General features: G+C 30.7%; 8 protein-coding genes, 1 long non-coding RNA gene and 1 pseudogene across 9 annotated transcripts; 3 read left to right on the forward strand and 7 right to left on the reverse strand.

Annotated features, from left to right (window-relative positions):
• Positions 1 to 18,656: 18,656 nt before the first annotated feature.
• On the reverse strand, positions 18,657 to 19,358 carry LOC132938805 (uncharacterized). The gene has a single exon (XM_061005815.1). It carries the CDS (start codon positions 19,356 to 19,358, stop codon positions 18,657 to 18,659), a length of 702 nt encoding a protein of 233 aa, XP_060861798.1.
• Positions 19,359 to 51,772: 32,414 nt separating this feature from the next.
• LOC132939207 (uncharacterized) lies at positions 51,773 to 53,677 on the forward strand. Its single transcript, XR_009663960.1, has 3 exons — positions 51,773 to 51,812; positions 52,851 to 52,877; positions 53,432 to 53,677. It is a non-coding gene; the product is annotated as an uncharacterized LOC132939207 (long non-coding RNA).
• A 2,233-nt stretch (positions 53,678 to 55,910) lies between these two features.
• On the reverse strand, positions 55,911 to 57,833 carry LOC132938806 (piggyBac transposable element-derived protein 3-like). Its single transcript, XM_061005816.1, has 2 exons — positions 56,771 to 57,833; positions 55,911 to 56,677 (listed from the first exon to the last, which is right to left on the reverse strand). The coding sequence occupies exons 1-2, from the start codon at positions 57,831 to 57,833 to the stop codon at positions 55,911 to 55,913; spliced, it is 1,830 nt and encodes a 609-aa protein (XP_060861799.1).
• Positions 57,834 to 69,809: 11,976 nt separating this feature from the next.
• LOC132938807 (ATP-dependent DNA helicase PIF1-like) lies at positions 69,810 to 71,432 on the reverse strand. The gene has a single exon (XM_061005817.1). It carries the CDS (start codon positions 71,430 to 71,432, stop codon positions 69,810 to 69,812), a length of 1,623 nt encoding a protein of 540 aa, XP_060861800.1.
• A 1,979-nt stretch (positions 71,433 to 73,411) lies between these two features.
• Positions 73,412 to 74,419, reverse strand: LOC132938808 (uncharacterized). Its single transcript, XM_061005818.1, has one exon. It carries the CDS (start codon positions 74,417 to 74,419, stop codon positions 73,412 to 73,414), a length of 1,008 nt encoding a protein of 335 aa, XP_060861801.1.
• Positions 74,420 to 76,127: 1,708 nt separating this feature from the next.
• On the forward strand, positions 76,128 to 77,091 carry LOC132938279 (uncharacterized; annotated as a pseudogene).
• A 3,463-nt stretch (positions 77,092 to 80,554) lies between these two features.
• LOC132939155 (uncharacterized) lies at positions 80,555 to 83,341 on the reverse strand. Its single transcript, XM_061006182.1, has 2 exons — positions 83,143 to 83,341; positions 80,555 to 82,547 (listed from the first exon to the last, which is right to left on the reverse strand). The coding sequence occupies exon 2, from the start codon at positions 82,482 to 82,484 to the stop codon at positions 80,685 to 80,687; it is 1,800 nt and encodes a 599-aa protein (XP_060862165.1). The 5' UTR covers positions 82,485 to 82,547; positions 83,143 to 83,341; the 3' UTR covers positions 80,555 to 80,684.
• A 5,140-nt stretch (positions 83,342 to 88,481) lies between these two features.
• Positions 88,482 to 88,991, forward strand: LOC132938546 (uncharacterized). Its single transcript, XM_061005452.1, has 2 exons — positions 88,482 to 88,836; positions 88,894 to 88,991. The coding sequence occupies exons 1-2, from the start codon at positions 88,482 to 88,484 to the stop codon at positions 88,989 to 88,991; spliced, it is 453 nt and encodes a 150-aa protein (XP_060861435.1).
• A 4,608-nt stretch (positions 88,992 to 93,599) lies between these two features.
• Positions 93,600 to 94,865, reverse strand: LOC132938809 (putative actin-fragmin kinase DDB_G0287957). The gene has a single exon (XM_061005819.1). It carries the CDS (start codon positions 94,863 to 94,865, stop codon positions 93,600 to 93,602), a length of 1,266 nt encoding a protein of 421 aa, XP_060861802.1.
• Positions 94,866 to 101,686: 6,821 nt separating this feature from the next.
• On the reverse strand, positions 101,687 to 102,252 carry LOC132938811 (uncharacterized). Its single transcript, XM_061005820.1, has 2 exons — positions 101,976 to 102,252; positions 101,687 to 101,925 (listed from the first exon to the last, which is right to left on the reverse strand). The coding sequence occupies exons 1-2, from the start codon at positions 102,250 to 102,252 to the stop codon at positions 101,687 to 101,689; spliced, it is 516 nt and encodes a 171-aa protein (XP_060861803.1).
• Between the last annotated feature and the right edge of the window lie 19,984 nt (positions 102,253 to 122,236).

Raw genomic sequence — 122,236 nt, forward strand, 5'->3', positions numbered from 1 at the left:
TATCTGTTGAGTAAAAAAGTTTGAAAATTTAATAGAAGGCTCCTAGGTTATTGTTTCAAAGGCAGATGAAAAAAATTAAAAATCCTTAGTCACAGTTTTTATTTATAAGCATTTAAAGATCAAATTTTGACAAAATACGGAAAAATCACGAAAAATAGCAAATTATTTTGAGTTGAGAATTCATAAAAAATTTTCTTTTTAAATCTAAGATTTGAAAATGTAATATAAGATTACTCATAAGTTTGTCTACCTTTATCAAAAAAAAAAATGTCTAGAAGAAACTTAAATTAAATTAAATAAATGCTTGTACTAGCATTTTCTATACACGATAAAATTTTGAAAATATTTTGACTCTTTTTGAGCTGTTTACGGACATTGTCAGTTTTTAATTTTTTTACTTTTTTTTCTATAAATATCAATAAATTTTTATTTATTGGGTAAAAAAGCGTGAAAATTTAATATAAGGCTCCTGATATATCGTTCTAATAGCAGTTGAAAAATATTAAAAATACATAGGTACAATTTTTTTTTATAAGCATTTAAAGTTCAAATTTTGACAACATTTATCAAATTTATAATTTATTAATTATTTTGTAGTTAAAAATTTATAAATTTATAAATTTTTAACTTTTATGGCTAAGGATTGAGAATTTAAAACAAGGCTCCACGTAAATAGGTTATATATAAATTACTTTATTCACAATAATATCATCAAATATACTTGGTAAAATCATAAGCTGACTGACCGTTTTCGCTCAGAATCGTTTTTCTTATACAATGATATTATATCATTGAATTCAAATTTAACACCATCCATTACAGTGACCCACTTGTAACCTACTGTACAGCAGAGCGACATTCACTTATCCACCTTTTTTTAAGTATATTAGATAAAATATAATTTATAAGCATTGACTTTTAATATGATCTTAAAAGTAAATTTAAAATATTTTAACTTTACATATTTAGATATCTGATCATAACACGGATACATATTAATTTATTAATGTTTTCATTATTAGAAATATATTTTTTTTTCTAGTGGCTTTTTGACACCAAAAAATTGCATGAATAGTAAAATGTTATATGCTGTATTGCGCTACTAGGACGCTCTTGTACGAACAATAAGTTAATGACCTCGTTAATTTTTTACAAATTAACATGTTAACTTTAAGTTAAATCAGTTTAATCAAAAGTATCTAAATTAAGTTAATTTTCGTCCGAAGAATAATGCAAATTTTTTAATGAGGTTTTTACTTTGATGTATAATTTTAAATTTTCCCATTAATCGTCTTGAGCGTAAAGAAAAACTATCTAATGAACCATATTATGTGTTTAATTTTAGCAAATTACAACATTTTAACTTTAAACTAAGTTAAGTTACCTTTTTTTCAATGTTAACTTTTAACTAAATGAGGTAACGAAAAAAATATGAGGAACTTTTAACTTAACTTAACCTTATTATTTTAAAATTTCTTAACTTAACAAGTTACAAAATAATCGTTAACCGGCTCAGCCTTGCATCTCAGTTTGTTTTAATTTTTAATATGATATGCTTATATGTGCGCTTTTCTTCTGGCAAACTAATCTCACTCACCTCACATTTACCTTATAACTGTAATTCGTATAATTTGTATTTATTTAATTATTTTTGTATTATTAAATTTGTTACAAAACGGTGCAATATCTTCGGCTAACAAATATTTTGAGTTGTGGTTATTACTTTTTATAGCTATGAGTATATTACCTAATTATATACATTATACATACATATAATGTATCACTTACAATTTTGCATTTATTGTGTCTAGCTCAAAAACCATCATCTTATCTAAATTTTTATTTAAATAGAAAACTGTCAAAAATAAATGCTTTGTACGATGAACAGTTATATCAGCTGTTGAGCTGTATAAATGTATAATACGTCTTATATATAACAATTTTATGAATCCTCGCACTCACACAACACTCTCACTGCCATACGAAATTTCTGACGCGCTACAGTATCATCGTATCAACTTAAAAACACAATAAAATATAATAGTTTGTTTATGTCCATTCATCAAACAGCCACAGTATTTAATTTCAAGTTATTTTATATGAGTACAATAAATGTACTAGGTTTCTAAGTTAACGCTCTAAAACTGCATTAGGGGACAGTTATGTTGCAAACGTGACATTGCATAATTATGTGTTATATTAGTTTACAATAATTCTAGTATTATTAAATTTCAGATTTTTTAAATAAAGATATGAGTAAGGAAATAAAAGACATGGATTATACAAGTATGTATATTTAAAAACGTTGTTTCCCCCTTCAACAGATACCTACGAAAATATTATAATATTGTTGAACATTTGATGCAAACATTTAAGTTACTAAATATAATGTATCTGCCTATATATTATTGTAATTAATCAATTCTCTTTAATTTTAGCTAAAATAAGTACGTATTATCACTGTTTTGTTTTGTTTTGTTCATGACGTTTAATTGTTTAATTTTTAATATAGAATAAGCAATAGTTCTATATAATTAACAGATAACTGTATTTTGAATTATCTATAAAAGACAGTATATTACACATATTATAATAAGTAATAGATAATAAGCTATACTAAATTTATTAAAAATTAAATTCTAAAAAATGTTCAGTTGACTGCTGTTAATCTGTACTTTGTGATCGAAACTACTGATTACTTACTGTACTTTTATGTAATAAATATTATATATTATTTATTCTTCTAATTAATGTTCAATTAATATTTAGGGTGGTAATTACGTCAATCGACTGTTATATTCAAACACAGTTTTTGGTTGGAAACATTTTTATTGGTATCAAAAATATAAGAATACACTTCAATGAGAAATTCGGATTTTTGATAAAAATTTAAATTTAAATTATTCTTTAGTAATTTCAAAAATATTAATAATTTGGACTTGAAACTTTTTGCCACAATGTAAAATAATGGTATATTATAGTTTACTTTACACAATCATCTTTCAAAATATTTAGAATACCAGTATTGATTATACGGGAAGTTCGTAATCAACGTTCGTTTTGACTTTGTTTTTTCGTTTGATTCCACAATAATTTTTACCAAATTAAATTACGAGTTATGCAACTTATCGCATTTAAAACAGATTTTTTTTTATTTTACATTTTAAATGTATATTTATCTGTTTTACTGACTCAAAAGCTTCTAAAATTTAACATATTATTATCAAGCTTATTATCATTGATAACTTATCAACAGCTTTTTTGACGCTATACTAGTTTTGGATGCTTCCATTCCCCATTCAGTTAATTTACTTGAACTCACCTTCGTGGTGATTACGTGTATCTTAAACGTTCCACCCGCCTTTGGAGTGTGATCCAATGTTTCTAATGCATTCAAGGGAGGAATCACCGAATCGGCTGATTTACTTAATTCGATTGAAGACTCACTGGAAATAGTTTCGAAGTCAAATATAGACTTTGTTTGAGATTGTGTAAAACTTTTTTATTGATGCTTCTTCTTGTCAGTGTTGCCCGCGTAGTACCATAATATAGTCACAGTCATCTCCAATGATTGTATAATGTTAGAAGCTGTTCCGGCAATATGATATGATCTTAAATAGAAAACCTTTTGAACGGGTGACGACAAGTCATTCAAATAAAGGAGTGCCATAAACATTTGATTATTTGATTGCTGCAAGCTTTTATCACCATAACTCAACGATCTTGTCATATCGATTTTTCCGCTATCGTTAGACGTCAATAAGTACCCTAATATTATTCGATTTATTATTATTTTTCACACTCCACTACAGCTTGAAAATATAAATCTTCAAACTCGTTTCTGTATGCGTAGTGTTTTTCATTTCAATATTAGCCGTTTTTTCTTTGATCGCTAATTGTAATTTGTTATACTCGCGATATGGGTAGGTGCTTCTTCACATTTATCTATTCATTTATCAATGTATCTCTTGATGCCAAATGGTGTTTAATGAACACAGTTTTCAAGTTTGTTATTTAATAGTTATTTAAGTAAAACTCTTTTGTTATCGTCAATTTATAGTTTTACAACTTACAATCCATAGGTTCTATATCTACGTGATAAAATAAATACCTACTATACTAATAGATACTTGAAAATTATTGAAAGCCATAAATCATAACACAGTTAGAAGTTTTAAAATTCTGTCCTAGTTATATTATATTTATAATTAGTATCTTTTTGTTCCAAGCCTACGAAATTTGTATATACCCGGGTGACTTATACGTCTATGTGTATATTATATTATAATATATTTTAGTACCTACGTATATAAGGAGATATTATTATTTTTTTATCACGTTATTATCATGCTATGATGATTATTGAATATTGATAATTCAGTTTAAAATAAGTCAAATAGTCAATAATAACAATAATGACAGTACTTGTTTCTTCCTAAGACTCTGATTTAATATTTTTAGATACCTACCCAAATAATAAAGTTAATAATTAATAATTTATATTTTATAATTTATTTACAGTGACCAGTAAGAAACATTTTTGAGTATTTTTTTTCAATGACTTTTATAATTTATTTTTGTTTGGAAGTTTCTTGATAAATTTACTCTTGTAATATTTTAATTTTTTTAAAAATAATTTTTCAATCAATTGGAAATCATAGAATATTATGAAAGAGCGTTACTTTTTCCAAATATATAGTACTTAGGTCAGCTACACTGTGCGTAGCTATGATTATATTTTTAAAATTTGGTTTTTAATTGCGATTCCGATAAAGTTTGGTCTGGTTAAAGTTTAGTTTGATAGATGCAAATACATTTTGATAACCTAACCTAAGAACCTATCAAAATACTTTTTTTAAACTTGTATATAACTGAAACATATTTTAATTCTTCATATTTTTTGGCATGAATTTGAGCATAATATTTGTGGGGCCTAAAAATATTATATTTTATGTTGATGAGCTATGTAGTTATTATGATAGTTCTATGTTACAAAGAAGTAAAAGATATACAATAAACATTTTAAGTATAAATAAACTATGAAATTAAAATACATATTAAGAAAAAATTTAGATTTGTTTTTTATTTATACAAGAAATAATTTAATTTCAAAGTTGGTACTTAACTGAAAATTTTGAAAATTATCGAGAACTTTTCATATAAATCACTAGATTTTCCACTTAACTATACCATATTATAACTTATTTATAATTATACTTATAAATTACCACCGTGTATTTTGTTTCTAGTTATCGAAAGTATGTTGTTTTTGATTTGTGTTATACAATATTGTATTAGATATCTATCATAATATTATGTACAATTATATTATGTACTTGAAGTTGTATTTAAGTCACAACTTTACAGCCGTACAGTGGGCAAGCGTATTAAGCTGATTCCCATGTTTTTTATAATTTATAATTAGTCATCCAATTTTAATGGTTTTTATGAGTATTTGCCACTGCCAATGCAGCTACAAAAATTACGAAACTTGTAGTTTCCTACCATTACCAGCTATTACCCTCTTTGAATATAGTAATAATAAAATAGCTATACATCTAAATTTAAAATTAAAATACTGTGTCCATGTACTTTTTTCAAAAATATATGAAATACGTATTTGAGTAGGTACCTAAAAAAGTATTTGAATAATTTTACTCCAGTAATTAACAAAAATATTTATAAGATATAATGGCCATCATTGATTATCTTTTAATTGCTTATAACGTTGGCTAATAGGCCAATTAGTGTAATCTTTAATAATGAAAATTGTTTTTGAGAGACTAACATAAAGTTTTTTCTTTATGTACTGTTAAATAAAAAGTTAAATGTTTGTTTTTAAGATGCTAAAATAGTATTTTTATAAAGCAATGGCATACTTACTAAACTAAATGCAATTTTATATTATTTTTTTATGTTACTCAAAAGTGAAGTATCTAGTTGGTTACACTACTTGGCCTATAGTAGTATGAATTATTGTGGCTTGATAATTATTTTAGACAGTGATGGGTCCTGTAGTTGACTTAAAATAATTAAAAACTTTCAATTACTGTAACCCTCAATAGAATATTTGAATATCAGAATAATTTACAATGGAAATATAATATTTATACGCTGTAACCATTAGCTTTCTAATATTTCTTTATTTATTATTTTTGTTATTTGCTGCAGTAATATACATCATAATACAATTATATCAATACATAAATTGTTATATACGCTTGACTCACATTAATAAATCATAGTTAAATTCTTGGTAATGATATATTTTGTAGAAGGATAATAAGTCATACCTATAATTCTTAGATGGTGAATCATAAATTATAATATTATTTTAATTAAATAGTATGTTTATTATTTTATTTCTAGAAGGAAATACTAGTATGTGTGTATTATATTATTATTTATTATATCCTGTTTAAATTTTTCCATTTTTTTATTCAATTTGTTTGATTGATGTTTCACAACTCATAAAATGTTGATTATCATCAATTTTTTACTTACTCACTGAGTAGTTACCATTATTATTTTTATTTTATATTTAATTTGTCATAATTCGACGATTTTTTACATAATACAGTATTTGTATTGATAGAAAATTATAAAATTAATTGAGTAGATGCATAATTAAGTATATTATACAAGAATTAAATAGAAAAAAAAGCACTTAAACTAAAAAAATGAGGTTCCGTGTTATCGTACGACATTAACCTTCTCCACGATTCGACTCGCATCAATTGTTTACTCCTAAAACCACAGACTTGCGATAAAATAAAGGACAAAACCACAATCGTTTGATAGGTTAAAACCGCACATTGTTACTAGGATAAGGCTGCAGCACAATTATTAAAATTGTTGTACCCAAAGACAACACACTTATGATTTTGACCCCAAACAGGTATTTACTATAATACTTATTATATTGCACCTATTTTTTGTATATGTATAGCTTATGAAAAAAAATTAGATATTCAAATAAAAAAAAATTATATTTTAAACAAGTGCTCCTATAAACAAAATACAATTTGATTAAAAATCAAAAATATTACCATCATTCTTCTTCTTCTGGTTAAAAAGGCCTTTCAAGACCATCGCATCTCACACTCACTCCTCCATTCTTCTCTAACCATTGCTCTTTCTTTCCAATTAGTTCCTCCACCTAGCGATTGCACATATTTTTTAAATAACTCTTCCCATCTGGTTTTGGGTCTACCAAGCGGTCTTTTCCCGCACAGATTTTGTTCCATCACTGCTATAATAAATTCATTTTAACTCCTCCAGGCCTGACCTGCCCATTGAAGTCTTCGCATTTTTATCACCTCTGTTATGATTGTGTTTTGGAATAACAATTCGAGCACTGTATCTTTTGTCTTTTTTATATTTGATATTTAAAAAAGTGGGTAAGTGGATGTCGCTTTGCTGTACAGTAGGCTACTTGGGGTCAATGTATAATGGATTATATTAGACTTGAGTTCAATGATATTTTATCATTGTATAAAAAAACGATTCTGAGTGGAGACAGTTCGTCAGTCTAGATTTTTTATATTGTTATTATTTATTTATTATAGCCTGTTAGATGAATTAATATTATGATATTATAATTTTTTATTCGTTCCTATGGTGAGAAACAAAGCATTAGAAATTAAAATCTCACTATTGTCTTCATTATTATTATCATTAATCCCGTAATTTGTCGGTAATTTTTCCCGTGTCATTAAATAATTATAGAGAAATTTGAAAAATGACCTCTCTAAAGTACCATGTTGGATCCAATCTAAGATAAGGTACTGATGTTGAAATCAAAGCACTCCTACTGGTAGAAATTTTGTATACAGAATAAAAAAAAACACCATTGTATAACTTTGCTCAGAATCTAAAATTTAATAATTTATATCTTTTATTATATTTATAATAATAGGTATCTATAAGCATAGATAAACAATATTTAAAATTGTTATTGAACCATAGACATAATAATTTTATTTGAACTATCGAAGGCCGTGTAATCTGGTGGTGAAATCGTTAACCCTATTTCGTGCGGACGAAAACTGGTCTGACTTTTATTTTTAATATAATATTATTTTCCACATTTGTCGTGTTACAAACTAAACTTTTAGTTATAAAATGATCGATAGTGTTAAAATTTTTGCCTATCGACCTTTTTGGAGTCGAAATCAAAAGTATGTGTTTTTCGGATGCAACTGAATAATTCAGTAGACGTATCTCCATCTTACAAGTCCGTAACATATCAATTTTTACGCTCGTATATCTCCGTAAGTTTAACTTTAAACTAAGTTAGGTTACCTTTATTTCAAAGTTAACTTTTAACTAAATGAGGTAATGAAAAAAAATATGAGGAACTTTTAACTTAACTTAAACCTTATTATTTTAAAATTAAAATAAAATAAAATGTAAAGTTAAAATTAGTATCTAGGAAATGCCTCTTTTCTAGCTATTTCTAGCCAAGAAATTATTTTTAGTAGAAACTAAACCAAATCCAACCTAAGTTAGTGATAACAACATAAATTATATCGGGACTCTCATTAGTAAATAGTTGTGATATTCTTGATCATATTATATTTTGTAGGACATTAATTTATTTTAGTATTGCTATAGGTAATTCTTAGATTGTGAATATATACGGTATAATATTATTTATTAAATAGTATGTTTATTATTTTATTTCTAGATTTCAGCCGTATGTACAATTTATATTTATATTTTTATTATTTTAATTTGTTTAGTTAAATTAATTCAATTTATGTGATTTGTGTTAGATAACTCATATAACTTATATGATCATCATCGTCCTCAAATGTTTACTTACTTACTGAGTAATATTATGGCTATGTACTCGTTTAGTTTACAAGTCATCACCCGTAATTGGGTATAACCATTGGCAATTACTAGCATTGTCCAAATAGACCTATAACTAAAAATATAGTAGATAATAAGAATATATTCAGAATTCAAAAAGTCATCGAATACTAAGTGTCAGATAGTTGAAAGTCACTCCGCTGAGAATTTAAAATAATTACGAGAGTACAACTGGTATTATCGTTTTAATTTAAAAAGTATCATGTCTTTGTATAATTTAGATGACAATTATTGTGAAAATACATTATTTGATATACCTAATATAGTATGAGTACCATATTATAATATAATGTTATACTTTATTACGCATGTTCGTTTATTAATTAATGACCGTATATACATGACATTTTGACTGAATTTATATATTAGCATGATAAAATGTTCAAAATATTTTGACTTGTTTTAAGTGGTTAAAAGAAGAAAGTTTCATTTCAAATGTCAATTTAAATTTATTTGTAGGGCCAAAAAGCTTGAAAATTGAATACAAGGCTACTAATATATTGTTACAATGATAATAGAAAAATATTAAAAATACATCGTCACAATTTTTTTTATAAGCATTTAATGTTCAAATTTTGACAACATTTATCAAATTGAAAAAAAATGATTTTGTAGTTAAACATTTATAAAACGTTTCACTTGTAAAGCTAAGGATTGACAATTTAAAACAAGTTTCCACGTATGATTGGGCCGGGTACGTACAAAAATAGTCCGTGGTGCCCGGTCACCAGATGCTTCGTACGCACTCTGTACACACCGACCGACCTGTGTTATGATGTGTATTTATGTATAGCACTCAACAGAAAGTGGACAGGGTCGCCGAGCAAATCCTGTGAGTGCTAGAGTGTGGTAGGTGTGTAAATGTGTGTATATAGGTGTGTGTGCTACAATTAAAATAATAATAAGAAATAACACGGTTTTGAGAAATAAGTCCTGTTGTATTATTGGTAGCAAAATTATAATATGGACAGCAACACAATCATATGTATATAGAATATAAACAACACGGCACTCTCGTACCGACAATATAAAAAACAATGAATAATAATAATATATAATATGTAAAAACTCACAGATTGTCGGTGCTTGCTGGCCAGCCGCTACCACCTGTGCCTGTATAATAATTTTATGATAGGTGCACAACAATAATAGGTTAACAATAATAAAATAACTGGCTATTTGAGCAAGACAATAATATTTAAATGGCAATAGCTAGATACAGCGCTTGTGGCTAAATAATAATAATATAACAGTACAAAATATGAATTAAATAAATCGCACTCGTGACATTATAATATAATAGTATTATGTGAAATAACGACGCGGTGTATCTAGACAAATAGTAATAATAATATGCAAACGGCTATTAGAGCCGGCGCTAACAATTTAATTTAATATTATCTAAACCAATAATAAAATAACCGGCTGTTCGAGCCAGATCACGATATATGAACAATATAATTTGATATTACAACTTACAAGGCGATTCGCGCCTGCAACGCATAATATAATAAAAATAACGATTTGCGCTGCTTTCGCGTTAACGGTAATTAACGGACTGCCGGCTTAGGCGGCTGTGGTAATTATACATGGACCGGCTCGTCGTCGGCGGCCGTGCCGTTTTACGTAATAGATAACAATAATATAGTACAGCAGGTAAATATAATAATATAATAATTCAATTGGACAATAAAATTAATATGTCGTGTGTATGCCGGTCGGTGGCGGAGTGGTGGTACGAGGTGATATAATAATTAAGAATATTTTATTCGTTGGCTTGGACAACGTAAATTGGTAAATAATTTAATTTAATCAGAACAATATCATCAAATTCTTTTTAATATATCATAGGCAGTCTTAGTTCAGAATCGTTTTTCGTATACAATGATGTACCATTGAATTTAAATTTGACACCATCCATTATAGTGACCCACTTGTAACCTACTGTAAAGCAGAGCGACATCCACTTGCCCACCTTTTTTACTATTTAATTTCTAATTGTAAAAATAAAAACGTGGCCCCTTATTTTGTATTTATTCGAAATACGCTTTGTATCAAACCACATGATATAAAAAACCTATAGCGATTAACAATGCAGATTATGAATGATGACTTATGAATTAGGATAAGGACTTTAAATTTTGTTTTACTGGCAGCCTATTTGAATAAACCTATAAACTATTCATTTTTAAAATAAATATCCCTCTATTTAAATGTTTAATTAAGTTTCATTTAATGATTATTATTAACTCATTAATTATTATTATAATTTTTTGTAGAGCAAGTGGGTACGTATATTTTTATTTTTTTTTTTAGTCTGTTAGAGATTTCAAGATAATAATATTAGGTATAATATTAATTATTTCGTCCATTGGCTTGAATGTAAATTTGTTGATAAATTAAACATGGATGATCAGAAACATTAGAATACGTGTCATTTGCTAAGTCTTAATTTATGAGAAACTGTTTTAAAAAAATGTTCAAAATTAATATTTCCATAATACAATAAAACCTTAGGTGGGTTCTGTTGGTTCTGTAAATTATAAATTAAATACCTTTCAAATGTGAAGCACACGAAATAATAAGTATATATTTGTTTAAATATCTATTATTAATTAATATGCATAATGCACATACCTAGTCCCTAATATATAATATCCCAACAAAAACACTTCGTCGAACTACGTGTAAAAAATTGCTAAGTAAAAAAAAACTAGTCATCTATAAGACTTCAGCATTATAAATATGTGATATCATAAATAAATGCTAAGTTAACTTAAATTTAAAAAAAACTAGTAATTTATAATACATAAACATTATAAAGATGTGATATCAAGAATAAATGCTAAGTAAATTAAATTTGAAATTAATTGATTCTATCTCAATTATTTATTTACTTTGCGAGAATTTATTTTCTTTATAAATTAATAATTAAGACTTTTTTATAAAACAAATTTAGTAACATTTGTCATGGAAATTTGTTAAATAGTCCAGTTATGAATAGACATGTTTATTTGTCAAAATATATAAACACACTAGTGGTTTTATTTTTTAAATAATTTCTCCTTTTTCGTAACTTCTGTTTGTATGTCTTAGAAACCATTTTAGAAATAAAGAATCACAAATTATAATATAAATAAATAATAAAATACGACCTACTACAACACTGTAACAAACGAGACAACAAATAAAACGTGGTTTGCGCGGCGGCGGCGGCGAATAAACACATCTACACCGAACGTCACTAGAAAAGTAGAAACATGAATGTCGAAAACATTCGATATTATAAGCGAAGACGCGGGCAACGGCGGGAACCGCAAGTCGCAACCGCTGCCCAGTGTACGACCGCGACGAAAACGTATACGGAATAGAGGGGGTTATACGGTCTCCGGTGGCTGGCAGTAATGTTGTCCGAATAATGATAAAGACCGATAAGAGTGGTTGTACGGTGGTTAACCTGTGGTTACCCTGTGACCAATTTGAGGTGGTGTTGCACAGCAAGTCGGGGGATATTTTCGATTTGCGGAACGGAGCGTAGCGACGAGTGTCGCTAGCATGGCATCACTGTACGATGTTTTTTCAAATTGGTGTCACTGTAATATGCTGGTATATGCTGGTATGGTATTGTGGTATAAACTTATCATTTTTCGGACAACTGCCCCCAACCCTACGGTCTCGTGCGCTGCTGCGTGAAACGTAATAACTAAAAACGGTCGAGCACAATATCTTTTTGCTAATATATTCGTTATTATTCAACCAATTTTTTCGAAAATAACAAAGGTATAATCTACAAATCATGCCCGATCTATTGATACCACAAACAGACCAATCCGTTCATTCATTAGGTCTGTAGCCCTGGCTAAAGAAAACGGGCAAATTTACACACATTCAATGGGCAAACTCTGGCTCGTGTAATATACTACGGTAGTGACCGCTTCGCTTTTTTTTTTACTTAGCTTCGCGCCACTACCATCGCGCTGGATGATACGGGCTGTCAATATATTTATATATATATTATATATATATATATATCGATATATTGATACATCATACTTCATACTATTTCATTTTCGGAAGAGAAAATATGAATATAATTTTGTATCTAATTGTATAATAATATATATATTTTTTGTAGCAAACTTTGGTAAATATATTTTATGTTTATTGTCATATTTTTACTTACGCTTTTCGTGGGATGGACAAATTAAATATTGTTGGTAACTTATATCCTGTATTGAAGAGATTCAAACATTTTTATTAAATAGTTGAATGTGTTGTATATAACACTCCTAACGAATGACGTATGACGTTTTCAGCTTCACATGTTTGCTCTATACCTAATATATTACAAACGTATAACTTATGTGAATGTTTTTCTAAAGAAAACCCATTTTCATAATTCCATTTAACTAGTTGTTATGGATTTCTTCAGAATAATGTTATCTTTCTATCTTGTATTTATAATGGTGTCTAACTATTCGTTCTTGTCCACAAGCACCTTAAATTGCAGTTTACAAGTTCACATATCGGTTTGACATTTTCAGTTTTTATTTATACGTTTAATTTACTGTACCATTATTACTATAATTAATTAATTATTAACGTTTTAAATAACATTTTATAAAAATGTGATAGACTTTATTACCCAAAAAATCTAGATATTATCTTTAATCATGATAATAGTTATATACATAATATGCCTATAAAAGTATAATTTATTTTACTCTATTCTTATAAATTAAACATTATCAATTGCAGTACAAAATACAGGAGGTAAGTATTATTTAATAATTTTTAATATTTAATAGATACGTAATAATATTATTGGGGGACGGAGTGGCCGAGCGGACTAAGGCGTCGGTGACGCACACCGGTGCTGTTTCGATAACTCGGTCGCGGGTGGCATTTTTCTTCGGGCAAGTCACGGTGTCCGGAAAACAAGTGCCGCCATCCCCAAACTGGGCATGGCAGATACCTACACAAGCGTCTAGAGACAGAAAACGCCGAATGGCTGCAAGATGGCGGCCTTATGCTCTTATCAATCGTACCTCTTATCTTCACAAATATTTATCAGTATTATCACAGAATAGTATGTGATATTATCTCAAGAGATTATGAAATATTACAAACATTCATAGTTCATAAAAATAATTATAATTTATAATATCTATTAATTCCTAACTATATTTCAAATGTTCAATTAGAATATCAAATCAGGTAAATAGTTATAAATTATAATTAAATGTCAATATTCAAATTGTTAAGTATAATAATATAGTTAGGTTCACATTAACTGTAATAATAATAATAAATAAAAATATGAGTGTGTGAGCCCACCATTACACTCTGGGGAAGTAAAATTTTTTTCATAAATATTGAGACGCTTGAAATTATAAGTGAATTAGGGAGAAAGTGAGAAAATTCAATACAATAAAAATAAACGTTCATGCTGCCGCCACCATGCATGACTTGCAAAATAAATAAATAAACAAACGTGTCGTTTCATTTTTCATTACAATTTTTTTTCCAAGCATACCTCAAGAATGAAGTTTTACTTCAATAATAATTACAAAATAATAGGTATACACAATATACGTCATAATACACAACAAACAATGTCTTGTATAGTTACAGGCGTTACAGTTAAATAGTTATAAGAAAATATCAACATTCAATATTCAAATATTCAATGTCCATCAATAATAAGGATGCACTTATATTATTCTTTTCGATTTGGTTCGGTACTGAAAGTTTAAATACTTATTACTTAATATTTCATAATAATAAAATAATATAATAATAATATAATTTACCACATAATAAAAGTATACTGTGATAATACTGATAAATATTTGTGAAGATAAGAGGTACGATTGATAAAAGCATAAGGCCGCCATCTTGCAGCCATTCGGCGTTTTCTGTCTCTAGACGCTTGTTAAATCGAGCTGTAAATGTAACTTATATCGGGTATACATATACACAGATGAAAATGGATGAAAACCGAATCGATTGGACCAAAATGTTTTGCATATACCTGATGATTTTTATGAGAGTTTTTATAAAGAATGTGTACACATGGTTTTTCATTAACTGACAGAAATACAGCTAAAAATGTGTGTTTTATTGAACGTATTGACTAATAGTATGATAATGATAATCCTATACTTTAAAATGATAAGTAGAGAACCCGTGGAACCCCCTAGGTATAAGCCACCCATGGAACGGAAAACGCCGGCTACAGAGAACCCGTGGCGTAAAAAATTAAATACCGCTCCGTCTCTACCGTCCGCCAGACCCGTTACCGTCGATTCTTTAGCGCGTCCAATCGCGTACCTTCGCCTCCGTGGTGGTCGGTTGGTTTTCAAATTTTTCGAAAATAAAACGTTTTTCGATAAATGTTACGCTTTTACTCCGTTTTTCGCATTTTTGACATTTTCTCATCCCCATTTTCACACACTTCGTTTGTTTTAAAAACCTTCAATGTGGGATTTGTACGCAATATCGGTCCATAGCCATCGCAATCGACGCCAGCGTCGGTCGTTATTATTGCTTTTTTCATCTTTTCAATCGCTGTTTGTGCTCTATTTGATTAGTTTTAGATTCTGAGCGAAGCGATGAATGTATTGATTTTACAATGATGTTTTTTTTTTTTATTTTTTTTATTTTTTTTTTATTTTTGTGTCTGTCATCACCTTTTAGGACAGTAAAAGTGCTTGGATTTTCTTCAATAGTAACTTTTCTGATAGGAAAGTGAATCTAGTTGGTACTTTGGGGGGTCAAAAGTAAAAATTTCCCAGTAGTTTTCACAAGCGACGTGAAAAACAAAAGAAAAATTAAGGAAAACCGGAATTTTTACGCAAAATCTGTTTTTGAGAAAATCGATTTTGGTTTTTGGTGTAACTCTAAAACAAATGACCGTAGGGGACATGAAATTTTGACTGAATGTTTATATTAGCATTTTCTATACACCATAAAATTTACAAAATATTCTGACTCTTTTTGAGCTGTTTACGGCCATTGTCAGTTTTTAATTTTTTTAGTTTTTTTCTCTATAATTATCAATAAAATTTTATCTGTTGAGTAAAAAAGTTTGAAAATTTAATAGAAGGCTCCTAGGTTATTGTTTCAAAGGCAGATGAAAAAAATTAAAAATCCTTAGTCACAGTTTTTATTTATAAGCATTTAAAGATCAAATTTTGACAAAATACGGAAAAATCACGAAAAATAGCAAATTATTTTGAGTTGAGAATTCATAAAAATTTTTCTTTTTAAATCTAAGATTGGAAAATGTAATATAAGATTACTCATAAGTTTGTCTACCTTTATCAAAAAAAAATTAAATCAAATTTTTATGAGCGTCTGAAATTTATATTTTTATAACATTTGATATTTACTCGATTTCTCATGTAACAATTTTCTTATTTTATTGTAATTAAAAAACGAATGACTGTAGATACTTGAAAATTTCACTGAATGTTTATATTAGCATTTTCTATACACCATAAAATGTTGAAAATATTTTGACACTTTTTGAGCTGTTTACGGACATTGTCAGTTTTCAATTTTTTTAGTTTTTTTTTCTAAAAAAGCGTGAAAATTTAATATAAGGCTCCTGATATATCGTTCTAATAGCAGTTGAAAAATATTAAAAATACATTGGCACAATTTTTTTTTATAAGCATTTAAAGTTCAAATTTTGACAACATTTATCAAATTTATAATTTATAAATTATTTTGTAGTTAAAAATTTATAAATTTACAAATTTTTAACTTTTATGGCTAAGGATTGAAAATTTAAAACAAGGCTCCACGTAAATAGGTTATATATAAATTACTTTTTTCACAATAATATCATCAAATATACTTGGTAAAATCATAGACTGACTGACCGTTTTCGCTCAGAATCGTTTTTCTTATACAATGATTTTATATCATTGAATTCAAATTTAACACAATCCATTACAGTGACCCACTTGTAACCTACTGTACAGCAGAGCGACATCCACTTATCCACGTTTTTTTTTTTGAAACCCATGGATATGTGGTTTATACACTTTAAAATTCACGTTCACGAAATGTCAGTCGGTCTTCGTTTCAACGCACAACTGATAGATACTGTTGTTTTTGTTTTGTTTTTGATTCAATAAATATTGCATTATATTATTGTAGACATATTGTTTGGTCCTTAATTACGTAGGTATATTGCTTAACGTAAACACAATTTTGTGGTTTGATTTCAATAGATGTATTATTCAATCATACATTATAATAATGTAATAATAATAATAATAACTGTCAGATCATTGAATAAATTACAATTAAAGTTAAACAGCGTGTAGATACATCGTATCGAAGAGTCTCGCTAGAGACTCCTTTCTGTGCATAAGTAACACCGATAAGAAACAGCACACCGACAACCGATAGCGAGACTATTATACATTAAGTTTCGTTTCGGCGCTCGGACCTCTCACTCGCACGCGTTGGTTGAATGCAGAGTGCGAGAGAGACAGAGCTAAAAACTGCAGTTTTGTGAGTCTTTTTCTTTCGTCCGTCATACAGCGAGATGCGGCCGCCCAAACTTCCCCTTCCAACGCCGCGCCGTAGCAACCGCCACGCGCCGGCCGCTACCGTACCGCGAACCTCACCCACAACAACAGCTAGCTAGTCTTCTATTCTATTCTATGGCTATTCTATTCACTCTGCGAACGCCGTGGAACATACTACGATTTGTAAATTTTGCTGTTACAATAAGTATAATTTTTTTGTCACAAATTCGTATGAAATTTATTATATGATACTTTACATAACCTTTGCATTGTATGTTCTTGTAAAAATGTCCAAGAATTTCAATCAAATATTATGCGAGTACCCATAAAAAATGATTCGAAAATAAGGTATGAGTTAAAAACACTTATGGATTTCGAACGTTCAATTAAAAAAACCTGGACTACATGTTTAAATTGTAACAAGGATACACCTCATAATGTTCAGGTTGATCCAAAAATTACCAACAAAGTTTTGATTATTCAATTACAGTTGGAAAACTCCTATAATAGCAATCCTGGAGATTATATATTCTGTAATTTTTACAAAATAAAGGCTTTGCCAACGTCTGTACTGAAAATTCACAATCGCTCCTATAAGCTACACAGCTGCATTTTCTACGAGAATAATCTTAAATCTGGCAGATACAGCATAATGATCAGGGAGAACAAAACCAACTGGGTACAAATAAAAAACCAAATCACGAAAATACAAAAGTGGCCCCAGAATTCCAAAAACGCCCACATTTTAGTATTCGAAGCAAAATAATTACATTGTCCTGAGATATCACAGTAAAACGTGCTTCGGAAAAATAATTGAAATCCTCAAAAAAACTACTTTGGAGTTGTTGACTTGTTTACAACAATATAATTGATATAAATTTAAATTATGGCTGTAATCAGAGCCGTGCCGTTACGATTTGGCGCCCGGGGCAAAATTAAAAATATTCGCCCCCTATTTTATTTATCATTAATCATAATGCGTTTCATTCCTATTTAATTTAATTTAATTTTTTTTTTTACAACGTATTTTGAACATTAATTTGACAAAAAACTAAAGTTAATTGTAATAGTAATTATTAAACAAAATAGTTAGGTATAATTTATTAATTTATACCGTATTAAATAATTAAAAATGATAAAAATCACAAATTATATTATATATATACATGTTATATTTACAAACGTATCATAAGAGCGTATCATAAGAGCGTATCATATATAAGTATCATATAGTTAAAACTTAATTTTTCTGGACTTTATTGAAGCAAAATCTTCAATGACGTCTTCAAAATCAATGCTTTTTGTTATTTCATGCTCAATTGATAATATTGCAGAATTGGTTAATCTGTTTTGCGACATGGTTGACCGTAAATACGTCTTAGTTAGTTTCAATTTACTAAAAGAGCGTTCCCCAGAAGCGACGGTAACAGGCATGGTAAGAAACAATCTATATGCAGTCATTAAGTTTGGACAAGTTGAATCAAGTTCATATTTTTTAATTGCGTTTAAAATATTTAAAGCAGTTGCGTTTAAGTCTGGTAAAATTGCTTTTACTTGATATTTAAAAAATTCGATTTCGTTAATTATTTCCTGGTCAATATCTTCGTTGTATTTGATAGCTAAATCAGCTGCATATTTTTTAAATTTTTCAACTGGTGTAACAGATAGTGAATGAGCAGAAAGGAATTGAAAATCATCAGCAATATTTGATAATTTTTCAAACCTCCATTTCATTTGAGCCATCATATTATCAAGAACTTTGTAGTATTCCAATGTTAAAAATTGATCTGCAGAAATATCTTCACCCGATGAATTTTCTCCACTCATAACTTTCCTTTTTATTGTCCTTTTGATTTTTAATTCAGATTTTATTCCAACTTTATCACAAATACTAATAGCTTCAGTTTTAATTTGTTCATTTCCACTATCACGCATTTCTTGGAGAGAAACATTTAAACAATTTATCCTTTTTGAAGCCTGATCTATTGAAATATTTGAGCTTTGTAATAATTTATTTACACGATATATTTGATTCAATATTTTATCCCACATGACTAAAAAATAAATATCTGGTTAATAATAATCTGGTTTTTATTTACTAACGCTTATCGCACTTCGCGTGCTCGACGTGCAGTCGATTTTGAGATAAAGAATACGATAATTTATTATAAAGCCAATAATATAACAAGAATAAAACGTTTGGTTGACTAATTGTTACTCCTCAAACATAGTCAGAAATTTGTTCAGAAAAAATTTGTAATGGACCAAAATAATTGTAAAACAATAATCTTTCTCATATATTTTATTTATGTAAAGTTTAAAATATTATAAAAATGTTTGGCGCCCCTTTAAACCATTGGCCCGGGGCATATGCCCCCTAGGCCCCCCCCCCCCACGGCACGGCTCTGGCTGTAATATATTATATTATGATTAATTTACACGATATTTATACGATAAACAATAGTATTATTATAATGCATATTTACAATAATTACAATAAAGTATATAAGTACATGTTTGCTTGTCTTTAATATTTGAATTTATAATATGTAAGAAACATATTTCCAAATAAAATTAAATATAATAATATATATAATCCTCAGTATATCACAGTACAACGTGCTTCGGAAAAATAATTGAAATCCTCAAAAAAACTACTTCGGAGAAGTAAAAAAGGCTTTCTGTGCGTAAGTTGAAGAGATTAGATAGAACTTTGGTGTTAATAAAGATGTGAAATCAATCTCAAAGTTCTGTGCCAAAAAGGGCCACGGTTGAAAAAATAGAATTTGGAGCTTAATAAAGAAGTGAAATCAATACCCAAATTATGTGCCTCAACTTGAAAAAATATCTTATTCAAAAAAATTTCAAGATGTTCAACTGTACAAACATTAAAAGTAAATATTAGCACAGAACGGCGTACAATAATGATGAATTAGCCTTAAATCGGAGTTGTTGACTTGTTTATCTGTCTGACTAGAATTTTTGTTGATAATCTGTAATTAGGGCCGCTTTGTGCTAATTTTCTCATTAGTATGAATTTTTGTTGACAAACTGTAATTCACGCCGTTCTGTGCTAATATTTTATCTTAATGTTTGTACAGTTGAACATCTTGAAATTTTTTTGAATAAGATATTTTTTCAAGTTGAGGCACATAATTTGGGTATTGATTTCACTTCTTTATTAAGCTCCAAATTCTATTTTTTCAACCGTGGCCCTTTTTGGCACAGAACTTTGAGATTGATTTCACATCTTTATTAACACCAAAGTTCTATCTTTTCTCCCAATCTCTTCAACTTACGCACAGAAAGCCTTTTTTACTTCTCCGAAGTAGTTTTTTTGAGGATTATATTATACGATTACATCGATGTGTATCGAATATATCGGTTAACGTCGCTCCGTAGTCACAGCTTAAGTGTTGAAATTTTGACGATTGATGTCAACACAAACTGTGGCTCGGTAGGATAGGCGTAGGCTCCCCAAACGTAGGTTGTTAGGTAGGTTCGAGTTCAAATCCGTCGTACGCTCTCCGGGCGGCGATTTTCTGTGCCATATGGAATAATACAGTCGCCTGCCTGACAACTAAACTTTTTGCATTTTTTTTCGATTTTTTTCACGCTTTTTTCATAAAAATATATAATATACACTACAGGTACATGTTTATATGTATTGTGTTGGTTTTTATATAATGTATCTATATGTTATTTATTTTATAATTACACATTTCTCAAAATGTTCATTGTTATATATAATATAATGGTGTTATTGTTTTTTCATCGGATAATAGTAAACACTTGGTTTCTCTGTGAAAACAAAAGTTATTTATTACTTATTATTTATATTATTTACAAAATTACAAATTTACCTGTGAAAACAAAAGAAACAACAATTTATGTTACTATTGTCACTCTTAATTATTTTTTTTTTTTTTTTTTTTTTATTGGGTAACCCACGGCAACATAGGCCATTGGGTGTGGGGAGGGCACTGTAGGTTTTATATTGGGTAGGTTTGGTAGGTTTTATATTGGGTAGGTTGGTACACGTGTGTGTTGTGTTTGGCAGAATTTCTAATGGGGCACCCGTAGGTTTCTGCCGTGCCCCGGGGTGGGGGGATGGCGGCACTTGTTCTCCGGACACCGTGACTTGCACGGAAAAAAATGCCGCCCAGTGGTCGAGGATCGAACTCGGACCGGCTGTGCCGAATCCGTCGCGTTAGACCACTCGGCCACCTCGTCCCCCTCTTAATTATTATTAACAATTTAAAACACAATATTAAAATCAATTTGCTTGGTTAACAATCTTAAAGACATCATTATATTATATTATTATTATCAATTTTACAATTTTATCATTTTATCATCTTATAAATGTTTTGTTATAATAATAATAATAGTTATATCTAAAGAAAGTATTTTCTTTACATATATAAATACATATTATATTTGTTTGTATGTATATTGTATATAGTTCGTATTTTTCGTATGTGGTGTGATAGGGTTTTCACTTGTAGCCGCTCAACTGTGGATCTGCTTACCTGATATGCTGTAGCACATTGTCCGCGATCCGAAGAGATCGGATTGCCTACCTAGGTGGCTAATTGGAAGTTAATCGATTTTGACTTATGATGACTGACTTGCTAGACACTCCACACGGGTTTCGACTTACCTAACACTTTTTACATAAGAAAAAGCTCCGGACATGCGACGACACATACCACTCTATCCGCCGCAGGTGGATTGCTTATTTTTGTTTCGTCTTATAGTAATAAAAATGGATTCCTGTTTCTCTTGGTCATCGCATCACGCGTGAGCAGCTACACCGATTTCGCTAATTCTTTTTTTGTTGTGTTCGTAATTGTCAGAAGGTTTTTATGTAATACAATTTTAGAAAAATTCACCGGAAAAGTAGAAAATCGGGATGTCAAAAAATACAACAGTGGCGCCGTCTGTTCAGAAAAAATTAAACTAAATAATAATAAATTAAGTAGCACATTACGATAATAAGTGTGTTGTATATTGCTTGCTATTGGTTACAGGCATGTTTGTTGATTTTTTTTATTATTTTTCGTCTGTATATGTATATATATTTTTTAACTATATAAATGTGAAATGAAAAACTTTGTACAGGTTAAACTCTGGAACAACTTATCAGATCTCCTTGATTTTTTCTTTAAACAAAAGAGTATATCATGGAGATGGTTTTTATGAAAGAAAATTGTAGGAAAATCATCTGGAAAAGTAGGGAATCTGGATGTCAAAAATACAACATGTTAGGTTAGTATTTTGTATTAATTGGTTATATTAATCCTCCATATAAAAAATACGACAAACTTGGTATAACTTTGGTACTCTAGAGTTAAATCCTACACTTACGTACAAACAGCACAGGGTCCACGATCTACCACAGGTAGATTGCCTACCTGATAATTTACAGCTGCGAATCAGAATTTTTATTCCGGGCAACGGAAAAGTTAACAACATCATACACCGAATATAAATAACGAATTGAACAAAGTTTGAGTCATATAGAGTTGATACATTTAACGGACAACGAAGTGGGATCAGCTAGTATAATATATTTTAGTAAATATTATTATTATTTATCACTTAATTATCATAGTATGATGATTTTTATTATGAGCAAATCGATGAATGTATTGGTTTTAGAATGATGTGTGTTTTTTAATTTATTGATTTTTGTGTCTGTTTACACGATTAGTACCTAGTCGAAATAATGCTTTAATTTTCAACTTCAGTATCTTGTTCAATGGGAAAGTGAATATAGTTGGTATTTTTGGAAAGTCAAAATTTAAAATTCACAATAGTTTTCAAAAGCGCCCGGAAAGATAAAATAAAAATTAAGGAAAACAGGAATTTTTATACAAAATCGATTTTGGCTTTTAGTATTTCTGTAAAGCAAATGATCTTAAATACGTGAAATATTCAATGAATGTTTAAATTAGCCATTTCCATAAATGAAAAAGTTTTAAAACAATTTTTACTTATTTTGAGCTGTTTTTGGATATACTCAGCTTCCAACTTTTTTAGGTTTTTTTTCTATGAATGTCTATGAATCTAAAACTTTATTTATGGTGAAAAAAGCTTGCAAATTTAATATAATGCTCCTACTACATTGTTACAGTGAGATTTATAAAATATTAAAAATCCTCAGTCACAGTTCCTTTTTATAAGTATTTAAAGTTCAAATCTTGACAAAATACGGAAAAATCACGAAAATTAACAAATTATTTTGAGTTAAGAATTCATAATTTATTTTTTTTAAATCTAAGATTTGAAAATGTAATACAAGATTATACATGCATTTGTCTAACTTGTCAAAAAATGTATACAACAAATCAAATTAAATTTTTTTGAACGTTTGAAGTTCATATTGTTACAATATTGGATATTCACTCCATTTATCATGCAATGATTTTGTTATTTTGTAGTAATTTAAAAACGAATAACTATAGATAGGTACATGAAAATTTTACTGAATGTTTATATTTTAATTTTCTATACACTATTCAATTTTGAAAATATTTTGACTCTTTTTGAGCTGTTAACGGACATTATCAGTATTCAATTTTTTAATTTTTTTTTACTTTAAGTATCAATTAAATTGTATTTGTTTTGTAAAAAAGCGTGAAAATTTAATACAAGGTTCCTGATATATTGCTTAAACGGCATAATTTTTTTTGAAGTGAAAACTTCTTTAGCAGCGCTGTGCACTTGATCAGTTTTTTTCGTGGTGGGTAAAAAATGTTAAACACGCATCAGACAAATGCGTGCAATTAGACCATTATGCGAAAGAAAAATAAACATACTTCTAGAAGTCCGATTTTAATTTTGAAAACTAATTTGAATTCAATAACTTCTTTTCTATGTTTTATAGGAAAAACTTTTTAATTTTTTTAACTCGTTGAACCTTTAAAGTTCAAATTTATTTTGAGAAATTACGTAAAATAATTTGAAACTGGACTACAAAAACTTAACGAAATATCGGAAATCTATTTCCTACAAAACCTAGAAAAGAAATTATTGAATTCAAATTAGTTTTGAAAATTGAAATCAAACTTCTAGAAGTAAGTTAATTTTTCTTTCGCTTTTGGCATTATTCGCTCTCATGTAAGTAGAAATAAATAAATAAAAAAACGACGGGTTTTATTTTATTTTCATATGTTGTACTTGTTGATATTTATTAACATAGTAGATATTAATTTATCTAGTAATGTCTTGTTATTGTTAGTGTTCGTTTTGTTCAAATACTTTCAATTTTACTATCTAAAATGAATGATTGGCGTTGGAGTGGAGATTTCAACATAAGCATTCCAGACGATATAAAAATCAACTATTAATTAAATTTTTAAATAATGAATTTGGTTTAACGATGTCAAATGATCGCAATCTTAGCACAACGAAATACAAAAGTACTATTGATGTGGTCTTTATTAGACTTTTAAATAGGTTTGAATCAATACATGTTCCACGTAAATAGGTTATATATAAATTACTTTATTAAATTTACAATCATATGAACAAATATACTTAGTAATATCATAGGCTAACTTACCATTATCGCTCAGAATCGTTTTTCTTATACAATGATATTATATTATTGAATTCAAATTTAACACCATCCATTACAGTGACCCATTTTTAACCTACTGTCCATCAGAGCCACATCCACTTACCCACTTTTTACTATTTATTATTAAATTGTAAATAAGTCATTAATAACAATGATTTCAATAATTTGATAATACTTGGCGTTCCTACGACTTTGATTTAATTATATTTAGATACATAAATAATAAGGTTATTAATTTATATTTCATATTTTTTTTTTACAGTTTACGGTAAGATTTATTTAATTAATTTTTATTTTATTGATCTTTAAAATGTATTTTTGTTTGAAAGTTTTTTAGTAAATTAGTAAATATTTTTTATTGTGTAAATTGATTTTTAATTTTTAAATCGGAAACACTCTAGAAATTAGACGTTATAAAAGCTATACATTATGGAAGAGTGTGCATTTTTTCTGAATGTATAAATATTAGGTCAGCTATATTGTGTGTAGCTATGATAACATTTTCCAAATTTGGTTTTTCTATTGTTATTCCTATAAATATTTTATTGCGGTTTGATAGTGTGAACCAATTTTCCTAACATAACATATTTTAAATGCTTCTTTTAATCTCGTATGTTTCTGAAAAAAGTTTTAATTTTTAGTATTTGTTGACACGCAATTGAGCATAGTGTATATTATATCTTATTTTTATAAGCCGTGGAGACGTGGAGTTATTATGATATTTATACGTTACGAAATAGTAAAGACGTTACTATAAAGTACTATAAGTACGTTACTATAAATAATTTATTAAGAAACTGAAATTAATATGGTAAAAATGACCAATTTGAGTACCGTTTTAATTAATATACATTTTAGATTTTTTTTTTTATTTATAAAAAAACTATTTGATTTTAAAATCCTCAACTAAAACGTTGTAAATGTATTGAGAACTTTTCAAAAAATCTCTTTATTTGCCACATTAATCATAATATATCAAAACTATTATATAATTATTCTTATAAATTACCGTCGGTTTTTTTTTTTATAGGAAGCATAGGTAAGTTGTTTTTGATTTATTTTATTATATATTAGGTATATTAGATTAATCTTACATGAGTAAATAATTTAAAACTATAATGCTCATATTATTTTATTAAATAAAGTAGTTTCATTAACTAAGAATCTTAAAAAGAAAAAAAAAATTAAGCTATTTAGTTACAAAATTTAAATATGTTGTTTTCATTTTTTAGTTGATTGCATTTGCTTATAGTAAAACAATATATAAATACTCTATAATTAATAACTACAGTTTTTATTTTATTTCAGCTGAAGCAGGTACGTAATACATTTTTTTTTATTGGTCTTAAAATTTTATATTGCATTACATAAGTAAAATAGAAAAAAATAGATAACCAATTATTAAGGTGGCTTATGTTGAGTTTTTTGATGCTATCTTTGTTGTTTGTACTGTCTTTATTTATAGTAATCATTTTTATTTTGTATGATATAGTTGTTTTATGGTTATCAATCTTATAAACCGCAATCGCAATAATCCAGTCTAACAGTCAAACAGCACATCGCATCCCAATATACAAATCAATTTGTACAGCTGAATCTATCTATATTGAAAGCCACAGAATAAGCTTCTCATACAAAGAATAAATGCTTAACCATATATTATACTGACTCACTCAGTTCTCTCAAAAACTTAGAAAATCCTTAAAAAACAAACCTATATGCACTAAAATATTGAAAAAATATTTAAAACCAAAAAAGACATTAATATTGTTAATATTTGGCAGTACTTGTTTATATTAGATATAATATTTTTAGATACATACATAATAATACTACTAATTAATATTTTATAACTTATTTTCCAGCATACCGTGAGTAACAATTTTGAATATTTTTTTTCAATGAATTTTATAATTTATTTTTATTTGAAAGTTTCTTGATAAATTTACAAAAGCAATATAAAGTTCTTTTTTACATTGTTTTTTAATCAATTGGAAATCATACAAAATACAAATTTCAAATTTGTAACTCTCTTTAGAAATCAGACGTTATAAATGCTATAAATTATGGAAGAGTGTATATTTTCCCGAATGATATTTTGTTCCGTTCGATAATTTGTTCCCTTTTGAGACATTTTGTTCTGTTTTTGGATTTTTTGTTCTTCATCTGTGGAGACATTTTGATTCTTTTTAATGTTTCAACAAAAATGAAGTAGGATTTTTTGTTCCTTAATTTAAAATTCAAAAGTAAAACAAAAAATTAAAAACGTAACAAAATATCCCCACGGAACAAAATGTCACACCAGGGCATTTTGTTCCGTTTTAGGATTTTTTGTTCCGTTTTTAATTTTTTTGAAAAGATTAAATTATTCACAAAAAAGAACAAAAAGTCCACCGAGAGGAACAAAATATCCCCGTGGAACAAAATATCCCTAAAGGACATTTTGTTCCGTTTTAAGATTTTGGTTCTAAGATTGATTATTTTTAAAAAGGAACTAAATGTCCCCAAAAAGGAACAAAATTTCCACGAAACAAAATATCACCTTACCTTCGAATGTACTTATAGTTCTTAGGTCAGCTACTTACTTGCAATCCCGAGAACTTTTTCAGTGTGGTTTGATAGGCACGAATACTTATTTAACTTATTTAAAATGGTCCTTTTAAACACGTATGTTTCTAAAATATGTTTTAATTCTTAACAATTGTTAGCATTCATTTGAACATAGTATATGGAGATCAAAATATTGTATTTTATTTATATGTGCTGTTATTATGATAGTCGTATGTAACAAAATATTGAAGAATATACTAGGGATTGGCAAATAATTTATTAGAAAACTGAAATTAATATACAAATTAAAATCAAATTTCGATTTGTTTTCTATTTATACAAAAAATATTTTCTTTCAAAGTTGGACCCCATTTTGTAAAACTATCGAGAGCTTATCAAATAAATTACTAGATTTACCACTTTTATTATGCTCAATTATAATTATAAATTACCACTATCTGTTTTATTTCTAGAAAACCATATTCGTAAGTTGTTTTTGATTTATTTATACAATCTTATATTCGATTAATTTTAAATGTGTAAATAGTTGAAGACTCCAATATTCATATTATATTAAATATATTTCAAGTACCTACTAGCTATAATATTGACGACCTACTCGAAGTTGCTTATTATGATAAGCTTGTACCAGCTCCTGGACACTCGGCCGCCATATTTTTGGAGGACAAATTGTTATCACCGCTGTAATCAAATCACTTTCATTGTTTTATTCTGTGATAACAACATGTTTTCAACATGATGACATTCGAAAGTGATCGTTTTTCAATAAAATGTTTTAAAACCTACTCTATTTTTTTCATGTGCAAAATACACTATTTAATGACAGAATTAAGTAATAAAATTAAACAAAATTAGCATTTTCAATAAAATTTTTATGTAATGATGCAACATAGTTTTTTTTCTCATTGGAGGTCACACTAATTTGTCCTCCAAAAACATGGTGGCATTGATTTAGTAATTATCCTATGTTCCCCGTATATTTTATAATCAGTGTCCATTCTGATTGTCTTATTCTGTGCTTGTACCCTCCCTATAGTAATATTATAAACTATACATCTTATAAAATGTTGTGCTACCCTGCCAAATAAATAAAACTGCGTGTCAATATACATACAATATACATCACCCACCTCTACGGTACCGTCGTTACTACATTGGCCTTTTTAATCTGATTAGATAGCTCGACAGTAACATGCCAACCTTCTCACATTCAAAGAAATATTTTAAAAATAAAAATATCATTACCCATATCACTATTACCGTCAAAAGTTGATATTAAAAAACCAAAATTTCTGCTGTGTTATTAGTGTGCCAAGGTATTTGCTGTAATCTTCTGAACTTGTAGTTTTTGACTTCTAGGCACTCATTTCGGTGATCTACTTGGACGTGTATTTGAACTACCATATAATTTTCAGTTGTCATGGAGTTAATCTCTAGGCCTATACGTTTTGCAGCATTTATGAGTTTTCCCAATTGTTCTTTGAGATTATCTTTGGTTTCTGCAATCAAGACTATGTCATCCACATATGCTAAGATTCCAATGTTATTTTCCTAACTAGAGTTGCTTCCCATACTACTTTTTCCAAGGCTATGATGAATAGAATAGGAGACATAATACAACCCTGCCTAAGTTGCCACGTATCAGTTGTACTGTATCCGATTGGGTGTGTCCCACTTTTACTTTGATGTCAGAATGACCGATACTGCATTTCATGAGGTTTATTAGCTTTTGCGGCATTCCGAACTCTTCTAAAGTCTTATTTAGAGACAATCTATGTATTGAATCATATGCTTTTTTGTAATCGATGAATAATATATGCACGCTTTTATTATATTCCCAAGTTTTTTGTAACACTTGGCGTAGGATGAAGATTTGATCTATTGTATAGCGGTTTTGCGTAAATCCAGCCTGATAGTTTCATACAAACTATTCTGCCCAAGGTTTGATTCTATCTAGTATACAATAAGATAAAATCGTAATCTATCCCTCTATAGTTGTTGGATATTTGTTCGTCCTCTTTCTTGATGATGGGGTAAACTCTTTATGCAATATTAACCTTAATAGTCGGTGTATATATTTAGATATCAGCTGTTCCTGTTTTGAGTAGCTCTCCGATAATCCAATCTTCGCCAGGCGACTTGTGGTTTTTTAGGATTCTTATTTGGTTAGAAATTTACTCTACCGTTGGTTCGGTATATTCTTCTCTATTATGTTCTTTATTCTCAAATTGTAATGGATCTATGGATTCCCTGCAGTTCAGCAGCTGATCGAAGTAGTATGCCCATTCATTGATTATGTCATCTCTTTTCGTTACCGAGGTATCGTTTCTTAAGAAGTTTTCTTTCTCTTTAAATGCTTTGCTTAGAGAGTTGATTTTCTTATATGGGTATCTTGTCCTATGATTTTTATTGTATTATTCCGATTTCCTTTCTATGTATTTAATACATTTTCTTTTCTCGCATCTTATAATTCTGCTTCCTTTTTTTAGTCTTGTTTTATACCTGGATAATTTTACTTCAATTTGAATATCCTTTAATTAGACTTCCCTTGCTTGCCTCTTGCGTTGTAGGTTATGTTCGCTTATCTGGTTAAACCACAGATTCCTCATATCTCGTTGCACCCCACTGTTTTTACCGGTTTGCAAATCACGTTTCTTATAGCTGATCATAAACTTTCGATATCATGATTTTCGTAATCTATATGTTTTTCTTTAATCTCATTTATTATATTCTTACGAAAATCTTAAAAAATGTTAAGGTCATCTAGTTTTTGTATGTCAAAGAGTTCTGTTTCTTTTTTTCTTTTCTATTTTATTCAATTTTACTTTAAGCCTACCACTAGGAAGTGGTAAGACCCACATTCCACACCAGCAGAAGGTCCTTACATCTAGTACACTATTGCTGAATCTTGAATTCACTAATATATAATCAATTTGGTTAATGTATCTGACATTCAGGTACTTTTATCTATTTCCTTATGTAGAAATTACGTACCTTTTTCAAACCGTTTCATGTAGCTAATTGGATTGGTCTGCACCCATTATAGCTGATAAAAGCTATGCGAACCGGTAGTGTTTTGAAGCACTCTTCTTTACCAATCTCAGCATTATATTGAAACGGTGCGTCCGGATGGACGATCCGTGTCGTAAATAAATAATATGCTTGTTGGTTTTAGTTATCAAGTATATCTATTGCTATGTGATCTGTATTTTATATTTACAATATTGGGGGCTTGAGTTAAGCGTCGATTTGTGCCGATCAGACTTAAATAAGTGAGTCGGCACAATCGAAGGCGCTTGGGTATCGGTCGGGCAATCGCCGGACCCTATCTGTACAATGGAATAGGTTTGATATATATATACCTTATACAAAGTGAATATTGGGCAGGGGAGCTGGCCGTCGTCGGTACAATGGGATAGGTTTGATATATATATACCTTATACAAAGTGAATATTGGGCAGGGGAGCTGGCCGTCGTCGGTACAGACTTAAATAAGCGGTACCCCGACGACGAACCAGGCTCGGATCTGACAGCTTAATTAAGCGCTGAAGTCGGTGATATGTTGGCCCTAAAAAGGGCCGTTTAGAGATGTAATACCGGAGGTTGTGGAATATCCGGCGATCCCGTAGGCCTGGATTGATAGACAGCGGTCGATGATTGGTTGGCTGTGGTATCCGTAGATCGGCGTCATCGCCGCAATACTATAAGTCGACACGGGTCTTACAGCCGTTGAGCGGCAGCCACGCGGAATATTTGTACTGTCGGCGTTATTGTTGTCGGTCTGCGGGTATGCACCGGTCTCGCGCCGTGGAGTGGCAGATTAGTCGATGTTCACCGGTCGAACGATGCTTGCCGCCATGGAGAGGCGTATCGTCGTTGGTCAGCGGTCGGACGATGCTGGCAACCGTGGAGCCGCGTTGTCGTCGGTAGTCGGCTCGATCGTTGGTAGTTGGCGGTCCAGGTTTTCTTCTGTCGGAACTTTGGTTTTCGTTGTGGACAGATTGAAGGCTTGAAGTGGACTGACTAGATTGCTATTTGCTTTGATGGGACGGCCTTTGGCCTATTAAGAGCACCTGGCTGGGCCATTTCTCTCTGAATGAGGTTATTTAATTGATTTGTTTTGGTCTGTTCATGGGACAAGGCATGATAAGTGGGGATATTTGCTCCGTGAAAGTGCATGAGCAAGGTTCTTTGAGAGATAAAGTGCTTCGTCTTGAAGGGTATCTATAGACATTGAGTTTCGTAGGTTGTGATTTGAGACCAGGTAGTGGGCGCCGGTCATGGTACGTAGTGCTACGGATTGGAAGACCTCGATTTGTTTCCAAGATGATTGGCGAATTGTATTTCTCCAAACAGGAGCTGCATATAAAATTATGGGCCTGAGGTATATTTTATATATTGTCAGTTTGTTGGCCAATGGAAAAGTGCTGTTTCGGTTTAGGATCGGATATAGTGCGGCACGGGCACCGCGGGCCTTGCGAATGGTATTTTGGATATGTTTGTCGAACCTTAGATCGTGGGTGAAAGTGATTCCAAGATATTTTTCGTGGTAGCTCCATTCGAGATGTTGATTTTGTAGTTTTAACTTCGTGTTGTGTTTTTTGGATCGAGGCCCAAATATCACTGCTACCGTTTTGGATACGTTTAATTGGATTCTCTATTTGGTGAGCCAGTTGTTCGTGACGTCCAGTTGCCTTTGTAGTTTGTAGACTGCATATTTGTATACATCTGCGATGTTGTTTGCGAGTTTTATGTTAACCGAGGTCGATTCGAGCTCAGTTTGGGTATTCACGTGTTGGTGAACAATACCACGACGGATGAGCACTGTGGTTCCCCCGTTCGGTGGGGTTCTTGGCCGTGGTTGGCGATCTGTGCGGTAAGTGTGAAAATTTGGGATTTTGAGCGGTGTTTTGGGGTCGAGGCGGGTTTCTCCAAGTAGGATAATGTTTACGTTGTGCATTTTTATGAATTTTGTGAGTTCTGATATTCGGTTTTCGATACCGTTGCAGTTCCATGATAAGATTTTGAAATCATTCATCATTGAGTGTAGGAATGGCGTTTATGATTTTCAGGACTGTCGTGATGACCGCATTTTTTGGTGCGACATCTTTGCATTCTTGAGCTGTTGTTAGGAGATCTTTGATTATTTGTAGGAGCTTTGGTGCGTTTATTGTGGGTTCAAGTTTTTCTGTTTGGTGCTTTGTTACTCTTGCGTATGATTTGGTTTCTGTTTCTTTGGTGACTTCGTTTGTTACGGGTAGTGTTATAGGTGTTGGAATTGTTGTCAACACGGATTTTTGTACAAATTTGTTTCTTGTCTCTCTGGTGTGATCTATTTTTTCTTTGCATAGATCTATGTAGTATGGGCAGCCCCTATAGTTTGCGGTGTGTTTTCCATTGCAGTTGCAGCAGGTTGGAGTGTCGTCTTTTGGCTTCTTGCATTCCTTATTTGGATGATTTGCTCCGCACTTTACACATCTAGGTGGGTGACCAAACTGAAGCGATGAATGGCCAAATCTCTGGCATGAAAAGCATTGAGCGGGACCCATTGATTTATATGGTTCTATTTTTACTTTGACGTATAAAAGTTCAGTGGTTTTGAATATTTCTTTCGCATTTACTGTGCGTTTTAGGGAGACCATGTGGATGGGAAGTCTTTTATCGTTTTTGACAAAGGCACGGACAAAGTTTGACTAGATTGCTTTGCTTTGCTTTGAAGGGGCGGCTATTCCGTTAACTATACCAGGCTTTTGCCTCTACTAGTGGATGAAAGTTTGTGAGGGTGGTTATTTAAAATTGTTGGCCTACCCATGATAGGGTTTGATCCTATTTTTAGTGGTTGGAGGGGGGTGAGTTTTACCTAAGAGTCGGATGTGGGCATGAGCAGAGAAGGAGTTTTTGTAGAACATCAATTTAGATTGGGTACGGATAGAGTTTTGGATAGACTTGAAATTGGCTTGAAATAGTTGATGAATTAATTAAGAAACCGTTTATTTTAGCTTTTAAAAAATGGCAATGTATTGAATTCAGAAATCTTACTGGAAAAAATATAAGATGCGATTTATCACCTAATTATCGAAATAATGAACATCCATTGTTTGGTGTTGTTTTTTTTCAAAAAAATAGATTAGACAATCAAGATAGTAATGCTGCTTTTTTTGATGATTGTAATGTTGTAAATTATTCTTTTAAAGTTAATGGAAAAAAATATCCTAATGAATTGCAAAATCTTGATTTTAATGATATGAAATTTTGTCAAGCATATGAAGATCATATGAGTTATAAAAAAACCTATTATAAATCACATGAAGAAAATCCATTAATGTATTTAGATAAAAAAATGTTTAGAAAGAGACCATTTTTTGTTGTTAACATGAGTAGACACCAAAGTCAAATTGCGATCTCCAACTGTACAGTAATTTTAAACGTAGATTTCAGTCAAAATTTACCTGATAAAACAATTTGTTATATTTGTTTAATTTCTAGGTCAGTGTATACGTTTGATATTGAAAGAGGAATAGTTGATGAAAGTTTTTAAAAAAAATCGTTCTATACTTTAATTTTTCAAGATATTTTATCTTGAAAAAAAGTTTTTCATATTTATTTTTTGATTAGATCAAGAACACCAATAAATTCTTCATCAAAATTAACAATTTTACCTTTCAAATCTAAAATATAAATTTCTATTTTTTGAAACCGATTTTTACTCACTGGTCTATATATCATTTTATGAGGTTTAATCAAAGCACTATTAGAATTATATTGAAATAAAAATAAAACTTCATCATAATGAGATAGCTCATCAATGTCATGTGTAATAGATTCTTCAATTATATTACAATGTACTTCTAATATTTTGTTGTTATTATTTAATGATGAATTTTCTCCATAATGTGTATATATTGTATCAATCCCTCCTAAACTTAAATTTAAATCTTTATCAAATGAAAAATAATCTTTTGTTGTTATTTTAATATAGTTATCATTATTTTCCAACTTCATAATCGAATTGAATAAGATATTTAAATGCTCAATTGAATAATTTCCTTTTAATTCAGTTTTACTATTTTTAGTAGAAATAATACCTTTAATATTTTTTATAAAACCTTGTGTATAAATCATTACTTTCTTTGTACCTATTATTTTATAAAAAATATCTGGTGCTACTTCGAATGAAGCAGGCCATCTTTTATTTATAGGGATTGCATTTGTTATAAAATCTCCAATATAATCAATACCTAAACATTTTGATAAATATTCATCAAAACATAGACCGATTGAGGCTGAAATATTTATAAAACCATCAATTAATTCAAGAGTTATTTTAGGAAAATCGTAACAATTCATTAAATTTTCAATTTCATTTATTGTGTATATTCCTTTAAAAATTGTGTCCATTGGTATTTCACCATTTCTACCTAATCTAAATCTACAATCTTGTTCTATATTTATATAATTTTCATTAGAATTAGGATGATAAATTATTGGTTTACTACTAACCATTGAAAAATCAAATTCACTGTTTTCGAAACCTAAATATTTTTTTAATTTTTCATCTAAATTATAATAACAAGGAGATTGAAATGTAATTCTATTAGTTTCATCAGAGAATGATATAATAAGTGGTTCTATTTCTTTGTTCAATTGTTCAATACTATATCTACCTGTTTTTATATCTATTTTATTCTGTTTAATTGTTATACAACACTCTGATTCAATATTAATAAAATTGTTGCCTTTCAAAACTAATGAATAGAGACCTAAAAAATGATCACTATCATTATTGTGAATAGGTTTGTTTAAATGAATACAACCCTTTTTAACTTTTATAAATACCATTTATAAAAGTAAATTTATTTTTTTATTTAAAATCAAAATCATGTCTTGTTTTCCCATTCTTTAAAATTTTTTCACAATTATAAATAAGATTCAATTTTGTTTCCGAACATGTATTATACCATGTTATTTTGTTTTTTGTAAATTCATTTGTATATCTTTCTGGTAAATTTAACATATATTCATCGTTTAATACAACACTTATTCTTTTTCCAAACTTTGTATCAATCATTATGAACTTATTTACTTTGTATGGTTTTCCTTGTTCCAAATCATTAAATTTTATAAGTGTATATCCATTGTTCATTTTATTTAAAGCATCTTTAAAGTTTTCCATTTCCATTTCTTATTTATATTAGAAAATATAAATTTTTTTTATTTTCAATAATTTTTTTAAAAATTTTCTATTTAAAAAATTTTTTCAATATAAATATAAAAAATGAACGAAACTTTATATTGTCTTAAATGTAAAATTCAAACAAAAAATATTAATGCAAATAAAATTCAAACAGTTAATGGTAGATGGAGAATTTCATCAATATGTTTTAAATGTAACACAAATAAAAGTAAATTTATAAAAAATCCTACAATTGGACATAATATTTCCAATAAAAAATTAAATGACACAGATAAAATGATATTAGCTAAAGAACTTCATAAACCCGTTAGAAAAAAATTTCCTAAACGAAGAATTTTTACTAAAGGTATTGATGATTTATGGGCTGCTGATTTAGTTATAATGAGAAATTATTCTGATGAAAATGAGGGTTATTCTTATATAATAACTGTTATAGATACGTTTTCAAAATTTTCTTGGGCTTTAGAACTCAAAAAGAAAGATGGAATTAGTGTTTCAGAAGCATTTCAAAAAATAATAAATCAAGCTATATCACAAAATCATCAAGCACCAAATTTACTTCACACAGATAAAGGTTTGGAATTTGAAAATAAACATTTTAAAAAAGTTTTGCAAGAATATGGAATTAAAATGTATCACACCCAAAATGAAGAAAAATCGTCAATTATTGAAAGATTTAATAGGACTTTAAACAAAAAAATGAGATTACAATTTGAAGTTACAAATTCTAAAAAATGGATTACAATTTTACAAAGATTAATAGATGAATATAATTTCAAAGACATACATCGATCTATTGGTATGAGCCCTTGTGAAGTAAATAAATCTAACGAAGATGTTGTTTTTCACAAATTATATTCATCAAAAAACGAACCAAAACCAAAAATTAAATTTAGTGTAGGTGATAGAGTAAGAATACCAGCTTATAAAAAAACATTTGATAATAAATATAGTATTTATTGGACAGAAGAAATATTTATAGTTAATGAAATTTTATACACAATTCCTATTACTTATAAAATTATAGATTTAAACAATGAAGAGATTGAAGGGAGTTTTTATAACGAAGAGTTACAAAAAACAAAATTTTAAATGATATTTTTTAATAGAAATTATTTTTATTAAAAAATGAATGTAAAAAAAATAATAATATTTTCTATAATAAAGAATGGAAGGATTAAATAAAATTGAATCTTTAGTTAAAGAAATTGATATCAATAATAAAATGGATGTATTAAATAAAAAAATATATCCTGCTAAAACTTGTGATAAATGTAATTTAACAATTGGTTCCAAAAGTTGGTCTGCTCATTTGAAATCTATTCGTCATCAAAAAAATGATATAGATCAAACAATTTTACCTTGTAGAATTAATACAAAATATAATGGTGTACCAATTAATCAATATAGACTAAAACATTTTAATTTTTTGAAAGTAATGCAAAATGAAATAAAAAAAAGTATACAAAAAAAAAATAATAAATGTTATGTGAAATTTTGTGCTTTTGAATACTATGAATATTCTGAGAGTATTAAATATAATCTAAATAAAATTCCAATTGATGGAAATATTTTCATTATTAGTCAAGGAGATGATGGTTTTGGAAATGGAAAGCCTTATGTTTCTAAACTATTACATTCACCAACTTGGTTAGAACTTTGTCATATAGCCAATGATCAAATTATTGCAACAGGTGATTATACTCACCATTTTCTAGATGATATTAAGTTTATTCAAGATTTAGGAAATATTAAAATGTGTGAATTTAGTATGAGATCTTAATATTATTTAAATATTATTTTTAATAAAAATTATTTTTATTAAAAAATTGAAGTTAAAAAAATAATAATATTATCTATAATAAATAATGGATAATAAAAAAATTGAAACAAGTGTTAATGGAAATGTTAACAATAATAAAATGGTTAACAAAACTTGTGAAAAATGTAACTTAACAGTTAGTTACAAAAATTGGTCTAGACATTTGAAATCTATTCGACATCAAAACAATGATCCAGATCAAACAATTATACCTCGATTTAGACGAACATACAGAGGTACAACAACAACAAATGTAAGAACAAGACAAGAGAGCATACAAAGACCTGCAGATAAAACTTGTGATATTTGTAAGATAACTGTTAAATACAACAGTTGGTCTAAACATTTGCAGTCTATTCGTCATCAAAATAATGGTATAAGACCAAGAATATCAAGAGAGCCCAAAGCACATAGAGTTTTTAATTTTACTGAAGAAATGTTTGAAAAAAACAACACGATTCGACCTATTTTACAAAATGAAGAAACAGCATTTCAAAGTAGATTAAAAACTTATATTATTAAAAATAATATGGGTATTAAAGATGTACAAACATTTTTAAATCGTTTAGATAATCCAGTAATAGGACGACTTAAACAAGAATTAAAAATAAAAAAAATAAAACAAACAAATTTAAAAGTAAATATTTGGTTGTATGCTATATATAAGAGAGGTACTAATAAAGAAAATATGGAATATGAGGAAAAAAGTTTTAAAACACCAAATAAAATTTTAACAAAAAATTCTAACTTAAATGATTTTTATACAAATACAAAAATTAAAATTGTAAAAGAAGAAGAAGATTTTATAATGAAAAAATCTCAAAGGAGGAGACTCCTTTTAAGGGTTCTTCATATATTCCATTACCTAAACATATTGGAAATAAAAAAGCTATTATAAATGTTCAAAATAAAGATGATAAATGTTTTCTTTGGGCAATACTCTCTGCTTTACATCCTGTTGAAAAAAATGGAGATAGAGTAACTAAATATAAAAAATGGGAACATGAATTTGATAAAGAATTTAAAGATATTGAATTTCCAGTAAAAATCACAGACGTTCCGAAATTTGTTAAAAGAACAAAAGATATTTCTATTAATATGTTTTGTTTAGATAACAAAGTAATTGTACCTTTAGAAACGAATGAAATCGAAAAAACTAATCATATAGATTTATTATATTTGACAGTGGATGATAAGGATAATAAAGGACATTATTGTTGGATTAAAGATTTAGGGAAACTAGTAGGAAGACAAAACACTAAAAATACTAAAAAAAGATTTTACTGTAAAATGTGTTTAAATAGTTTTGGTACAGAAAATATGTTAAATGAACATAAACATTATTGTACTAATAATAAAGCAGCTAAAATAATTCTACCAGAACCCTATAATAAAACTTTAGAATTTGAAAATTATAATCATTCATTAAGAGTCCCTTTTGTGATTTATGCTGACTTTGAATGTACACTTCAACCAATATATACTTGTCAACCAAATGATACAGAGTCTTTTACAAAATGTTATCAGAAACATATACCTAATAATATTTGCTATTATATTAAATATAGTAATGGTGATTATAAACCTCCTGTAAAATATTCTGGTCCAAACGTAGCTCAAGTATTTTATGAATGTATGAAAAATGAAGAAATAAGTATTTCTGAAATATATGATAAAATAGTTCCTATGAAATCATTGAATGTAGAACAATTAAATAATTATAATAAATCTAATAAATGTCATATCTGTGAAAGATATTTATCAGATTTACCTCCAATGTTAGAGAAAAAATTTAAAATAATTAAAGACACTATTGAATATTATAAAAATACTGATGATGTTAAAAAATTTAAATTGTATGAAGATAAACTTAAAAACGAAATAGAAAATAAAAATAAAAATATGAGAAAAGTTCGGGATCATGACCACTTAACTGGAGAATATAGAGGAGCAGCACATTCTATATGTAATCTTAATTACCAAAATCCTCGTTTTATTCCAATTGTTTTTCATAATCTTTCAGGTTATGATGCCCATCTATTTATAAAAGAATTTGGGAACGATACTGAAAAAATAAAATTGCTCGCAAATAATGAGGAAAAATATATTTCTTTTTCAAAAGTGATATCACGTGTAGTAACTAGGAATGGTAAAGACATAAAATTATCTACAGAATTAAGATTTATAGATTCATTCAAATTTTTACCTAGTTCTTTAGACAAATTAACAAATAATTTAAGAAATGATTCGAAATTAAATTTAAAAAATAAATTTAATGAACTTAGTAAATATTTTCCTGAAGAACATTTAGATTTAGTTACTAGAAAGTTAGCTTATCCTTATGAGTATATGGATAGTAAAGAAAAATTTAATGAAACATGTTTACCTCCTATTGAAAAATTTTATAGTTCTCTCACTGATAAAAATATAACTAAAAAGGAATATGAAAACTCACAAAAAATTTGGAAAGTGTTTAATATACAAAATATGCGTGAATTCACAAGTTTATATAATATGATTGATGTTTTATTGTTAACAGATATAATAGAAAATTTTAGAGATATTTCTTTAAAAAATTATAAATTAGATCCTATGTGGTATTTTACAACACCAGGATTTGCGTGGAATAGTATGTTAAGAATGACAAAAGTAAAATTAGATTTATTAACAGATGTCGATCAATTGTTGATGTTTGAAAATGGAATAAGAGGTGGTTTATCTCAATGTAGTCAAAGGTATTCAAAAGCAAACAATAAATACATGGGAGATATATTTAAAAAAAAAGAGGAATCAATATTTTTAGAATACTTGGATGCAAATAATCTTTATGGGTGGGCAATGAGTAAATATTTACCTACTGGAGATTTCAAATGGGTTGATAATCTGAATGATTTTAACGTAATGAATATTTCTGATGAATCATGTAAAGGTTATATTTTAGAAGTCGATTTAACTTACCCTAAAGATCTTCATGATCTACATTCAGATTTCCCTTTAGCACCGGAAAGACGTTTTGATGACAAAAAACTCCCAAAATTATTAACAACTTTGTATGACAAGAAAAAATATATAATACATTATGAAACACTAAAATTATATATTAATTTAGGTTTAAAAATAGAGAAAATTCACAGAGTTTTAGAATTTAGTCAATCCCCTTGGTTAAAAGTGTATATTAATTTTAATACTAATCTCAGATCAGAAGCTAAGAATGAGTTTGAAAAAGAATATTTCAAATTAATGAACAACAGTGTTTATGGACGTACTATGATGAATGTTCGAAATCATGTTGATATAAGATTATGTTCTAATGCAGTCCAACTAGAAAAATTAATTGCAAAACCAAATTTTGATCGAAGAACAATTTTTACAGAAAATTTAGCTGCAGTACATATGAAAAGATGTAAAATAACTTTCGAACAACCAATATATGTAGGAATGTGTATTTTAGATTTATCTAAAATGTTAATGTATGAATTTTATTATAATATTATAAAGAAAAAATATGGAAATAGAGTTAGATTGTTATATACAGATACAGATTCACTTATATTAGAAATAAAAACTAATGATTTTTATCAAGATATGAAAATTATGTTAGATCATTTTGACACTTCAGATTATCCAAAAGATAATATTTATGGTTTACCTTTAGTTAACAAAAAAGTCTTAGGCAAGTTCAAAGATGAATTGAATGGAAAAATTATGACTGAATTTATAGGTTTAAGATCTAAATTATATTCACATCGAATCTTAGATACTGAAAAAGAAATTAAAAAAGCTAAAGGTGTTAAAAAAAATGTTGTAGAAAATAAAATATGTTTTAATGATTTTGAAAATTGTTTACTAACAAAAAAATCAAAATATATTAAACAAAATTTATTTAGAACTAAGAAACATGATATTTTTACTGTAGAACAAAACAAAAAAGCTTTAAGTGTTTATGATGATAAAAGATTTATTTTGGAAAATTGTATTGATACATTAGCTTGGGGACATTATAAAATAAATATAGATAGAAATGATTTTGTAAACCATCTCAATACACTAATTAGAAATCAAAATCAAAAAGATTAGAAAAATAGATAATAATAACGCGCACCCTATTTGGGTGCGCGTTAAATATCAATTTCTTTTTAATACATTTTTATTTTAAATAGAACAATTCTATTAAAAAATATTTTAATTATTATTGCATTTAGATTTTCTTAAAAAATATTTTAAGAAATATTTCATTTGGAATTTAATTAATTAATTTCATAAGTTTTGCGAAAAATATTTTAATTATTATTGCATTTAGATTTTCTGATCTTTTTGCACATTGTTTTCTTTGTGATCTTTTATTGATATAATATGAAGTGAGCCAGAACATACATATATATACTACTTACGTCAAGTAGAGAGTAGGAGAGAGGCAGGATCCTTGAGGGACACCTGCGAGTATGTGTCTGGTGGACGAGAATGAGTCTTCGATTTTTATGATGAAAGTGCGGTCAGTGAGAAAGGATTCGATGATTTTAACGATTTCAGTCGGGATGTTGAGTTGAGATAGTTTGTAGAGGAGACCTACGTGCCAGACTCGGTCGAAGGCTTTCTCTACGTCAAGAAAGATGGAAGCGGTGTTTACGTTGTTGTTAAAGTTCTGGCTGAGTTGGTTAGTAAGTTTGGTCAGTTGAAGAGTGGTAGAGTGTTCTGGCCTAAAGGCAAATTGTTCTGGGCGGATTTTGTCACGGAGATTGTTTTGCAGGTGAGAGAGGATGATTCGTTCGTAAATTTTGGATAGGGAGGAGAGCAAAGCGATTGGTCGGTAGCTTTCAGGTAGTTTGTGGTCTTTGCCTGGCTTGGGAATGGAAATTATTATTGCTTTTTTCCAAGCACGTGGAAAGTAACAAATTCTGAGGGAGCAGTTGATAATTTGTCTTAAGGATAGTCGAATGTTATTGGGTAGAAATTTGAGAGCAGTGTTGGTGATGAGGTCAACACCAGGGGCTTTCTTTTTGTGGAGGTTGTTGATGATATTTTGGATTGTGCCAGGAGTGGTAAATAGATTGGATTTAGTGATTTTAATGTTTTGTAGTGAGTTGAAATGTGCAGTTACTTCAGGGAGGTCGGGGCCAGGGTTTGGTTGGAATTGAAGTTCGAGAGAGTGAACTCAGCTCGATCGGTGGCCGAGAAGACTAGACCATTTGGGCCAGAGAGCGGGTGGGATGCTGGGCGTTTGTGAAGGAGACATTTGTTTAGTTTGTATATGGAACCATCTTGGTGGTCAAGTGAGTTAAGAAAAATGTCCCACTGGTCAGTTTTGTGAGTTTCGAGTAAAGTTCTGATTAGCGAGATTTTGGCGTTAAGTTGACGTTTGGTAGTCGGGTCACGGTTTCTCTGCCATTGACGGCGTAGTTGATTTTTTTCCGTTATAACTAGTTTTATGTAGTCGGGTAATTGGAAGGTTGAGTTTTTATGTCTAGGGATAAATACGCTAGCTGCGATCGCGTGTTGTAGATTTTTTGTTAGACTGTCGATTGCCGAATCGATTGACTGTCTTTTGTTGGTCGGACGTACGGTTTGGTTAGGCAAGTTTGAGAGGATTGTTTTGTATTTTGTCCAGTTTATGAAGCGGTTAGTAATTGGAGGGGACGATGATACCGGAGTACACATGGTCTCCAGAAGAATAGAGTTGTGGTCAGAAGATAGTTCGTTGAGGTTGTCGATTTGGGTAGGGTATGGTAAACGAACGAGTGCGATGTAGAGTATGTCGGGTCTGTGTCGAGAGTTTGTCGGGAAGTGTGTGGGGGATGAGGGAGTTGTAATGGTATAGTCCGATTGTTGAACGTGGTCAAAGGGGACGCGGCCGGCAGAGTTTGTCGAGTGGCTAAACCACAGAGGGTGTTTGGCGTTGAAATCACCTGCCGAAATTTGCCATTCAGCACTTTTGGTTAGCAAGTCTAAGTCGCGAGTCGTGAGTGTGGCGCCGGGTGGTTTGTATACCGCTGATATAAGTACTTCGTGGCCATTTATTTGGATAAGGACGGAAGAGGTTTGAATGAGTGTGTTAAGGGTGGTAGGTTGGTGAACGATGCGTCGGTGAATTAGAACTGCCGTGCCACCGTGGTCAGGCGAGCCGCGGATGGGTGGCAGATCGTTCCTGTAAGTGAAATAGTTAGGAATATGAAGTTTGGTAGAAGGGGATAGACGGGTTTCGTTAAGTAAGATTATATCGGATTTAAGTAGAAGTGCGAGGGAACGTAGTTCGTTGAGTTTGTGTTTAATACCGTTGGAGTTCCAAAATAGTATTTTTAAGTTATTCATTTTGGGGTGAGAGTATGGACAGGAATGTTTTAATTGTAGTTTCTATAAGTGTTTTCGGATCTTGATTGTTAGATAGTGCAGTTAGTAGGTTGGTGAGCAGGTTGAGAATCATTGGTAAGTTAAATTGTGGAACTGGAGAAACTAAAGAAGTGTGCGCTGATTTAGATGTTGCTGCGGAGTAAGTGATTGCAGAGTTTTGTTGATGGGGACATGGTGGTGGTGGAGTGGTCGGGATTGGTTGTGAGGCTTGTTGTTGGACGGAGTTTTGGTTCGGTGATGGAGATACCTGCTGTTTTTGGTCCAAGAATTGTTGGCAGCCTCGAAAGTTTACCGTGTGTGGACCGCCACAGTTGCAGCAAGTCGGAGCTTGTTCAGGGGTTTTGGGGCAGACGTTGGCAGTGTGGTTTCCAGCGCATTTAACACACCGCGGCGGGTGACCACAGTTACGGGAACCATGGCCAAAGCGTTGACACGAGAAGCACTGGGCTGGGCCGGAGGGTTTAAGAGGTTCAACCGAGATTTCCAAGTAAAATAAGTTGGTAAGGAGAAATATATCCTTGGCAGTCGGGATGGTGGCGATATGCACAAGACATATTGGCATAGGCTTTTCTGGGGTGCCAAAGCGGCGGACGAGTTTTACGGAATGACCCAGGGACTCAAGTTCATTCTTGAGTTCGTCCGGAGTAATGTCGTTCGGAATTCCCTTCAGAACAACCTTGAGGGATCTTTCCTCGGGGAGGGAAAAAGTGTGGAACTCGGTCCCATGTTTCAGCAGGGTGCTTTGGATTAGCCGGAATTGGGTCGCATCGGCGGCCTTTAAGGTTACCCGTTCGCCAGAGGACTTGGCTGATAAGGAGCCTGGTTGTAAGTTGGGGAGTGAGTATATGGTGGGCGCGACCAGGAAACGGAGCTCATGATTATGGGTGGTGGTCTGGGGATTGGTGGAGATTTATACGGAGATTGGGTTGTTGGGGCGGTGTTGGTTATTGCAGGAAGTAATGTGTCTGTAGATTGTACGGAAGTTAGTGAGGATCGTGAGTGTTGAAACGAAGCGCTCGAGTCAGAGAAGGAGTTGGGGAGGGGGGATCGGAACGTTGACGTGCAATTTTAAGTGAATGGTTGGTAGGAGGGTTACCCCCTTTGCGTTTTTTGCCCATGAGTGAGTGGGCGTGGGTGTGTTTTTTGGGAGAGGATGCTGTGGCTATGTGAGGGCGCGGCCCCACGACAGCTAAAAAAATCTAGTCAAAGCTTTTTTTTTAGCTTTGACTAGATTGTCAAAAGTGTCCGGTATTTATACCCTTTTCGACAACCTAGTCCATCGCTGATTGTTCCGTGTATCTTGTTTTGACAGATGAACATCACACCGTTGTCTGGCTGTTTACCTTTACTCGGTGTGGTTTTCATCTGTCAAACTGATTACTTTACCCAATCGTTTTTTGTTGGTCTTGAGAAAAACCTTTTTTATTTATTGCTGTTGGTTTGTTCCGTAACAATATTCACCTAATAAGATTTTGATACAATGGGATTTCCTCTAAAGAGGAATCCAATAGTAAATAATATTCATTATTTTATTTGTCCCTTTACTTTTCGGGTGTGCAATGACCAATGCTATTTTGAAAAAGGTTTTCTCTACTATAAGTTTTGTCAGTCTGGAATTCACTATTGAAATCTTTAATTACGGGTGCTACATTTTTTTTAACGATAAAAACGGTGAATCCTTTTCTGCGATTATCGCATTGGCTGAAAAATATTATTGCATTCCCTAATTATGGGGAACCTTGTTCGTTCCACCTTATTTCTTGTATAGCTAAAATCCCTAACCTTTATTTATTAAATTATTTAACTTATGCTGAAGCTGCTCTTGCCTGATATAAAGTGCATTTGTTCCATGTTCCAAAACTTAGGGCCAATTTCCAGTTTTCCTGTCTTGATTCCATTACTCTGTTTTTAGGTGAATGTTTGAATTCCTGAACATTGATTTTTACAATACTGGGTTGTTAGCCCACCGTTCGACCACCAACTTAAAGGACCAGCCACCAAAGTCTGCTAGAACCCTTTTGAGACTGTTGCAATGCATGTGTATGCATTGGGTGACGAAGGTTCGTCACACCCGTTACCGATTAAGGTACCCTATGCGGGAAATTTCTCAAATGGCTACCATTGAATTGGCTCCCAATTATGGGTAAATATGAATTCGACCCTTGGATTGGCCCCTGACGAATGTATGTTTGAAATGGCTCCCTAAACTGTAATATATTATTATTTAAACAGGGGTTCTCATATCATACACATTTACTTTTTACGATGTCAGCCTAACATAGCTTAGCAGTTTGCACTCAAATATAGTATAGTACTGGATATCCCAAAACTATTATATATATTATTGAATTTAGTCTTATCTTCTTAATCGTCTTAATCTACTATAATAATCGATTATCATTGACTCCTATAATACACTACTTTTAATTTGTTGTTAATATTTAATGACCACGGCAGCAATGTAGGTATTATACTTTATTAGTAGCTACGTTGTATTAACGCGAGTGTGTAAAAATGAATTCCGTTTAGAAAATGCTATGTGAAAAGGGAAAATTAATTTTTATAGTTGATAAATTCAAGTTTAGTTTTCATAAACTCCTCTAAAATGGCCAACTATAATACCTACTTGTGTGCATACAATTTTGGCTAAATGTTTATATAATATTATATATATAATGTTTCAATACACCATAAAAGTTTTCAAATATTTTAATTTATTTTGAGCTGTTTACGAACATTTTCGGTTTCCTTTTTTTTTAGTTTTTTCTTTACTATACATATCAATAAAATTTTATTTATTGGTTAAAAAAGCTTGAAAATTTAATAGAAGGTTTCTAGTATATTGTTTCAAAGTCAGATAAATAAATTTAAAGACCAGTCACAATTTTTTTTAAGCACATAAGTTCAAATATTGACGAAATACGGAAAAATCACAAAAATCAGCAAATTATTTTGAGTTAGAAATTCATAAAAAATTAGAAAATGTAATACAAGATAACTCATAAATTTGTTTACCTTTATAAAAAAAAGAATGTCTACAAACAAATCAAATTTTTTATGAGCGTTTGAAATTCTTTTTTTTACTATTTTGGATATTTACTCGATTTCTCATGTAACGATTTTCTTAATTTGTTGTAATTAAAAAACGAATGACTGTATATACTTGAAAATTACACTGAATGTTTATATTAGCATTTTCTATACACGATAACATTTTGAAAATAATTTGAATCTTTTTGAGCTGTTTACGAACTTTGTCAGTTTTCAATTTTTTTCTTTAAATATCAATAAAAATAATTGTATCAGTATTTAAAGTTTGAATTTCAACAAAATTTATCAAATTCTTAATTTAATAATTACTTTTTAGTTAAAAATGTATAAAATGTACAACTTTTATAGCTAAGGATTGAAAATTTTAAACAAGTTTCCACGTAAATAGGTTAAATATAAATCACTTTATTTACAATAATATCATCAAATATACTTAGTACTTAATATTATAGGCTGACTGACGGTTTTTGCTCAGAATCGTTTTTTTTTTTACAATGATATTATAATATCATTGAATTCAAAATTAACACCATATATTACAGTGACCCACTTGTAACTGACTGTACAGAAGAGTGACACCCACTTACCCACATTTTTTTGTTTGATTGTGTAAAATATTATCTGTTCTTAATTTTACTCTACTAGGAAATAACGTATAACTTTAAAATATCAACAACATTTTGGTAACCAATATATTTTTGAAAATCTATTCTATACAACAGAAAAGTTAAGATAAATCTAGAACATCATATACCGAAACTAAATAAGGCATTGAACAAAGTTTGAGTCGTATACAGTTAGTACATTTATCGGCTAACGAAAGTAACAAAGGTGACTTATGTCCGGGGCAACGCCAGGAGGGACAGCTAGTTAATATATTATAAATTCTTGCTAATGCTTGACCCTCGTTAGTAAAATGTTGTATAATTCTTGGTTATTATATACTTTGCAGGACAATAATTATTTTATCCCTATAACTCTTAGATTACGATCATAAGGTATTATATTATTAATTAAATAGTATGTTTGTTTTTTATTTCTAGAGAATAATGGTACGTATAAATCACATTATTATTATTACTTTTTTTTTTCATTTTGTTACTCAATATATGTGATTGATATTAAATACGAGTAGTTTACATTTGACGGAGTTTTAGATAGGGTAATTTCGAATTCCCTCATATTATAGCCCATCAGGTTAGGTAATATAGGAAAAAATAAATGTTTAGAGAAAATATTAAATACCTCTGCATAATATAAGTATTACGTATGGAAATGTATGAACATTTTAATTTTTACAATATTGGATTTTCACGGTTAAATTAACAAATTCTCTTCATAATTATTACTTTTTGCACCCGACAACGGGGGCGGAACCCGAAGGACCACTCGGTTGATCCGAGAACAAGAATGATGTGCCACTTTTTTGATAACAGTCAGATGACGCCTACTAAAAATCTGAATAGGCAACTCAATATACACCTGACCACAAATTGACGCTATGGAATCGTTTACACGGTGACGAATCTAATGCGAGAATAAGACGTGACATGGGAAAAGGAATATCAAGTAATTATAAGGTAGGGGTCTCTGTGGACGAATCAGTCTGGTGCAATAACCAAAGAGCTCACAACAAATAGGGGGCTTAAGATTAAACTTAGGGTTAAGTATCTATAGTCATGAGGCGAAACAGCAACTCAGGGATGACTTGGATCTCGATGACCTGGGATGGCCTCTCACACAACGTCTAAGTTTCTGGCGGACTTACGCTTCGGCAACCTACTGCCGGTGACGATGACTGTGACGTGAACAGCAACACACGACAGTCGGTGGACGCTGCATCACCTTTCACCAAAATACACGACTCGTTGGCGTATAAGCTTACGTTCGAATGAGGATAGTGCGAGAGTAAAGTAGTAAATAGTATAATAATAGGCTACTCACGATTTGGTATGGTTTGATTTATTTATTTCAAATGATCTCACTATGAGACGGTTATAGGTTCAGTCACAAAAACCATAAACAATAATAGGTAATTAATAATAGTGACTGCTAAAGCACCGAAAATAACACGAATAATAATTAAGAATAAATATGACAATTAATATAATAACAATAATACACAATGATGATATGATACGGTCGTGGAGTGGTGTGTGGACGAGAAGGGAGATGTCGCCGCCGCGCCGATTACTGTCATGCGACAAGCACTAATTGCTCGGCGCGAACAATTACGTTGTCCCTATAGTTCTTAAATTGTGAATCATAAGGTATAATTGTATTTATTAAATACTACGTTTATTGTTTTATTAATAATATTTATTTATTTATTTTTAATTTGCAAAATTTATTTTGTTCAATTTGTGTGATTTGTGTGTTACTTGGTTATAATATATTTTGTAAGACAATTATAAATTAAGGCATCGCCATAATAAATTCTTAGATTGTGAATCTAAGGTAAAATATTATTTGTTTATTATTTTATTTCTAGGAATGATAAGTACGTGCATTTTGTCTTATTGTTTTATTTATTTTTTGATTTGATCAATTGTTTAATTATTCAGTTCTTGTGATTAATTGTGTCTTATAAGCCATCATTTATATGATCATCATTATCCAAAAATGTTTATTTACCTACACACTGAGTAATATTATAGCTAAGGACCCGTTTAGTTGACAAGCCGTCACACATTATTGGGTATGACAATAACTATTATGGTTCAGATACACATATACACCTTTTATATAATTTTGAGTACTAAAGGTTCTTAAACTATACAAATCAATCAACTAACATTTTAAAGTATATTTTATTATTATTAACATTTCAACATATATTTCGATGGATTTATAATCGGTCTATATAAACGAACATTATAATTTTAAAAGCATTACTATATTTTGATTATTCTGTATCTAAAATTGTACGGTATAGGGCCATAGCCTAATAATAATATACTAATATTAACCACAAATTATTATTATTACTAATCTTTTTTTAGTTAGAATAGCGACAAGTACGTATACAGTATATAATATTTAATTTTTTGTAAAACTTATAGATAACCATTGAGTGACATTTTCCATTACACAAATTCTTTAAAATATTTGCATTTCATTAGAGTATGATGAATTCAATCGTTTTAAATTTATTAAAAACTAATATACAATATTAAATTAAAATATAACTAAAAACTAAGTAGATCATCCAATATTCTGGTTCGTATATCATAAAGAATACAAATTACAAACAAAAATTATCATTAAATTCTACAATTTGGAATTATAAAAAAAAAAGGTAGTCAAGTGGATGTCGCTCTGTTATACAGTAGGTTATAAGTGGACCACTGTAATGGATTGTGTTTAATTTGAATTCAATAATATGATATCATTGTATAAGAAAAACGATTCTGGGCGAAGACAACGTCAGCCTATGATATATTAATATTACTATGTATATTTGATGATATTATTATAAATAGAGTAATGTATACATATGACATAGGTATTTACGCAGAACCTCGTTTTAAATTTTCAATCCTTAGCCATAAAAATTGAACATTTTATACATTTTTAAATACAAAATAATTATTAAATTTGAAATTTGATACATTTTGTCAAAATTTGAAATTTAAATGCTTATAAAAAATACTGTGAGAATGTATTTTTAATATTTTTAAACTAGGATAGTAACAATATATCAGGACTCTTGTATACAATTTTTACGCGTTTTGGGACAACAAATAAAATTGTATTGATATTTTATAGAAATAAAAACTAAAAAAAAATGATACTGAAGATGGTGTATAGAAAATGTTAATATAAACATTTAGTCAAAATTTCATGTACCTACAGTCATTTTTTTTAGAGTTACACCAAAGACTAAAATAGATTTTTTCAAAAACAGATTTTGCGTAAACATTTTTGCTTTTTCTTAATTAATTTATTTTGTTTTTCACGGCGCTTTTGAAAACTACTGGCAATTTTTTTCTTTTGACCCCTAAAGTACCAACTAGATTTACTTTTCTATCAGAAAGATACTGTTGAAGAAAATCTTAGCATTTTTACTGTCAAAAAAGGTAATGACAGACACTAAAATTTAAAAAAAAACACATATCATTGTAAAATCAATACATTCATCGCTCCACTAGATTTTTAAAACGTCATAAATTTTTTTTCAGTTAGACATACTTGAAAGTTTTTTTTTGTACCTGACATTTGGAATTTTCATAGAATGTTCTCAACAAATTTTTTTCTTCTATCAAAAAAAAAAGTTCACCGGAAAGTTAAGCTATTTAAAGCTATCAGATATTTTCGATTTTTATACATTTATTTTAACTAGTAAATCTGATTATTTATACAAGTACTGTAGGATGACACAAGGTATCCATTCAGAAACATTTTTCATATGAAACTATTTATCATTGAATTCAAATCTGGCATATCCATTACAACGACATTCTTGACAACTACAACTGTACAGCTGTGTGGTACCCACTTTTCTATATTTTTTAATTAAAATCATATTGATACGCGATTACTAATAAAGTATATACGTACGTCGTGAGTCATACAGAAACATAAGTAAGATAAGTCATGCACATATTATCCTTTAAATAAATATTGAAATTACATTAACCTTTTTTTCCTGTAGAACAATCTGTTGAATCTATTAAATATTTAACATTTTAACCAATATAGTTAGGTTGTTGTTATGTGTTATTATTTATACCAAAAACAATAGGAAATTGAATAATTATTGAATAAAGTTAAATTTTACAGATCTTTCAAAACAATACAAACTATTGTATAACGGCAGTATGTATAATTATTCTCTGTTTGTATGTGTAATTAAGCTGTCCACCACAGAATATTGTGTTTATACCTGTGCGGCACAAATACCTTTTTTTTTTAACAAACAAATGATTTAAGTATTTGAACGAAAGTTACATGTTCGGGGTTTGTGGAAGTTTGACAGAAGACTAACAATTCTTTTATCACACCATTCAATAATTTGTAATATCACCTATATCAACATATCAATTATACTCTCCTAGTTTTAAATCTTTAACATACTTTAAATTTGGCAAATATTTTTGAGATAGAACACTTGATAAATAATTGTATCATCATATGTATTACTATTTATTTTAAATAAAAAAAAATAGTTATATAAAACAATATAATTTATATGGGTATGACATATATTTTATTATATAACATATATCATATATTATATTATATATCATAATATATAAAAATGAGTAAGTAAAATATAAATGTAAAATAATGAAACACGGAATTTCCATAAACATATTGTTTCATTCTAAAACCAAGATTTACTCACTAGACTATTCATTCACAGTGGGTTAAAATATGGACTCCAGAGACTTATGTCATTCCAGACAAACCGTTAGGTATCGACAAAATGGAATTGTATGCAATGAATGAAATTCATTATGTTCAAATTACTCGGACAACTAGTTATATAAATCATAAATCAAAATATTTATAGATTAACTACAATAAGTGACCAAAAAAAATAATAATATCTGGCCGATCGTAGGAAAAAAATTAAATTGTTACTTGTGTTCGAAAAAATAGAATGATGTTTAGTTCGATGTTGAAATATAGAACCATAAATATTCTTAATAGTTTTTTTCAATTACATTTATATTAATATTACTAAAAAAAAAAAATAAGTAATATAACTCCTGTCCATTTTCTTCAAATAAAATATGTTAAGATTCAATTAAGATTTTAACCAACCGAGTTTACGTTCTTATATGATATTAGTTATACAAAAAAATATAGGAAATCATCACAATAATGTAATTTATTTTACGTATTTTGCAGAAGATCTCAGAAAATATGTCACAAACGGTATGTATAATTAATGTTATAAATAAATGGTTATAATCAATGCCAAAAAACGGGTGTTTTAGCCAAGATTTTTCATAGTCAATCGATCATTTATAGGTTTTATTCGTATGTGAAAAATAATTCATTGGGTTAGACTAAACTCATTGTTTTTCTGCTCAAGTAACCTTACAGTGTAATAAAATCAGGTTGTTCTATGGGCTGGATATTAATTAGCGTGTTCAGTTGTCTAAGTGTTAGTCATTTTATAATTATATATTTTTTTTTATATTTATGTTGATAATTTTTTTCTATCTCTGTACAAATTATTGGTAAGATTTATAAAAATCGGGAAGTTTTAAAAATATGTTTTAGTTTTTTAGTTCATAGAAGAAAATGTCAATATTTTCTTAGCTAAAATAAGTACGATTAAATTGGTGTGATTTAAATATAATTTTGACGGGTTTGTGGGCTAAAAATTGTTTTTATATACATAAACAAATTGACTTCTATACGTGTTTATGGAAGGGAAATCTAACTATCTTATTAAAATAATCTAATACCAATTTATTTTGCAGAAAAACCGATTACTTTTTTCTGTCAGATGTATATGAAGGATTCACAAAATGGTTTTATTAAAAAATTGTTTACTACTGCTTGAATTCAAATAAATATTTTGTTTACTCATTTGAAAATACATATAAATTAAGCTGTGTCATACAATTACATATTATATTATATCATATTATTATAAATCGTATTATAAATATATACTATGCTCTAATAATTCATATTAAAATAAATTCAATGTATTTGACAAAAAATGATTCAACGTATACCAAATGTTACTAATAGTAGGTTAAATTATAAATTAATAATATATTATATATTATAATACTAATACATACTTAATAATAAAGGTTTGTCTATCTCAACGCTGTATCTTTTTTTTACCCAATGATTGAATTCATAATGAACACATCCGTGATCCATTACGTCTATTACATCCAGACTACAGTGACCTCAATTGACTTGATCGAAGATGATGTATACTCAACAGTGGACAACTTACTGTACAGTGTCAACAACTGATTTTGTCCGGGTGGCGAGTTCCTCCCTACGGCTAATCGATATAATATCCTCACGGGACACCCTGGATATTATATGTAAGGCGTATGCCGTATTGGGTATAAGAGTGGTTACATTCCAAAATGTACTATTGACACTTTTCATATTGTTCAAGTAACACGATTTTCTAATTTGAACTATAGTTAAACAGTAAGAAAACAGTAAAATATGTTAATAATTTAGAAAAATATACTTAATATATTTTTAATGCAAACATTTCTTTAAATATATTATTTCTCTACTTAAATTGATAATTTAAAATGTTGATTACGTCATAGTGTACTATTTTCATCCAATAATAGTACATTTTGACGTAATCATATCAAGTTAATAATATTAATACCTACTATAAATTAAATAAAATAATCTTTAGAGTACTTACAAAGTATCAAAACTATTATAGTTACAACCATAGAATATAAATATATCGCTACAGCAGGCTGCTGCAGTCACCAATATATATCATTTGAATGCGTATCACAGATCATAACACTGAGAAATAAGTTTTGGAGCGAATTTATTGATATCGTATTGAACTTAGGAACGTGTTTTTTTTAACTGTCCGTTTTTGTAACCACATTATATAAAATTCAATCCGCACAGCTACTGCCTACGCCCTACTGTATAGCAATAACTAATAACATGTGATGACCAGAGTTGGGTGAACCGTTTAACATATTGATTTTATATATTAGGCAGTTATTTTAAAATATTGTTTCCATATGCGTGCGATTGCGTTTCTTGTAGTGTTTGAACATTTCATGAAATTTAAAAAAATGAAATATTTTAAATGTGTGAAATATTTCAGTATTTTAATAGATTTTGTTTTATTTTTAAATAAGTTTTGTATTTACATATAATTGTTATTAACTACCTTCATAATTGTATGGTAGGTACCTATATGTATACCTAACCTAAACTTTGGTATTAAACATTTAAAATGGTATACAACATTTTTAAATATTTTTATGTTTAAATGATACAAGTAAGTATACAATCGTATACATGTAAATTGTATACCTACTGAATTCTTATATTAGAATTTAGAACTAGGAATATTAGTACAGCATTATAAACTAATCAATATTTATCATATTATAATATATTCTAATAATTACTATACATGTCTTATGTATATAATTATAAATATGAATGTGGTATGCAGGCATGCAACAGAGTATTAATAAGAAGATAATTTTTCTTGTTATAAACTTATACCTAAGTTATAACGTTTAGATAAGGATAACGATAATAAAGTTCGCCAGATTACGACCAATTGGTCAACGACACGCAATGCCACACTTTAACCCTTTGTTGACCAAGCATCGAATTAAAATATTTTTTAAAGTTTTTTTTGCATAAACATGTTATATTTGACCTATATAAGACATTTTTTTTTGTTTTTTTTTTTTTTTTTTTACTCAAATTTGAGTTAGGATCATGGTACTTGGAAGTACCATCGGTCATCTAGGATTTTTTTAATTGGTACTTCAAAGTACCAACAGTAATTTTGCCATATAATTTTTAACATGTTGAATATACCAAAATTTATTTACGACTTTAGAAAAAAAAAATGTTCTTCTCTTATTTCTAAAAATATTACTCTTAGTAAAAATAAGCATAAACGTTTTTTTTAGAATACTTACATATAAATTAAAAACCTCAATAGCTCCTAAGTGTAAATTAAGTATTTTAGTCTAAAAAATGTTATATTATTAGGTCAATGCTATATATGAATTATTTTGTTACCAAAAGTTTTTTTTATCGTGGAAATTAATAGGTGTTGATTTATATGTTGGTTAAATAAAAAGAAAATCATAACTCCATATCAGTCAAATAAAAATGTTATAATTAAAAAAAAAAATAGTTATTTTACATTATGCTTATGAACACATTATAATAATTTTATATGCATATTAGTTATACTAGTTATGAACAATCTATATCATGATAGTCCGCAAAACAATTTTTTTTATCGTTACAGCATAAAAATACATTGCAATGGGAGCATTTTGAATATGGCCTTGATTGAGTTCCGTTCATAGCACAAACTTCACAACGTCCTCGATTAGCAACAAATTTTGGCCAATGAATTCCTCGATTGGTTAAACGCACATCTTTTGACACTGACCATTCTTTTCCTCTCCTCTTCTTTATTGCCGGACCTTTATTTTTTGGTGTTGAAGTTGATTGTCTTTTATTTGATTTAGGAAGTTCTCGTAAAGTCAAAAGTCCTTGTGTGACTGAACGACGAAAATCCAATAAAGTAATACTTCCATGTATTTGCTTGTATACCACATACGAATTTACAAACATAATGTCTAATAAACCCCAAAATATTCGGTGCCACCACTTTTTTGATTTTCTGTTAACACCGTAAGTTGTTCTAAGTTGATCAGCATGATCTACACCACCCATATAACAATTATAATCACGTACAACTTGTGGACATAGAATATCTTTTTTTCGACCACAATTATCCTTTCTTGTTACAGTTGTTATTTCTGAACCATGATAATTTGATGCTAACATAACATACTTGGTATCTTTCCATTTGTAAACACCAATACCAGTGTTTGTAATGCGATAATCTGATGAACCTCTAGGCGCTTTTTTATCTTCAGATAATTCCGGGACATCTTTACGGTTTGATCGGATTGTCCCACATGCTAGTGAATTTTCCGCTTTTAATTTTTCTAGCAATGGCAATGAAGTAAAATAATTGTCGAAAAAAAATTTTTTATTTTTATTCCACTCGTTTTTTGTCAAATTCAATACAACACGCTCACCCAAACCAAATGACTCAAATTCATCAGATAATTGCTCATCTTTGCCTTGATATATACTAAAGTTTTTTATATATCCCCTTTGGTCAGATAAACACCATATTTTATATCCGCGTTTGATAGGTTTTTGAGGATTATATTGTTTCATACAGTTACGACCTTTAAAAATAATCATCGATTCATCAATACTTAGTTCTCTCGTTCCATGGTAAGATGTAGAAAATATTTCATTACAGTAATTTATCAAAGGCCTAAGTTTTAACAGTTTATCTTTATTATTTGTTGGGATCAATGAGTTGTCTTGAACATGAAGATTTGATAAAATATTATCAAATCGATTACGGCTCATTGTATTTGACACACAGGGAACATTTAAATCATCAGATGTTGCCCAATAATGTTTCCAACTTGGCAGTTTGTTGTACCCCATTAAAAAATTTATACCTATGAAGTTCAGAATTTCAAAACGTTTTACATTCAAAGGACGTCCTCTTTGAATACTATATAAATTTGTTTGATACACAAGTTGATCAATAAAACCATCGATAAATTCCAAAAATATTGACGTAGCAGTTTCCCCCTTGAATTTGCCATCAACGGGTCCATCGGGAAGTGAATAATCGGGTTCTAATGTTTTGACAGTTATCTTTTTCCATTTACGGCGAATTTGTGAGATATCTTCTTTTTTTTTTTTTGAAGTGTTTTTAAGCTTTTTGGAAGGGGGAGATTTGATATTATTAGAAGAGCCAGAAATGTCGTGGAGATTGACAGTTTGAGTAGAAGTCGGCACAGCTATAACTACAGGTTCTACTGGCTCAATTATATTTGAAAAATTAATATCAGTATTATCCAGAATAAATTCAAAACTATCTTCATTTTCAATTTCTAATTCATTTGTCACTATATTTTCTTCAAATGGATTATTATCGACCACAGAAAAAAAATCTTTACCTTTCGTAATATTGTCTTCGTCGTCCGATAATTCTTCGTCGGTAATCTCATTATTATCTAACGGAATCTCTTCATTTAACCACTGAAGTAACAAATCATCGTTATTATTTGTCATTTTAAAAATAATATTATTACCTATGGTTAAATAATTCGAACTTTTAATACAAAAATGTGTATAGTACGTAAAAAAAACGATTTCACAGACAGTAATCAAACATTTACGAACGACGGCGACGATTACTAGTCGACAACTGACTAAATATTTACCGTGAAAGACCAATGGTACTTACAAGTCCATATTCTTATTTATAAATATTTCATTATATCGATAATGAAATCGCAATAACAGAAACAGATAATCCATCTAGACATATATCTAAACATAAACAAAATATTTCTTATGATAAAATGATAAAATATGTACATATAAATAGAAAGGAAAAATACCAAGTCATGTATATGTGTTGAATGCTGCAGTCCCCGAAATTAATCGCCGATAAAATGTTTAATAATAGTACGACCGCTTTTAAAATAATATTTATTTAATCGGTAGATGGTACTCGTGAGTACCGACCCATTAGAAACACAAAAATAACGTTTTATGATATTTCATACACGTTTTATTTCGGTGGACTTATAAGTACCGTCGGTCGACAAAGGGTTAACAATGCCTAGATCAACAAAATAATATGTTAATTAAACTTAAGTAATCAGATTTTAGAAATAATTATTTATTATTATATTATTTTAAGTAATTAGTAATTAGTTTATAATACTTATTGTATGTTATGCAAGCAGTGTTGAGATGATCTAGATAATAAATTACTTTATTTTATCTTATCTAGATAAATATTTTCTAAGTTATCTAATGCTTATCTGAGATAAAATAAAAACGTATCTAGATAAATTTATCCAAGATAAACATTTGATCAAGAGTTTAAACATCCGTGAACAGTATTTTGAACGGTCATGTAATAATTAAAATTAATAAATCTATTCTGGAAGAGCGTTCTATTAATAGAATTCATAACAGTTGTAATAAAATGTAAAGAAAAAAAACATTTTATAAATAAATGACAATATTTCAACGAAATGTCTAAATATAGATTTTATTGACAACGCTGCGCTCCGCGCCGCCAGTATGTCAATTGTACTATACGGCCCGATACGGGCTTATACTTTAATAATATACTGTTTAGTAGAATTAAGTAGTATGTATGTTTTCGGTTTATTTGATAACTGATAAGTGATAAGTAACAATTTATATTATTCACTAATCAGTAATCAGTAATCACTAGCTATTTCACTGTCCTCAAAAACTATAATATTATTATGGTCATACTAGGACGTACTTATACCTACTATCTATTAGAATATTATAAACTATTAAATACTGCTCATCCAGTCATCTTATTGTTAGGTATTTTATACTAAAATCAAACAATTTTAACAAACTTCGAATTTCAAAGTAAGTATTAACATCAAAGTTATAATTACCGATAACTATAATATTATACATGTGTTTTTTTTTCTAATAATTAAGTATTTAGATGTAAAAAATGGATAAATTTGTTATCAAAAACAAAAAAGAAATCACAAAGAAATAGAAGAAACTGAGGAACTTTCAAATGTGTAATCGATCACAGCTGAACCAAAATTTAAATATTTATTTAATGAATTTTATAAACTTGTTTCCATCAATGGTTCAAAATTAACAGCATTGTGCCAAAATTGCCCGAAAGTTGTTTGTGGATCCACAAATTCTAGTGGAAACTTGTTAAGCCATATTAAAGTGAGTTTTTAGTATAATAATATGTACCTACATAATTCTAATTTTTAAATTTTCTTTTAATTAAAAATAACCATTTATTAGTTATTACTTATGACTATTTATAATTATCTGATACATATAGTATATACCTACCAATTGTATGGTTTATCTACTAAAGTATGAGTTATAGGTAGAGAGTTATTATAGTGATTTAGTTACATTTTACTGATGTTATTTTAATATAATATATAATAATAAACAAATATAGTATCAAAAACAGAGACAAAAAATAAAATAAATGAAAAGTATCATACCTGATTACAAATACATAGATTGACCTATTCAGTGGTGCATATACCATATACAAACCACAACCGCTATACCTTTAAAGATTTTGTTGGGGTGGGTGTCCATGCCTATGTAAATTATTAAAAAATATAAGTTATTTATTAACTGAATGGAATCAATTAAGTAATTTAATAACTTTTGGTAGGTGGATAAAACTATGTCTTGCTTACCTGAAATGTGTATCTTGTGGGCCACTGATTATGTAAATATATATTTTATATAGCTTACAAATATTTTACAGTTCACATAATAGTATAATAATACTTTGGTATTATAGATTGTAAATTGTAATATTACTAGTGTCATTGATTAAATACTAGTATAATTATAATAGTATTGTTCTGCTAGTATTTAAAATATATTTATCAGTGTTTATATCTACTAAAATATTAAATTATAACTTGATAAGTAATTTATAAATATTAAAATATTTACAGCATAAGCATAACTCATCGATGACAAGGGTTAATAATTCGAGGCAAAATAAGGGAGAAAAAACTGCTCAAATTAAAATGTATGATGTGCATACAAAAAAAGTATCCAAGGAAAAGGTAATTTGATCCATAAAACATATTAAGTAGGTACATTTTAACTTATGTGTAGGTGGTAGGGATCATTATTTTACTACTCTCAATAATAAATTGTGTAAATAATGTGGTACCTATGATCTAATTAACTTTAAAAATACAACTCCATTTTAGATTTTACAATGTTAAAGTAATATTTATATTAAAAACTAAATAGGTACCTAGTGTTTAATATTATGTATTAAATAAATACTTAAAATTAATTATCTAAATGTAAGTAAGGATTTAATTATAATTCTTGATAAATCATCAAATTAAATATTGGAATAGTTACATACAGTTTAATTTTGGCCACATATGTTTCAAGAAAAAAAATTATATTAAGTTTAATATTAAAAAAAAACATTACCTATTTTAGGATTAATTAGATACCATTTTATTAAGACTAATAAAGTTATAAAATATAAATTATAATAATAAAGTTTATTCAAATATATAAAATTATTTATCTAATCTATTGCCGGAAGTTTAGTTTACATCACAAGCTATGCAGATTGCAGATGGATTTAATAGATGGGATGGTTTTTTAAAAATATTATTCTATATAAACCTATGTTTATGCTATTTTTCTTAAAACCATATTCTAATGTGAAGCACTGAAATATGACTAATGTTGATTTTTCTAATCTTGTTTAATACTATAGCGAAGCAATATATGCTGAGGCGACGATAGTATTTTCTATATGACTGATCGTTTTAGCCAAGATTTTTCATAGTCAATTGAACATTTATCGGTTTTATTCCTATGTGAAAAATAATTCATTGGGTTAGACTAAACTCATTGTTTTTCTGCTCAAGTAACTTAACAGTGTAATAAAATCAGGTTGTTCTATGGGCTGGATATTAATTAACGAGTTTAGTTGTCTAAGTGTTAGTCATTTAATAATTATAATTTTTTTTTATTTTTATGTTGGTAATTTTTTTCTATCACTCATTATAATTTTTTTAGATTATGAGCGAAGCGATGAATGTATTGATTTTACAATGATGTGTGATTTTCTGTCAGTTATGTCTTTCATCACATTTTAGGACAGCAAAAGTGCTTGGATTTTCTTCAACAGTAACTTTTCTGTTAGGGAAGTGAATCTAGTTGGTACTTTAGGGGGTCAAAAGAAAAAATTTCCAAGTAGTTTTCAAAAGCGCCGTGAAAAACAAAAGAATAATTAAGGAAAAACGGAAATTTTTACGCAAAATCTGTTTTTGAAAAAATCTATTTTAGTCTTTGGTGTTACTCTAAAAAAAATGGACCGTAGGTACATGACATTTTGACTGAATTTATATATTAGCATTTTCTATACACCATAACATTTTCCAAATATGAACAATATAAACACATCCATGATCCATTACGTCCATTACATCCAGACTACAGTGACCTCAATTGACTTGATCGAAGATGATGTATACTTAACAGTGGACAATTTACTGTACAGTGTCAAAAACTGGTTTTGTCCGGGTGGCGAGTCCCTCTTTACGGCTAATCGATATAATATCCTCACGGGACACTATATGAACAGTTCAGTCGCCGATGTTGGTAAATCTTTAGCCGTCTAGGACGTTGCCCGGGGTACACTGCGTGGAAGCGATTTACCTTTGTACCCCTAACTTACTGGTTGTAATGTTATGATACTTTACAGTTTAATACTTATATTTTAGGTGTGCCATTGCTGTGTGGAGTACTGAATATACAACACTACCTATGATTAGACATGGAAAAAACAAACCAATGTTAGCATCCTGTGGAAAAGTTGATGTTGCAATGTTTTGGGCCAAATCGAATTGGTTTTAACATTAGATACTACTTGAAAATTTAATATGCTATGTTTAATTAAATTCGAACTTAATTGTTTTTATTTCTATTGTAAATTTAAATCTTTTATTTTTTTGTTTTGATAGTGAGCAATTTAGTGAGTATCATAATTTCTGAAAAAAAAAATGTGAAATATGTCTATTAATTTTGAGACAATTTAACTGGTGTGCACTGTGCGCTCAATATTAACTAAAGTGATAGATTTAGTTTGAGTTTGGTTTGAGATTTTTAAAAAAAACATGTTACATATGAAATGGATCAACCGAGTGGGGCGGCGTACTGCAGCAGGCCGGCGACGACGTGCAGGTGCAGAACCAAGCAGACACCATACCATCTGTGGGAATTGAAAAAGAGAGCAACACTGCTACACTGAACAGGAAGAAAGAATCGGAGACAACCACAGTTACCAGCAAGACACATGGACGGACAAGGCGCTTTTTTGCCACCACGTGGGTGGTCGCAAAGCGCCTGCTACTTTGTGGTTGTTGCTGAAGAACTTGAAACCCGCATTGTAGTACCCCCTCCCCCCAGATGAAGACACCTAGACAAGACGGCTGCGACGGGGGAGTAGTACGTGAAAGAGCACTTTACGGTGTCCAGTGGTAAGTCACCCTATACGTTCTCCGGCCACACGCAGAAAGACGATATCGCAGTTGCCAGCGTCACGCGCTCGTGGATTGCCGACACGCGAGACCATTAGCTGACGACTCGGCGCGGGCCCGGCTGCTTCGGTCACACCAGGAGCGATGGACAACGACGACAGCGGTGGCTAGCTGTACTGGCACGGGCAACGATACCGCTCCAACGGTACCATGACGAGGTGTACGAAGGTGACTCGCAAAGGCGGAGACTGCAAAACACAACGGGTGAGCGATGCAGCTGAGCTAGGGTCATAGATGTCAGCATCGCTGGACTCGTGGAAACAGATAACGTTTCAGGGTACAACGATGCGTGACTTCAGGACGGCCACCGGATGGTGACGCGGTTGAGTCACGTCTCCTGTCGCCGTCGATTCTGTAGCACCAACAGCTCCCTTTGCTCGCTCAGTGTTTTAGGTCACCGTCGCCGTCGTCACGCATCAGTCCTCTTCAGCACCTTCACATCGTCGATGCGCACAACATCGCGCACTAGTCGCTCGCCGTCATCTCGTCTCTTCGCTCCCGTGGTCGTCGCGGTCGGGACTTATCCAGCCGTCATGATGGTTGTCACCCGCGAGCAAACGAGCTGGCGACTACACTCGTCCGCCTGCGGGATGTGCCGCGGGAACGTATAGAGGTAACCAGTAGCCTTATTACTTTATGCAAGCACCTCGCCATCGCGTACCACTCCTCCCTGCTTATTGTGTCTTGTCTGGTGTTTTTTTTCCTATAAGACCACTTTGAGCCGTTTATATTTCAAAAATTAAAAATAATTATAATAAAATAATGAAAATATAAAAAAAAAATAGGCCACTTTAAGCCGTTTAATTATCTAAACTTTTGATTGTACTCAAACTATAATAAATATATTGTAAAATTACATTTGTTGAATACACAATAAAATTATCTATACAAAAACAATATATTGTTTCTTTTTTTACGTATTAGAGTGTGTTTGTATATTTATTTATTTAAACAGAATAATGGGCTCCATTGAACATGCCCCTTTGAGGGCTCACGCAAAGTAATAACTACCTAGGTACTAGCAATGTTTTTGTCACGCATCAAATATATCAATAAAATATTATAGTAATGTTAGGTATTTTTGGTCAGGTGAATGTATAATAATTAACAGATAACCATAGATTACTTTGGACTTTTACGTATATTAAACATGTTAGTGTACGCAATGGCATTTTAAAAATAGTAATACTTCATACTCTTGACCCCACAAAGTAGGTAACAACTAGTTCCTACCAAGTATCAGAAAAGATTCCGATGTAAAATACTAAAATATCAAAGCATTTTTACTACCCCAAAAAGTGATGACAGACACAAATAATAAAAAAGCGGGTTAGTGGATGTCGCTCTGCTGTACAGTTGGTTACAAGTGGCCCGAGTGGATAAATGTAATGGATGGTGTTAAATTTGAATTGCGCATTGATCGACGGTCAGCCCAGCGATTCGGATGACGAGAGTATAGGGATTGAGGTAACACCGATAGACCTAATATATATATATATAGAAGTGAATATCACTGAACACTGTATATGTAGTATTTGTAGTATGTATGTAGTATTTAGAACAGGTGCATGTAGCACTATAATATAATATCAAAAACTTTTAGAATACAACAATAAATGAACTGGTGGAGACGTCTCTCCGTCTCAGTGTACAATAATAATAAGTAATTAGCTCACACTAGAGTGCAATAATGGTAATGCGCAAGTGATGATACAATACAAGTATGTATATTATAATTTATATTAGGTACAAGATATAATTATCTTATTTCCTAACCACTTGGATATTGGCAATCATTATAATTTATAACTATACTTAATCTAGGCAAACAACCTGATATGCCCAAGTCTTACAGATCAAGTATCAGGATTAAAACAGAAAACAATAATAAAAAAAAATAATAATACCACAACTGTCACACTTGTTTTCTGGCAGCGCACGCGCCCGAGCCCGGCTTGTGTGCGACCCTCTGTAGTCCAGCGGTCTTACACGCTATGCAGCGGTCGTCCACCTCCTTGCAGTCCATCATAGAGTGGCCTGTAGTACCGCATTTCCAGCAGGCGCCGGTTCTGTCCTCAGCTTTGCAAGTCCTCACGTTGTGGCCGAACGCCTGGCACCTGAAGCACCTCTCCCGGTGGTAGCGTCCTGGGACGTACTCGGCACATGGTCCACCCGATCGGGACCCTGGTTATGTGATGTGCATCGGCAATTTCGCCGTGGCTATCTGTTGTCCGGATCAAGTGCCCCATATCCTGATGTCACTGACGACGTCCCGGTCGATGTTAGCTGACGGATCATCCTGTCCGGGGATGGCGTTACGGAGTGCCTCCAGAACTTCTGACGCGGTTGCGTCAGCGTCAATGTCCAGCACCTCGACCTCCGCTTGTACGCCGAGCTGTAATACTTTGCCGACGGAGTCACCTAGTTTTTTCGACAAGGCCGAGACGATTTGTTTGGCTGCTGAAACTGAGTTATCTTCTTTCGGAAGCTCCAAAAGGAGGCAACCGTTCCCTCGTCTGTTTCATGGTGACGCTAGTACCGATCTCCTCCCTAGTCAGGCCGAAGTTTCCTATTGCCAATATTGTGTCCTTATAACTCTTGCCATCCGCGTTCCTGACGAGAATGGCCGGTGGTTTTTTGGAAAAGCCTGACGACTGTGAACGGGAGCCGGTGGTGGACTGGCGCGCCACGGTCATCAGTCTATTCCCGGACCTAGTGGAGGCATCGGCCGTGGAAACGTTCTTGCTGGTGGCTATGGTCTGAGATGGTGAACAAAAGTTTGGTAAGTTCAGCACATCACCTTAAATTTTCTTGTTCATTTATTTTAAAATCTTTAAATGCGAGCAATGTTTTTTGAAATTTGTATACAAGTCAAATTTGATTGCTCACCGAATGCCGACTATGAATTCACGGTGAAATGTAATCTGGCTAGACACGAAAAAAATCACAACGCCAAGCGTATCCCGTGTATTAGGTGTCGCATTACGTTCAGTTATAAGACCAGCCTCAATAAACATTTGAATAATGCCCATGGTATGTATTTTTGTATCCACTTTAAATATTTATTATTATATTTCAATTTTTTTATCAGGTATAGTCAGGGCTTGAAACCGTTATCAATTCAATCGGTTAACGCTGACGCGGTAACCGAAAATTTTTTGGATACCGGTTACCGGTCTTATACCGGTCCTGTTATTAGCGGTAACCAATTACCGGTACTAGATTCAAAATTACAGGTTATCGTTAAGTGATAACCGCTTCCAAAAAATGTCGGTTACTGGTAACCGATTGAATACTGGTTTTCTAAAAAAATATTGTACTACACCTTTGTACCCGTATACTTAATACAATATTCATATTGTTATAGGAATCAAGCTATTTTTAGATGTCCCAGTACAATATACGATGAATGAGACCAGGACTATCGACTATCGAGTATCGTCATTACTTATTACCAACCAACGGTCATTTATGTTATAGGTAGGTAGGAAATAGAAATTTAGAATACCAATCATTTGAATTATTATTACAAGAATTGAGACTAGGGAAAAAAAACAAAGATAATATAATAGTATGTTTTAAGAATAGTTTTAAGAAGTTATTATTTAGTATACCATTAGTAGCTACGAGCGTATAATCATTTATGTAGCTAAAATAAATTAAACATAATATTATTATAGTACATACGTAACGGTAGTCAGTATTTATAAATACCGGTAATCGGTTCTTAACCGGATAAAACATATTACGTTATCATAACTTTTATGTTAGCTGAAAAATTGTCACGGTAACCGGTAACCGATAACCAGGAGTACAAATAGGTTTATAATTACGGTAACCAAAATTTCGGGAAAATACCGGTTTTTGATAAAAACCGGTAACCGGTTTCAAGCCCTGGGTATAGTACAAATCACGCCACACGTTTTTGTACCAGACTTACAGCCTGGTACATCATTCGTTCGAATAGATTGTTTATCAACTGCACGAGATAAACAAAATGTCAGCTTATCACCCATTCGAGATAACGCGAGGGACGAATTTACGAGTAACGTGAATGAATGCTGGGAGGTTCTAGACGTTATTGATCTTCTCGGACAAAATGATCACTTATCACCAGAACGAGATAACACGATAGACAAATTATGGAGTAATGTGAATGACGATGAATACTTGGAAGTTCTAGACATCGTTGAGAATCTTGGACTTTATGATTTTCAAGGTTAGCATTTTTTTTTTTTTTTAATAAGCGTGCTATAAGCTAATTAATTTTTTTTTTTAAAGATATATACACTACGCTCGATAATGGCAAACGTGTTTCCAGTGCAAATACAACGTCGGCTGTTTGGGTAAAAAAATTACGCTTAAATCTCGTAAAGTCTTCAGGATTTACACAAATCTCTACATCATCAAACCATGCAATTACCTGGTATTACGTAAAAAATACCAACAATATTCAAAACTATATCTACTTTCTTGATTCGATTAAATCCGAACTAGCCGATTTACTAAAATTATTTGCGAATAAAAATCCAATCAAGTTTAATTCAAAGCTTGAGGCAACATATAATATACCGAATGTGGAATATTCGTCGGAAAACCGTGCTTTTAAAATTTCAGTTAAGGCGATTTTCTTAGTACAGGAAATTGTTGAAGAGGCATTTGCTAAATTAATGCGAGAGCAAGATGAGTACGTCGGTAAGGGTAGTTGATTCACATTGCAATGTATAGATGGGTTAATGTTAGGTATATATAAATATACACCTTTGGGTGGATCATCGTACATGCAACTACCAGACGCAATAGAAAATAAAAAAGCTGTGATTAATCCGCAGAACTCAGATTCACAGTGCTTCAAATGGGCAATCCTAGCAAAACATGTCACAGGAAATAATAAACATCGTGTTGGTAATAATTATTTTAAACACCAAAAAAAATATAATTTTACAAATCTACCATTTCCAACACCACTACATCAGGTTAAAATTTTTGAAAAAAATAATCCAAACGTCTCTGTCAATGTTTACGGTATCGATAAACAATTTCAACCGCCAAAATTTCTGAGAAGAAAAACCCGATCACTTTGATCTTTTACTAATTCCAGACCAGGATGATAACAGTCACTATAGTTACATCTCTAATTTTTCAAGACTCATTAGCTCACAAAAAAACAAACATAATGAACAGTTAATTTTCTGCAAACGGTGCTTTACATCATTCGATAAACAACAATACAAATATAAATTAAACGGAGTTGCAGGACTTTGACAACATAAATTTATATGTGGGGAACACAAACCCATACTACCTCAGATACCCGAACCAGGATCAATACTCGAGTTTACTGCATGGGATAAAACGCAACGTCATCCTATAGTAATTTACGCGGATTTCGAAGCAATTCTCAAGAAAAGTGATGAGAAAATTAGAGAAAAAACATCAGCTTTTCAAGAACACGAAGCCAGCGAATAAGACTATGCTCTGAGCCCATAAAAATGCGTCATAACCTCTGAATTTGTTTCATCGGAAAACAACCCTGGGATTTTCTTTCGCTCAGCAATGTAACATGGATGATCTTGTGGTAAGTCTGATGTATCCATTCGATGGAGTAAATTGGAATTATTCTCCAGGTCTTTGTAAAAATCATCGGTTTGAATATAGTATACCAGTGAATCTAAAATTACAATATAAATTAATATATGAAAATTAGTATCGTTTGAAAACATTTACCTGTATCAGTATACATGAGCTCAATTTTATCCCTATAATGAGCCTGCATAACGTTATAATGATAATCATCCATGACGGTCTTAGAAATTTCCAACACTGCAAAACCTGATGAAAATTAAAAAAATATTAAAATATGTTTGATAATAGTAAATTAGTTATATTAATTATATTTATCTATATATATTGGCTTGAAAAACTTGATAATTTTATTTTCTAATGATATAGCATTGAGAGTTTCGTCAGAATGTTGTAAGATTTATAAGTTTTTGCATACGTTTTTCACTACAAACAAGCTCCATTTTAATTATATGTCCTAAATGTTCCATAGTCTTCCCTTTAACGTTGTAAAAAATGTCAGTAAAAGAATTGAAAAATATAATAAATATAAATATAACGAAAACAGCGTTGTTTAAAAGCTTAAAAAAGTCCTTTTCAAAGTCGTTCCTCGCTTTTTTCCGCATCTCAGTGTTTAATTCTAGGTACTTTTTAAGCTAGCCCGACTGATTAAACTGTGGACCTACAATAAAACAAAATATATAATAAATAAAATAAATAAAATAAATATTCTACTTTTTCTACAACGAGTCCGTTGGCTATAGCCTGCTGTAAGTTCCGGTAATGAATCACATCGTTTTTCTTTGATTCTAAGGTCACCATAAGTTTTTTAACTTTTGAACCAGGTGGAATACTATTATTCGGTAGGAATGGCAAATCATGATGCTTGTCATGAAGTTCTTTTGGATATAATATATCGACCTCGTACATCCGCCCGATTGGTGATATATCGTCCACTTAAATCCTCCGTATGGCATGAATTGTGACATTGCGTAACCGCACAAGTTATTTTCTGCAATTTAAGTAATATAATACTATTAGTTTGAACTAATATATATAATATACTAGCTGACCCGGCAAACGTTGTTTTGCCATATAAATAATTTCCTAGTAATTTCTAGTGTAGACTAAAAATAGCTTACTTATTGGAAGTATGTATCTATGTTAGAATGTGTATATTGTATGTATGTAAGAATGTGGTATATGCGTGAAATAAGCATGGAGCGCTGTGAACGATGAGGGAATATAAAAATAACAAAAGGCAAACATTATTTTTAAGTTATTATAATTTATTCCGTAAAATTATATATCATTAATTAAACAATTACGATAGTAACACTATTAAACAATATCAATCTCTTAATGCTATAGATTGAACAATATTTTTTGTTAGTCCATCATTAGCTAACATAAACAAACTGTATGGTTTACCCACTCGAGAGCATGCCACGTATAATTGTCCGTGTGAAAAACATGGTGTTCTCAAATCTAATCCACAAACAGACATCGTTTGACCTTGGGATTTGTTGATAGTCATTGCAAATGCCAATCTAATCGGAAACTGAATACGTTTGAATTGAATTGGCACATTAGTAGGTATAATAGGAATCCGTGGTATGAGTATATTCTCACCTCTGAACTTGCCATTTAAAATCCTGGCTTCGATCACGTTTTTCATTAATTTTTGAATGACTAATCGCGTACCGTTGCACAACCGGGGCGGGTTCAAATTACGAAGCATGATAATTGGAGATCCAACCTTTAATTGTAAATTATGCGGTGGCATGCCTGGCAAATCCAGTGAGTTCAAAAACTCTGTGGGAAAGTTTACTGCTTCGCTGTCGTCGCAAACCGTATCAATAGATTTATACGATACCAAGTTCTCTGGCAACAACATCTGTATCTTCAGATTTATATTGTCAACGTCTACATTTTTTGCCGCTAAAATCGCTCTTTCTGCAAGCCACTCATGATTTATGTACTGTGTGTGTACATCGGGAAATATTTGTTCAATGAGAGTATCTTGCGAATCAGCGATTGTGCAGAAATCGGTCGGTAATTTTACGTTTCCAGTTTCATCTATAGCAACTTTTCCATCACCGATATCTAAGAGTTTTTTTGAAAATATTTTAGCGGATGGATCTTGAAGCATTTGAACGCGCATATTTATTTTTAGCTGTAATTTTTCAACATTACGCCACAATGGAGATGATTTTAAGCAAGCGTTGATCTCATCAGCGTATGTCGAACGTGGAATGACTGGAAGTGTTTGTCTGAAATCACCTGAAAGGACCAACAGAGTTCCGCCAAATAGTTTGTCACTGTTTTTAATATCTTTCAATGTCCTGTTCAACGCCTCAAGTGAATGTTTGTGTGCCATAGTACATTCATCCCAAATAATAATTTTACACCGTTTTAGCACAGTGGCCATGGACGATTGTTTCTTAATGTTGCATACTGCGTCAGGGTTATTCTGAATATTTAGTGGCAGCTTAAATACTGAATGAGCTGTTCTACCTCCATCCAATAAAGTTGCTGCAATGCCCGATGATGCAACGGCCAATGCGATCCCATTATTTGATCGTATTTCAGCAAGAATTAGCGAAATAACGAATGTTTTGCCAGTTCCACCCGGTGCATCCAAAAAGAAGAATCCACCTTGTCCAGCTGAAAATGCTTGCATAATGCGATCATAAATGGTTGTTTGTTCCTCATTCATTAGTAGGACATTGCGGGCAACAATCGCTGCCATTTCTACAGTACTGTACTGCAGTTCACGATTCATTTCAGTATTCATTAAATCAGGTGCAGTTCGATTTGGCGAATTCATACCGAAATTACTAAGTGGTAAGTTGGCAATGACAATGCAAAGATCCTCAATAGCAATCAATGCTTCATTGTACATTTCGTCGCTGAATGTTATGGTTAGATCGTGGCACCGTATACGATGTTGATGCAATATATCATCAGTCATTGAATCCTTGTGATTTTCCCATAATATCTGTGCTCGGGCTGGGAAACATGTAGTCAACACTATAGCAAATAGTTTGTATTGCTGTACAGTTCAATGCAGCTTCAGCAAGCATGCATTCTCACTGGTTGTCGTCTTCAAGCAAACCGAGTGCAAGGCATGCATCTTTATACGTTGGATATTGTTGCCCATTCACTTAACGTATATCTTGAAATGATAATGGGCCAGTTTAGTAACATTAACCAACAACAGTCGAAGATAAAAGCACTCCGTGTGTCTTAGATTGACTGTAAATAATCGCCCCAAGGCGTTTGATTTAAATAAATTGAGACATGCAGCAACTGGTGAACCTTGCTTGCGGGGCATCCATGTGTTTGTTTGAGTACATGTGAAATAGCGTGGTACTTGTGAATATAGTAATGTTCGTGCAAAGGCACCAAAATCATCCGCACGATTACACAATTCAAAAAATGCAGTGAGTGTAGTTTAAGGTGGATTTATTGCACGATCAATCGCTGTCTCGTTCGTGAAAAATACACGCTGACCGTTTTCAAGATGGATGGCTAACTTAACAACTGCTGGATCCCGTTCATGAATTGGAAAACCAAAGATACGCCAAGCAGCTTCATTGGAGCTGATGTACCGACCAATTTGGTAGAGCGTTATTTCATCGTTTTTATTCACTGGAGGAGCATTCACATTAATATTTTCCACTCTAAACACCGCCATATCACTGCCTTTATGGACATACTTGCAAATGTATTTGATGCTCTTCACAGAACTGCAGAACTCAACATTAATATGAGCATTATATGTCTTGCTCAGCAGAGGCGAATATGGCACCACCCAACGATTGTCAATATCAATGTCTGTGTTGATGATATTTTTAATAAATGACTGTCCGCCATTTTCTTGATTTCTTCGACGATATATTGGGTATCTGTCGACATTTGGGACCGTATCATTGGTAAAATCTTTAGGGAAATTTTTAGTACATTTTCCATCAGCCATGCAAGGCGATGAACTATTAAGAGTACCACATGGACCATGAATCATGTTTGTTGTAACAATATCAAACAGCAGTTGGTCGGTGGATGGATCTGGAATTTCCGCAGAAATGATACTATCGATTTCTTCAGGACGGATTTTGTCGATGAACCAAACCAAAATGTGTGCATGAGGTAATCCTCGCTTTTGCCACTCAACCGAATACATCCTGCAACGTGTGGGACCAAATACATGTGATTTAGTAATGAAACTTATTAAAGACTTCAACTTTTGTCTGAACACACGTGCTGTAATGTCATGGCGATGTATTGCATTTTGGCCAGGCAGTCGCAAAGATGTAATCTCTGGCCATTTTGGATTACATGTGAACGTGAAAAATAAACATGGTCGTCCATATTCGCGCACGTAAGTCAGAGCATCCTGTATATATTCTTGCAAATGACGTGGACTGCCTACGTACGATGATGGTAAAATGACATGGTTACCAATTTCGGCGACGTCGGCGTTGTTGTTGATAGCGTCTCGCAAATGAATGTACTCTTCCACGCGCAGCTTTTGTTGATTATATCGTAAGTATCGTAGTCGTTCGCTCTCAATCTTCGCGTACATGTCGACCATGAATTGTTGACAAAGCTCACGACATCGTAAAATGACGTTGTCCAGGCCACGTCTAATCATTAATCGGTACGCATAATATTCTTTTGAGCTAACGTTCTTGTTTGTTTCAACTCCTGTATTATTTGTTCATAAAAATTAATTTAAATTTATTACGTTCAATAATTTAATTGTTTTGTTAAATGATTAATGATCAAATTAATAATCAATGAAGTACCTGATACGGGATCTCGTTGTTTTATGTTTATGCAATATCCGTCTTGTCCCTTCCAAAATATTAGCGGATATTGGAGAGCGTCATATGAACGATGTGCGTCAGCAATGAACTGAAAATTATTATTTCTTCTACGAATCACAATTTATCGTGCAGCTGTACAATCGCCAACCATGATTCCAGCAACATCATCAACAACGGGTGCATTGAATCTACGAAAATGCTCTCCAGCTGGTGTCTTATCAGGCTTAATGACGATAGCGTGATTATCGCTCTGTAATTGGTGCATATGTGATTTGAATATTTTCAACAACTCGTTGTGCTCGTTCAAAAGAGCATCTAGCTCGCCGACGATGCGCCTGGCATAAAGTGAATCAAGGTTATTATAATAACAACGTACATTCACGCGATTGGCAAGTGCGCTTAAGGAATCATCGCCGCCCATAAAGTATATTTGTAAGAATTGATGTGGTTCGTTTGGCATTGGCAGCAGTGAGCCCATTTTATGATAAACTTGGCCTCTGATTTTGAATGTAGAATTGAATTGTTGACCATTTGCATTAGTATTTCGAACTATTTCTGTTGCTCCGAACGATGTCATTTGAAAGCATAAATTGAATCTTCGAATTGACTTAAGAAACTCGTTAGAATCTGGATCCGTGCCGATGAGTAAGCCGATCAATGGTTCAGGTGGTGTTTCAATTTCAGGTAGTTGCACTTTTCCTGACGCGCAACACATCCCAGCTGGCTCATTTTTGAATTTCAGAGCATGACAATGCGGACATTCCTTGTCCATAGCACCAATTACCACTTTTGAATGAGCATAATATTCAATATCGGGCTCATACTGGAATGCTAGACGCGGGAATGAATCAGATATAAATGCTCGATGTACCTGTTGTCGTTGTTGATCATTTGTTCTTCGTCTTTTGACTGTGAAGCGGCGTGATTGTCGTTGTTCTAATCTTCTGATTTCATTGCGTTCAGCTCGTGTATCTTCTGGCTCTTCTTGATGCAATTGCGCCATTCTGACATGTGCATCAGTATTTTGTTGCTGGATTTGTTCTTCTGTTCTTTCGGATCTGTTATTTCGCAATTTTCGAGCTTTACTTGTATTGCGGCTCAAATCAGCCCCTTTGCGTTTTCTTGGCATTGCTCACTGTACAAAACATCTAATATATAAAATTCTCGTGTCACAGTTTTCGTTGCCATACATATTGTTTATGCATCAAGTGTAGTAACGTTGACAATTGTACATAATGTATGTTTTGTACGGTGAGCAATGCCAATAAAACGCGAAGGGGCAGATTAAAAGGAAAAATGATTAAATTACTAAAATGGCTATTAAATAATAAGGGTTGATCGTAGAAGGGTGAAAATTGAGGATTGTATGTATTTTTGTATGTTGTATCTATTATTTTTTTTTTTTTTATATATATATATAACCAATACCTTAGCAACCATTTATAAACAATTATTTCTACCGTAAATTATCAAAATCCCTGTTTGAGCACTTCTTTTATTTTTTTCTGGACAACCCTTATCACTTAGGGGTATGAAAAATAGATGTTAGCCGATTCTCATACCTACTGAATATGCACAAAAAATTTCATCAAAATCTGTCAAGCCATTTCGGAGGAGTATGGAAACGAAAACTGTGACACGAGAATTTTATATATTAGATATATTATAAAAAATAAAGAAATATGTTAAAAAAATCTGATAATTAGAAACTGGTTCCTATATCAACTAGCATTGCGTATAATTATATCAGTCAGCATAGTGAATAATTTAATGTAAGCTAATATGTCTATATTTTATATATTATAATAATCAAGTTTTTATATTATGTTATTCATATAATTATAATCATATACATACTGTATACACTTGTTTTTTCAACTTATTTCAACTTTCTAACATTTTTTTAACCATTTAATATACAACATGATAAACATAGATATTTTAATTAATCAACCTTCTACATTTAAAAAAAAAAAAAAAATTAATTATAAAAACCTTGTACATTTAATATTAAAATTACTGATTAAGCTATTGAATATCGGTCCATTATAACCACTTACCTAAACGCTTATGTTATGTTATGTTTTTTGCTATCGTGTATTATTTTTTCGTTTAAAAACTAGTAAAGATGTGGAGTTTTAGATTCGATAAGATGATTTTTTTTTAAAAATATATAAATAACGAAATAAATAGGTACTTACATTAAAGTATTTTCTAATGTTTAGAGACGAATGCCTGTTGATGATGTCGACGCTGGACTGGTAAACTTGGTAGGATTGAAGTATTTTCAATGTTCGATGGTGAATGACTGCTGCTTGTGGTTACTGGTAGAGAACACAAGCTGGACTGATATCGTTTGACTATCAAATGCTGCGTTATATAGTCGAGAATCATCTCCTACTTTCCTAGTTATCGTTTAAAACTTACATTCTATTCAAAGAAATCGTATGACCTGTTCATGTAATATTAATTTTAAAAACAACTAAGTTATTTTGTAGTAATAGTAATTATAATATATAATGTATGTATTGGTGTTGACCGTTGTCCGGAATATTCATTTAAAAATAGCTAGGTCAAATTTTGGGCGTTGTCCGAATAAAAACTAGTATCGATAGGAGGTCGTATAAGACCGTTAGCGGAATAAAACTAATATTAATAAGAGGTCAAATTAAGGGCATTGGCTGGTTTAATGAACATTGCTATGAATATTCCACATTTCAAAGTTGCTATGGTAGTGGAAACATTACAGTATATAAGGCTAGCGTATTGACAGCAATATTACAGTCAACATTCGGCAACTAGAACTTCTTCATCATCTTTAACAATTCAGCTTCAAGATGTCTTACAGAACTTCGATCATCGATTCCGGATCAGAGGTTAGTAATTGTATGACTTTAATAACTAAAGCAAATTGGAGGTCAGTCAAAAAACTACTCAAGGCTATGGTTATAATAAATTCGTGGTTAATTATAACTTTATTTTAAACTTAATATTAAAATTAAATAATAATTAGAGTGTGACTGTAACGTTACTCAATATTGTTTTAGAGATCGGCTGTAAGCCACTCATACATTTATAGTTATTCACCTTAGTTTATGTTTTATAGAACTAATTTGAGTCCCTGGACTCAAAAATGAAGCCTTCTACTTCGAAGCGGGCCAAAACATCATTGAAAAGTGGGGCTGAAAAAGCAATAGACAAAAAGAACAAAAAAAAAAACAAATTAAAACAGTAAGATAAATGATAATTTATCATATTAATACTTTATCTAATATTCTAATGTTATGAATTATGGCATGAATTTATTTGTTTGTTTTTTTTTTTTAGAGTTCATCATACAGAGAAATTCTCGAGGAAGAATTGCGGGCGGAAGAATTTGATGAAGAAATTTTTAATTCTGTCACTTTTCGTCAGGGAGATGGTTTGGCTACCATCAAAAGCCAATTTAATCCTGACGAGAAGCTGACAGACTACTGGACGATAACACGTTACAAGTGTGCGAATATACACAATGTTCCAACAAATGAAAGGTAAAGACTAGACTTTGGTTTATTTTTTAATTAAAAAACTATTGCTGGAGGAAAAAAAAAATCATTAGTTTTTATTCACTGCTTAGCTGATTGAATAATTAATTTATGTTGCAGGTGGTGACACTCTGAGGCATCTGTCAAGGTGACGACATCGGACAAGTCAAAAGATCAGACTCTAAATAACAGTTTGAACGAGACCATGCAGGTTATCTTTGATGTCATTTTGAAAGACCCTGAACGTCGTACGATAAGGAATAAATTAGCTGTATGAAGAAAAAAAAAATGTAGTATAAAAATATTTTTTTATTTAATAAAAAAAAAAAAAACAATACATAAATATAAATGAATTTGTATTATATCATACTATTAAGTCCTGTAAAATCATGTCAGACATTGCATTAAAATGAAATTGTAAAATCTCATACAAAAATGAAGTGTCATCGTTTTGTAAATGAGAATAATAATTAAAATCATAGTTTTGTATATACTGGTTTGTGAATTCGTTTCTCTGGCAACTGATGGGCAAACCACGGACATCGTTTTTAATCAATTCGTAAGCTGCATCGAATGTTGCTTGAAAACTCGGTAGACGTTTCTGTTTTTCTGCGATATAAAGGTCGACACAATGTTGAAGTTGTTTAAGTCCGCAGAAATCTATATGCGAGAGTGTAATATAATCATCATTTATATGCAAGGTTATTGAACTCTGCTTCACATTATTTGAATATGTGAAGTTCTCAGTAATTCTTACACGTCTACACCTGGTATGTAAGTTGTTAGTAATTGAAATGTAATTAGATTCAGACATGAGCGTACACCAATGCTCTAAATTTAATGTAATAATTTTTTTCGTTAACTTACACTCTAATAACACAATAATTGAAATTTGTTTGCTGATTAATAGTTCAACCGTAACACTCTTCTTACCAAAAGAAGTAAATTATCAAAATCCCTGTTTGAGCACTTCTTTTATTTTTTTCTGGACAACCCTTATCACTTAGGGGTATGAAAAATAGATGTTAGCCGATTCTCATACCTACTGAATATGCACAAAAAATTTCATCAAAATCTGTCAAGCCATTTCGGAGGAGTATGGCAACGAAAACTGTGACACGAGAATTTTATATATTAGATATGGTATTGCTGTGGTAGTGTAAGTGTAAATAAATTAACAGATATTTTGACTATTATTAGGTGTATCTTTAAATAACAAATCCATTGGCAATTTTATGATATTTTATGATATGGTATATAACATTAACTGGTTGCATACATACAAAAATCTAAGCCCAAGTATCCTAGTTATTTTTTTTTCAAAAATTTTAACCAAACGTTTGACATAAGTACGAATACACCGTTGAGTGTAATCGTATCCAGAGAGACCACGTGGAGGCTGTCAAACTTTCTCTCCGCACAGAGTCACATAGACCCCTGGGGGATCACATAGACCTCTTGGGGATCACAAAGACCCCTTGGGGATCACAAAGACCCCTCAAGTGAACATTGTATAATTACATTAATTATATAACTACCTGTAATCGCATCAGAGAACTTCTGCGTACACGATATTCTTGGTGACGAATCGACCATTTCCATCGCAGTACATGTCGACTCTGACGGATTGCGCGTCCCTCACTCTTGAAAACGCAACGTACAGCTGTCCGTGGCTGAAGGCGGGAGTCGGCAGGAGCAAACCGACCAGGTCAAACGTTTGACCCTGAGACTTGTCGATTGTCATGGCAAACGACAACCGTACCGGGAATTGAATCCGCTTCATTCGAAAAGGCAAATCGTCTCCCTCACCAGAAGTCATTGAAACGGCGGGTAAGATGATGTCCTCCTACGCGTCGTCGGCGCCGGACAACCACCTCGCCTTGAAGTTGCGTCGCCGCAGTTCGGTGACCACCAACCTCGTTCCGTTGCACAGTTGTCGCTTCGGATCAATGTTTCTCAGCAACATGACCATCGAACCGACCTTGAGCGTCAACTCGTGTGGCGGTAGCCCGTTCGGATGCAGAGCGTTGAGGAACTCTGTCTTGTAGTTTGCCGCTTCGTCGGCGTCGTCGATCACCACTGTGTCTATGGCGTATACGTCATTTGGGCGCCCGTGACGCGTCGTAGCACTGTGAAATTTATTTAGTGGAATTCCTCGTTGCGAGGACACAGTATGATTCTCAGAGCGAACTCGTCAACGTTGACCGACTATATTACTCTATGGTATATACTATATATTTTATTATTTTTATTTTGTATATATATTTTGTATATTAAGAGGACGCCACACGGGCAAAAATACCGTACAAAAACATGCCAATTTTGTTCCAATAATACGGCTTACTGAATGGTTTTAGAGCAAAATACCTTTATTAAAAGTTGTAGAGGAGAGTTATATCGGGTGACGTATAAGACTCGATTTTTGATATTTAAATTTTTTATACCAATTATTCGCAAGTAAAAAAGTGAAAAAAAGTCAAAACGCAAAACGATTTTATCGATTTTGAGAAGGAAATATCGAAAATCGAGTCTTATACGTCACCCAATATAACTCTTCTCTACAACTTTTAATTAAGGTATTTTGCTCTAAAACCATTCTGTAAGCCGTATTATTGGAACAAAATTGGCATGTTTTACAGTAAAAAAAATTTAATTACGGCCGTCATGTGCTGCTTTTGTTTCTAGCGGCAGCGTTTGTCCCCTCCTAGCTCCGACATCCAGACTCGCCGGCCGCCGGCAGGTCAAAACCGGTCTGTTATCGGCGGTCCGCGCTTCGCACGTCGTTGCATTATTTTTATATATACCTATTACGTTCATATTATTATTTACGTGAAATAAAACATAGTATAATTATGCTCGATTTATTACGATGCCCGCGACCGTCCTTGCATTACCGTATTGCCGTGACATCCGCGGCTGTGAGTAAAAACTTATTTTTTAGTTCCAAAAACACGGCTGACTGACTGGGTTTAGATCAAAAAACCTCTTATAAAAGTTGAAGAGGAGAGTTGAATCTGTTAACGTATAGCACTAGATTTTTGATATTTTAGCTTATTATACCAATTATTCACAAATCAAAAAAGTGAAAACAAAAAACAAAAAATGCAAAACGATTTTATATATTTTGAAAATGAAATATCGAAAATCGAGTCCTCTAATTTTATATAAAATATTCATAACAAACTCTTCAAAAACATTTAAAACTAATTTCTATATAACATATAATATTTATTGTGTTAAAAATATAAGAATTTATAAAAACTAAAACTCATTATTTTATTATTATTTATTTATTACGGCCAGTGAGCCCAATATAATGTACAAAAATATATAAATTCAACCTAAGTGGGTGTTTCAGTTACCCAACTTTACAAGTAGCAATTTTATAGAGATAATAGTAATAATAAAAAACACACGATATAGTATATAATGAGACATATATATTAAAATTTTTAGGTACATAATAGTAATAATACAATTTTATTTTTAATATCTAATAAACAAGTGAGGGTGCTCATTGCCAAGGCAAATCATAAAATAATTAGTGTATTAGATATCTTTACAACACAACTATACAAATTAGTAATTATTTTAAAAGTAACAAATAAAATTGAATTTATAAAGGTGATGCATTTCAATCCGATTATACATTCGATTATTTGAACAATTTCATTAAAGTATGTTATAAAATAAAATATATTTATACAAGAACATTTATACAATATATAAGTGTAGAAAAAAGTAAGATAAACATATACCTACATACTAATTATTAACTTCCGAAAAAATAATATAAATGTTGTGAATGGTATTTGACAATTATATAATAATATATAATATCAGGTATACGTACTAAGAACCTTTACTAAATTAATTTTTAGAACTTGGAGGATTGTAACTTAAATTAATGTTTTCTATAGCTAATTTTTTTGCTTTCCTATTTAAATAAAATTTTGCTATAAAATATATTAAAAAAACTATTATTATGACAACTAAATATTTGTTTGTGTATATAAATGCATACGTTTTATCTACAATAAGCGAATTTATTAACATATCTTGTTGGTCTAATTGTTTATTTATTGTATTGAACGCATCTTTATTAAATTTAATATTTTTTATTTCATCGAAGTGGATAGGTTTGGGATAGGCCTGATTAGAAAAATTGAATACATTACAGCATGAATCATTTGTAAGAGATAAGTCTACTGGAATTGAGAAATATGTTTGATTTAATACTTGTTCAGTTTTTAGTACACCTTTCGAGGTGTAAGCAATACACCCAGACTTCAAGTATAACTTTCCAGAACTTTTAATTTTAATTTTTTGAGTGAAAGACTGTTTATTACAAATTATAGTAATTGTAGTGGGTTTTTCACATACGAAAAACCAATGATTTTTGAAAAATGAGGGATACCACATTTCTGTTTTGAATTCAGAGATATAAGTATCACATTGAGGTGGTTTAGTTAAAGAATTTTTTAGTAATTCTGTTACACATGTGGGGTCCGTGTCACAATTATGTATAATTTCATTAAATCCACAAACAAATATTTTATCCACTACTTTACAGTTATTTAAATCTGGCCATATAAAATATTTGGTCATTATTTTGTCCATTAACAAATACATAGAATTTTTAGTCATATGCAGAAATTGACCATGTTCATTAATTGGAATGTAAATAGGTAATATGTAATAAACGTTGAAATTTTCTATAAGGCACAGAGGAAATTTTAAAGAAAAAATAAATCTGTCATTTATTGTGTGCATTTCAATACTTAATATTTTGAATATTTCTTGAATATTATCCTCATCAAATTTAACAGGGATTTTCAAATCATCCGGGAGTATACTCTGAATATTTTTTATTTCCGAAAGCAATTGGTCAGGTGTTATTATAAACGCATCTACTACATTATTCTGTACGTTAGAAATTACTCTTTGCAACCTACTAATAAACATGTCCAATTCAAATATAGTGTTTTCTAAAAGAGTTATCGAACTCAGAATAATGATTTTTCTGTCTTCCTTAGCTATCTCAATAATCAATTCGTTCACTTTTTTCTTGCCTTCTTTCATATTTGCATCAAATATTTTCTTATTTTCATTAAATGATGTAACGGAATCATTAAAATTAATTATTGTGCTTTTTAGTATAGATATCTGATCATGAACAATACGCATAACATCTTTCTCATTGTTTTCTAATTTATCGATCGTACTATCATATCTTCGTACATCGTCAGCATCGGCTACTCCAAACATCCATTTTAATGCCGTACCCCCAAACTCAATAGATCGCTTAACTTTTTTGTTATGTCTACCCATTTGTACAATTAAACCTATCTCGTTTTCCAATCTGTTCGCGTGTTTTTTTAACTGATACAAAGTTATAGAAATGTCTTTGAACGCAATTAGTTCAATTGAGTTTAACATTTGTCTAATATTTCTAAGACTGTTATTTAAAAATTTTAAATCCATATATGTGTTTACTGTCCAACTACTTCCGCAAGCTCTACCATTACCTATGAGTTCGTACTGCAAACCCGGGCTATCGCTGGTTGATGTTAATTCGAACAAGTCTTCTTCATGGTTACCAAACGTCGTAGAAATTTCTATGGTAAATAACAACAGCAGTATTTGATGAACGACCTTCTGAAAGTCCATTTTTTTTTTTACTTTTTTTCTTCTGTGTCCAATAATTATATTTGACGTACTATGATCGTATATCTACAACAATAAGATAAAGTAAATTTAGATCATGTGTAATAAGTATGAACAAATAATGATAATATCAATAACACTAAGGTCATGATTACATTTTTTTAAACATAAAATTTAATTTAATAATATGAAAATTTGTTGCATTTTTCTTTTTATATTTTTCAGTATATTTGGCTTTGTTTGTTTTACTTGTAAAAAATTAAATTTATTTATGAAAAACACCTCTAAAGAAAAACCTAGGAAATCTAGGTATAAGTACATAAAGAGTCACCAATTTCTATAAATCAGGCCCCAATTGTGGGATCGACATGTATAACAATTAATATTGAAATCAGAGTTTGGCATCATCGTTCGAATACAATTTTATTTAGATGATTATTTAGATAATATTTTATTCGAATAAAAAATTATTTTGATAGTTATAATTTTACAATTATTCGAATAATTTGAAAACAATATTATTCGAATAACAAATGATTCGACTAATTTTTCATTCGAATAATTATCTAGATAATATTTTGCTCAACTCTGATTGAAGTACCAAAATTAATTAAGAATTGAATTTTAAAAAAAAATTGGTAAATAAAATCAATTTTCTTACCTGTTTCAATGTTTGAATTTTGCTTGACGAATGCTGTCGAATACCAAAGTCCGTTGATCTTTTAACTTAAAGTAGTAGAATGGCGTTATATGTTTATAAGAAACTATTCAAATAAACACGGAAAATAAAGGATTGTCGAAACACTGTGTATTATAACGTACAAAAAAATTGTTTATTCTATCTTGAAGGCTTGCATTCGATGGTGTACTATGAAGTACTGATATGTATTCGATAACGCGCGGGATATTGAATATTGTTTGTTACAATGATATTATTATTATATTATAATTTATATTATATAGACTAATATTGTATTGTATTATAATTAGTATATTATTTTCATAATATACTTATTAAGCATTCTAAATTATTAACTTTTTAATGCGTTTGATAATAACCAAATGTCTAATGACAAACGCAATTCTGGCTGTCAGATACTTTTATCTAATAAAATATCAATTAATATAATTACTTATATTTGGACATATAATTAAAAAATGATTATAGCATGATATTTCATCTTCATCGTAAAGATATCGTAGATAATTATAATATATAATTATCGTCCAATTAAGGAATCAAAAACATTCACATAATATATTATGAGTAACGCATTTTATCAAACAAATTAAACTATAGTTAATTTTTTATTTGACTACTTATGTTCTGTATACGATATATCTAAATATATTGATTTTACTCATTTAGTTTAGAAGTAGTTAAAGTATTGGAAAGTTGAAGGGCAAAAAACTAAATTGAAAAAAGATCACGTATATTACTACCAAATAATGGGACAATTACACGCTACTAAAAGAGAAAAATGCTTTTTTGTGATATACACGGCCAAATGGATCAGTATAGAAGAAATATACTTTGATCAATCATTTTGGGATTCCAAAATGTCTGAACTGCTACAAAAGTGAGTCCTTTTTTTTAATAATTTGTACACTCTGAGTAATTAGATAATCTTTCACACGAATGCAGTCAATAAAATGATTTATCTATTTTACCTATTTTATTAATATATTATATTTTATACTTTATTATATTTTGTACTTTAAGGTTTTATATGGAGTCTTTATTACCCGAAATTATTGATCCACAATTCCCTAAAAGAATGCTGAAATCAGATATTCGAGAACCAGACCACATAAAAAAAAAATGATTATAAAAAAAATTAATAAACTATTTAAATATAATTTAAACTAGTTGAATGTTTTTTTTATTTTTTAATTTCTTAGATTGCAACTCAGTAAGTTGTAAATCCAATTCAAGTAGTTTATTTATGGCTGATTAAAATGTAAGAAGAGTTATACCGAGTGACGTATAAGACTTGATTTTCGATATTTCATTCTCAAAATCGATAAAATCGTTTTGCGTTTTCAGTTTTTTACTTGCGAATAATTGGTATAAAAAATTAAAATATCAAAAATCGAGTCTTATACGTCATCCGATATAACTCTCTTCTACAACTTTTAATTAAGGTATTTTGCTCTAAAACCATTCAGTTGGCCGTATTATTGGAACAAAATTGGCATGTTTTTGTACGGTATTTTCGCTGGTTTAGCGTCCTCAGTGTAATATAGAATAATATAAATAATAATATGTATTATAATCAATGGTTTTATGGTAATACATTCGAAAATATGGGTAAGTATAAAAATTAAATACATAATAGTTATGTCTATATTGATATTTTTACAAACAAAATGTAAATCGTAAGTTATTGTACGTGTAAAATATTGTCAACTCGAATACCTAAAATGTTAGTACTAATAGTACTACAATTAAAGGTACGGTAGAAACTAGATTTTCTTAGCAACATAATACAATTGGGCAGACAGTGGCTTTAATTAAAAGATGGTTAGTGCATAAGAGCGAATATTTAAAATATTATGGTGGCAATGAATTTAGGTGTATGCATTTTATTTCGATTCGACACATCACGGACGAACGTTCATAAGATAATAAACAACGCTCCCGAACGAGCAATTCGTCGGTCGTTACACGGCTGTGTGTAGTGGGCGCGGCTTAAACGTCGCGTGCTTGCGGATCACGAAAACACCTAACAGCGCATTCTCTTGGTCATTGCATGGTTTCGTTTGCCCGTGTGGCGTCCTCTTAAGTGGTGACTGGTTGACTTCCATTTGAACGACCGCTAACGCACATTTTTGACCAAGACTAGTTTAATGTTGACAGCTCTAATGCCTGTACAAATGAGAAGGAATATGACGTGCGTATTAATTAAACGGGAAACAATTTGGCTTAACTTAATATAATACTTTTTTTATACAGGAACCATTTCGTCGTTATCCACACTAGTGCATTGTTACGATTGTTTGTGTTAAGATTTTACAAAGGTACTATTCAAAATAAATATACCACGTGTCTGAATAAACTGGGTACACTCTGTGGGGAATTGTAAATTCCACCCGAAGTGAACAGGTAAAAGTAAGGTATATGGTAAATTCCGCCCGGGAAAATATACAGGGGAAAAAAGGTACAAGTAAATTCCACCCGAAAAATATATAGGTACAAAAATGGATTTGTAAATTCCACCCGGAAAAAATAAATATATTTAAACTTAGTGTTCCGTGACTGTACGACTCGACCGTAACTACTGTTCGCAACGCGGTGTGTTATATAGTACTTGGCAAATACTAAGGGGATTTTGACGAAAAAAAAAATAATCATATTACATTTTAGATTATGACTCATCTTTATTATTACTATTTTACGATTTGTATTAATTATATATGACTTATATGGGGTAATTATTGATTATGATTATATTTTGACTCGTCTTTATTATAAGTATTATACATATTAGGTACTATTTTTACAAATTTTATTAATTTTATATGAATTATGTAGTAATTATTGACTTAATATATGAAATATTATATATATATTTAAATACTTTTAATGATTAATCTATGTTATTACTCAAATTTTTTACTAAAAACTAGGTACTTTATAAAAACTTTATTAAGGTATTAGAACTTATTACTTATAGGAAGGATGTGTTTATTAATAATAATTTTTCTACGGGCGGAATTTAAATGTACCTTATTTTACCTGCAGGTCATTTCGTGCGGAATTTACATGCTCCCCATTCTATAACTCAGACAACTCAGTTACCGGGAATCGATTACTCAGTATCCTACTCATATTTTAGAATTCTATCTGCGGGAAATTGATGATCCAATAATCTAGTTTCATGCTCCATGAACAGATTTCAAAAATATGTATAGGACATTGAGTAATATACGTTCGTGAAGTTGGCCCCCCCACTTTGTCCCACAGACTTCAAACTGGTATCAAAATTTTGCAATTTTTATGTAATTAATTGCATGTCTTGCCAAAAAATTTGCAATTCGTCGTGGGGCCCGGAAATCCAAAAATACTTATGGGGGGTGTAGTGATCGCCGTGAAGGACACGTTGAACTAATACAATAATTATTTAAACGACGTAGCACGTTCGTTGTCGTCTTGAGTCGTGGTTGAGAAAGATAGGTAAATAATTAATAACACTTTTTAGACTTTTTAAATATGACAATTACATAACACTTTATTATTACAAGTTTGAATTACAAAATAACTATAAGCAGTAAGCACTGTCGTAAGCTTGATAGACCTACGACGAGGGCTGACTATCTTCTAAGTAATAGTAGGTGCTCTACCCGTATTTATGTGGGTTCTAACAATGACGTATTGGTGGTGTGGTATCTATATTCTAATATTACTTCCCTAGTAATATCAAATTGCATTAAGATGGGACTAGGTAAAACAACTTGTTGTTTTCACCTCTGGGCTCTGATCCCCGCTTCCTGTTATTTAGGCCTATTTTACATTGCATATTACTACCTACATTACCCATTATAAATTATACTAAATGTATAGTTTATTCTACGTGATATTGTTTAATATCGTATTATAGCTGTGGGTATTAATACATCCCTAATATTGTTGAATTGCACTATTTTGTGACTCGGTAAAACAACTTGTTGTTTTCACCTTTGCTCTATGTTTCCTGTTATTTAGGATTATATTAATACCTACGTTTATACTCATAAATTATACTATGTATAATGGTTCTAGGCCAAAATAAAATAGGTATGATGGGTCTAGGCCGAATTGATAATAGCGTAAATAAAAACAGCGAATTTTAAAATAAGCGATCATACATAATAACGAAACTTAAAATTATATATAATTTTAAATATCTTGCAGCGAAATAATTTTAGGACAAAACCCTATTCAGGTAGGTCACAATAATATCGTTATACCTACTGATATCGTCAATATGCTATCTTAATTATTATTTAACTTATATATATATAGAAAATATGGATAAGATTGTCAATCGCGTTATATTTGAGCTGACACAATGTAATACCTACAGTTGTAGTTCGACAGTGCGTAAATGTGTAGCTTGTATTATTTAACTTAATATTTTCGTTCGTTAAAAAAAAAGTGTGCAGTGAAAAAATATATTAATATTAATATCAATGGAATTTGTAAAAAGTAATAAAAATAAGGATTTATTATTGTATAGTGGCTTTTTGCATCGTGAAGATTGAAAACAAAATAACTCAATATATTGGCGTTGCGTAGAAAGTTCATGTAAAGGTAGAATAATTACGATAAACGGAGAAATTAAAAGTCAACCTAAGGAAAACTCACATAATCGTGTTCCCGATCCGTGTAAAATTCAATACAAAATGGCTGAGAATAAGATAAAAGAAGTGGCTGTTCATACACAAAATACTCCACATGATATAATCAGTACTGTTCAAATAGTACCTGGAGTAGCCGGTGCAATGCCTTCAGTTCATCATTTAAAACACACCATACGAAGAGTTCGAACACGTAACCAATGCACACCACCTATTTCGAAAACAGTGAGTGACCTTAGAATTGCTGATGAGTATACTAAAACGATGAAAGGCGAACAATTTTTAATATTTGACAGTGGAGCATCACAAGATCGAATTTTAATATTTTCGACCGAAAATAATTTAAAATTAATGGATCAATCAACTAATTGGTTAGTCGATGGAACTTTTAAAACGGTACCTTCACTTTTTTATCAGTTATTCACTATTCATGTACTTATTCAACAAGGTGACCAAACAGTTAGTCCTACCATTTATGCATTATTAACCGATAAATCTCAATTAACATATATACGTTTTCTTAAATATTTATTAGAAATAAAACCATCTTTAAATCCTACATCGGTAATAATGGACTTTGAACATGCCTCAATCAATGTATTCAAAACTGTTTTTCCACATGCTGAACACCAAGGTTGTTTTTTTCATTTTTCTAAATGTATGTGGCGACAAATTCAAAATGTTGGTCTAGTCGAAAATTATATTAATAATGCTAACTTTGCTTTTCATTTTCGTATGTTAGCTGCTTTGGCCTATGTTCCACCAGATAACGTTATTAATGCATACGAAGAAATTTTAGAAACACAATTTTATGTTGAAAATGAAGACCTGTTAATGCTATTCTTGGATTATTTCGAGGATACCTGGGTAGAAAAAATAACAGGAAGACGAAAAACTCGACGACAACCAAGACATCCTATTGATATTTGGAATTGTCATTATTCAGCCAAAGATGGTCTTCCAACAACAAACAACGCTGTTGAAGGGTGGCACAGAGAATTTACATCTGTTATTGGTTCGTATTATTTTATTAATAATTAGTATCTTTAGTAATAGAATACATATTCTTTAGGAGCAAGCCACCCTAATATATGGAAATTCATTGATGGAATTAAGAAAGTTCAAAATATAGAAGAATTGAAACGAGAGCAGTATATTGCTGGAGAATAACCACAGAAAAAAAAAGTACAAGGACTGTAATAAAATAATTCATGCATTAGTTACAAATTATAATACTAATGAGAATAAGAACTTCATAAAAGGTATAGCATATAATTCGTCACTGAATGTCTAAATATAATTATATTTAAGTTGAATATAATTATTTTATTTAAAATTATTATTATTACTGCTATAAATACTTATTATTAGAACTTAACGATATTATAATTATAATGAATGTATTCAAAAAATATATAAGAGACAAATAAACACTAAATATAATGATTTTTTATTTATATTCCATGATCACTCCATATTTTATTGTATGTTTTACTTTTTTAAATTTATTAATCTCATTTATATAAACTATTTTTATCCATTTTTTATTGTAACAAATATGTTTGATTTTTACACTGTGTCATATAAGCAACCCGACAGATAGATGTTTCTCTTTTCGCTATTATGTATTTTCGCTCTTTTTTAAAATTCGCTATTTTTATTTACGCTATTATTAATTCGCGATTTTTACATTCGCGGTAATTGTTTCGCTATTTTGGCCGGATACCATGTATAATTTATTATTTTACTTATTTTATTTAAAATAATATAATGGCTTTTGGGTTTACTACAGGGGTATGTATAAGTTCACGCAGCCCCCCCACGTGGTCCCACAGACTTCAAACTGGTATCAATATTTTGCAATTCTTATGAAATTAATTGCACGCCTCACCAAAAAATTTGCAATTCATCGTGGGGCCCGTAAATTCAAAAATAATTATGGTAGCCCCCCCCCCCCCCCCCACACAGATGATCCGAAACAAGCACAGTTAGTAAGCGGATAAATAGCAAATAGTAGTTAATCTATTATTGAAGTTGTCGACTTCAAATATTTATTTTTACCGAATTTATTTATTCAAAGATTTCCCATTTAACCTATAATTGGTATAAAAATAACAATAAACATAATTTTTTTTAAATATACTTGGTAACTATAGCTAAAATTACCATAACGTAGGCTACACAGCCCATATTATGGTCTCACTGACTTCAAACTGGTATCGACATTTGGGAATTTTTCTTGGACTAGTTGCATGTCTCTCGAAAAAAATTACAATTCGTTTAGCGGATGGTAATACACGAAATTGTGCGTGGAGTGCAATTTTATGCAGTCCCTTCACGTGGTCACAAAAACTTCAAACTGCTTTAGCAATATTTTACATAATTTTATACCCATAGGCCATAATATTATAACTAGGTTATCAATTTCAATTCATAAAAAAACTACATACAATCATGGATAATAATATTACTGTTAAGTTGACTCTACACAACGTTTGAAAATAAAACAACGTCCATGAACATTTAAAATACTCAGTTTAATCCTATCCTACAGCCTTTGTTGGACAATTTTGACTTAAGGTCCTATTATTTTTTTTGCAACTTAGTATAATTTATGTAATTTTTTGTCAAGTCACCGATTTTTTAAGTACCATTCAATAGTTGTACAATGAGTATGCACTGAAAACTAAATATATTAAATATTTAAATGTTTTATAATACTATCCAAATTAGAGAGACAATTATAATTATCATTAAAAGTATATTTACTAACCTAATACTAGGGTATAGGCCAGTGGCGGCTACGGATGGGGGGAAGGGGCGTTTGCTCTCCCCTTGGGCTGTCTTTTTAACGTTATTTTTTATAATTATATTAGGCTAAACCAAAAGGTTGTTCAATTTTTGAAAATTCACTCCCTTGGGTGATCCGCTAGTGGTATAACCTTGGTTTGAAAAATAAAAATTTTAAATTCCAATTCCAATTCTTAAAACCTTTAATGTATTAATATGTATACTAAATTCGTTTACCCAAAAAGGTAACTCATAACTTAAAGTGGATCTAACCAAACAAACAAAATTTATAACATAACTGTGTCACCCGAACAATACACGAAACAATATGTTACATGTTTAATATGGCTAACCTGTAAAAGGGAGTCTAACTGCGCTTCAACTATTTTATTGAACGGCCTCTCTATATTACTCTATGGTATATACAATTTAATATCATCGAGCTGATAGGTTAGGTTAAACGAACCTTGCACATTTGAAGCAAACAATATTCTATTCGTTTAAGTTTCCCATTAATGTACTTAGTCAATAGTCATGCAGGTTTCGAAGTATTACTACAGATAAAATGTATTAGGATGGGCGGTTATAACTTCTTTATTTAGCATTGAATTTATATTTGCAACAATTTGTGGTCCTATCAATTTTTTGTTAAATCTAGCCCAAATTTTCGGTGAAAAGGTACTGCCTGTCATTATGTATGTATCATGGACGAGAACCAATTTGGCATCACTTAATAAAATATTTTTAACCAATTTGGAAACCAATTTGGTTACTCCCGCGGTACTAGTAACTAAAAGAGTAACAGATGGACGGTAACAGATGTAGGTCACAAGTGTTGATATTAAAGAAAAAATTATTCAACATACGTAAGAATTGTTTTTTGTATACAAATTATATATCAGTGGGTTATTTAGATTTGTGTTATAACTGTACTGAATATGAACATTATATTGCCTGGTGTATTTCATGTATTTCACACAAAAAAATTGAAATTTGAACGAGTACCTATAAAGTTATGTTTTTAAATTTAATAAATATGTGTAAAATTGAAAAAATCAAATCAATATATTATTTGATATGTTTAAAATAAATGTATAAATAATATTATATAATATATCATAAAATAAATATTTATATTGATGTATGAATCAATGGGGGGTGGTCGATATCCTTGGACCCCACTTTCAGTCCAATAAATAAGCTACCGACATTAAGAATTTTTTTTTGTATAAAATTATACATAACTGGACTATTTTGATTTGTGTTATCATTGTACTGAATATAAACAGTATATTTTCCGGCGCATTTCAAAGAAAAAAGTTTTACTGATATTATATTTATCTGTTTTTAAAGCTTATATTGCTACCTATTTGTCGTCAAACTTATTTATTTTTTTGTGTGAAAATGGTATTTCAAAATTAAAAAAGAATAATACATTATTTTATGGCCTTAAAAATATTGACTGATAATTGTTAATTCCGTGTTAACATTTTTAAATATAAGTCACATATTACACGTGACACCGTAAAATTACACAGTCCAACCGCGACGGGTTGTATCTAAAATATGTATTTTCTACATAAAATATACTTTAAATTAAAATTATATTTTCAGTGGACAAAAATCGATTATCAAGATATGTACCTAATTATTTAGTAGTATTTTGAAGTCGATCGAACCAAGTAGCAAAGTTTAAAAAAACTGTGGATTTTTTCCGTGTTTGATTTTGCATTCTAATTATTTACTCAAGTGATAATAAAAATAAAAAAACAATTATGTACCAATACTTATAGAGTTTACGACCTATGGCGAATCATTGTTTGGTGTATTTCATACAAAAAAGTAAAATTTGAGCGAGTGTGGTATTAAAAAATATCAGGAAGTAAAAAACAGAAAGCACACGGTTCATAATCACGGAAAACATAAGTTGATACGAGTTATTAGTTATAGTGTCAAATATTATTAGAAACGTGCGGCGCGCTGTACATAGTTAATATATGATTAATTAATACGTGGGTACGTAACACCTCCCTTCTAAAAAAAAGACTTTATGTTTAAAAGCTTAAACATAAATCTTTAACATTTCCATAGTATGTAGTTATTACAATAATTTTACAATAGTGATACATTTTGTTAGTTATATAATAGTTGTTAGATATTAGTACATTTTTTTTTATATAAGTATATAGTTTCTTTTGTTTTACATTTTCTTCTTAGTCTAGTGTTAGTACATGGTTAATATACGTATTCTATTACATTTATATAATTTAATTATTATAACTATTAGGTACATGTTTATATATGTAAATACTTATGCTATTACCTAAAATTATAAAATTTGACATTACATTTATTACATATTTATATATCCGTCCTATATTCTATTGGTCTTATATGGTTTTTGTTTTAATGATTAATTCGTTAGTTAAAAGGTTATCTATTTCTTAACTAGAGTATGTCCATTCATGTATATGTGGAATCTTACTTAGGTACTCCCTGATCCCTAGTTATAGGTATAGTTGAAGAAATACTAGAAATGGTAGTAACCATCAAATTTTGAGAATGCTTATATATTAATTCTAATAAAATTTCGTTTAGTACTATTTTAGCCCTATAATTAAAGATGTTAATTAAAATTATACGCCTATATATATATTTTTATTTACTTTATACTTATGTATCGTTACATATTTTTGTACGGTGTTTGACCGTTATTGGTACGTGTTTAGGATTGAAATATAATTCGAACATGAAAGCAAAAGTGAAGAATGTACGTGATTTGAAAGAATTGAAATTTGTTTGTGACAATGCGACTTGGAGCATAACGATCGTCATCATGATCCTAAAAAGTTTCCTTATATATTAAATTTATCTTATTACATTTTTCATATATTTATTTTTCATTGCCTTATCCTATCAATTATGTTGCTAATGATTATATTTACATGTATATTATATTTATTCTTTATATATATATGCTTTTCTTATTTAATTCGGATTCTCGTGGAAATTATTCTGATTGGGTGGTCTACTATTATACGCGACATTGTTCATTCGGCACTGTGACGAAAAATGTCCTTCGCGATTGCACGTATGACAACGCCTAACATTAAAATTGTTGTTCCTCGGATTTGGGTTTCTATTAGTATTCCTATCGTAGGTATTGTTTCTGTTTATATTATTGTTATTGTCGTTGTTACGATAGTTGTACGCTGTGTTTTGATTATTATTGTTAAATTGTCTATTTTGATGCGTATTTCTATTGCTATACGTATTATTTGCGCGGAAAATGTCTTGTACATCATTATATGTACGAATATTTTTTTCGGTAATTAACGCGATTTTCATTGCTTGTTCGAGAGTAGTAGGATTTTTTGTTTTTACTTCGAATTTTATTTGGTCGCTTAAACCGTTTTTATAACTGACTAACGATTGTTCCCTAATATTGTCACGTAATATTTTTGCTTCGGTGGGTGTTTTGTCTATGGCTACCGTGTTACATAGTTTCTGATATATTTCTTCTACTCTATTATTGTACGCGCATATGGTTTCATTATGTTTTGTTTTTACTATGTTTAATTCGATTTGTAAGTTAGCTGCTCCGTAGGGAGTTTCGAATGCGTCTAACAATATTATTTTCATATCGCCCCATTCTACAATTTCCTTATATCTGGTTACGTTAAAAGCTCTGTCTGATAGTTTAGTAGCTGCTATCATTTTTAACATGAAAGGGTGCTGTTCTGAGTCTACCGTACTTATAATTACTTCGCAGGCATGTAAAAATGGATATATTTCGGATTGTCCTGAAAAGTTAGGAATTAATTTTATTGCGTCTAACGCGCTTATCGGTTTCATATCGGTACCGCCTATCATTTTCTTAGCTTTGACTATTCTTTTCGGTTGTATATATTCGGTGTGAATAGTATTTCTATTACTTCGTAAACCTTGGCGAATTGTGCCAGTAGTAGGACTATTTTCAAACTCCTCTAGGTTTATTAATCTTAAACTTTTATTTAATATATCACTACTTATTGGTTTGATCTCTATACGTTCGTTAATTATTTCTTCGTTAAATGTGTCTAACTCTTCGTCTAAGTTATGTATTTCTATGTTGTCAATTATTTCGCTATCAGTATTATTTACGTCAATTTCTAAATTATTCTCGTTTTCGATTATTTCAATTATTCTATCTAATGTTTCCCTAGCTATAGTTTCGAATTCGTCGCTAATATTTTCCTCTGAACTATTGTTCATTAATATTTGTTTAATTCTTCCTAACGTTTAATATAGATTTCAAACATAAAACTCTTTTATTCATATATTTTTATTCGATTTGGGCTTTGAAATTTGGGCATAGGGACTTCTACTCGGGCTAGTAGGCTTCAACTTGGGCTTTAAACATGAGCTAGGGGCTTAAACATGGGCTTCAAAAATCTACACGTGTTCTATACAATGGAGTAGCTAATTCCAAGGGAGTTGTACTTAAATAAGATGAACTCAATAATCAATTATAAATATAATCTCAATAATAATCTCAATAATGCCCTGTAATAATTCACAGTAATAATTCTCAAAATAATATAATATGCCCTTTAATAATTCTCAATAATAACTTCAATAACAATTCTCAATAAATTCCCTTTAATAAATCACAATAATAACTTCAATAATAAATTCAATAAATGCCCTTTAATAACTTCAATAATAAATTCAATAAATTGCCCTTTAATAACTTCAATAATAATTTAAATAAATTGCCCTTTAATAATAATTTTCCTAAATACGATGGACCAATAGACCAAAGGAGACGGTTATATAAATTATGCTTACAACATTGCTGTATTCATCTCGTTGCTTGATCTCTCTCGCCGTAGTTGAACTGTAACAAAAGTTCGGTCTTCCCAGAGTCGTTGAATTGAAGTGTGCACTCCTCAGTTCAACGGTGATCCACGAAGGTGAAATTGCCTCTGTTGATTGAAGTTTCCTTGTATCTTGGAAGACCCTGTCCACAGCGCCAAAATTCTGTTACGTCCCAACCGACGTCGATATATACATTAACGCAGAGATAAAATACGTGATGTACTAGGTATGATGAATGTTTATTAACGTAGTACAAAAATACAATGTTATAATATAAAGATAGAATATAAACTGTGAGTGGTGTTACGACCTGACTCTGAATGTCCCTAACCGTCTGAAGAGCTCTTGTCCTGGGCTTTGGACTATATATATGATTGTGTCCTTTGGAGTGGGTGGTTCATGAGACAGAGTTCGGGTCTCGTATTTGGTATGATGGTCGACTCGTATCCTGCGTATGGGTGTTGGCTTTCCAGGAAAGATACGTATGTGACGGCACCTTCTATAGGTTAATTGTTTTCTCTACGATTTTGCAACGACCTCCGCATGTTATACTATACTAATTGCCTTATTAGTTATAGTGTCAAATATTATTAGAAACGTGCGGCGCGCTGTACATAGTTAATATATGATTAATTAATACGTGGGTACGTAACAATAACGACCCACGCTGGCGTCGATTGCGATGGCTATGAACCGATATCGCGTACAAACCACGCGGCTTTTAAAACAAACGAACTATATGTGAAAATGTCTAAAAGTCGAAAAACAGCGTAAAAAGCGTAACATTTTTCGAAAATGTTTAAAAACCGACCGCCGCCGCCGCGGCGAAGGTACGCGATTGGTCGCGCTATAGGGAATCGACGGAAATGGTCACGCGGACTGGGGAAACGGAGCGGTGTTTAATTTTTTCCACCGTGAGATCTTCCATGAATTCCCTATAGATCAGCTGTTTTTCTTGTGATTTTATAGTATTAGATGATTAAACCAAAACTGTACTTTAAGGAAATTGTGAATTGCAAATTAATTTATTCAGAAGATATTAGTAGAATATAGTAGGTTGATAATAACTGGTTTGAATTTAAGAGGCATTAAAGTCATTTTGCTAGTTTTATTTATTAAATTACCTATTTATTAAACTAGATAATGAATAGTGCACCTAATATGAATATTTTAAAAACTATTGGCGATAGAAAGTAAAATATTATGTAGGAGTGGTCTAGTCACTCTGAATAAGGGGGCTAACCATAGTTTACTTGATTGGGTTTAAGTACCTACATTTTTGTGATAAGAAAAGACCATGTTCATAAAATAAAAACAACAATATTTTGACAATTCCATATAACTCACTATCGCAGTTGAAAAATGTTGAAACTTAATTAGTTAAATTTTAACTTAATGTGTTAACGAAAAAAATACGAGTAACTTTTAACTTAACTTCACTTGATTATTTTAAATTAACTTAACTTAACGAGTTAAAAAAAATCGTTAACTTGCACAGCCTTGGATATGCGTTTAATGTCTGTGGTACTAATTTAAAGATGCAAACAATAATGGATAAAAAATTGTCAGGCAAAACATATTTTGTTGAACAAAAATCCTGCTGTTTTACAAAAATGTTATCGGGTACTGTTCGTGCGCTGCTATAGATGTACGGCCAATGCGTCTGTCAACCGGTTGTGCCGCCCCCTCCACTCACTTTGTATGCTGTCGCCTGTCCCGAGTGTCTGTCGTAAGCACCGTATTACCGTAGTCCGTAGACACCAGACTTAATTCAGTTGTACGCATAAGCGTGCGCATACTTTGTCTGCAGGGGGGGGGGGGTATTTTCAAAATTTCTGAACCAAAGATTCATTTACTAATGACTACTAGACACTATAGTATAATAATTAAATATTTAATTGTTAATTTTATATTTAATTCAATATGCAAATATAAAAATAAATACTATTTAGAGGTATTAAAACAAATAATAATAATAATAATAATACATAATTATAATAAAAATGAATAATTTTAATAATTTGAAACAGCATAATAATACCAGATATAGCATAATAATTATAATAAAAATTTATAATAATAATTTGAAACAGTAAAATAATACCTATAAAAAAAATCATACACAATTTATATATAAGAAATCCTTATTGACATAGCTATTTACAACTCCATCCTTCTGTCCACGGGAGTAAGGTTTTTGAATTGTACCTATTACATCATCAATTTTTATATTATAAGCAAGTTCTTGCTCAATGAATATAGTAAGTAGGCCGTCCAATAGATCCTGTGTCATGGTACTGCGTAGCTTGGTTTTCACAATACTGAGCTTGGAAAATGAACGCTCGCAAGAACAGCTCGTTACTGGTATAACCATAAATGTTTTCAATGCTTTAATAACATTACAAAATATATTTTCCCTTCCACAGTTGGATTGTGTAAGCCAATTTATCTAATCACCACATTTATTCTTCTTGCCTTTCGGTATATTATCTGTATGCTTAAGAAGATTAATTTCTGTTTTCAACATATAAGAATTTAAATCAAATGCTGTGGACAAGACTGAAATTTCGTTGCTATTTATATTTAAAATTAATAAATTTCCAGTGCTTTGAATCATATTCATTGTTTCTTGGTTAAATCTAATATTAATTCCACTAATAATATGGTCCAATGTTGAATAGTATACAGAAAACTTCATTCTTCTTCTTTTGAAGACATATAGTGCTGTGTACTACTCGAGCAGTCAATTTTGGTTGACACTTTTCTTTTTTTCAGTTATGGAATTTCAATATCATAATTTTCACACATTTTAATGGTTTTATGATAAATATCTGTGAAATCGTCTTCAGTATTTCTCATAGAAACAAGTAACTTTCTTAATGACTCAATGATTTCTACAGCAGTTAATAAGTTAATGTTGGATGACTGTAAAAAAGCACTTGTTTTTAATATTGAAGAAAGAATAAGATCTCGCATTAACATGGCAAAGATAAATTCAAACGTTTTCATCTAATGCAGAATTCCCCTGCCTTTTGCTCGAACATCTGATTGTTTTTTGATATCAATAATTTCTTTAATTTCTGCTAATATTGACGAATAATTTTCTTTTACTGCACTAATTGCTTCTGAGCGGCAAGCCTACTTTGTGGTAGAAATTGATTTAAAAGTTTTTGACTTTGTGTTTGTTAAGTAAGCAATTTTTTCCAATACTGCATGCCGAGTATAGCTGCCTTCAATGAAATTATAAATTAATTGCATGTTACCCAAGAAATCAAAAGTGATTCTATTGTGTCTCCCAATAGAATCTACCAGAACAAGATTTAGACAATGACCGTAACAATGAATAAAAAATGAACGGTTTTTTTTTTCTTTAAACTTTGCTTGCACTTCTCCAGTACTCCCAGACATCGTTGATGCTCCACCAAAACAAATTGACACCACATTTTCCCATTTAATGCCATATTCTTGAACGACATCACTCATTCGATCAATAATACTTTGAGCATCGACCGATGTCATTCGTTTTAAACATAAAAAATGTTCAACAGGACAATTTTTGTTTTCATCAAAGTAGCGTAAAACGATAGATAATTGCTCATGATGACCTATGTCACTTGTCTCATCAGCTATTAAAGAAACTTTTCTATCATCTATTATGTCTTGTAACTGTTTCCTAATTACTAAATTAACTGATGATATAAAATCATTTAGAATGTGGTTACTTGTATACATACAATTTTTTGGTCTGGATTTGAAATGTTCATTCAACAATGGATCATATTTTCTTAAAAGACCATCAATATCAAGAAAAAGATCTTTGTGAACATCATCTGTTTTTTCTGTATGCCCACGCAATGGTTTACCACCAATACATATACAAAGTATAATATCTATAAGTCGTTTAACAATTTCACGATTTTTTTGTCGATGAATCTCCTTTTGGCTGATAATATGTTCACGTCCTTTATCCAAAAGAACAGCAATACCACTAGATTTGGAATCCACTAAACTTGATAAAACTGAAGAACTATTTAAATAAACCTTAGTTCTTTAGTGGACATAAAATTTTATTATAGCTGATTTCCAATTCCTAAATCCTGTTTTAGAATATATTATTTCACTCCGGCTAGTGTTAAGTCCTGTGGCACCACTAAACATTCGACAAGGAAAACAAAATGCTAGGTCTACTTTTGGACTATATTCTAGCCAAGGAAAAAAATTATACCAAGAAAGCTGAAAACTGCGTTGCTTATTAACATTGCCAAATGTTGTCCTTGGGAACATTTTTAAACCCCGTTCTTTAAATTAAATTTGATTCTTTGGGATACTTGTTTTAGGATCATCAGGATGTAAGTAATCATATTTGTCACAACCTTTGTTCAAAAGTAATTTTTTTTTATAAATAGGTAATTTGAAATGCAAAATATAATATTTTTGTTAAGTGATATATTTTAAAATATCTAAATGTCAATAATCATAATAACATAGTTTAGGATATTCAAACATGTAAAACATTTTAACACTAGTATTAATATTTAACAGTTAAAATATACCATTCATTTACTTGCAAACATACTAACTATTAAAATTCATTACTAAATGAACACATAGAACAACACATATAGATTAGGTTAATACAAAATATAAATAGACAATTTTAAATGAAACATACAAATTTTTTTCAATAACATAGATCAATATAACATGTAATACAGACAAATATATAGATTAGGTTAATACAAAATATGAATAAGGTAATTTGAAATAAAACATAGAGTTTTTCAATAACAACCAAATATATAAAATAAACATCAATATGATACCTTCTTCAGATGTTGCTGGGTTGTATGAAATATCAGGATTGACTATCTTTGAAGTAGAGGTACTGGGTAACACGTTGTTATTAACAGTGTGTTGTCTGTTATCATCGTCTTTAGATAATATGGTGTTGTCTAAATGATAAATAACAGTTTTGATTTATTACAGTAATTAAATACTAAATCAATATCGTATCGAACCTTTCATCTTACTTGATCTCACTAAATCTTACTGTTAGTTGTATATATTAATATAATTTACTTACCCTTAGCAATATCAGTTCTAACAGTACTCTTTTGAAAGAAATCATGGATTGTTACAGTTTTATTATTTTCACTCATTATAAAAATAATATAATATGTATAAGTTAAATGTAGGTAATAACTAATAAGAATACTATGTAGTATGTGTAAAGTTGTAGTTGATACTTGATAGCTACACAATGATAAAAAAAATAGTTCGCCAGCTGATATCAGAGTATAGAGTATTCTGTGATAATAATAAATCATTTGGTCGATGATTGATGCGTACCAAGTCTCGCTAGTAAAACGTTGGCCACGCGATGAATATAATTTTACCGGTGATGGTGAGCCTTATAGAGTCCCACTGAGGTTTTGATAGAGGTGCTTATAATAATAATAACGCTAACGTTTCGTATAGAATAAATAATAATATTTTCAAAAGGCACACAAGAATAATTACCTTACGCGTATATATAATGTTAGTAATATAACAATAATAATAATAAAAATGAGCAAATAATAAAATGCAGTAATAATAAATAAATAGTAGCGAATACAATAATAAAATAACTACATTGACAATAATTTGGCGTATAGCCGACTAACGACAACCGTATGCGCGATGGCCTGGCACTAGCTCCAAAGTGGTGGATCGTTGTGGAGATGAAATGAAATGTTGAAAGTGATGATGATGGACAATGTTGACGGAAAGTATATGGATATGCACACAAGACGTGTAGTACTAATCAATAGTCACTTTCACAGGTGACAATGCGTACGGTGACGCGAATAAAGAATATAATATTGACGACGTCGTGACGATGTGCAACAAAGACTGTCCGTGCGACGACTGGTTGCAGTTGCGTAGAATCACGGTGACGATATACGTACGTTACGTTATGTAACGCCGTCGTGCATATGACTCTACGCAACATACTCCTCCAATTGAAAGGGTAGGTTGCTTTCAATTATTTTGGTTTTCCTCTCTTCCCGTTGAACATCTCGCCTTTCACGGTTCATCCAATACACATTTTTCTAACGGTTACACTGCTGTAATAATTATAAAATGCAAATATACGGAAATAATATAAAATACTAATTAATAATACTAATAATTCACCCACGTAAACAGGAAAATAATAGGAACAGAAGTAATCAATTATCAGGAGGAAGGATGGCTAGTTTGACTATTGATCGTGTTAGGGTTCCATGTTCGGTACGCACTGTGGCTACACGGACCACGCCATCTGCACCTGGATGAACTTGTTGTATGTGACCAAGTTTCCAGTGTATAGGTGGTTGATTCGGCATGTTTATCAATACTAAATCGTCATCATTGACGTTTGGTTGATTGTCTACCCATTTTTTGCGTCGTTGCAACGATGATAAGTACTCTGTTGACCATCTTTTCCAGAGTGATTGATACATTTGTCGTAGGAGTTACCAACGTTTGAGACAGTTTTTAGGTCGTCAAGTACGTCCTTTTCCGGTATTTCAACCATTGGATGACCAATAAGAAAGTGACCTGAAGTTAGTGCACGATAATCATTAGGATCAGCAGACAATGGAGTAATCGGTCGAGAATTGAGTAGTGCTTCAATACGACTTGTTAATGTGACCATTTCTTCAAACGTTAACCGTTTAGTACTATGGGTACTATTAGGCCAATGCAAATTTGCACTTTTCCAAGAAGATTTCCATCTTCTCCTGGTTTTCTCCATTAAACGAACTTGAAAGTAACCTTAATGCTGCTTCCAAACTAATGACTAATGGCTTCGGATCCCGAACTGTCTTCTCCGGAAATGTTCTGGCTGGTTCCTTGATTGTTATCTTCGTTTGACGTAGTTGTTCTGGCGGTCCCCTCTGGTATGTGCTGTCCTAATGATATCACGTTAAGCAATTGTGACTGGTTCTCTGTATCTATATTGTTCTCGTAAAAGGTCTGATCAAGAATGTTCTGTGTTCTTCCGACGAGTCAGTCTGCTCCCTCTAACGCGTTAGAAACGTTTTGTATGAGGTTTGTAGTCTCTGTAACGGACGTTCCGGTCCTCACGAATAGATTGTCAGATTCAACTTCGGCTACAATACGTTCGGAATTGCGGTTGTTTGGGTCTGAAAATCTCACAAGAAAACTTGTCTATGGGTTTTGGGAAGGGAGGTTTGACTGGTTCCCCCGAGATCCTCACCCTCTATAACAGTGGACTCTAGTTCACTCTCGGATGCCCCGCTCATTAACAACCTATAACAATTCCCTCTAAATGTATGAATAAATATTCTTACCCTTTATCAAAGCTACTTTAACTACTAAACTATATAGACAATTAAAATAAAATTGTATTACAATGCTTAGAGTAAAGTTACAGTTTATATAAAAAATAAAAATACACAAATATATATATTATTATTATTATTATTTTTTTTTTACTCACAAAACTGCAAATCTGCTCATGACGTTTGCGATGTTCCGTTCGGATTAGGGCAGTGGTCCGAATCGGATGACCGGAATGCTCGTTACGGCTGTGATTGAATTTGGAATGCTCTGGAATCGTCCTTTTCGTCTGCGCTTGATGTATCGAAGTTCTCTAGCCCCGAAACGGCTATGCGTGGGGACCACTAATAATAATGGGTTTCTCTTCAGTGATGTTCTTGATATTCTGTCTTTGGTTGCGTCGCGTATTTAATTAAAATTTCCGTAATAGTGTACCGTCTAACTGTTCTGTTCGCGTGTTTACAACACGGGCGTCAGCTGTTACAGCTACGACGGCGGCGGCTACCACTACGGTGGTGAAGTGACGTCACGGTCGGCTACTACGGCGACGGCGTAGTGACATCACGGGCGGAAATATAATATAACCTTCGCACCCGTCGACGGCGGCGATGAGCTCGCGGCGGAGGTGCGTACGACAAAGTTAGAAATATCGAACACGACGCGGTGGCTCGGTCTCTCACGTATACTCACGTATACCCGATCAATTTATTATTATTCTTACGCACTTTATACGTACCAATATTTGTCTAAAATTTTCTGTTTTTTTTCTCTTGATTTTTTTTTTTTATTATTGTTGTTTTGAATGTTCTGAATGTTCTTTGAAACCCTTGATATTTGCACTTAGTAAAAATGTTGGCTAACGCCTTAACCACACTAGGTATATTATTAATATAAATGTCACTATAGTCGAACGTGGTAGTGTATACTGTAACGTATCCTACCGCTGCCACCAAAAATGTTATGGAACCGTGGTTCCAACACAAATAATTCAACGCACGATTCAATAAATATTAATTATAGGTTTTATTTCAGGTATTAACTTTAACTAGTTGTGTAAATATTATAAAATGCTCTTCTTAAACATATGTTATGTATAATGCTCTGTTCTAATACGACTGACTAACCTCCTCCTTGGGTGTCGGCCTACGGTTCAGCCGGACACCGAATTGCCTAGTCAGGGGATTCCTGTCAACGAGCTGTCGACCAACACACTATCCTTATACTGTTAATATTATATTATATGTGAACACAATATAATATTATATTATTCAGAGGTTCACAACACTATACTTAGGTATTTGATTAAAAAGTAAGAAAGTAAAAAAAAAATAGTGTATTATACATTTATAACATAATTCATACAGTTTACACTGTTAAAAAAATGTATTAGATATTTACAATAACTTAGTTGTATAATACAAATATTATATATTATATTTACCATTCATAAGTAGAAATATAGTCGTTTTATTATAACTAATAAGTTTTCAATTTTTGAGTAATTTCTTTTTTTAATAATAAAATGTGTTGAACAATACAGTAAGCACTTTTACACACGATATTTTTTTTTATATGAGCCCAGCGTAAAATATGAATAGAATTCTAAAATCATACAGTCCTACAGGTTTTAAATTATACATACATAATATTATATTATATATCCATATGTTCATACTTTCAACTTTGATAATAAATTATAAATTATAATACTATAAAAGAAATTATTACTTATTTAAGTACCTTTTTAATTAATTTTTTTTAAAAATTAATTTAAGTTAAGTTAACAGTATTTGTTAACCTAATTTAAACTTAATTGACGTATTAAAAATGTCTATTAACTTAATTTTTAATTTAATTAAAAAAAAAAAAATACCTAACTGGGTTAAAAAATATCACTAACTTGCGCCAGCCTTGGCTATTACAGTGGCGTCATTTGGGGGGGGCAAGGTGGGCATTTGCCCCTGTCTGATTTTAAAAGCAGCCCTATGGGCCGGTGTCCAGTTGTTGCCGTTTTACCATTATTATATTTTATTAGTGCAAAAACGTGCCTATAATAATGTTATAATAATATTTTTAGTCAAACATTTGCTGTCTGGGAATTTTATAATATTTTCAGAAAATATTATAGTATGTACTAAGAAATTATTGTCACAATGATACATTTTTACTAATTGATAGTTCGAATATATTTAGACGTATGCGGGGACGTACACATTGTATGTATGTATTTATGTATGTTTGTTTGTGTGAGTGTGTTTTGTGAAGGAAAATGAACAGTTAGTATCATAATCTCGTATAGTTTAATTTCTAAAATCTAAAATGATTACAAATTCTAAAAACAACAACCGATTGACGCTCTTATTATTTATCATTGATCACGGACTTCATAACTTGCGACAGTCGTGTATGATTCAACTATTCTGCGTATTGTGTTAATTTAGTTGAGTACCTAAATTAAAATTAATTTTTTTCGTGACGCATGTTTACATTAATCTTTTAATTTGGGAAAAATATGATCTAAAAAAAATAGATGGGTGGTTAAGTGGTGCGACAAAAAATATAAAATTACCGCAAACTGCTCGAAAAGTATCGAAAATAATTTCTAGCATGTTAATAAACAGACAAAACTTGAGCCGGTAAGCAAGCAATAAAAAAAAAATATATTATAATTTAAGATAATATTAATTTGTAAATATATCATATACTTATATAAGATATATATATATTATATAATATATACTTATATACTTATAATGAATCAGGTAAAATTGATTTATAGATAATGCTGTTAATAGATTTTCAAAAATAAAAAAAAGAAGATATCTTAATAAACTACTAATATTTTTGCGGTTTTTTTTTACCCATTCGGGCCGGTCTAAACCTTTGCCCCCCTCTATTGAAAACTGAAATGACGCCACTGGGCTATTACTATCATTGTCCAGATACATCTATACACCTTCTATACAATTTTGAGTACACAAACTTCTTGAACTATAAAAATCAATCTATATTATTTTAATATATATTATACTATGATTAATAACTCATAAAATACCAACGTCGGTCCATTTCAAATCGGTCTATAGAACCGAATATTTTAATTTTAAAGGCATTGTTATTTTTGGTTATTTTGTATCTAAAAGTTTACGGTATAATAATATATTAATATTAATCACAAGTTATTATTTTTTTTTTTTTAGGAATAATTGGGGTCAGTAAGTATAATATAGTTAATTTAATTTGGTATACAATTCATTTATAACCATTGAGTGGCATTTTCCACTATAAAAATTCTTTAAGATATATGCTTTTAAAAATGATTAGAGTATGATTAATTTGATCGATTTAAATTTAATAAAAACCAATATACAAAATTAAATTAATTTATACTAAAAACTAATCAAACTATCCCTATGCATTAGGTATATAATATGAAATTCGCATGAAAATATATGAAAATTTAAATTTTTTACGATATTGGATTTCCACCGATAAATATTATAATAAATTTTCATTTATCGATTTTTGATATTTAGTTATTATTCAAAAACAAATAACCGCAGAAACTATTTTAACTCTTTTTGAGCATTCAGATTTTTTTTCAGTTAAGAATCATAAAACATTTTATTTTTGTAGCAAACATTTGAAATTTAAATGGATGATCTCTAACAAGTCTTCCTCAATGAAGAAAAAAAAATAAAAGTTCACACGAAATGTATGATATTTAAAGCCATGAGATATTTCTGATTTTTATAATTTTTTTTTAACTATTAAATTTGATTATTTATATAAGTATGCTAGGATGATACAAGGCCTCCGCTCAAAATCGTTAGTCATCTGCAACGATTTATCATTGAATTCAAATCTATCACATCCATTACAATAATACCATGCTCTACAACTACTGTAGAGCAGAGCGGTACCCACTTGTATTTCTTTAATTACAATTATATTGAAACGTGATTACTAAAAAAGTATGCATACGTCGTATAGAAACAAATAAGTAAGATTAGTATTGTACATACTCTTCCAATAAACGTTTAAATAACATTACAGTTTTTTTTACCCGAATAAAAATCTGTTGAATCTTATTATACCGCAATAATACGAAACCACAATATAGTTTATTTTTACAGATTTTTCAGTAGCATACCAACATTTTTATAGAATCAGTATGTATAATAATTAATCAGTGTATGATGTATTAACGCTTTCCATCACAGAGGACTAATAAATGTTTTACCTATTATGCACGGATACCTTTTTACCTTTTAGAAAACAATTGATTTAAGTATTTGAACGGAATCTGAAATAGTAAAAATAAAAATAATAATGAAACTGGTATGTAATTATAGGTGCTTACTGTGTTACTAAAATTCTTACCTTACTGTGTTTACAATACCCCCCAGTGTATTGTGAAAAATTGCAAAGCAGTTTATATTTTTCCCGAACGCAACGGAACATTATACACAGAGCACATCTATTCAGTACAAACCTCGTTCTTTGTAGTGCTGCACCTGCAACATCTTCTTGTACCTCATTGTGGCTATTGATCAGCCTGTTCAAGAGAAACATATTCAATTCAACTGTGTTTGATTTTGCTAAGTTTTGAGTATCTCTTTTTCACCAATGTTTAAGATAGGCACAAGAGTTTAAGAAATAATAATAATATAATATTATAGTGTGATTATCAATGATAAAAATACGGTTACAGTTATTTAAATAAAATAATGGTGTTTGAATACTGTTAAATTCCTGTAACCTTTTCGTTTATATTAAATACAAAAACATAATTTTAGTAAGTGGTGTTGGCCTCGATTTAAGTAACCAACTGACTAAGGCAGTGATCCAAGGAATGCTTGGCCCAGATTATTCGTGGTGTTAACTGAACGTTAGTCGGTTTTATTCCTACATGAAAAAACAAAGTAGGTATGTATAACGTTAGAAAAACCACATAGTTTTTCTGCTCAAGTAAACAGCGTAATTATGAGATCAGGTTATTCCATGGACTGGATATTAATTGGAGATCTCAGTTGTCTATGTGTTAGGCTTTTTATAATTTTTATTTGTTTTTTTTTTAATTTATGTTGATCAATGTTTTCTATCTCTGTACAAAGTATTAATAAGATTTATCAAAATCGGGAAGTTTTAAAAAATATATTTTAGTTTATAGAAGAAAATTCAAATATTTTCATAGTTTATATATGTACGATTAAATTGGTGTGTGTTGAATATAATTTTGCCTGGTTTGTAAACTAAAAATTGCTCTTTATAAATGTAAACAAATCGAGTTCAATACGCGTCTGTGGTGGAAGGGAAATCTAACAAACGTACTAAACAAATCTAAATCCAATTTATTTTGCAGTAATACGTCATGATGCCCCGGTTGATTTCTTCTGTGAGACAAAAATTAATGATTCAGAAGAAAGCCAAATATTTATGAGGAACATGTTTAAAATTAACTAAAAAGAATATTTTAATTAATCATTTGAAGATAAATAAAAATTAAACTGTATAATACAATTACGTCATATTATATTATATTATATTATATATCTAATTATAAAAACATACTACCTATACTATAATAATTCATACTAAAATAAATGCGATGTTTTCTGCAAAAAATAATTCAACTTGTTAGCTAATAAGCTTATATAATTCGTTAATAATATCAAAGCTGCAGATCAAAATCGTCGTAATACTAAAATAAATCCATGTTCTGATGTCCTATTTGATCAATTTATGACTGTTCCTACAAACCAACAGCAATTCCTCGCTAATAACCATAACAAGCGAAAATTATCTACAAAATAATGGAGTACTAAAAAATGAAGTAGTGAATTTTTAATTTTCTGTCAAGTTTTTTTTGATTTGCTAACACCTATTTGTCCGCAATATTGAAAAGCAGTTCGCAAAGTTGTGTGAATTAAAGTGGTTTACAAAAAAGTGAAATAGGAATTTTTTTAATTTTTTAGAAATTTTTAATTAGTTTGCTAAAAAAATATTTGTCCGAAAAATTGCACGAATTTTCCGCAAAATAATCGTATAGTAAAAATTAAAGAAAGATATTTTTTTTATTTTTTTGAACCATTTCACCAGCATGTCATCAGTTTTTTTGATTTGCTAAAAATCTATTTCTCCGTAAAAATTAAAAATAAGTTCGCAATATTACGTAAATTTTCCGCAAAATGATGTTATACAAAAAAGTGAAATAGGATTTTTTTTAATTATTTGAAAAGATTTTTTTTTATTTTGCTAAAAAACTATTTGTCCGCAAAAAATTAAAAGCAGTAAAGAAAATTGCGCAAATTATCCGCAAGATGGTGATATACTAAAAAATGAAATAGGATTTTTTTTAAAAGTTTTTTAAATTTGCTAAAAAACTATTTGTCCGCGAAAATTGAAAATTAGTCCGCAAAATTACGCAAAATAACGTATATCTCAAAATTGGAAAATTGGAAAAATCGAAAATGTACATGCTGTCTAAATGGAGCTATTTGAAAGTAGTTTATAAATATCCCTACCTCCGCAAATTCTCCACAGCACTAAGAATCGTTTTTCGTGTGTATACAATTTTAATGTCTATAATTGAACTATTTTTATTTGTGTTATAATTGTACTAAATATAATATTATATAAGAAGATTATTTTTTTTTTTTGTAAAATACTCTTATTATATTATGTTTTCCGAATATAATGTATAAATTACATTTTAATTGTATGTTGGTTGATGAACGAATATTTTCGTAAATCATTAGGCGTTAACCATACCTATAATATGTGTATCTAAAATTAAAAATATTTGTTTAAGATAACAGTATAGGCTCTTCAACGTGTACAATTTTCATACGTACCTGCCTACTATTTATTTACTCAGGTGATAAAAAAAAAAACAACAATAATGTACTTATATGGTGTGTACAACGAATGGTGAATTATTGTTTTATATTCTATTTGTTACTGAATCATCAAGTTATTTTGAGTATACATTTTTTTGTTTTTCAAAACAGAATATTATATGGTTTATTTCATGCAAAAAAGTTGAAATTTGAACGAGTATAATAATTATAGTTACCTATAAGATTTTGAAGTTTAGATAAGTGGAATGAAGGCACAGTGCTACCTCTAGGCTCTAACTACATAGTATCTACATGTACCCTGTTCCATCAATGATCTAAGTCCTTTACTCTACTCTTTTTTAAATGCATAACATTTCATTATTTTGAGTGACATCACTTTAAAATGTATAAAAGTTCCTCGTGAGTTGCTCATACCTCAGTTGAAAAGTTCATTGTTATAAATAAATAAAACTTTTTTTAATTAAAAACCTTATAAATATATATGTAATTTGTTATGGGCGATCGAAGTTCAACTTTTAGTTGAGAATATTGGATATTCAATAACGTAAAATAATGATTTATCTTTTAACAGTTTTTTCTTTGTTATACATAAAAAAATATTATCCATAAAAACTTAAAACATTCTATTTTTTCATAAATATTATTTTATGAATACAATGTAATTTTCAAAATATTTAGATGATTAATTTTTACCAGCGTAGAACATGAACCTATTCGTAAAAATCACGAAAATTTTGAAATATTTTTAAATTATATTATATTTCATAAAAATATTTTTAATATTTAAAATTTCAAAATTTGATACAAAATTCCTCATAAGTTTGTCTACTTTTATCAAAAAAAAAAAAAATAATATTAATAATAATAATAATAACTACCGGAAAGTCAAATTAAATTGTTATGAGTGTTTGAAGTTCAATGTTTTACAACATTTGATATTCACTTGATTTTCATAGAGCAATTTTCTTATTTTGTTATAATTCAAAAATGAATAACTGTAGATACTTGAAATTTACACCATTATGTTTATTTTATCAATTTTTATACATGATAACCATTTAAAAAATAGTTTGACTCATTTCGAGTTGCTTACGAACATTATCAAGTTTCAATTTTTTTTTTCTATAAATGTCAATAAAATGTTATTTATTGGGTCAAAATGATTGAAATCTTAATACAATGATCCTCAATTATTGTTTCAATAACAGTTTAAAAATATTTAAAATATATAGGTTTGCATGATTTTTTTTTTTATTGAGATTTGAAGTTCAAATTTCCACAAAATTGTTCATGTTAAGAATTTACAAATAATTGTGAAGTTAAAATTTTATAAAATATTCAATTATTATCCCTGAAGATTAAAAATATAAAAGAATGTGTTTGGTAAATTGTTTGTACTGCAACCAAAAAATCTAAAAAATTGTTTTTTGAAGTTCAAGTTAGGACAAAATTAGATACATAAACCAAAAACTACGATTTAAGTTTTGAGTTATAATTTAAACAATTATAATCGTGGGTGATTGGAGCTTCTAAAGTATATTATTATATTATACAAATAATATTAATTAAATTTACCGGCTACCATATTAAAAACAATAATATAAGTGACACATTTTGTAACCTACTGTACAAAAGAGCGACAACCACTTACCCGCTTATTTTTAATATACAATTATAGTCCCCCTCTGCCTTATTTTCAACGTTTAATATCTGATAACCATAAATTATATTATTAATAATTAATTATTGCATGTTAAAAAAATAAGCCATATCCCACCTCCTCATGACAAAATCATTAGACCACCACTATTAGATACACATTAATTACAGAAGCATTAAAAAATATTGAATTATAATGATTATGATATTCACCGACAAATGGCGAATAATATTATTCTCTCTTTATATTGGATTAGTTGTTACTGAATAAACAAATTATTGTGAACATTATTTATTTTGTGCTGAGGCAGTGTGGTATGGAAACAAGTCGCTTAAATACGAAATCGACAAGTAAAATGTTATTTCATTTACTTTTCAACGTTCATATTATTATTTTTTTATCTTTTATTAAATCAAAATGATTTTTTTTAAGCAGTATTTAATAACATTTACAGCTATAGTAATAATTACTATTTGGGTTATGCCTGCAAAAGCTACATTACAAAATGAAGAAATATTACGCAGTAAGGATTAATTTATTATTGATTTAAAATTAATATATTTGTGCTATAGTTTTTATTTTGTCGATATATACTATCAATAACTTGTATAATATTCCAGAATTAATTTAAAAACGAAAACCAATTAGTGCTATTTTTTAAAGACAGATAGAACTTATAAAATTTATAGTTTTCAATTTACTCTAAAGATGTTTTAAAAAGTGTATTATTTATGATTTTGGAGGAAAAATTAAATATGCTGATATTACATATTATTTTGCATAAACGTATATTAGTATATCAGCTTATTGCCTAGTAATATGTTATAGCAAATATCATAATTCATAAAATTTGTTTGACATATTAAAATTTACTTTTTTTTATAGTCAACGAACAATTAATTAATATTATCAAAAATAACTTAAATTATTTTTTTCTACAAACGTTTAGATCAGTAATCAACAACGCGTATATGGCCCTTGTAGGAATTTTATGTGTTCCACGAGTAAAATTTAAAATTCGTATACAAATTATAAACTAGGATAGTATGGATTTGAAACTGTGGATTAAAACGTTATTCGTTGGTATCTATACTATGTTAAATTTATCAACCCAATACTCAACAGCTGTGAACTTGACTAAATTTGATATAATTATACATTTTGTTGAAAATAAAATAAGGTATATTAAAATTGTATTCATATTTATATCATTTTTTGGACTTTGGCATCAAAAAAGTTGCCACCCCTAGGTTTAGGCACGATTTAAAATAGTATGGTTGCACAACGAGCTATGATCAGACGGCATTGGATTAAAATATCTCGATGCTAGCGCTTCTACTGAACTATTTTATAATTTATAATATAATAATATAATCATTATACATATTTTTCTTTATATAGGTATAACATAAAAATTGTTATTAGTTTTAATTTGAACCGATATAAGCGCTATATATGCTAGGACCCCCGTTTATCACGTTACTATTGGATTCAAACCTATGCCGTGTGATAACATTTTTTAATGGGTCGTTGGGCCACCATACTGACTTAAATCGTGGGTTTAGGTCAAAATAATTATAGTAAGTTTTATAAAAACAGAACTACGCATACAAAATAATCGGACAAATTTGTTTTTAATTATTTGCGAAATTTGTGGTAAATATACAAGACATGACTGATAAATATTATATTTGTTTTTTAGAAGATTGTATAGGTAAAATGTTTAAGTTAATTATTAGTAGGTACATAAATGATTATTATATAAATAATTTTATACTAGTGCCAAAAAAAGATTGTATAGGTTCAAAAATTACACACAAATTAATTCTTAATACCAGAAAAAAAAATATAAGGGACGGTTTTTGGGACAATATAGTATATTATAACCAAAGAGTGGATGACAAAAAAATATAGAGAGTTAGAAACAGTACAATATAGCAAAAAGATCATTCTAGAGACTATTAAAAAGGTAAATTGCGCTGGGTAGGACAGGCAACGAAGAGACGAAACTCACTACCAAAAGTGGTTATGGAACAGAATCTGAAAGGGAAAATGTAAAACCAAAAATAAGGTTGTAAGGTACTGTTCGAACACGCGTTCCTAGACGTAGACAAGTGAGCGTCTTGATTTATCGTTCTTCACAAAGAGTTCGAAGTTTCTGTAAGTTTCGGAATAAATGTTCAGGTTCGGGTTTTTGTCAAAAATTTTGCTTTGTAACGAGGTAACACATTTCACGTTCTTTAACCGAAGAAATAATACATCTGGGACTGATCTTGGAAGTCGACTAAGTTGATTTAATCCACCGAATTTTCGTCGAAATTCCAAGGCGATTCCCCTAGTCATCTTGTGGTCGCTAAAGACACAGTGTGCTAAAGCCATGCTTTGATCAGTCTCAAAGATGTCTCCTTTCGATTCCACTACATTTGGAGTGAATGCAATTTTTTCTTTTAAAAATTTCTGATAACTGCATAAAGGTTCTGCAGAACTTGAATGTTCTGTAGAAGTTGAAGGTTCTGTACACTCTAGAGATTCTGTAGAGTTCTGAGATTCTGGAGATTCTGTAGTGTTTGGGGGTTCGGATGATCTGGTCACAACTCTATTAATTCTGCTCAATGCATCTGCATTGGTGTTACTGGCTTCTGGTTTGAAATGGATCTCGCACTCATATTTGTCAAGCTTCAGCCTCCAACGAGTCAATCTGGACCCTGGGTCTTTGATATTGAATAACCAATCCAAAGCTCGATGGTCTGTTACTATATTAAATTTCTGACCGAACAAGTAAGGACGAAATTATTTCACCCCCCCATATTATCGAACATAGCTCCTTTTCGGTCGTGTTTTAGTTTAATTCAGCACGGTTCAGTGTCCATGATGCATACGCTATCGGAGGGTCTGTGCCAATTGGGCCTTGCGAGAGAACGCAGCCAATGGCATAAATGCTAGTTCCGCATGTTAAATTTCTTAAGATTTCTAGTGAAATCCGGATATTGCAGTAAAGGTTCTGTTGTTAGAATTGTCTTCAACTCATCAAACGCTTCTTGACAGAGATCTGTCCACTTAAAAACGACGTCTTTCTTTTACAAAGCAGTTAGTTGCTTCGCGATTCGTCCATATCACGGTACGAAACGTCTATAGTGTCCCGATAGACCAAGGAAAGATTTGACTTCCTTTTCGTTGGTCGGGTTTGGAAATTCTATTACGCATTTAATTTTCTGTGGATTTGGTTTCACCCCTTGGTCAGTTATAACATGACCTAGGTAGTTAACTTCTTTGCCCATAAATGTGCATTTTTATGGTTGAAGCTTTATATTGAATGTTCTTAAACGATCGAATACTGCTTGGCAGCGGATAAGCATCTCCGACTGATATTTGCTTAAGTTTCCGGAAATTTATAAGTTCCAACGCGGCTTTAAGAGTACCTCGCAGTGCAGTCCATGAGTTGAAGGTTCTGAATTTAATTGCTTGCCGGGCCTTTCCGGTGGGTTGCACTGTTATCTCCTGAAGGAGACGAGTTTATTCCTTTCTATTTTATTATTAGGCCAATGCAAATTTGCACTTTTCCAAGAAGATTTCCATCTTCTCCTGGTTTTCTCCATTAAACGAACTTGAAAGTAACCTTAATGCTGCTTCCAAACTAATGACTAATGGCTTCGGATCCCGAACTGTCTTCTCCGGAAATGTTCTGGCTGGTTCCTTGATTGTTATCTTCGTTTGACGTAGTTGTTCTGGCGGTCCCCTCTGGTATGTGCTGTCCTAATGATATCACGTTAAGCAATTGTGACTGGTTCTCTGTATCTATATTGTTCTCGTAAAAGGTCTGATCAAGAATGTTCTGTGTTCTTCCGACGAGTCAGTCTGCTCCCTCTAACGCGTTAGAAACGTTTTGTATGAGGTTTGTAGTCTCTGTAACGGACGTTCCGGTCCTCACGAATAGATTGTCAGATTCAACTTCGGCTACAATACGTTCGGAATTGCGGTTGTTTGGGTCTGAAAATCTCACAAGAAAACTTGTCTATGGGTTTTGGGAAGGGAGGTTTGACTGGTTCCCCCGAGATCCTCACCCTCTATAACAGTGGACTCTAGTTCACTCTCGGATGCCCCGCTCATTAACAACCTATAACAATTCCCTCTAAATGTATGAATAAATATTCTTACCCTTTATCAAAGCTACTTTAACTACTAAACTATATAGACAATTAAAATAAAATTGTATTACAATGCTTAGAGTAAAGTTACAGTTTATATAAAAAATAAAAATACACAAATATATATATTATTATTATTATTATTTTTTTTTTACTCACAAAACTGCAAATCTGCTCATGACGTTTGCGATGTTCCGTTCGGATTAGGGCAGTGGTCCGAATCGGATGACCGGAATGCTCGTTACGGCTGTGATTGAATTTGGAATGCTCTGGAATCGTCCTTTTCGTCTGCGCTTGATGTATCGAAGTTCTCTAGCCCCGAAACGGCTATGCGTGGGGACCACTAATAATAATGGGTTTCTCTTCAGTGATGTTCTTGATATTCTGTCTTTGGTTGCGTCGCGTATTTAATTAAAATTTCCGTAATAGTGTACCGTCTAACTGTTCTGTTCGCGTGTTTACAACACGGGCGTCAGCTGTTACAGCTACGACGGCGGCGGCTACCACTACGGTGGTGAAGTGACGTCACGGTCGGCTACTACGGCGACGGCGTAGTGACATCACGGGCGGAAATATAATATAACCTTCGCACCCGTCGACGGCGGCGATGAGCTCGCGGCGGAGGTGCGTACGACAAAGTTAGAAATATCGAACACGACGCGGTGGCTCGGTCTCTCACGTATACTCACGTATACCCGATCAATTTATTATTATTCTTACGCACTTTATACGTACCAATATTTGTCTAAAATTTTCTGTTTCTTTTTCTCCTTTAATTGTATTAGTCTGAATGTTCTGAATGTTCTTTGAATATTTTGCACTTAGTAAAAAATGTTGCTAACGTCTTAACCACACTATATTATTAATAAAATTTCACTAGTCAAACATGGTAGTGTATATTGTGACGTATCCCACCGCTGCTACCAAAAATGTTATGAAACCGTGGTTCCAACACAAATAATTTTACGCACGATTAGATAGATATTAATTATAGGTTTTATTTCAGGTATTAACTTTAACTAGTTGTGTAAATATTATAAAATCCTCTTCTTAAACATATGTTATGTCTAATGCTCTGTTTTAATTCGACTGACTAACCTCCTTCCTGTGTGTCGGCCTGCGACTCCGCCGGACGCCAAATCGCCTAGTCAGCGGATTCCTGTCGACGAGCCGTCGACCAACACACTATTCCTATACTGTTAATATTATATTATATGAGAACATAATATAATAGAATATTATTCAGAGGTTCACAACAACGTAATATTATTTTTTTTTATTTAAAATTTTTTTTTTTGAGAATTTTAAAAACTGCTTATTATTTATTTTAATTATGTAATTAGAAAATGTAAATCAGAATCACTAGAACTGATAGGTTCTCCATCAAATGTAGCTGCTTCGTCTTCTTCTTTCTCTGTATCTGTGTCACATAAAATCAGCGGTTTGACGTCATCTGACAGCTCACTTATTTGTTTTTTTGGTAGTGTACTTAGGGCGAGATTAGTATGGGTCAGAAGCTACCAAAAGCATATGGATTAGATCTTCATTTATACTAGTACGTTCATTTTTTCGTGTATGGTGTTATCTGAACTTTTTATATTCTTTATTATTTGCTAAAATGTTCGCAGATTTTTTTTTTGTCGCTAATCGAATATTTTTATATTGTTCACACTCATTTTTTTGTCCATTAAAATAGCTAAACTCTCTTCGGCAGTATATTTTTCTACTTTTTATTCAGTTTCATAAGCTCTTTTAACTCTGCGTATAGTTTTTGGTGTTGATAAATATTGATAATAATTTTTAATTATTTTTGATGCAGTTCTTTTTCCAGACTTATATATTCTCATATGAGTAGCAAATACCATTTCTGGAGTCGTGCTCCCGGGTGCTAAATATTTAATTTTTCGTTTTTTAGAACGTTCGAACATTAAGAAAATAGTTTTTTTGGATGACCCCTACCAGAACTAGTTGATGGTTGTAGTATATTTTCAATTTTTCCAAATATTTTAAAACTCTAGCCAGTTATTGTTTTTTATTTGAAATCTCGGTAGACTCCTACCAGCACTAGTTCACTTTTTATGAAGAGTGGTAACAAAACATTTTATCCTATTTTTTTTTTATGATATTTCAAACTTGTCAGCCATTGTAACTTGTTTATTACCAATGATTTCACAGATATACGAAAAAACTGCTTCACAACACCCGATCGAATTTGAAATATTCATTGATTTGCTTCTCAACATTTCAAAAATGTTTCGATTTTTGAGTAATTTAGTATTATCTAAAACATTTTAAAATATATAATAATACAATAAATATATTATTATGCTTGAATTAAAGTTAATTTTTTTATCATTTGGTTTTATTGTGAAATATAATTTTTGATGAATTTTAAAAATATAATATTGAATAGGTGGTATCTATTGTTCAGCAACTTGCTGCAACCAAATTATATAATATCCTTTAGAGAACAAGTTATGCTAATAGACAACACTGAGTTCAAACCTCTACTATCCACTACTTTTTTTTCCGCATCCTTAAAAATTTAAAAAAAAAAATGTTTTTACTTATTTAAATAATTCTATATATTTACTTAAATTGTATATGCAAAACTTAATAAAAAAAATAAAAATGTATACATACCTTCCACTTGTGTATCCATGATATTGAAGATAAATAAACGAACTAATTTCATTCAACGAACGACGCTAACCATATAATAACTATACGCTAAAACAATTTGATTTGTTATTGAACATTTTATCTCAGACTATTAGTACAATCAGTACACTATTATAAGTGTACGCAATAGCGTATCGATTTAAAAACCTATATTATATAATCAGTCACTGATAACCAACAAATTAAATTCAGTTTTATGCTCAATTATTGATTATGAAAATTCTAATTTTGTCCCCCTAAATCAACTTTCTAGAACACTGGGACGGTTGAAGTTCGCGAGGTGGCTTATCCCCTCCTCTGCCGTCCAGCGCGGGCCGTTGGCCATGCGTGTCGCCGACGGCTGTACTCGTACAGTTGTACATAATCCACTTGTCTTTTCTAAGTGGTCGAGCCCGACGCATCGTTGCGTTCGCTTGCCGCCTCGAGCCGTGGTTTTACCCGCGTTAGTTAGCGTTCCGTCTGTTTAGCCACTTTAAACCCTTCGTGGTTTTGTCGAGCTTTCTATTGTGTGCTGCCGCTTAGTTGTCGTCATTATCCAGCCGTCGATGTGAGCGCAACGAGAGTGATCTCTCAACGCGCCGTGCGTGCTGGCAAACCTCGTGTGAGCACGAGTTTTAAGATTTGTCCACGTTTGTGTGACAAGCTGGCAAAATACACCAGATATATTATAATAACAGTGAGCTTTGTGATTAAAGCTTTGTTCGCGCGCGTGTCTACATTGTTGAGACGTTGTTGCCGTTGTGATATTGTCCGTGGTGTTGCGCATAGTCCAAAGAACCGCGTGTTTCTTCGCACCTATCGAAGTGCCGTCTGCGCATATCAACCGGACCCGTTGAGTCCGGCTCGTGCGTGGCTGACGGCTGAACCGAACATCACACTCGTTCCCGTTCGGTGGTGATACAGCCCGGCTTTCACGGTGCTGTGAGGATTTGTCCGCCGTCGCCGTTCCGGCTACTGGAAGAGCCGCAGTCAATCTTACTAACCATAGTCGTCGAAGGGTTGATTTGTCGCCGAGTCCGATCATTTATTGTTTCTGTATATTATAATGCCTACACCTGTTCGTGGACCAATTATTATTATTGTTTGTATTAATGTCTATATATATTAGTACGTAAGGATTAAGATCTGTGCGCCCACCATTAAGAAATAATTATTACATTATAAACCTCTGTAACGAATAATTTATTCTGTCTTGAAAATTATAGTACCACTATTTTGAGTAACCCTTCCGCTCCTGACCCCAACACAATCGCGGGTCGTGGCCAATAACCGCTATACTCGTAGGATCGGCAGCGGCGCAAACAGGTACAGTGAAGGGGGACGTGGAAACATTAGGAGTTGGATGAAATTGGAAGACTCGGGAATATTATATATATTGATTTTTGAAATGGCTGTGAGGCAAGACGGTCATAGTGGCTGGATAAACCCAAAGGAGAAGAAGAAGAAGAAGAAGATGTTTAAGAATTTGAAAACAAAAAAAAATGTTAATGTATTTATGTTATTAGGAAAATATCATAAAAAGCGTATGTACTGTTTAGTAGAATTCAGTGACCTATTAAATTAAGCAATTTTGTATGGTACTTATCAAGCTTAGTTTTATAAAATATTGTTTGAATAATTTTAAAATGTAATAGGGATTTTAACTATATGTGCTGAATTTCCAAGTAAGTTAATTGTTATTAACAAATAATTATTTTATTAATATATTAGACATAATTATAGATAATTTATAAGCATTGACTATTATGATCTTAAAATTAAACTTAAGAATTTAAGAAATTTTATTTTACATACCTGTTTACGCAACATATCATTAATTCCATATCGCACTGTTCGCGAAGGACGACGACCTTGCATGCACTATGCACACCCCCCTCCCCTCCGACATGATGACATCGGCCTAACTGGTTATCTCCATGACTGTGCTGGTACGGCGGCGCAACTGCAGTTAGTTACCCTGTCTCTCTTGTCACCGGACGTCGTCGCCTTTGACGTCCGCCGAGACCTATCGTGGTGTACGATATTCGTATAAGTTCAAATCAACGCGTTGTGTCGTCAGTGTCGTCGGTATCGTCGCATCCGTCTAGAGATCGAGTGTCCTTGTGTCCATGGCGCAAACGTTAAACGCCATGTAAATTCGCATTGTGTGGTCAGTAGTCGCCGCCGGCCCATCGCTGTACACACTGAACGTGTTACGTAATTCCGCGATAGTACTGTGCGCCGCCGCCGCCAACCTATATGTATATAATATAACAATATATGGGTCACTGCCACCGCTCAGCTGAATCGCTCGGAATACGTCATCTACAGCTGTAATCTACGCCGACTCAATTCAACATCGTCGGCAGAGTGATAAGTCCTCCGTATTATTTACCTATTCACCTGTAAATTTCATTAGTATTTATGTGTTGTGTAGGTCTGACTTAGAGACGTCTATAGTCATTCCCAAGTATTGTTCGCCTTATTCAGGCATGGTGGTTACTATATTAAATTATAACCATAATCTAGTATTTTCCTATATTTGCCTTATTAATTACTATTATTATATTACCCACTATTATCCATTTCCTGACATCGCGAGTACGTCGTGTCAACTACGATAGAAAAGAACACGACGTGTGCCAACAATACCTATATAGCTGAGTAGCTGACATGGATATTTGGGCATAGCTGAAACAAATATTTATTAATTATTTAGTATTTATTTTAAGAGGAACGTCTGACACCAAACATTGCATGGATGGTAAAATGTATGCTGTATCCCGCTTCCAGGAAGCCCTTGTCCATAAAACTCTCATAAGTCATTCGTTAATCGTGTTATTATTTGATCAGTATTCTGAATTTTTGTTTTTACCCATATAGGAGCTTTTCTCACACAAAATAAGTAATTCATGTATCTAAGTTTGTTTTCATTTTTAATATGATACTTTATGCGCTTATCCCCAAGTTAGTAATCTCACTAACCTCACTTACCTGCAAGTGCAGAGTTGTGTATATTATCTAGATAAAAATATTTATATATTTATCTTATCTATCTATAAATAAAACTGTTATCTGATTATCTGCAGATAATAAAATTAGATACAATTTTTATTAATTTCGCTTGATTTTTTTCGGTTTTTCCATAACTAATTATATGCAATTTAAAACAACGCGCTTTATGCCACTATTAGTTCACAAGGCATAATCTGAACTGCGTAATAATTTTGAAAGTATTAGTACGTTTAAAACCAAAAAAAATAATTGTCAATTTTTTTCAGATTTAATTATCTGCATTGATTAATATGTTTTTGCAATAAATCAATTTTATCGAAATAAGTCATTATTTCGTTATACAATAAAATTAAGTGGCCAGATAATTTAAAATGTCCAATATATTAATATTTGTTAAACGTTCCCTTTTTTTATCCAAATTTATTAATTTAATCCATATTGTATTTCTATATAAAATAAAAAATTTTGTTTACTAAAAAATTATAAATATGAGTAGGTATGCATTATAATTTAATTTACCTAAAAACTGTACAATTATCTGTTTTTTTATATTTTATTCATTTATCTGTTATCTCATCTAGATAGTTTTAAAATTGTCTGTGCACAACACTGAAGTTACCACACAACTAGCTTATAATAAATGTGACTGTTAATTATATTTAAGAACACTTTATTATGAATATATTGAAATTACATACCTATATTACAATATTACATTATTATATTATATTAGGACACTACTGCGTAGTAAGTGTGCTAGTCTTAATAATGTCATACATTTGTGACTTAACCTAAAATATAAAAATATTGATAATACAATTTGTTATCATTATCATGACATCCTCCTTTTTACACAACAAGATTTAAATCAAAATAAAATACATACATGTTTTTTTTTTTTAAATAATACTATATTATAAAACATTACAATTTAAGTACAATATTTAACTATATTTTTTTTTTTATACTTATAACAATCTTATCTCTATAATAATATTTTTTTTTTTTTTTTTTTATAGATCAACCTATCTGGTTTTTTAATTGTTCTCTCAGATCTTCTTACTCCATCACAATGTATTATCTTTTTATCTT

This window comes from Metopolophium dirhodum, chromosome 2, assembly GCF_019925205.1.
Source record: "Metopolophium dirhodum isolate CAU chromosome 2, ASM1992520v1, whole genome shotgun sequence".
NCBI classification, from domain to species: domain Eukaryota; kingdom Metazoa; phylum Arthropoda; class Insecta; order Hemiptera; family Aphididae; genus Metopolophium; species Metopolophium dirhodum.

Coding starts and splice junctions, on each gene's coding strand:
- LOC132938805 (XM_061005815.1), bottom strand. CDS start 19,358: ATGCGTGATAGTGGAAATGAACAAATTAAAACTGAAGCTATTAGTATT.
- LOC132938806 (XM_061005816.1), bottom strand. CDS start 57,833: ATGACAAATAATAACGATGATTTGTTACTTCAGTGGTTAAATGAAGAG. Junction 56,678..56,770: donor ATTTGAGTCATTTGGTTTGG/GTGAGCGTGTTG, acceptor TGCCATTGCTAG/AAAAATTAAAAGCGGAAAAT.
- LOC132938807 (XM_061005817.1), bottom strand. CDS start 71,432: ATGACTGATGATATATTGCATCAACATCGTATACGGTGCCACGATCTA.
- LOC132938808 (XM_061005818.1), bottom strand. CDS start 74,419: ATGCCAAGAAAACGCAAAGGGGCTGATTTGAGCCGCAATACAAGTAAA.
- LOC132939155 (XM_061006182.1), bottom strand. CDS start 82,484: ATGGACTTTCAGAAGGTCGTTCATCAAATACTGCTGTTGTTATTTACC.
- LOC132938546 (XM_061005452.1), top strand. CDS start 88,482: ATGTGGCGACAAATTCAAAATGTTGGTCTAGTCGAAAATTATATTAAT. Junction 88,837..88,893: donor AGAATTTACATCTGTTATTG/GTTCGTATTATT, acceptor CATATTCTTTAG/GAGCAAGCCACCCTAATATA.
- LOC132938809 (XM_061005819.1), bottom strand. CDS start 94,865: ATGAACAATAGTTCAGAGGAAAATATTAGCGACGAATTCGAAACTATA.
- LOC132938811 (XM_061005820.1), bottom strand. CDS start 102,252: ATGGAGAAAACCAGGAGAAGATGGAAATCTTCTTGGAAAAGTGCAAAT. Junction 101,926..101,975: donor AAAAACTGTCTCAAACGTTG/GTAACTCCTACG, acceptor GATGGTCAACAG/AGTACTTATCATCGTTGCAA.